The sequence below is a fragment of the Echiichthys vipera genome (genome assembly GCF_963691815.1).
Source record: "Echiichthys vipera genome assembly, chromosome: 8".
Classification (NCBI taxonomy): domain Eukaryota; kingdom Metazoa; phylum Chordata; class Actinopteri; order Perciformes; family Trachinidae; genus Echiichthys; species Echiichthys vipera.
Window position 1 is genome coordinate 14,510,704 of NC_139833.1, and position 127,864 is coordinate 14,638,567.

Below are 127,864 nucleotides of genomic sequence, written 5' to 3' on the forward strand. Positions count from 1 at the left end.
GTGTGTGTGTGTGTGTGTGTGTGTGTGTGTGTGTGTGTGTGTGTGTGTGTGTGTGTGTGAGAGAGAGAGAGACACAGTGACCGAGTGTGTCCATCTGCCAAGTGCTTGGACCCAAATAAGTTTTCACCAATCCTCCTCACGTCCAAATATGGTCAAACAAGCAGGGGCTTAAGGGATTTTTGGGGCATGGGTGGGTTCAAAGACAAAACAAGATGGCTCTTTGACATCAAACAGCATATCCAATTTTTCAAACGTGGGTGAGTCAGAGAACGATGTAGGACAAAAACACCCTTCACAGACAGTGACTCAGAACCACTGCGCCACAGAGGCACTAAAACATACCAGCAAAAACATTTCATCTGTTTATTGGGGGGAATGCATAGTCTTGTCTTAAAGTGTGTGTCTGCACGTGAAACTTCCAAATGAATCTCATCATGCATATTTTATAAGACAGAAGTTGAACCAGTTCAGTGTTGCTGAGGAAAGTCTGTCCGTATGTTGAAGTTGATCTCACTGGAGTTGCAAGAGTCTGAGTAAACGGAGGAGTGGGAGATGGAGGGGCAAGGAGAGTGAGGGCTCGGCTCCTGGTGGTGCTGCACTTGAGCCAGCAGTGTTGACCGTCCCTCCTCCTCCTCCTCCTCCTCCTCTCTATCTCGACCACCTGCACCCGAATGTAGCGGTGGTGGCGGTGACGACCTGCTGCTGATGTTGTGTGTGTTCCTGTGAGGTGGAGGAAGAGGAGGAGAACCACAGTTCTGGTTTGAGAGTGGGAGTGTGTGGGTCGGAGTGGCCCAGGCTCCCTGCTCTCCATCTTTATACTCCCACTGCTCCAGACAGCTGAAGCTGGGCTGCTCCTGGGAATCCTCCCAGTCGTCTCCCCCTTTCAGATCCTCAAGGTCTTCAGGTGTCTCTCGCCTGAGGACTTCCAGATCCCGGTTCTCGTACAGCAGCGTGGCAGCGCAGATGAAGATGAACAGGCCCACCCCCATGACCACGGGCCCGGCCAGTTTCATCCTCTCGATGTGGGTGCTTCCTCTGCCACTCGTGACAGGCTTTGGTGCTGCGGATACATAGCCTGCCACTGCGACAGCCATCCCCACCAAAACCACAGCTACACCCAGCAGGAGCCACACACCCGGGGCGGAGCGCAGGTGCAGTTTTGTCTGGAGGGGATTTCCTTTCTTCAGGTGTCTGCGACATGCTCGGAGGCAAACAGGTGATGACCGGGAGGAGTCGGAGGAGGTGGGACTGCAGACAGAACTGGCTGCTGTCATCCTCTGGCTTCACACTGAACAGAGAGGAGAAGACAGACAAGGAAAAAAGAGCAGAAATCAAGAATTAAACAACAAAGTGTTGCATGCAGCGCTGGAGGGGAGAGCACTGGGGGTGTTGGAGAGAAGGTAGTTATACTCTGCATTGCACACAACAGGAAATAGCTGCTTTAATAAGACATGTGGCTGAGTTAATGAGATGCTCTGCAGCTCCTCCAGTGTCTCTGTGGAGCCACACAGAGTCTCTCCACTCTCTCCACTACCCCTGCAGCAGCTCATCTGAACCCGGGATGAACTGTTATTGAGCCACTCATTCATCATCTCGGGAATAAAAACATCTGACCCCTTCCAGGACCCGTGACTTCACTTGACGATCCCGCTGCAGTCATGGAAATAGAGTCACATTAGTGCTGTTTTGTTCCAACTGAACTCATAATCTCACCCCCTGAAGCGAGTTAACACAACAGGGTGATTCAACAGGACGCAAACCTAGATAATAAATAGCTGTTTTTTTACCTTCAAAGTGATTTTACGCATGCATCTTTAATGTTACATTTGAATACATCTACATGTAACACATCACTAATCCACTGCAGTTCACTGTCCCGTGAGTGTTAACGCAGTCTATATAAATCAGACTTGGGTACTTGCGTTGTTTTGGACGTAAATCCGAAGCAGAAACTGGCTCCTCGGCATCATCCAAATAAATAATCCAGAGTTCCGTTATTCCTCCCACTCCTCCGTGTGTTAAATACGGACTTTCACCGCATTTCTCCTCACATTAAGACGTTTTTTCACCCTTCTTCTTTACTGTGAAGCCGGTCTGCAGCGCAACAGCACTGCGGAGCCTGAAATGAAGCTTACTTAAGAAAAAAAAAACAGTCTTATTCAAAGTGGTGCAAAGCCTCTCTGTGTGCTTGTGCGCCTCTGCAGCCTGTGTTTTGATTTCTTCCTCCCTCTCTCTGTGCGCGCGCGCGTGTGCGTGTGTGTGCGTGTGTGTGTGTGTAGAGGAGGGGTCGTGGGAATCTGTGGCTGGTCCAGGCCAGTCCCACGGTGAGCCCAGTTATTCTTAGTGATGATCACCACCCATCAAGTAAAGATACTGAAGCCGCCTTCCTGCACCAGGGACCTAAAAGATGTAGAGCAAACACATCAAATGTAAACACAGATCTCCTCACAGTCTCCCCTTTCCTGCTTCACTACACATCCTGTACACGTGACATTTTTAGGGACTTTTTCAAATACGCGATGCTCTCGGCGACCATTCCGTTAAATAGGCCAATGAATGAAAATCAATTAGCAGATGCTTTCATTTTGCTTAAAGGGGAACTCCGCAGATTTTAAAGTGACTTTAATAATAAAGTATTGGGAAGTATTATTGTATATGTGGGGGAAAAACAGTTATGTAAAACGTTTTGTGGCTCCAGAAGGAGCTGCATGCTCAGGTCTGGCAAATTGCCTTAAGTGATGTCACTGGAGGTTCGGACTGAAGACTAAAAGTTTGAAAATGAAAATAAATCTGCGGGTGTGGATTAAAAAGAAGTCTATTATTGGAGGCTAGCTGCTATTAGCATAACACGCCCTTAACTCCAACCAAACTGCCTGTGGTTGAGGTGTGTTGTGGGTAATGTATGCACCAGGTTTTTTTTTTTTATACTAAAATAATTAAAGTTAAATAAAAAATCTCTGGTTCTGCTGCATCGATTTGTATCCCCTTTAAGTGACCTGCGACTCTGACAATGTTATAGGAGTGTGGCTCAATCAGCAAAGTGCTCTTTTATGTTGTTTAATGTCCTGGCCCACATGTAGGGTCACATCTGGGCCACTTTGGCTCAGTTGCAGGCAGTGGCAACAGGTGTCAAACAGATCTGGCCCAGGTTCAGGGGCCTGGGCAGTGTTGCCATTTTGGGCTGGTTTCTCCCAGGCTACTTTTGCTTACAATGGGCCAGTAGATTCATTTTGAGTTGCGTTTGTCAACATTTGGCCGGGTTTTTGAAAAATATCGTGAAAACAATATTACCAAGCAAGCTGTCGCTTTATGGTCAAAAGCACAGATACCAAATTATCTTTCCTTTGTTTTCCAATAATTGATTAACATGACTTGTATTAATTTTGTTAGAAATAAGGGAGGACCTACTCATACGTTGACGTCATCATTGACATTGTTTCTATGGATCTCAAATCTTTTAAAGAGGTTTTGTTTGGTGTCTTTTTGTGGCTCACATTTCGTGGCAGTAACTGATCCCTTTATTGTGCTGCACTCCGATTAAGACATTTGTGGTTTTGGTGTCTGACTACACTCTTTGTGTGTTGCGCTCATATTTATCCAACAGTTTACCTGTGGTTATTTGATGCTTAAGAAGTTTTGGATGTTTAAGATGTGTTCTCTATTGCTTATGTAATGGTTTTACAGTTTTACACAGATTTCTGGCAAGGTTAAGATTTGGGCTGTTTTTTATTGAATTAGGCAGATTTTAAGTCATCATGGGGTTGGAAACTATCAATCTGATCTGGCAACACTGGCCAGGTGTTCAGTACAAAGCGTAGTGGTTTGAAGGTGAGCAGCTTGTTGCAAAACATGACACCACACAGCATACTGGTTTGTGGGTGACTTGCTTATTTCCATGTGGGTCATGTATGAGCAATGACACAACCAGCCAGTTCGAGAGCTGCTACCGCGTTTCAACATCCGGTCTCAAAAAATGCTAAATGTCATTTTACCAAAAATGTGGGCCACAACACTTAAAGTAGCTTCATTTAAATAAGATATTCCTTCATTCGTCCCACAACGGGGACATGCAGTGTTACAGCAGGAAAGGGGATAGTGCAATAACAAGAAGCATCAGTAAAAAATGCAAGATATAATAAATAAGTAAACGGTTTTAAAGCAGTAGAAAGTAAAAGAAAAAAAGAAAGCAACCAGTGAAAAGGTAGTTAACAGTAAAAAGCAAAATATAGAAGAAGACAGCCTGAACAATGTCTGGAGCTATTTGTTTCAACCAAAAAATATGACTACAGCTCTGATGTTGACTGCTGAGCAAACTCTTATACTAGCAAACTATTATACAGGTTTAAGCTTTGGGGCAAAACCAGTAAGTTGAGCTTGAGTAGGGATGGTTTTTTCAGAATATGGTTAAAAAAAGTAAAAAGTAAACATATCTTTACTAGTACCAAATGTACTTAAAGTATCAAAAGTAGGTATCCTGCAGTAAAATGTCCTATATGACATAATTAGATTATGCACCACTCTGTAAGAATGTTTTACTGTTGTAGCTGGTGATGCTAGTTTTAACTTCTTTATGCAAAGTATATTTGTATGTATACTGCATACTTATTTACTGTATATTTATATTTTTCATTCAGACGTTTCTCCAATCTTTTTGTTTTAGTGTAACATTGTTTTGTTTGACTTCTTTGGGCCTCAAACTGTTTTTAAATGAAACCATCTGAGAAGTTTAGAGGGGAAATCACTCTTTGCTAACTGCTAACAACTGTTTATTTGAGAGGGGGCTCGAGCCAAATAGGTTGAGAACAACTTGTTTTAGATACAAATCTTAATTTGAAAAGTAACTGCCAGCCCTGCCATGTAGTGGAGTAAAAAGTGCTATATTTAAAGTATTAAGTAGCGTAAAATGGAAATACTCTAATAAAGAGCAAGTACCCTAAAAAGAATCAAAGTGCAGGTTTGATGCCCTACTTCTATGCCAACAAACAAGATGTCCCAAAGTGCTATTAATTAAACTTTAATGGCCACAAAACTCACACGTTAACAGATGTCCAAGAGAACTGAGGAAACTCCAGGGTTGCGATTGTTTTGTCGAACTACAGTACTGTGCCTCAAAAATGCATTACACACTGGAGTGAATGTGTTTTCCACTTTCATAAATAAAAACATGTACAGATAAAGACCACAGTTACAGATGATCTGTGCATGTGTGTGGTGAACTGACTCGAGGTTAAATGAGGACAGCAGACAGTGTGCATCTCATTTATTTTCATTCATTCACACACTTTCCATCAAACAGCCACAGCTTACCTCGGAGGCAGAAACAGCGTACCATTACCCTTTAAATTAGAATACATAAATAAAAGCTGTTTGCATATAAACAGTTGCTGATGTACACATTCCAACTTGCTGAAGTATACGCTGATTTACAAAGACACTTACAATGTTTGTTTTCTTTTTTTTCTCAAAATCTTTGTATGAATTGAGGCTCGTGTTTATCAGTTCACTGTTGCAATGTCCTTCCCTGTGGACAGATGTCAAGCCTTTGCATAACCAAGCAGGAGTGAAGGACAGTCCTTTTTTTAGCTGTATACTATTTACAATGTAAATGAATCAAACAATATCAACAAACCAACGAAAAGCTGTTTTTTTAAAACATTCATATTCATGTGCCATCTTTCCAAAGACCAAAAAAGAGCGGATAAAGAAGGACAGAGCTGGTTCGTTGTCTCGTTCCACTTTAAAAGACTGCACGTTTCCTTGATTCAACATTTAGCCCTTAGCACTGCTCGTCACAAAACAATCCTCGGACCAGAAAAGCAACACGAACAGGCTGGTGGGAAATTACATCCTCGTTTCTCAAACTCTTTAAGTCACATGTGCACATAAACATAAACACACGCACACACACACAGAGACAGACAGACAGACAGACAGACACACACACACACACACACACACACACACACTCAGGCACACACACTTAACCATCCCCCATTCAATCTAATCTTCAGCCAACTCCAATTTAATCAAACTCTCTTGCCTTCGGGCCGTGGAGTGGGCCGCGTTCTCCATCTAGAGGAGAAAGACTGAACTACATAGTGCTTCTGCTCCACTTGGTTTCACATTTTGAAAACCTCTCACCACCTCACGATTGTATTTGCAGCTTTAAAAAAACCAAAAAAAAAAAACAAAGATCTGTTGCCAAGTAAAGTGCAACAAAGCACAAACACGCTTGTTCCATCTGCTCTGAGTCCAAGCACCGTTACAGTTTAAATCAAACGGGAGATGCAACAAAATCATGACACCAAATCCAATTCATAAACTGTACAACGTTAAGAAGCATTGAAGGTGACTTTAGTTCTTTTTTTTTCTTTTAAATTGATTCAGTAAACAAACACGATATAAATGAAATAATCCTCATGTTATCATGTAAAACTCCCCCTCTGGTTGATCAGTACTGTCCATCATGTAGTGGGGAGAGGGATGGACGTTTTTTTCTGAGACGATGGCTTCCACTTGTTTCTCTCGCGTAGTTGTCGCCGATATAGACAGACGAAACCTGTTCTGGCGGATTGTTTATCAAACGTCTTATACTGTAGCTGAGTGGTGATGAAATCGGAGCTGAGGAGCCGGTGTCGGTGAGCGATTCCTCGTCAGTCGGTCTGGTTCTACTCTTCGTCTGCGTTCTTCAACATGAGGATGGAGTTGTAGATCTTCAGGGCAGGTCCTAACTTGATGGAAAGGATCTTGACGATGTCCGTCTGGGTGAGCAGCAGGAAGGACTCGCCATCTATTTGCTAAAAAATAAAATTGAAAAAAATGTTTTGCTCTACATCACTGTTTTTTGGATTTTTGGATGGCTTTGTAATCTGCTTTTTGTCAGATATCAGTCTACACACAGGTGGCAGCAATCAGTGTCATATCCAGACTTTTTTTGACTAGGGTGGCCCAAGTGGGCACTGACCAGTACCATACGGACACCATGGGAATAACATTAACCTCTAAACAGTCCTTTTAGAGGGTATGGTGTCACCTTGCACAACAGCCGAATTCTCTTGATAAACCGAGTTCATGTGAATTGCGGGTTCACCTCATACGAACATCTATCTTGTCAGAATCCCAGTAATACCCAATTTATACAAAAACCAAACAGTTTAGGGACCCCAGTACGCAGAAATATGCAAATGCTCCCTTTTAGCATAGGGTTAAAAAAAAAAAAAAACATTTATACTGCATGAGGTCTTTTTTTGCCCCAAACTTCATGGGATTGTCATAAAGTGGGTATGTCTGAAAAGAGGAGACTAGTGAGTAGGCTACCCACAGAACTCATTTACATTCAGATATCTTGAGATCAGAGGTCAAGGAACACCTCTGAAAACTCTCTGAAAACCTCTGTTTTTCCCTCGCCAAAATGTAGCCTTAGCCATTTAGTGCTCTTCCTGACAAGCTAGCATGACCATGTCATGTTAGATTTTTTAGTTTCTTATGTAACCAATATTTCAACTCTTAAAACCAAGCTCAAGCCTGCTACTTGCCTCCATGGGTCTCTTACTAACCTGGCCACTCAGATTTTAGTGGTGGGCCAGGCCAACCCCTAGAAACTCCCATGGCAGCATAAACATTGAATGTATTAAGTCAGTGTGTATGTGTTATATACATACATATACATACAGCATATATCGTAGTGTTGCTGAAAAACATCAGACAGACTTTATTTACCTATAACATCTCACACCTCCAAAACAAACAACTTCAAGACATCATCTTTTTTCTTTTTTTTCAGACAACATTAATCAATCATTAATAAAAGTAATCATTAGTCGAATATTAAGAAGGTGAAAGTCTAGCTTACCTCTGTTTTAAATGTAGCAGCATGTTCTTTACACCCTGGCAGTCCTTTGACAAAAGTGGCCACCTGATGAAAACAGAAAGGAAGAGAGCACCAATTCAGACTCTTCAAAGCTCTCCTTGAATATTCATGCACATTTGCAGTTTCCCTGAATAACTAGATGCCTTCATGTTGGGTGAGTGAATGAAGAGCATGTCTGCTTTCATGTGTTGGTGGAGTGTGAGTGTGCATGTCTGACCTCCTCAGAGCTCCAAGTGGCCACTCTCTTGGCAGTCAGCCCCAGGACCTCAGGCAGCAGCTGGCAGTGTTTGTCCCAGCAGAGAGCCACCCGGTGGGGAGGGGAGGCAGAGATGCCGGGGGAGAACACAGACTCATGGAGGGCCTGTTGGAGAGAGATGGCGTCTGGAGAGGCTGAGAGGGAAGAGGAGGGAAGGCAGCAGTCAGTGGGAGGGAGGTGGTGATTTACATGCTTATCATTTACATGCTTTATCACATCTCTTTTAACACACATTCACACACACCTTTACCATCTCCAATCTCCTCTTTAACGTAGTGCATTTTCAGGTATTTAGGAACTGGAGCAGTCCTGAAGAAAAAATCCAAGTTAGAAGTGTCTTAATACAGGAGGACATCTTGTGCAATAAACTACAGCAGCACAGATTGGTGTGTACCGTTTAGGCCTCGTTCCATTGTGGCTCTGCTCACTGGCTCCACCCAATGGCTCCGGCTGAGTGTTACTGACTACACGCTCAGCTTCAACTGTCATTGGTTTCCTAGCAACACAGATAACCCGCTCTCAGATACAGACCACTGGATAGAGTTGTATGCGAAAAACTGAAAAAGGTGTTCTCTTGGGAATATTATTGGCTTTGAGGTGTGTTCATGCAGTTTCTGTGGAGAGACAGACACAAACCTGTTCTGGGAGTCTTCAGCTCCTTCAGGCTGGTCCGGCGTTGAGGAGGTCTGTGTCGTAGTGTTCATGTGAGGATCTGGGCGTCGCCCACGTGGATGAGGTCCACTGAGGGTGAGGGGTCGTTCTCCGCTGAGGCGATCTGGCAGCAAACCCTCCTTGTTCAGATTCATCTCAGAGTAGGGACAGCTCACCTGACTGCACACACACAAGAAACACAAACTTTTGTTTTGAAGATCTACAATTTAACATGTCACAACAAATAGGAAGAAAAAGCAGCTAGAAATCACCTTAAAGACTCAAAAACTCCCCCACACACGCAACACATTTACACCGTGGGCTACCCACACAAATTACATTTAAGAACACAGACACTTTCTTCTCCTACTTGCATTACATTCACAGTCACCAAACATGGATAAAAAATGAGACTAAACTGTTAATTTACTGTTTGAGCAAAGATGGAGAGGAAATTAGAATAATTTAGATCGGTATAGTACTTTGCACACCATTTTGGTTAAAATGTACAACCCCGCTTCCAAGAGAGTTGTGAGAGCTGAGTAAAATATAAATAAAAACAGAATGAAATGATTGCAAAACAAACCCCATAATTGAAAATAGCACAAAGATAAGATTTCAAATGTTGAAACTGTTAAAACTGTTGAAAACCATTTAGAGTTTGACGTCAGCAACACATTTCAAAAAATGTGGGACAGGATCACGTTCACCACAGTTTGACAGTGGAGTGTTTTCTCATTCTTGTTTCATGGAGGATTTCAGCTGCTCAACCGTTTGGTGTCTCCTTTGTCGTATTTTACGTTTCATAATGCAGCACACATTTTCAATGGATGACATGTCAGTGCTGCAGGCACTTAAGCACCCGGACTCTTTTACTATGGAGCAATGCAGTTGTAATACGGGCAGAAAGTGGTTTGGCATTGTGTTGCTGAAATAAGCAATGCCATGAGAATATGTAGGATATGAAATTGAGTATGTGATACTAACGTGTAGTGGGTCCCATAGCGAGGTCCTCTAATGTGACCAACCCCATTGCATCCTGGGGTAGGACATCCTTGTCCTGGGGCAGTCACTAAATCACTGGAGCCTGAAAAAAAAAACACACACACACACACACACACACACACACACACACACACACACACACACACACACACACACACACACACACACACACACACACACACACACACACACACACACACACACACACACACACACACACACACACACACACACACACACACACACACACACACACACACACACACACACACACACACACACACACACACACACACACACACACACACACACACGTGTTTATTAAACTATGCGAACAACGGCAATAAGACTATTATGATTTTTAATTCATTATAGATAAATTAAGTCAAGTACGAGACAAACTGACTCTGAAATTACAATTTTGGACCCTTCTTCTAAGAGACCTTGATCAACCTCTGAAAACTGTGATTGGTGTTAAACTGTCTGATCTGTCTCATCTTCCGTAAGAGAGCAATTTGTAAGACTTTTAAAAAATATATTTGTCCTCTTCATCCTTAGTATGGAGTATCTAAGATCCTACCCTGTGGATGGCGATTCAGACATGTCTGAAAGTCTAACAGGTTCAATAATTCCCTTATTTCTCCAGGCAAAAAACTGTTAATTTGCATTTTCATTTAACTACTAATTGTTTTACCTGATTCTGTATGTTCTATGTTTTACCTGACTGCTAGAAATGGGAATCGAGAACCGGTAACAAATTGCAATTGTAACTGGAATTGTATACCTCCGAGCTTATCAATTCCTTTAAATCGATGCCGGCATATTTTTCTGATAGTTGCGCATTGCAAAACAATGACTTCAAACTCATACGTCTACACTGCTGTATAGTTGTTGAAAAGTAAACAAGAAAGAATCGGAGAGGAGAGGAAGAAATGGTCCAACACATGTCGTCATAATAACATTTGCTCCACACAGGCAGGCTTAGCAAAAACATGAAAACCTAAATAAAAAACAAAAGCTGTACAAATATTCTGTGAGTTCATCATCACTGTGTTCTGATAATAAAACCGTTTCAGATGCTTAAAACCTTTCCACTCGGAAAACTGATCATATCATCAACAAGGGAATTGATAAAGAATAAGCAGAATTGATAATGGCATTGGTATCGATACTATGATACTGGCTGCAGGACACATTAACCATCGGGGGCAATAAAATTAAAACCGAAGTTGACGGACTGACAGGCGGAGTGTGTGAGTGAGTGTCTCACCATTGGCGTATTGTAGTGGGTGTCCGGTTTTCTGACACCACCCTACAGGGTGCAGATCAGGGCAGTCTGTCTCCACCCAATAGTCATACTCTGAACTCCAGCCATCAAAATGAATCTAGAGGAGGAGAGAGGGGGTTAAAGCAAATGTGTACAGAAGTTGAGCACAGAGGGGGGTCGAAACACATCCTGATGAGGAGGCGTGTTGCACCTTTAGTCGGTGGTCCTCTGTGTCCACTATAGTTGTTACACGGATGAGCATTGGGTTCCTCTTGTCCACAGCTTCCACCTTCATCCAAATCTGGAAGCCATGTGGAGGTCGCTGCAAACACAGGGCACAGTGTCAAATGACCATATCTAGACTAGACATATTGCAACTCTTAGTGTTTGTATGTGTATGTGTGTGTGTGTGTGTGTGTGAGTGTTTGAATCGCACCGGTTTGAAAGCCCGGGCAGGTGCAGCCTGTGTGCCAGTCTCTTCCAGGTACTTCTCCCATGAGAAAGTCTTGGGTTGCTTATATTCTGAGGAGAGGGAATTAAACCCTTTAGAAATCATTTAAAGTCATTCTTTCTTACAGTAGCAACATTTCAGAAACAGCACGAATGTGAGAGATACTTTCTTCAGAGAAATACATTGATTGCACAAGTAAACAATTACTTTATCAGCAGAATCTAAATTTTGATTAGCATTTATTTATGACGTTAGATTCTGCATTCCCTACCGTATATTTAAATAGTTTATACTGACCCACGTGTGTCTTGGTCTGTGTCTTACCAGCTGGCGTGGTCAGAGTTAGCTCAGCCTCTTCACAGTATCCCACGGGATGGATGTATGGACTGCTAGCATCACACCTTGACAAAAAACAACTACTAGGTAAACAGGCGCACAACACTTTTAGATTTTTTTAAATATATATTCTAGCTGCATAAACTCTGTAGTTATGTATGTTTGTCCAACTTGTTCAGACTTTCTGTCTTATTTTCAAAAGGTATCAAGACCTGATCATTATTATTTCCAATACCGTAGATATCACTTGGATTTATAGTCTTCCAAGTGGACCGAGGGATATCTTTGGATTATACCCGTTTCTTCAGTCTTAAACCAGGCTCTTACCAATAATCATATGTGTCATCCCAGTTGTCAAAATGAATGAGCAGTCGGTTGTCAACTACAGCAGCAATGGTTGCTACACAGATCAACGAGGGGTTCTTCCTGTCAATCGCCTCCAGCTTCATCCCTGCTCTAAATCCAGACGGCGTAACAGACTGAAGGAAAAAAAAGACACATTTACCACAAACAAATCATGCATTTAAGAACAATCTAGTGGCTTTAGATGAAACAGGTTGTGTGTGCGTGATACTCACTGTGTTGAGGCTCTTGAAAAGGTGTTTTGGGGCCAGCTGACCCCTACAGTTCTTCACGTACATGCTCCAATTAAACTCTCCATCCTTACAGCCTACAAAACAAACTTACTTAGTGGGGTTTTTAAAAAAATCATGGATAGATGTGTCGTTTTGTGTGTGACTACCTTTAGGCAACAATAACTTATGCCCGTTCTTCTCACACCAGCCAGCTGGTTTCAAATCCCACGAGTCGGCATTGGCCCAGAAGTCGTAGCATTCTGGGTAACCATCAAAGTGGAGCCTGACCCTGTAGCCTTGGATCTGGAAGGCAAAGGGAAAGTAAAATTCTTCATTATGACATGATGACAGATAATAACAGATGTAGTCTAGTCACAAAAAAACCTATAAGCACACATACCTCTGCAACAGTGAGTACACAGAACAGAGACGGATGAGACGGGTCCAGCCCCTCCAGCTTCATTCCCACCTTAAAACTGTTCCTGCTTTGAGGAAGCGACTGATGCTGCAAGACAAATGAACGTCACAGCACAGTCATGCTTTGGCTTATCTGAGACCAAATTAACAAAACCATTTGGTTATACTTAAAATATATATAAAATTGGCTAGTGTTAATTGGGGGAAAATACCTCTTTGAATAGTTTAACAGGTGCAGCGATGGCCTTCTCCTCTTCCAAGTACACTGGCCAGCTCCACGTCCGTTTCTTACCGGCTGGGGCGGTGGCTGAGCAAAAAAAAAAAAGTATTAAGTATTATGCATTGTAGTTAGTGCAGTTTTTGTCTATATATCACAACTTACAGACGAAGGTTGCATGAACTTTTCATAAGTTAGAGTAAAGTTAGTTTTAAATGCTAAATGCATGCTAAAAATGAAAAATAAAGGTTCACATATGAATGGACAATCTGTAAGAGGTTTACTTCTAACTCTGACACTTTTAAGACTCATAAGACAGAATTTAAGAGATGTCATCTTGAGTTGCACTTAAGATCTGTTAAGGCCTTAGATTAAGTTAACTATGTCAGTCATTTAAAATATCTTTATGTGATTTAGAAAGAATGTGAGACAGGAAAACATCTCTCTCCATCCCTCCTCTCCTCTACAGTGGCAGCAGTCTAACATAACAAAATCTAACATACCCAGTTTAGCAATTTTGGCTCCTCTTCTGCCTTTGGTAGTCTTTGCCTTTTCCTATAAAAAGATTCAATTAAAGAATGTGTGAATGATCAGAGCTAAATATGAACAGAGAAATTATTAGAATAGAAAAAGTACATTAGATTTTATCACAGCATGCTCGTTACCTCTGGTTCCTCTTGGTTGTCTTCCTCTTCATCACCAGAATCCATATAGATCTTCCTCTTTTTGCGCACACGTTTACCCAGCCTCTCACCCTCAACTGCTTGACTCTCCCTTGCCTCCACTGGGGACGATCTATGGAAAAGAAAGATTTGACTGGTGATGAAATAACAAAACAAAATAATATGACGGCCAACAAAGAGGTGTTGGAGGCAGAGGTTGCGTTAACTGAATATTTTCCATCTTTGACAGCGTTTTTTTATGGATAAGAACATGAGGGCGATCTACTGTTACTCTTATTTACATCCCGGGCTCTGCACAGCAGCAGGAGTCAGGAGAGTTTACCGACAAGATGATGAGCAAAAGGCAAAAGAGCCTATATGGCAATATCTGACCTAAACTCAACGCTTCTAGGGATCCAGACAACATAATAGTGCTCCACAGTCATTGCCACTGTGTGCACAAGATTGCTGGATAAATACTGTATATAGATATAGATATTATTATTATTATTATTATTATTATAGATAGTGACTTGCTGCGGCTCATGGAGGAATTGTTGAGTCTCTGTAAATCATAAATAAGTCAGAGTGTGGTGGTCTTGACCTACTCTATATGTAAAGTGTCTTTAGATAACTTTTGTTATGACTTGGCACTATAAATAAAATTTAATTGGCAGCTTGACTGGAGAGCCCAGAGATGAACATTTGTTGCAGACATCAATAACTTCAAAACGACGAGTTTAACACAACCTCTGGTTAGAGGATTCTGGATGCGTGTTCTACCTGCCACTGGAGGGCTGGGCACAAATGGAGCTACAGAATTTGCCCTGGAGGAGGGCGTCCCGGGGAACGTGGCCACCACAGGCCCGGCACCTGGACAGCTCCCCATTTGGGCCCAGATCTTTGCTTGAGCCAACCTCAACGCTGGGACCAACCTCCACACTAGGGCCCTCCATACTGGGGCCCTCCTCTAAAGACAAAAGCACAGGCCCCGGGGCTAGAGGACAAAGCAGAGAGAAGGGCTGAAACTGACTTGCAGAGTATAAAACAGTACAACACTGCAATTCTTAACAATAGCAATGTTGCAAAGGTGCTGTCATACCTTTGCCTTGAGAAGATCCTGGTTTACTCTGATTGGCTGTGGCTTGAACTGTGACTTTTCCGGTCTGTGATTGGCCCTCTGGTGGAGGGGTGGGAGTGTGAGATTGCGCTGGGTCCAAGGTCTCTCGTTTAGGCTCTGCCTTCTGCCCTTTGAACTCTAGGTCTGTGACAATCTCAAGAGTCCCAAACTCTGTCATGCGGAACTGAAAGACACAAGGTAGAAAAAGGTCTGCTCATCAGGGTTTCTCCCAGGAAGTTGTCACCCTAAGGTGGAACATCACTCCAATCCTTATTGGTCTTCTCCCCTGATGAATGAGGATAGCCTAAATAATAGTCACACACATTGAATAGATGACATAACCTGTGTGAACTTAAATAATGCTATGATGATCCTGGACAGAAACACAAAATTCTCATACCCTGATGTCACTCCCTGGCAGTGTGGCAATACCATCCTTCCAGTCCAGAGCACCCATCATATCAAACTCAGCTCCCTGGGAGGGGCCATCACTGGGTGGAGTGTCAGTCATTCCCACTCCTCTGATATCCCCAAACCTGCACAGACGGACACAAACAGTCACATTGAAGAAATTGTCATATACTGTCAAAAAAAAACAGACGTTTAAAATGTATCAGACATTGAATAAAAAAGGTTCGGTCCACATCTCAGACTTAAATTATGGCCTCTTTCTCCGTCTAATTGTGCTGACTGTGCATGATTATCTCAGTGAAGCAGCCCTCCCTCCCCTGGATGGTTTTTACCTACAAAGTGCCCAGCAAACGTCAAATGCAGTTTCTAACCTGCACTTGTAAACAGCATTTACCCAGCATCACCTCTAGGTGGCGACTGTGTGCTGGCTTGCAGGATACACCATGCACTTCGATTTCAGACAAAAACAGTCAATAATAATATTGTTTTGCTGGTCAACCAAGACGGAAATACGTGCACAAAACGGCCCCATTAGGGTGAACCTTCATCGGGGCCATTGACAAACATGAGGAAAGATGTCTCAACTTGAAGTTAACCACACAAGTTCATCTTTTCCTTGTTTTAACAGTATCTCTTAAAACCGGCTGTTTGCCTGCTTAGGAACAAATAAGAAGGCTGTTTGTTTATCATTTTTACAGAAAACGCTGTTTTCTGCACCGACTGGTCAAACTTAAGAGCGTTTTGATGCGACTAATAATACGATATAACGTTTTAGTCCTGACGCATGTTCAACACTGAATTAAGGTGTTATTTTCTGTTTTGCATTGCGTTAATGTGCACGTTAAAAGTAAACAACAGCCCGAGCTCAACGACGTTGATTAAGTTTGAGTTTGCACTTGAACACCTCAGTTTTTATTCCAGCCATAAATAAAAGTGTAATGCAGGAGCGCCCATGATTAGCATTCGTCTTATACAAAATGGCGGAGCAGCATAGGAAAAGAGGGCCAACCAACACGTTTAAACTATGTAAATTACTCAAGTTACCCGTTTAAACAAAGCACGCAAACGCCGCCACGGGTCCGACAAAAGCAGACGCTTGCTGTGTAATTTCCTCACTTTGTGTTTTTCCGCCACTCGAGTTATTTTCTTCACTTTCCTCCTTGTCACGGAATGTCAGCCCCGGTGGTTGCTACATAATGAAGCTAACAGGCAGCTAGCTGCACTCCCCGTTGAATTGAACGGAGGAATGCTACAAGGGTTAGCCCTAGCATTGTGACTGTGACTTGAACGCAGCCAAAGCTATAAGGACAATCTGTAATAAATAAGTTTCCCCGGTTAATAACAATAGAAAAACGCATTCTTCAGAACGCCAATATGTCACATAATATCCCACACACTCGCGCTGACTGTCTCGAGCATCAACATTGTTGCTTCATTAATTTCTTACAATAGAAACTTGAAAAAAACGATTTTTTTTTTTTTTATTCTCGCTCGTTTTTAAATCAGAGTGGGAATTAACGTGAACTAACGCTAAGGCCGCTTTCTTCCCCCCAAACTGTGCCACCGTCATCGGGCAATAAATGAGTATAAACAGCCAGTATTGTTTTAAAATAAAAATGTGCAACTCACCTCGTTTCTGTTTTAACTCTTATTTAGTAGCTGGATAGAGAGGAGGATGATGCGCATGCGTGCAAGATGCTGCTGCCTGACAACTTTGGGTCTCGGAAAAGTTCAGTTTACAATCGGTGGTCAATACTAGGCCTGTTTACACTTATTATAACACGCCCAAAAAACAGAGCAGTGCCGATATGACGAATACTGCCGATGCACCGGAGCTCACATCCTCTGCCCTGCTCCTAATAACAGTTAGAAGTGTGGACATACAGGAGCAGGACTGTGTATTAAAGGAGCGCAGGGACCGCAGTGTCTTCCATTAACCGTTGTGGAGCGGTTGGTTCCCCTTAGTTACAAACCGTCCCCTCGGCTGTTTCCCCCCATAGTTACTATAAACCGTCTCCGGTCCTCAAACAGCTGATTTGTGCAGATGCAACCCGTGCACATGCGATAATCCAGGTGCTAACTGTAGGATTAAATACTCAGGCCTGTCAAAATCACCCATTTTTAACCAAAAAACGACCTCCATATACGTCGCAACACAACAATCTGACTCTTTAATCATCTACAGTTATGTCGGCTGGTGCGTGAGGGCTGTCTTAACCCAGTGAACGTTTAATTTAGTCGGACGGGATGCATATTAAGTTTAGCCCAATAAAACACCACCTTTAAAACGCTAAATGACTACTGCGGGGTTCACTTTGGCCGAAATTCAACATCCAAAGAAGCCCTGTGTATTGGACTATGTGGTATTTCCTCCATTGTTATGGTTTTTAATGTGGCAGCTAATGCATTTAACGCATAGTCGGGGTTACTTTGGGGTGCTTATCCCTTCCTGTGTTTGGTATCTGATAGATTAAGTATTTGCTGGAGTCGCTGCATGGTCCAAATACTCGTGTTGAACCACATCATCTCCAGCTTCCCTGCAGTGTTCACAAGCCCTCCCACATATAGGGCGGTTATGGTTTCTCCGGTATAATAAAGCAGCTGCAGATATTGTGGACCATTTTTTAGCCACAATTTGATAAAATACACTCATAAATTACTATCGTACCCGTGGCTGTGAAGTCAGTTGCTACAGAGAAAGAAAAGTATTTATTTTAGTCAACAAAGGCCGCCCTGCTTTTTATACGAGGTGAAATGAGTTCAGTGCTCGGCTGTAGAAGCGGCGGCGCTGTGTGAGTGTGTGTGTGTGTGTGTGTGTGTGTGTGTGCGTGTGTCAAGTGTTTTGTCGCTAGATGGCAGAAGAAGTCCAGTTTTCCAAAGGGATTAACAGGGTCGAAGAGGATATATCGTGCTGCAGTCTGGATTATTTTGCAATATAACATAAAATACAAAACCATGAGATGGCATTCAAAGGCAAAGCGGTGGACTCGAAGGTGAGAGGACTGTGAATGCGTCATGCGTAAAAGTGTCTCTGTGAACTGTCAAGTCTGTCAATCCGGATCGACCGTCAGGGAAATCATGTGCGATGATATAATGAAGAGGACACGACAAGGTTTATGTCTGAGTTCTACTTCTTATTGTGATGTAATGCTTACTGTAAAATAGTGCCTGTCTGCCTCCCACTGCAGGCTGGCAGCCTTTAACATGTAGGACCGCTGCAGCTCTCCGTGTTATTTAAGTGCCTGATCTACGGTGTTGCCTACTGCTGTGTTGTGATATATTCTGTCTTAATCCCGCAGACCGTGCTCTTCCATCTGCTGCTATGTCTGCTCATATTTTACTCTCTTTTCTACATGATTGGGAGTGTGTGTTTCGGTGCCTTCAGGTGAGAATCTCCCACACGCATGCGCACTGGCACACTTGCGGGGCAAACCAGCCCTTGAAAGCATCATCAACCTGTAAATAAACCTTTATCCTTAATTATCTTCTCACACGGTGAATATTCTTGAATAGATGTGTGTGTTTTAAAAATGTATAACACAAAGCAAACAGGGGCAGGCAGTGTGTGTTTTTACTGGTTCTGCAGGTGAAATGTGATGTAGTCTGCAGTTTGTATTCTGAGGTTATGGGAAACATACACAATACACAGAAAACAGAAGCGACAGTGGGTCAATAATCACATCTTATTTTTGAGATGTATTTCCACACCATGTAGCTCATATCTGGAGCCTCGCTTCATCTGACAACATAAGAGCTGAGACATGTTTACACTTTACAGTTGTCTAATATGGAAGACTAAACATGACTAAAGTCTAAATAAATAAATGCATGTGAATGTATAAATTCTATAAATAAATATGGAAATAAATACAGGATTAAATAAATAAATGTGTAGATAAATAAATACAGGAATAAATAAATACAGGAATAAATAAATAAATGTGTAAATAAATAAATACAGGAATAAATAAATACAGGAATAAATAAATGCATGAATAAAAGGGACCTCCCACTGTACCTCATTGACATACGGACACAGAAATGCAGAAATAAATAATTGTAGGTGAACGAAAATGTAGAAATAAATGTGAAACATTTATTTATTTGTTTATACAATTATTTATGCATCAATTTATTTGTTTTATATGTATTAATGCATTTATTTAATTATTCATGTATGTATTCATTTATAGCTATATTTATTTATTTATATATTCCTATAATCATGCATTTATTTATCCATTTATTTATTCATGTTGTATACATTTATTCATGCATTTATTCATTTATTTAAGCACTTTTAAGTATTTATTGTTTATATTTATTCATGCATTTATTTAATGATTCATTTATATCTGAATTTATTTATTTATTCCTATATTTCTGCATTTATTTATCCTTTTTTCTGCATTTACTTATTCATTTATTTATTTTTTATCTGTATTTATATATTTATTCTTATATTTATTTATACATGTATTTATGCATTTGTTTATGAGACTTAAGTCATGTTTCATCCTCCATAGTGTAACACACTTTCTTGCAATGGCTGACAAGAGTTTTCCTCTTATTGTATATTTAACCCGCTTTCACTTTTCATTTAGGTTGGATCACTTTGACGGACTGATTCCATTTGACTTTAAGACCGAACCTGCTGAATCCAACTCCAAATACTTGGGTGAGCACACTTAATGTAGACTGTATGTTCACCAATGAACATGAACCCTTTTTCACTTCCTATGTTGGTCCTCAGTGAACCTCCTGTCGTTGGAGCTCACCTACTTTTGCAGCGGTCTTTTGTTTGCTGCAGTGGTGAGGAGGCGGGTGTGGGACTACGCGCTCACCATCACACTTCTACATGTAATGATCACCAGTCTAGGTGAGTGGGAAATCGAAACAAATATGTTTACCATGCTGCAGAATGTGGTGTGAAACAGCACGTTTTGTTTTTTCCATGTTGCAGTGATGTTGGAGTTTCCCATGGTGTGGCAGTGGTGGCTGGCTTTAGGTAAAACAAACATCACTTGCAACTTATCTCTTAGTAATTGCATTTAACATTATGACCCAAATTACTTTTGATGCTCTGCATTTTTGTTGCTCCATAGGTAGTGGCCTGTTTCTGATGATCTGCAACGGTCAACTGATCGCTTATTTCACCTGCCAGAGTGACCAGAGCTACGCTTCCTTTAGCATCTACTGACAGACAGGAAGCTACTCTGTGTATTAACGGCTTCATAATTGTGAATCCAATGATATTCTCTACAGTGATGGCCTTTTTGTGTTTGTCACTAAAGACACCACGGCACATGAAGTCAGAGCTGTTTCCAATTTGTGTTTACCGTTTGCCAACAGTCTGGCATCCTGATGTTTTTTTTTAATGTAAATGCCACAAGGAGATGTCCACTCTGTGTATTTTTCTTGTAATGCACAATGCCTCTGTTACTATGCAGGATTTTAAGATACCCTGTGAAGTATTTTCAGTACCTTTGCAAGCTGTGAATGTAAAAGCAGAACGGGAAAGTTGCAATACTTGTTTGTTGTATATTTAAAGCTTTATAAAAGGAGTGTGTTATAAAATAAAGCTGCTTTAGATTGAGTGTTTATTCCTCAATCCTCCTGTGTATATATGTAGACTCTTCATTAAAAGATGGATATAAAAAAACAAACACCCACGGGGCGTTTTAAGGGGTACATGAAAGTATTGCTTTTCCATGAAAAAATATATTTAGTATGAATTAATATTTACATTTTTTTTGACGGGTTGACAATGACTTTCTTTCGCGTCCTGTTTACATCGTACCAGCCAATAGCGTTGGGCGTTGCGGGTTTGTCTGTTGTTCGGCTACAGACACAAAACATTTTGACTTGAGAGCTAGCTAACCGATTACACAGCACTCAAAGAAAGACTTCCAGTTGAAGACTGGCTAACGTTAAATACTGTTGTAAAATTAATGATTAGTCAAAATTAGTTGTTACCCTGTATGATTCATCACTTGACATGGCACACTCTGCAACGAACCTGGCAACCCAACTGCTGTTATTATTTTTTGTTGTTGTGACTACGATCTTGAGACACTAGATGGCGGTGTTCTGCTCATTTTCTATAATCAACCTTTAAAGTAGTACTTGTAAAATAGTAACCAGCCGAATTGATCCTGAAAAAAACGTAAAAACACACTGTAATTTAGCGACCAGTGAAACATGCAGTGTTGGTGTAATAATCTTTTTTACTCAAGTGTTTAAAAATAGACATAATAATTTAATAATTTATGACATAAAAAAAAATATTTGAACAAACATTTGGGGTCCTTATCAAACTGGCTCTCCTGCCACGTACTCCGCTGGGTTCATAAAAGAGAACCCTGGAAAGGCCGCGCTGGTTCCGTCCGCCTGACACTCCTCACTCACAGAGGCGGGAACAGGTAGTAGTGTGAACTCAGGGTCGATGTAGCTGACGTCACAGGGGCCCGTCTGGAGAGGGGAAAGATTAACACACTCAGGTACACTGTGCATTGATCAAAAACAAAACAAACATAGTGCTCTCCATTCATTTCAGAATCACTCTTACCACTTTTGGAACGAACGGGGGTCTAACTTTCCTGGCCAGGAGGTCGTCCCAGTTGATTAATGCAAAGAAGGGATGTTCCTGCAGCTCCACCTGGAGATACATTAAAGTTAGACCCTCTATGGTTATGTGTGTGTATGTGCATCATTGCTTGTCTTTCTGTGTTTTTTTGGGGTGCACTTACAAGGTCACGTCTCCCACCTAAGCGCCTGGAAACGTCTCTTTGCAGCAATCCCTCTAACAACGAGCAGGCGGCCCGAGACCCCCCATTACGCACCTGCAGAGGGGCGTGAAGTATGTTCTCAAACATCTCTGCTTTGCTACGACTGTAAAATGGAGGCTGAGAGAAAGAACAAGAAGATGGGAGTCAGATGAAGATGCAGACCAAGGTGATTTGGTGAAAGGGTTATTTCACGTGCAGCACTCACCAGCGCATAGAGCATCTCAAACAGCACGGTGCCGAGGCCCCACCAGTCCACCGCTGGACTGTACGGGTAGCCTTGTAAGACCTCTGGAGCGAGGTACTCAGGAGTCCCACAGAATGTATGCATAACCCCACCTATCGCCACCCCTTCTTTACAAAGCCCAAAGTCAGTCAGCATCACATGACCCTCACTGTCCAGCAGGATGTTCTCTGGTTTGAGGTCTCTGGCAGAGAAACACAAATGAAAAAAGGTGTTGGTTTAGTCTACGGATTCCTGATTTCAACTGTTATCGCTTATATGTTTATTTTTTAATGTGGTGTAAGAGGACATGGTGGTTTTAAGAGATAACATTTTCTATGCAGAGCTCTCTTATCAAAGTGAACGTTTCATTTGGATTTTCTTGCATGCATCAATTAAACATGTGGAACATGTTTAAATCAAACATGAGCAAAGGAAGAGAGCAAGGGAGAGTGGCCTCTGTGAACGGCTTGTTTATTTGTGTGTGTGTGTGTGTGTGTGTGTTTGTGTGTATGTGTGTGTGTGTGTGTGTGTGTGTGTGTGTGTGTGTGTGTGTGTGTGTGTGTGTGTGTGTGTGTGTGTGTGTGTGTGTGTGTGTGTGTGTGTGTGTGTGTGTGTGTGTGTGTGTGTGTGTGTGTGTGTTTGTGTGTTTACCTGTAAACAATGCCAAGACAGTGGAGGTAGCCCAGTGCCATGGCCATCTCTGCAGCGTAGAAAGCAGCCCGAGGCTCAGGAAATGACCCCTCCCTCTGAAGGTGGTAGAAAAGCTGAGGGCAGACGGATGAGTGGTGGAAATATTTAGCTATTTCTGTTGCATAAAGCAAATGATGTGTACATTTTACTCTATATATGATAATATAAATAGCATTATTTTTAACTTTTGAATGGTTGTGGGCAAAGACTCAGAGTCATTTCCCAGTTTTGAATCCACAGTTGACAGAGAAAAGTTATTATTATAAACATACCTCCCCTCCGTTAACGTAGTCCAGGACGAAGTAGAGCGTGTTTTGTGTCTGGAAAGAGAAGTGGAGCCCCACCAGGAATGGATGTTGTAGTCCTTTCAACAGCACGCTCCTCTCAACCATCACATGTCTCTGCTACAGACACGTAACAGACATAGTAAGTAAGTATGTAAGTAAGTAAGTAAGTAAGTGAGTAAGTGAGTAAGTAAGTAATTAAGTAAGTAAGTAAGTAAGTAACCTCTTTCCTCTTGACAATCATCTGTTTCTGCAGCACTTTGACAGCGTAGTAGCCTCCATGTTTTCTATGTCTTGCAAGCAGCACCTGTAGAAGTTCGAGCTGTGTCATTTTAATGTCCCAACAAAAATCTCACAAGCAAGAAAAAGAAATGTCCTACCTTTCCAAAGCTTCCTTTGCCAATAACTTTGAGGTAGTCAAAATCGGACGGTTTTATCCTGGTTTACACAACAAAAGAAAACGGTCAGATATATGCTTTCAACCATAATGCTGAACATATCACTAATTTCTTAAAGCTGAAGTAAGTAACTTCCAAAAAATGGGTTTTTGTCATATTTGCTAAAACTGTCACTATATCCTGACAGCTCTAATGGCATCTGCGATATTCCCCCGCCCCGAGAGAAAACAGCCAATCAGAGCGGAGGAGTCTCGGACGCATTGACTGCTCATGAAGTCTGATAAAGTCTCTCAAACTGGGCAGTGCTGATTGAATATGAATCAAGATTATGTTACAGTATTCTAAAAATTATGGTAAATAAATAAATAAATTTAGTGTGTAGTGTTCAGCTGTAAAAAAAATAACATAGGGGAGAGCTGGGTCAGTTGAAACACTTTTCAGTTAAACGTCTTTTTCAAAGATGAAGTTACGTATACAAATCATTTTATCATGTTATTAATGATTCACATGTGTATTCTCTTAGTTTCAAGTGTAATTTAATACATAAGTCGGATGATCACGCTGTTTTTTAACTTTGAACGTGAGTTAACATTTGTGTCAAACGCCCCACCTTGTCGGGACATTTGACACAGATATGCGGGACGAATGAAACAGAATATTTGAAACAGAAACTATTGACCTTGATGTACATACCAGGCAACATACTAGTGTACTTGTTATGGCTAAAATTTCACAGAATACCTCATAATATAAGTAGGTCAAAAAGTATTTTTGTCCTGTGTGTCATTGTCAAGATGCGCATTTCGATTAAACTCACGTTTCTTCTTTTATACCAGTTGGACAACTACATTTTCATTTAATTTACTTATTCTCTCTCCCAAGTCATGTTTAGTGATACACAGCTGTACATCCTGTTATTTATTGCCATTTTTCTTCTCTTTGGAGATTAATCTGTTGATGCATGTTATAAACATGTTGTTTTCATTAAAAAATATGCTATTTGAAGCAGTTGTCATTTATTGCAAAAACATTTATTAATTTTTTTATTCATTAATTTATTAATTCAGTAATTTATGCAGGTTTCGATCACGCAATGTGACCGCATTTACGCATGGTGGCGCTGTTGGGACGCAGCGATTACTGACACTTAAACCATCCTTGCCTCTAAACTTCAGAACTCTGACACTGCACACTTTAGGACACGTTTAAGTGCTAATTCATCCGTTGTGTAATCATATTATTATGGCATGAAACGAACAACACAACTGTTTATTGCAAGAAAAACATTGCACGAAAGATTTTACTTTCCTCATTCAAAGGGATACCTTTTGAATGGTATGATGGCAATACATGATAATGCACTTGGTTGGTCAGTCTTGCGTGTTGAACATACTGACAAAATCTGACGTGTCAGGAAATCGCTGTGTTTCATTCGTCCCCTGTTTCATTTGTAATGGCTCTCCCCTACTCATTTTACAGCTCAATAGTACACTAAAATACGTTTCTGAAAGCACTTTATGTAAGAAAATAGGCATCACAGTAACTGCATATTAGATTCTTTTTAATTGTAACACCTTATTTCTGACCAATGAAGCATTAGTAATCATTGTAATGGATGTCTAATTGTATCTTTTACGTGTTACTCAACAGACTGGCACGGACAGAAAGAGCGTAACGACTTACTGTGAAGCTTCTGTGTTCACTGAGCTCTGAGGAGAGGAAAGACACATTATAGGGTCAGGGGGTCAGATTCAGTTTCACCTCCTGTCAACACTGAACACAGTCTTTAAAAAATAAAAACCTCAGTTCTCACCGCTGTGCCTCGCTCCTTCTCTCTTCGTCTCAGGATTTTCTGTGTGTCCAGGCTTTAATCAAGAGGTCAAAGACAGTAGTTACATGTTTGTTTGTATGTTTTAAATCATACTCAGCATGCGTATGAACATGATTTTTTCACTAACTTACTGTTGGCAGAATTGCTGACTGGAAACTTTTTGTAAGAAGTCACTGAAGCCAACTTTCTTCCCCTTGAGCAGAGCTGTAAGAAGAGGCCGGGTGTTGAGTTAGTGTCTTACATAAGAGTTCAACAGCTGTATTTAGCTACTCGGTGCACTGTAAATACCAACATAGGATTTAATACAAAATAATTAGTGGTCATAACTCAGTTTTTATCAGCCTGTTAATGACACTCATTTTAGTACTATAGTAGAAATCTCTTAGTTCAAGGACGTAAGTTTGTTTAATTTAAAAAAAGTGAACCTGAAAAATAATAGTGAGTAGAACTAAAGGTGTTTTGGTTGGTGACTGATTTAAGTAGGGTTCAATTTGTATCAAGCAGTGCACACAAAATAAAAAAAACAAGTTATCACAAAGCATGACTTTTAAAGTGTATATTAGTTGTACTACTTGATTTAAGTATTGCACACTCAGAATAAACAAGTTAGTCTAATTCACCATCTTAAGTGTACTTTACTTACTTCTACTTGCTTTTTGTGAGTTAAGGAGTTTGCATACTTTTAAGTAAAGCCAACTTATCATATTTTACAGTGTAGGTGAAGTGGTCAGCATGGATTTGACATACTTTAAAGAAGTTATTAATCTATTACAATTCACCTTTGAGTTATGTCTCCAACGTTTTAATGTTTTAAAGAGGCCAATCCTTGATATATTTATTTAGTACTGAATTATTATACCAGGTGTTACCTCTGAAGACTGATTTATTGTCATTTTGTTCTGAACTTACCTGAGAAAAATGACACAAGCCCTCTCATTTTGGCATAGGTCAACGGCCGGCCTTGAGTCACGGTCATCTGGTCTGTTTTTGGTAAAGATGACAGAGGGAGAGAGGGACGTTAAAGCGGCTGACCGGCTGCAGAGACGCCCCGGTTGTGTCCCGAGCGTTTCTGCAGCTCGGTTTAAAGAGCTTTGACGTAAACGCTGCGTTTAAGTGCCCTCGGAGATGTCGAAACTATGTTGCGTGCGCACACTTTAAAAGTGATATTAAAGTGGAAATTTTTGTTGTTTCATTGGATTGACTGAATCAACACAATGGCTACAACAGAAACACAAAATAAAAAGATGGATATAACTATTGACACACTGGCTTTTTTTTTATTATATCTAGTTTTTAAGTGAGTCATCATCTCCTGTCAGAAATTTAACAAAACAAGGTATTAACATTTCATTTACTGATGCTTTATAGGTCAGCTATAAACTATTAATGAGCACTTCTGGGTTCAACAAAAAGCTGTAGACAATCAGTTTCTTGATAACATTAATGACTGCAAATTTAATTTGCTGTAAGAACCATTTATTAATTGTTTGTTTATTTAGGGCTATGGTCTATACTTGCAAGTGACTGAAATCATGCTGTTTTTTTTTCGTTGTTTTTTGCCCTTTACAGTGACTTTCTGACATTTATAACTGCAGACTTTATGGTTTACAATTAAGTGAAAAACTCACAACCCTTTAACCTGAAACGTGCTGGTATCAGTGGTTTAAAGTTGATCTATGACGTATTATAAACTATTAATAAAGCCATTACTTACATCTTATACACCCTTTATAAAGGCTGCCTTATTTCCCTTTAATGATTGCTTTTAAATGCTTGTAACTGCTTCTTTATAATCTTATATAAAGCACTTTGAATGACCTTGTTGCTGAAATGCACAACTCTAAACCATGCACAATGTAGGCTATAGTCCACATATAATTGTATTTAATGCCACAGTATAGCATATAATTAATAACAATCCACAATAGTAAAATAGTAAAACAGATCTGGACGAAACGAGCTGTTGACACGTGAAGGCAGCAGACTGAGCATGTGAACCATTGAGAAAAGAGGAACCGAGTTCATGGCATGAGGTCTGTGAAGTGACCCAGTTATTTTCTTTCTTTCTTTTAGCGTAAGTGGGAGCTCAATATATACACTGAATTAATGTACGTGTGTGATATGCCAAATATGTAGGTTAGGCTGCTGTAGGCAATATATTATACTGTATCCACTGAGTAATATGGTTGAAAGGAATTAGGATTAAGGCATATCAGGTATTATTTTTATACACACTCACTCACACACACACACACATTATACACACACACACACACACATACACACACACACACACACACACACACACACACACACACACACACACACACACACACACACACACACACACACACACATAATGACACGTTATTTTTTATGACCAGACATTTGCAGCACACACTTTCCTTTTAAACCCAAGGATAATAAATGGGTCTTGGAGCCTACTGTATGGTGCAAAAAACCATGTCTGCATTCCCTGACAGTGACTCATGTGACCGGCCCTGAGTATAAGGTCTGACAGACAGGGCCTGTCCGCACCATCACAGACCCAGTTTCATGCTTGTGATATATGACCAAACTCCTGTGGCATGCATGGACAGCTATAGTGTCTGGTTGTTTTGTACCACAGCAGTTTATGTGCACATTCATATATGCTATTAAACCAAAATTCTCCGGAAGGGGGACTGAATTACATAATCACAAAATTTATAGCCTATACACATGTGATTGAATGGAAATAGAAAGAGGATCTATCTTGAGTCTGGCACAGCTGGTGGTAAACAACGTTTTCTCCTAAAGGGACAGAGAGGATTAATCTCTTCCTTCAGTAAAAAACTAAAGAAGTCATAGATAATCATCTCATATAGGATATTAAAACAATGGGATTAAATCAGCCCAAAGGTTTAACAGGAAGTATTGTTTTAAACTTGAATTCAGAATAAAACTGTGTGAATCACATAGATGGGACATGAATGCTGAAATAAAGTCGTTTGTCCCCGTGTCTCTGCGTCTATATTTGGAGCTGCTGGTGTCAGAGCTGGTACAGGACGTCTTGGTTGCTGTTTCAGAAAGCTGATCCTCGGACAGCAACAGGGGGAGGTTTCTCTCAGATAGGGGCTATAGGAGGGGGCTTGCCCCAGTCACCCTACAGTGAACTGGTCTCTACTGGTCTCACCGAACATAGTCAGACACCTCTTGTCACGTCACTCTAACAGCACGGGAACTGGTTTTTGCTTCTCCAGGCATGCAACAGGTGACACTGAACACATCTCAACAGTCTAGCAGCATTCCTACAGGAGAGGAAACCCGCAGCTTCTCTGCTTCACCCTCAGGCCTTACAAGAGAAGCACATTCAAACTGACACCTAAACACCCTTGAAACTACGCGATGCGTTATAGCTCCATTATCACCAGCTTTTATCCTCTCTTTCCTTTATTATCTCACTCAAGGATCAATCTCATTTCAACCGTCATTAACTTTTGAATCAGTGATGTTGTGTCTGTCCTGTCTGTCTTGTCTTTTACTCGTGATTGTTGCGGAGTCAGCTGCACACAGATGTATGGTTGACATTGGAAATGTTGGGTCAGATCATTGTTGTTCAGCAGCAAAAAATACACTTAAGTCTGTTTATAATTCCACATTTTTATATTCCATGTACAGTATCTCATCTACAGTTATTATTATCATTATATTCTTATTTTATTTTTATTATTTCATGTCCAGTATTCTATTTTGTTTACATTTTATGTTATCTACATTTGCTTTCTATTCATGTTACACCTTTCTCTTCAATTCAGCTTTAATCTGCATTTTATGTCTTTACACTATTTTTTGGGTTTATTTAGGTCTCGGGTCGCTCTCTTTACTTGTGTTTCTCTTTTTGAAGGAGTCTGAGAATCACTCATTTCATTGCAAGCGGCTGCTGCTGTAATTGGTGTGCATATGACAAATAAATCTTGAAAACAAGCTACAGTACATTAAAGCACAAAGGCACCTCCTGCTTTACTTATTAGACACATATTACTTTCTTCACAAATACATGTGAGAAGGACATACTGCATTGTACTTCCAGGAGGCTATATTATTCCACATCTTCACTATACAAATAAAGATTTTACAGACAAAACATGAGCTTATTTTATATTGTCCTTGTTATATTAAATTAGGAAATAGATACAAATATGCTCCTATTACACATTATATATAGTATATATATATATGTATATATGTGTGTGTGTGTGTGTGTGTGTGTGTGTGTGTGTGTGTAAATGAGATTGATCCTTGAGTGAGTATAATATGTAATGTAAAACTCATAGGGACAACATGTTTGCATTGAGTACTTTTACTTTTGATACTAAAAGTACATTTTCCTCATAATAATACTTGTGTACTTATATTTAAGGAGCATTTTCAAAGCATGACTGGTATGGAGTCTGTTCCCATTGTTGTATAAGATCTGAACATTTTATCCAACTCTGATTATATAAGGGATAAGCATAGACTGTACAAAAATACAAAAATAAGTGTGCATAAGAGCATAAATGTGCTTCATACGGGGAAAATAATTGTATGCAGTAGTTAGGGCTGGGCGATAATTCAGATAATTTATCTTCTTTCAATGGAATCGAATCATGATGAAATCATATATCGAGATACACAATTACATCATCTAAACAGATAATAACAAGCACACAACAAAAAAAATCCAGAAAATCTGATGTAAAATATATTGAGCTTTATTTTGCACTGAAGTTCTTAAATACAACATTTGTTATGTATTATATTCACACAGGGAAAAAAGGTGTTATGTGGTTATTTCATATAGACTATTTATGTATTGAATTACCAGAGAACTTGCCATATTGTGATAAATATCGTTGAAACTACCTGTTTTAGGAGAGAAGATTTAGTCTAGACACATTTTCATGCTGAACAGCCACGGCAGAAGAAATACTGCATCTGTCCTGTAGATGGAGACAGCAAACCAGAGGATTTCCGAAGTTGACACACCTTTCTATTACAGTTTTTCTCGATTGCTAAGACACATTTCTTGAAAGCTTCTCTGCTTTTTTCTAAACTTTGAACACAAACCCCAATTTTCAAGCTGCATCCACAAAACCTCAGACGCTTCTTGCAAAACCAAACTTTCACCTCAAAACAGTTCAATCTGTGCCCAAAACTGAATTTTTTGTCAAATCGTGCCCCAAGTCAATCAAAATTAAAAACACTACTGAGCAGCCACTAAACACTACATAGAAAAATAGAAAACACAACGCTCAGGACATGAAGCTGAATGCATGTTGCAAAACAGAAAACCTGCATTTAGCACTTGTACACAAAGACAAAAAACAGAAATCTTGTGCATTTACACGCAGCACTTGTGCAAAACTCTACAAAAAGAGAACATGCAGTTACAAAAATATACATGGAATACTACAGACAGTTAGACTAACCCTCCATTACAATACTACAGTACATTGGCACAGTGATGTACTGAAACATATATTTACTTACAGTAAACTGTGGTACAGTATATACTGTAATATGTCATACAGTAATTTGCTCTCAACATTTACATACTGTACTATAATGTCAAAAAAGATAATTACCTGTTCTCTTCTCTAAATCTTCCAATTATGGTGGACACAGTACCGATGTTTGGTTGTACCCTTTGTCCGGCCTCCCTCATGCTCATACCATGGACAAGAACATGGTCAATCACAGTAGCTCTGATTTCATCAGATATTACCGTTCTTTGTCTTCGCTGACCACCTTGACCACCTCGACCACCTCGACCTCCTCGACCTCCTCGACCTCCTCTCACAGGAACTCTTCCTCTCAGATTTCTATCCATTGTAGTGCCTCACAAATCAGTGCTCTCTGAACTGGCTTTATATATTCCCTGTGATCAATTTTGAGTTGTTGTGTTCAAGTAGTGACAGCCATGCTTTAATTGTGTTTGACTTTTGCCACCTGTGCTCACCATTATGCAGCACAGGTGCATCACAATGAAAATGTGTTGGGAAGTTGTGTCTAAAAAGGTGAAAAGTGCTCATGGTTTTGCCAAAAGAGTGATTGATTCAATCAGTGGGTTCAGGCAACAGAGAAATTGGTTCAGACAATAGGATTTAGTGTTTTAGCAATTGAGAAAAACTGTAAATTACGAATCACGAGTAATGATAAACTAATGATATAATAGATATAGTATAGTTACAGTCACAGCAGCCATATTTTTGCATTTAGTCAGGGGAAGTCAGGGGTTCAACATTTTTTAGGCCAAGGACCCCTTAGCTGTAAGACAAACGGAGCGGGGACCCCTACTGTACAAGCACCTTTGTAGGATGCATTCAATACTAAGCTATTAAATATAATAATCATTGACATATTAATATATGTAAACATCATGTTTTTATAATCATAGGCCTACACGTGGAAGGCACAGTGAATACTTCATACTTAAGCGTGTAGTGCCTACCTCACCTTTCATCAATGTGGTGTAAATTAAACATTTCCTAACTTCACAAACAGGCAGGTTTTGTCTTTGCTTATTATATGTTGGATTCATTTTAATGCATATTTTCATTTTCATATAAACAAGCTCTAAAAGTTTTTTTTTTCAGTTTTTTTAAACACTTGCTGGATATGGAAAACACTGTGAAATGACTGACTCTGTTTTATGTTTTAAAATCCTTCATGGCTTAACTCCACCACCTCTACAACAATATATTCAACAGAACATGAGCAGCACAACCAGAGCAGGCTCAAGCGGTAATTACTCCATTCCCTTTAGAAGAAGTGGCCAAGCAATGTTCTCCTACAGAGCAACCAATACCTGCAACTCTATACGCGACCTATCTGTTTTTTCAAACATCTTCAAAATGGCTTCTGGAAACTCAAACCTGTGGCCTCCCCCCTATAGATTTTTAAATTTTGTCCACTGCTGCTGATCTATTGTAGTCTGATCCTGTACATTTTAATTTTCTTATCTATCCGTATACATTATCTTTATTTGTTATTTGTCAATGTTATCCTTATTTTTTATATATATTTTACCCAGCTTTTTATATTTGATATCTGCTGCTGTAATTTGCACCGTCTGGAAAACACTTGAATGTCATTGTCCTTTGTGCAATGACAATAAAGAGATTCTGACTCTGATTTTTCTTTTTCTTTAAATGTTCATCAATATTTCAGAATCAGAAATACTTTAATAATCCCAGGGGGAAATTGTTTTTGTTTCAAACTCGAGCTATACAAACAACATATATAACAACAACAATATTATACAGATAACATATATTTGTAAAAACAAACAAACTCTGTCCCTTTGTGAAATAAATAAATGTTTGTGAGAAAAAAATAAAATAAAAAAGTGACCAAACAATATTTTTCGTGGACCCACTGGAGCAACTCTGAGGACCCCACAAGGGGTCCCGGACCCCCTGTTGAATATCTCTTTTTTAAGTAGGCTACATTTCACTGACTCTACTTCCTCTGCTTTGCGCGCGCGCTCCCCCAAGAGCGCGCATCGCACCGGGAGCGCGCGCGGCGAAAAGGGGCGGGGCCGCGCGGAGTCAGCGCAGCCAGGGATGGGAAACTTGTCCCGGATATTTACCTAACTATACCTGGCTCTGCAGACGCACCCCGTCCCGAGGTTTCCACCGCGGACAGTCTGAGGAACATGATCCGTGTCTGAAGCGTCACAACTGAGGTACACAAATCCTTTTTCTTGTCTTTTAAACACTCTCTTCCCAAACAAAAAAAAAAACATTCACTTGGCCAAGTTGTAGCCGTGGCTGGAGCAAAGTTTGCCCCGTGAAGTGTTCCTCTTTTCTGGGTGTGTAGCTGGTGGAAAACTTCAACAGGTTCCTTGTTGTCGCTGTGGGTCAAAGTACAACGAGATCAAATCAGAGGTCATTATCGACAAACAGGGGCAGTTTGACAACATAAATATTTGCCTGATACACTGAGATAGGCCATGTTTACTCACTGGTATGTGTAGGTTTAGTGAAGCAGTAGAGGCCATCAATGCTTTTAAGAGTTTTTATATCCTGGGACCTACATTTTTAACTTGTACAGATACAACTATGGCACCATAAAGTAGAGTAACTCTGTTTTATTTCCTCATCCATGGGCACAAACCTCAACATATCAGAAATAGATGCAACATGCAAAACGCCGAGTCAGTGAGTTCACATACCTCTCTACATCATGATGAATCTGCTTTTAAATGTAGCATTTACTTGTAAATTCATTAGAGGCCTGCCTGTGAGAGAGGGGGTTATTATGGAAAACAAGTCACCAAACTGGCACCAGATCTGTTTCAATATATTCAGACTGTGTCACTGTGTTCAAACATTAACTCAAAACCACTGTGTGTCCTTTCAGAATCAGCGTGAGACAGGCCGGCCTGGATCCATTAATCGTTCACCGGGGAACCAACACAGGACACATGTACGTAAAAAAACACTTGCATGCATATAGATGCACACACCCATAGGCAGGTATTCTCAAAGGCGGGTAGTAGTGTATGTATGTATGTATGTATGTGTGTTTGTTTGTGTTCCTGCTGCGTGCTCCCTGCGGCTGGTCTGAAATCACTTGTAGTCTGTAGATGGGCGTGTTCAGCGCTGAAAAATGTTTAACATTCTTATCATTCAGCTGCCTGCGAAAAGGCGGAGAGTTGCAGAGGGAGAGCAGCAGGGAGAGGGAAGGGACATGTTCAGACCCAGGCCAAATAATAAGATATTACACAAACACACACACACACACACAGTCACTCCTTTGCATTCACGCTGCATTACTCACTGCAGCCCGATGCTTCATTCAGCACATATATTACTCACCACGCAATGTCATCCTGAGGGAGGTGCTTTCATTGGAAGACAACAGGCTGGAAACATCTGACACTGTTTTTGTTGTGTGTGTGCGTGTGTCTGTGTCTGTGTGTGTGTGTGTGTGTGTGTTTCCAGGTCCCCACTCAGTGACGAACTGAGGGCAGGGTGTTTGTCTTGAGAGGGAGGCAGAGTTACCGTGGTAACAGACATGCCAAAACCGGACCTGCTCTGCCTAGTTCAGCTGCTGGACAGCACTATCGAGACCTTCAGAGTCAGTGTGCGTAACACACACACACACACACACACACACACACACACACACACATACACACACACACACACACACACACACAGATACACACACTGTTTCCTGTCTGTCGTTGAGGAGATCATATGTTGCTCCTATCTGTCAGTGTGCTCCACTAATGATCACAGTGTCAGTGCATGATTCAGTGAACGACTACTCTTTCCAACTCCCATTGATCCGCATCTCTTATTTACTGTTACACCGTGACCTTGGTCTGAAGGACACACTCACCTCCTGCAGCTTACAGAGCTTGTCGTCACACTAAGGAGCCTTTAACATCATCAGCATATCATGTTGTACGCAGCCTGACAGCAGTATACGCACACACACACACACACAAACACACACACACACGTAGAAAGGCAATCGCAAATATTGCTTTCCAGGACGGTAGCTGTGCTGCATCTTTATGTGATTGGTTGGTGGTGGCAGAGCAGGGAGAGCTTTCAGTATTTCAACTCTACATTTCTCTTTTTATTTATTTTTTCTGTGTTTCTCATGTTTAGATAAGATTTATTGTTGTATTTTTAACTTATTTTCACTGATAAATAAAATTTTTTTCAAAGAAGGTAAGGCTATTTCAACTCATTTTCTTCACCCAGTGTTGTGTCCACACTCAGAAATGTGTTTCCTGCTAAAATAACTCACTGTTGCTTTCAGTTTACAGTAAACATGTGCCTCTCGTGATACAAATGTGCCTCCAGTAACAAGTAGGCAGAAAATACAGATTAGCTGCTCTCGGATTGATCAAGTGTTGAAATACAGACTGTTGTGCTGCAGATGGAAATCTTATTTTCACTTGGCTATATGCATTTTTAATTGTTTTTGCCTGATTTACAACCATCTTTAATATTTGAAGGTCCCATATCATGTTAATTTTCAGGTTCATACATGTGTTTGGCTTTCTACTAGAACATGTTTACATGCTTTAATATTGAAAAAACACATTATTTTTCTCATGCTGTCTGAATATATCTGTATTCACCCTCTGTCTGGAAGTTAGTTTTAGCGCCTCTCTCTTTAAGACCCCTTCCTGAAAAAGCCCAGTCTGAGTTTGTGGGTCTTTTGCATCTGCGGTCACGACTTCCATACAAAAGTCCTGACGGCTCGTTTGAAGACACAGTAAAAACAGGGGCTGTGTTTATTTCTCTGTGAACTGAGCGTTCTGATACTTTCACAGTATTTAAATAGCACCTCCACCTGCTTTATAATACTAAAAGTCACAGAAATCTCTATATTTACAAATTGGGAGCCACAGAGAAATGTCAAAGATATTTAAAGACCAAAATAATTACCCCTATCAAAACATCAGGCATGACTGCGACATATGGCACGGTATATTTACATGGACATGTAAATGTCACTAAAAGTTTTGGCTGACATTAATGTTTGTTTGTTGTTTCCATCCTTCAGAAGCAGGATGAAGGTGTGCTTCTATTGGACCAAGTATGCGACCACCTGGGCCTGCAGGAGAGGCAGCTCTTCAGTCTGCAGATCAGAGAATCCAGCACAGCCATCGTCTCAGTCACAGCCAACACGCACTCTCCTGTGAGCTCACTGTTCATCTGCTGCACATTTGCAATGCATTGCACTCTGTGATTGCTGTTTAGACGATGATAACCACAGGGTGTGCTTACATGAATCCTTTTTTTTTAGCTCCAGTAAGCCATTATATTTAATGAATTTCTTTCTCTCAGAGATGGTTGGAGCCTGAGAAACCCTTGAAGAAACAAATAAAAGGTATCTGGCTTGTTCTGGCTCCAGAGAATTCGCTATCCTTTCCTACAACTACTTCTGTAGAAAAATACATTTTAAAGTTAAAAAAAAAAGGAAATATATATATATATTTCAAGACATTAATAACCAGGAGGTGTTGGAGAGAAGATTGAGAATATAGATGTATGCCTTTTCTCTGCAGGTCTTGCATCTCCCTTTTATCTGAACTTCAGAGTACGATTCTTCATCTCTGATCCTAACTCTCTGCAGCATGAACAGACACGGTTAGTATACGTGCCTCTCTTGCAGCAATCATATATCCCCAGATATTGATCTAAAGAAGTTGTTTGACTCAGAAAGCTCCTTCTCCCTGGGATAACGGATAAAAAAAATGAAGGCGTGGGTCGGTAAAGTTCCTCTTGTGTCGTCCCTGCAGGCACCTGTACTTCCTCCAGATCAGGAGTGACATTAGAGAAGGACGGTTAGTGACGCACAAACACAAACTTAATCACCCATCCCCCCAGTGCACAGTTTGCATTTGGCTATAACAATGTGTAATCATGGCGTATGATTGCAGGTTGCAGTGCCCGTTGAGTGCAGCCGTAGTGTTGGCCTCCTACGCCATTCAGTGTAAGTCATAGCTCTTCCTAGAGAAACAAATGATTAACAACGTAATGATAACTGAGTGAGTAATAAGTCCTGTAGGGGATGCTCTCATTACGCCGCAGATCCCTCACAGTGCCCCAGATGTCAGAGTGTAAATGTGTGGATCTTGTTATGTGTGCACGCTCAGTGTGTCTTTCCATCACCTGCAGCGGAGATGGGGGATCACTGTCCGTCTCAACTTCCTGGTTACCTCTCCAAGAGCCACTTCATTCCTGAGCAGGATGAAGACTTCCTGTCTAAAGTGGAGGATTTGCATCCACAGCACAAGTAATTCAGAGTGTTTCATTGCATCGTATTTAATTCAATTCAATTCAATTCAAAACACTTTATTTCTCCCCAGCGGGCAATTTGCAGCGGCATGTAGAGGAGAAATAAATAAATAAATACAAGGATAACCTGTACACACTACGACACTGTATAAATAAGAAACATTAATGAATGATAATTGTGCAGAAATTGCTGTATACGTTATTATCATTATTATACAGTATGCACAGTGTATGGGTAGCTCTATTTTATACAGGTATAGGTGCATGGTGATTGGATAAGTTGGGTTCTGGTGTTGATTCTCTATGTTCTTGTGTGTGCTATGTGCGTGTTCGTTCCCAGGGGACTGAAGCAGAGCGAGGCAGAGCTGTGTTTCCTCAACACAGCGCGGACTCTGGAGCTGTATGGCGTGGAGCTGCATGCCGCCATGGTTAGTGATTTCCTCAGTTTAACCTTTTATTGCTCTCATGTATGACACTTTTTGTCATCCCCTCATCTTTCTGTCTCTCAGGACACCAACGACGCCCCTCTGATGGTGGGATTGGCCTCCAGTGGTGTTGCAATATTCTGTAATATGATTTGCTCCAGTTTCTTCCCCTGGTGAGCGATAATGACGATGCTAATTACGTGTCTCATTCCTGTATTTTTTCTTCTCTTCCTTCAACCAATTGCGTTCTTTACACGTAGGGGGAACATCATCAAGATTTCATTCAAGAGGAAACGCTTCCTTATACATCTGAAACGTAAACATGTGAGTCCCCGTACCGTTAATTTGTTCTTAATAGTTAAAAGATTTTCTCTAAGCGAATTTCTGTTATTTGCTCAACACACTCAGCTGATACATCCTTCACAGTTTGCAGTCACAAGTTTTTTTGCTTTTATATTGATATGTTTTTGTATTTGTATTAATTAGGATCTAAGAATTTATATACTTTTTAAAGGTAAAAACTCACTTTTTCAGTGCTTGTGCACATAAATATGGGTGTCTGAAATGCCTACCAACCCACAAACTGTAAATTAGGACAAAAAACCTGTCAGTTTTTTGTGGGCTGCCCCCCCCCCCCCCCCCCCCATCTGAGTATCTAAAACAAACGTGTTCTAGTAGAAACCCAAAATCCAAGTATGAACCTGAAAATGAGCATGTCCTCTTTAACATTCCAACAAAAATTCACAAGCCTGACTGCATCATGGTCTACAAAGATGTAAATATTGCATTGATTGAATGATTCTTATCCACACTTTTGATCGTTTTGTTTTTTTCATGTGTAAGTTAGAGATGTTGGCTTGAATATTGGGGTTACAAAGGACTCCACCATTATTAAGCTTGTTTAAAAAAACACTAAGCAAACAATGTATGTTGCAGGGGGAGACCCAGGATTGTGAGGTCTCTCTGGTTCTGCCCTGTCCCAAGACCTGTAAGAACCTGTGGAGGTCCTGTGTGGATCATCACTCCTTCTTCTCCTCCAACCGAACTGCCAGAAGCCCTAAATACAACAACAGCACAGTTCAGGCCTACAAAAAGCTGATAACACATCACCTCGGCCTTGGCAACAGTAAAACCGAGAGGTGAGCCTGCGCCTGTACATATAATAATAATAATAATAATATTAATAATATTACATATTATTTGTATAGTGCTTTTCAAGGTACTCAAAGACACTTTACATAATGCAGTAAAGAACCAATACAATAAAACAAGTACAGTAGAAACAAGTTGGCTAACGTAAAACAATTTAAAGCAATAAAACGTCTAAAATTCATGTAAATTTATAAACAAGTTAAACGGAAAAAATTTAAATGAAATAGTGGATTATTGGAGGTTGAAAGCAATTCTGAAGAAATGGGGTTTGATGAGTGATTCGAAGGTGTGTTGGTCGGTGCATTCACGGATGTGGGTGGGTAGTGAGTTTCAGGAGGAGGGGGCAGCAATAGAAAAAGCTCTGTCGCCCCAGGTACGATGCTTGGTCCTGAGAGGAGGTTTCTGTCCAAGGAGCACAGGCTATGGGGTGAGAGTAGTGTTGGAGCAGGTCAGTGAGGTTAAAAGGGGCCTGGTTATGGAGGGCTTTGAAATGGATGCGTTGAGGAACAGGGAGCCAGTGGAGATTTTGGAGAACAGGGGTGATGTGGTCACAGGAGCGGTTGTTGGTCAGGGGGCGGGCAGCAGAGTTCTGGATATATTAAAGTTTGTTAAGGATATGTATTCACACGTACATTCTCTTCACTCATAAACACTGAAAATTATCTTTCTTCTCCCTTGTAATTTGCAGTGGCCCAGTGTGCCAACGTGTAGTGGGCGGGATGGTGTGGAACCCAGTCCTGCGGAGGTCGATTTCATCAGAGCACCTCGAGACCAAGAGTCTGCCCTCTAGATCGCCCCCAAACACGCCCAACTGGTACAACCTGCGGGATCAGCTACAACTATAATGAAATATCCAGAATCTCTTTTCTTTTGCTGAACTTAGATTGTGTCATTTAATGAAAATCTTATACCATCTGTTTTTGCTCGTTCGTCTCTCCGGCAGGCGAAGTCCCCGAGTTCGCCATGGCATCCGTAAACCTCGCCCGTCCTCGGTTGAACTGACAAACGACCTGAAAGACATGTCGGAGGGGGAGGACGTCTTCTACACATACAGAGCGTCTGTGAGCAGCAGCAAGGACAGCGAGGGAGATGCTTCACCGCATAAGTTAGTACCAGAACAGAAATGTGTGTCTGTCGACTTCTTGGGCACATTAACTGTGGCTCAATTCAGTGGGCTTGGATTTATGCTAGTGCTCAAGTTTTAGATCAACATTATAATTGGATTTAGTGCCATTTCTTTTAAAGAATGAGCTTTGATTTAAATTGTAGCATTATTGACCACATTTAGATAATTCAGAGCCTAACCGCTTAATAAGTTCCAGCTGTCGTCTGCTTAATGAGGTTTTTTTCCCCTGCAGCTCCCACACCAGTTTCAGCTTCAACCAAATGTTTTATTTGAGAGACAAGATTATTTATATCTGGATATTTGGAAAAATAGAAAGTGGTTAAATATGTGATAACTTGTACAAAGTTAATACTGAACAAACCACTGGATTGTCTTTGCTTGAATTTATAGAAAAACATTACAATTTAAATCACATTTTTGGTCAAGAAAATACTAATAAAATATGTTTTGACACCCTAACGCGGGCTGTCAAAGCATTTATGTCTGACCAATAATTTTATTTGGTCCGAATAAAATTATTTGCAGAGCTTCCTGTCTTTCATCCATCGCTCCATTTCACTTGCGTCGCGTTCCGGTGCCATGGGAACTCTGAAGTTTCGGACCTCCAACTAGGCAAAGTGCACTGGAATGCCTGTCAAAGTGGAACCTCCTACTATCGAACTCGGGGAAGGTCGATCTACCTCAAGTTTGATACTTTGACAGGTATTCCAGTGCACTTTGCCTTGTTGGAGGTCCCAAACTTACGACTTCCCATGGCACTGGAACGCAGCATTTCTTTCTCACCGCACGTGTTTGAAGAGGAACGAGCGTCAGAGGTCAGGCAGGGGAAAGAGGATGGGATATTGGAGAGAAGTTCTGTGAGACATGCAAAAAAGGTAAGAATTGCCTTAATCTACATGTCAGTGTGAAAAAATCTCTTTCTTTCATCTCTTTCAGCCTGTCCGGCTCCTACAGCCGGGGGACAGATGACGCTTTGTTGCACATTGATGACAGTATAGGAGAGGAGGACAGTGACCACAGCTCACCCCACGACAATAAGGTCTGTTATCTCATCATCATCACCTCTGAATAAGTATATTACTGTACATCCCCCCACGTGTCCGTTGATTCTGAGTACTTCTGTGTACGTCTGTCTGTGTGTGTGCAGGGTGTTCTTGGCGACGGTGACTTGATGCTGATATGCATTGCCCCCGATCATGACGGCAAGTTTGGCTTCAATGTTAAAGTGGGTCCCTCTCTTACACTCTCTATGTGGTGTGTCTCTCTCTCACCACAGTTCATTAATCATTAATTTAGTTATTGACACACATAACGTTTGTGTTGTCGCTCTTCCACTCTTGCTCCATTTTAATTTCTCAACTCCTCATAGGGTGGGGTGGATCAGAAGATGCCTCTAGCCATATCCCACGTTAAACCTGACTCTCCGGTAAGAGCAGACTCAGATGTGTTCGTGTTTTTACGGCCTGGTGTTTCCAGGTGGTGTCAAAATGTACAGTATGGACTGATGAATAGATCGTTTTCAACAGTGCTGTATCGATTAGTCAATTCATTGATTAGTCACTCACCAGAAAAATGTATTGGCTATCATGACATGTTTATATGATATTTTTATTTTATATATATATATATTTCACCCTGAAGTGGTTTAATTTAGAATAATCAGACATTCATTCTCCATTTTCTTGCTTATTCCACGGCTACTTATGAACAAAAGCAATAATTTGACACAAAATATAGACTTTTGCTAATCAAAAGTAACAGACCGTAGGAGGCCGTAACTGGCCAATCAGAATCGAGTATTCAACAAAGCTGCGTAAAAAATATTGTTATGTTATTATTATAATACTATTTTGATCAACGATTAATTATGTGATTTATTTGTTAAGTAAAAATGCCAGTGTAATAGAAAACTGCATATATCGTTGGGTTTTGGAAAGTTGTTCAGACAAAAACACACAATTTCAGAACGTTACCTTTGGATTTTGGAAATTGTGGACTTTTTTTTACTTTTTTCAGACAATTCGTCGATTAATTCAGATGGATTAAGTGATAATAAAAAATATCTAATATATTTATTAAAAACGTTAGTACAGCCTGATCAATACTGGATTTTTGAGGGCAAAACATATAATGATATTTTAATAACGATATATTTTTGCAAATGGTAATTAAACAAAACAAAACATAAACTTTGATTTTTATTTTTTTAATTGTGGCTTAGATATACTAACTGAGACTAAACTCAGCAACTTAAACTAAAATCAGTCGATATATTGGTCCTGCTCTAAGCTCTAAACTGGCGTTAATAAGCATTTGTTGTTTGTAGGCAGGTCGGTGTGAGCCCAAACTACTGGAGGGAGACCTGCTGGTGCTCATCAACGGTCGAGACATTTCCGAACACACGCACGATCAGGTTGTCATGTTCATACGAGCCAGCAGAGAGTCGCACTCCAGAGAGCTGGCCTTGCTCATCAGACGTAAAGGTGTGTGTCTGCGTGCCTGCGTGCCTGCGTGTGTGTGTGTGAGAGAGAGAGAATATTTATCACAAACTTGAAACGTGCTTGGATTCCAGGTCCTGGACGGGCGGCGCCCCTGCTGCAGTTGCCTCCCGCCCTCACGCTAACCAGCCAATCACAGGGAGACAAGCTGTCACCTGGCCAGTCGGAGCGGGTCACAACACTGGAGGAGTCGATGAGACAGCTGGAGAGAGGAATACAGTCTGGCACACTCTGTTTCCATTTTGAGGTATTTAAAATGCAGGTGGGAGCTAAACAGTAAACTGGTATTTATTTATTTAAAAGTTTGTTTATAAGCCGGACTAGAATAGAAATAAAATCTTTATTTTAAGCAGGGTTTAGATTGTCCCGCTTGGTTATTTAGCATCATATTGAACCCATTAAGTGCTGATTATGGGACAGATGCTCGCCCTAATCTCCTCTCATAAATGCTGAAACAAAGATGCCGTCACTGTCCAGGAATTTGTAGTTTTTGTATTTGTGTATGTTTCTGTGTGTGTTTACGTGCATACATGTGTTTGCATGCTTGTGATTTCTAGAATTTATACAGGAGGAAGCCCGGTCTGTCACTAAACTGTGCTCGGCTCCCTGAGAACATGGACAAGAATCGATACAAAGACGTTTTACCTTGTGAGTGCTGCTTATTCTGACCATCTGTGTGTCTGTCTCCTCTTCCTGTGTCCTCTGTGCAATCTTTCTAACCTTGATCTGGAGCTCACCGCTGTAGCACCTCACAAAATTTAATTGGTTTAGCCTACGGTGCATCCACAGCTCTGTTATGACCCTCGCATGCTGCTGTCCTGCTCTCCTTTCAGATGATGCCACCAGAGTGGTGCTCCAGGGTCAGGAGGACTACATCAATGCCAGCCACATCAAGGTGCGCATCACTGAAAGGAAGTTTAGCTTCTTGTCCCTGTCTGACGTCGAATGTAAACTCATCCTCACTCATGTGGTGCTTGTGTATCTGTGTGTGTGTGTGTGTGTGTGTGTGTGTGTGTGTGTGTGTGTGTGTGTGTGTGTGTGTGTGTGTGTGTGTGTGTGTGTGTGTGTGTGTGTGTGTGTGTGTGTGTGTGTGTGTGTGTGTGTGTGTGTGTGTGTGTGTGTGTGTGTGTTTATCTTTCTTATAGGTGGCGCCCCCAGTGTCCGGTGTATGTTTACGTTATGTTGCGGGTCAGGGTCCATTGCCACAGACCTGCACTCACTTTTGGCAGTCTGTTTGGGAGCAACAGATACACACCATCATCATGCTAACAACTCTGACAGAGAGGGGGCGGGTATACATGCATTTCATACTTTTACACTGTAAACTGTCACATTTACACAGGAACGTAAATGGGTAAGCAGAAAAGGAAACATAAAATAGCAGCAATGAGTTGAGGCACAGGTTACTGCAGCACTACTCACACATTATTACATGCTGTTCGTGTTTCGTTTATTACACAATTACTGTAATTACAATGTTCAGCGGTAATGTTTGCACACGAAAATAATAAATTGGCACAGTTGTTAGTAATTACAGGGTTTCATAGTGTAGAGAACAGCTAAATGTAAAGTGTGAGCAGGATTCAAATGAGAGTAATAATTTGAGGGTGAAGACACATCTACGCAGAGGCAGTGAGATATCAAGGTCTCGTTAAATGAAGATGTCTCTGTCTCAGCTGTTGCTTGGTAACCAGATGCTTTCATTAATTGATCATTTTCCAGATATTCGTCAAGTGCCCTGACTTTCTCTCCACTCGACGACGCACACACACACACACACACACACACACACACACACACACACACACACACACACACACACACACACACACACACAGACTCATATATATATTCACAATCAGTTCACATCCTGCTCCTGATGAATTGCTTTCGTTCATCAGACTGCCGTGCGGAACACACAACGCTGTTGAATATGAGTTTGATTTCATGAGAGCAGAGCACAGCTAGTAAACTGTATCCTGAGTGATGACTCACGTCACATGTAATGTAATTTGTCGGTGATGTCATACACTTGCAGACAAAGTGCCACCAGTACTGGCCACATCCGCCAGAAGTGAAGGATTACGGCCACATGCGAGTGAAGTGTCACTCCGAGGAGTGTAACCTGGCGTATGTGACGCGGCAGTTCACTCTGACACACACACAGGTACAGTAGTAAATAGAGCTCAAGTGATTTGTCGATTAGCAGAAAAAATTTGCAAGTATTTTCACCATCAAATTATCGTCTAAAGGCCCCACGTTACACTAATCTTGGGTTCTCACTTGGGTTTCTGCTAGAACCTGTTGACGTGATCAACATTTACAAGTCTTTCTGGTCCAAATCTAGGCTGTGTATGTATATATATATATATATTTCTCTGTGGATTGAGCATGTTGAAACTTTCACAGTAGATATAAAGCACCTCCACCTGCTTTATAATAAAACAAAATGTTTAAGCTTCTCTAATGTGAAAATGTGCTGCTTTTCCTTACCCTAAGTGACAGTCAATTCAATATTTTGAGGTTTTGGACATTTGGTCAGACAAAACAAGATCCTTGACTCCACCTTGAGCTCTGGGACTTGGTGATGGGCATTTTTTTAAAACAGTTTTTTTTAGTTTTATATTAGCCAAACAGTCATTCGAGAAAATAATCAGAGTTCACACCTGCTTTCATATCTACATGAAACCAGAGCAAAGCATGAACATGTTTAAACAACATGGAACTTTTCTGTTTGTATGTTTGCGACATGTGCCATATGTCACATAACGGAGTTCACCACAGGCAGCAAACTATCCGCAGCCAATATACAGTCACCTCCGTGTGGGTGGCTTGGTCTGTATATGTGAGTGGGCGGGCGAGTGCTTTCAGGTGTATTATTTGTGTGACGGTATAGATCGCAGGCCTTTCTGACAGGTTTATCTGATCAAGTCTGAAGCACTTTATATGGTAGATAATCGGATTAAATCAGCTATCTCCCACGCTGACTTCCACGGCAAACAGGTAAATAAACAGATAATGGCCACAGAGGCATGAAGTATGAAATCACACACATGCATACACAGATACTGCTGTGTGGCCCCATCTGTTCCTCTGGCAGAGTGAGTTAATCCCTGCATGGAGTCACAGGCCACATGACCATTATAAAGTCTAAACTCAGCCATTCTCCTTCGTGCCTGTTTGCCTGTTTTCATCTTACTGTGTTCCTCTCCACTTCCTGATCTCAGTGTCACTTAGTGGTCACATGCAAACATAACGTCAGAGCGTTTGAGCCTGTAGAGCTGCAGAGTCAGTATCATGTGGGTGATATATTTCCCTAAGGTTACCGTTTATTATTTTAAGTACAGGTTATAAAATACTTACATTTTCTGTGTGTGTGTGTGTGTGTGTGTGTGTGTGTGTGTGTGTGTGTGTGTGTGTGTGTGTGTGTGTGTGTGTGTGTGTGTGTGTGTGTGTGTGTGTGTGTGTGTGTGTGTGTGTGTGTGTGTGTGTGTGTGTGTGTGTGTGTGTGTGTGTGTGTGTGTGTGTGTGTGTGTGTGTGTGTGTGTGTGTGTGTGTGTGTGTGTGTGTGTGTGTGTGTGTGTGTGTGTGTGTGTGTGTGTGTGTGTGTTAGCGGGGCGAGGAACGTGCAGTCACACACCTGCAGTATGTTGCGTGGCCTGACCACGGCGTACCAGATGACCCTTCAGACTTCCTGCTGTTCATCAACTCGGTCAGGGAGAGGAGGCGAGGTGAAGAGCCACTAATGGTACACTGCAGGTAACACACACACACACACACACACATAGGGTATAGTCTAATTGAACACTGCCAGCATGTACTGTACCGGCCTCAACAATATACTTAATGCTGTGTTTGTTTTTAATTTCAGCGCTGGGATTGGACGGACAGGTGTTCTGATCACCATGGAAACGGCGTTGATTCTGTTGGATGAGGATCGGCCGGTGTTCCCGCTGGACATTGTCAAAACAGTGAGAGATCAGCGAGCCATGATGGTTCAGACCACGGTACAGAATAACTGAACAGAAGCTCAAACCACAGAATTAGATTCTTTATTTTAATTTATTAACCTGCTGCTTAAAGCTGCCTTCAATATTAATTTTCAGTTTTTTTCCAAATATCTGGATAACAAACACGTTAAACATTATAAGTAGCAGCTGATTTGTCTTCTACTTGTAGTCTAAAGATTGTTAAACATGCACCTTGTTTTAGTTTGTTTTTATAGGAATATCTGTCAGGTAGAAGGCTTGACGGGAGCTGGTATGTTTGTGCTTTCTAAAATTTCAAATCAACAAAAGACTGCGAGTAAAGATTGTGTAGAAGGTTTTGGGTGAAACTTCTAGAGCTAGTCGCAGTTTGAAAAGTGTTTCTTTCTTTTTATATTTTCAAAATTAAATTTTTGTCAGACATTAGCCACATGCTTTCTCTTTTGCTGACTGCATTTAGTTTAAAATGTCAGAAATTCGGTTGAAGCTTATGGAAGATTAAAAAATCTGTCAAACACTTAGTTGAGTTGAGTTTCTAAAAAAATGGCATATGAAGCACTTATTCATTCAATATTCATCAGGGAGAGGAGACTTCTCACCTTTTAAAGGCTAATGACCCAGTTTTGACATCTGTGGGGTCCTGTCATCTTTAACCTTCATTAATTCACAAAAACACAGCTGCCACAGAGAATTATACAGTTTTTATACCGAAGACCTTTTGAGGTGGAGCAGGTGAGCGGAGTTCTGTGGCGACTCGGCGGTATGTGTTGAGGAAGAGGGAAGTGTGAGTCAGTGCTTTGATAGGAGGTGGTGCTGGGAATATGGCAACCCTCCACTCACAAGCCTGCTTCTAGGCCACTGCTGCTACCACTATCACCTTTATTTTGAAAGGAGATCCAGTCCCTGAGGCTTCTTCTCTGATGTTTTTGTGCTGATGTAACACTTCCTCAGGTTTCCCCTCATATGTTTGTCCCTGACAGTGATGGAAAACATGCAGTCAGGGGACAAACCTTCATCTTAAGGAGCCACAGGTTGAAGGATAAAAATGGATTTTTCTGTGCTTTTGTTATCGTCAACAAATCCCATGAAAAAGCTCAAAGCCAACATTGTCTCTATACTTTCCAGCTTCCTTACCCTGTTTGTGACACACCAAGAAACATTACAAATGGGTCACAAGGTTTCCAAGGTCTACTTAGTTCTGTTAGCTGTTCTTCTAAGTCGTGTCACACAATCTTCCTCAGCAGTTTTATTTAGTTAGCATCAGTTAGCATCACACCTGGATGCTTTTACCTTGGCTGGTCGCTTGCTCACTTGCTCCACCACCTTGGTTCCAACTGAAAATTTCTCATGTTACGGTTTCAAGACAACAAATATTTGTATTATTAACTTTGGTGATCCTCTGACTTTTCCTCTAACGCCACCATGAGGTTCCCATTTGTGTCTTTGAGTGAATTGTCTCAACAACTGTTGGATTGCACTGAAATTTGGCACATGAATTTGTGATAAAATGCAGTTAGTGTGGTGATCTGCTGACTTTTATTTCTAACGCAGTCATCGGGTCAAATATTAAGTTTGGCCAAAACTTTGGTTTTGGACCAAATATTTACGAAAAGTCGACCTCAGTTTTGCTTTGAATTTAGTGCAAATGAGTAAATGCTAACTCGCTAAACTGAGACAGTGAGCATGGTATATACTGTATTACACCTGCTTCTGTTGCACACACACTTTGTCCTATAAACTGCTGCCCATGTATGCCTTTTTATATTTTTATGTTTTTTACTTTTTATATATTTTATATTGTCTAACTTATTTTGTCTTATTTTACCAAGAATAGTCAGACAATGTTTCGTTTTACATCCTGACAATAAATATTAACATGTTAGCATGCTGAGGTTTGTATTTAGCTCAAAGCGGTAGACTCTAAAAAAGGCTAAAACTTCTGGGTTGTGAGTATTTGCACACGGATGTGTGTGTAATAGCTTCTGGAGAACAGTAGAGCTCTATGACACAGAAGAATCTGGATTTTTGTTTCACAGAATATACTTGTTAGTATGATCAGTTCAATGTTGATTTGTACTTTTCAAGGGTGAATATAAAATATAACCTGTCCTACTTTTTCAAAAAAAGCGGCGTTGTGTAACAGCTAGTAACGCTTTTGTGTGTTGTGTGTTTCAGTGTCAGTTCCAGTTTGTGTGTGAGGCCATTCTGCGAGTCTACAAAGAGAAACAGGGGGGATCTGCAGCACCGTAGCCCGAATCAGCAACAGGACCAGAACAGAATGTTTCAGCCTCATCTCGTTGCAGGCGACTGCCACAGAGAGACTTACAGTGCTGTAACAGATTAACCTCTGTCGCCGCCCGTGGGACTGGTACACAGACTGGATAATGAGAGTATAACCAGCTTCAGAGCACAGCTGTCTGTGATCTGTGTAGCCTAGATTCAATGTGAGAGTACGAATCTTACACCTAGTCGGCCTTAGTGTTTGCTGATAGTGCATTAAGCTGAATGGGCTGCAGTCTCTATAGAGACTGATTTCTGTCCAAGGGGCCATTCAGGAATGTTGCCTTTACTTATAAAGCTATATATGTGCCTCAGACTGACGCCTCCCAGTCGATGTATCGAACAGGGGCAGCGGAGGCAGACCAGGATCGTTATAATCTGTAGTTTATCTGTGTCTGAAGATGACAGGCTTTAGATCACTACAGCAGATATTGTAAGGTCACGGTGGTGCAGCACCGCACGCCGTCGGCCAGAGGCATCCAACCCCACTTAAATTATTAAGACACTAAATAAACACACTGATTTATACTCATGCCTCTGCTTTTTCATTATATTTGATAGTGAACATCATACATACATTAAATTAGGATATTTGGCTTTATGTTGAGATTCTATAAAGCATATTTTTCTGCACTTCTTTGAAGAATGAAGCTGCACACTGAAGTGCAGGGTAGTCTGCTTATTTAACCTTCAGCTGAGTGTATCTATAGCTGGCATCATTGCAGTGAAACTATTTCTGCATCACAAATCAGCCTAAACTGTCTGGTGAGGAGAAAATATTGCTTAGAAAGAAAGACACTATAACAAAATGTAATATTGCGGTGAGGATTTCAGCACATCTGCAGGTTTATGGCATTCGTGTATGATGTATAATTCATAGAGTTGTTATATTTGTGCACTTCTTATTCTGGAGTTCTTTTTACATACAGTATCATGCAGGCATGAAGAGTTGGTACCCTCTGAAATGTGCTACAGAATGATGCAGAATTTCATCATTTACCTCATAATTTACACAAATCATTGTCCAATAGGTGCACATCTGAGGGGTTGTGTGTTTCTAGTGTAGACGAGGACCCGGTCAGAGCACACTGAGGTCATATTGTCTTTCTACAGTTAAATGTACACATGCACTCGGCCCAAACAGAAATAATGATCGTACGGAAAGTTATTTTTAGGACAGAAAACACCTGGAGCGCCTTCTTCACAGGATTTATAAGAAGTTAGAAAACATTGCTGCATATGGAAGAATGAGATACATGTTATGTTGGTTCGAAGGAAATGGTAGATATGTTTTTGTTTCTTTTTGTCTATATTTTATTAAAAAAAACCACTCATTTTGGTTGACCCTATTTATTTCTGTTGGTATGGTGTTGAAATTTATGTTTTTCTGATTTACAGGTACTGACTTTATGTTTCATCATAAAGATACAGTCATAAAATAATGTACAGGCTGATTTTAAATAACATTTTTTAGACTTTTTTAACCAAGAAAAAAAGAAAGAAAAATAGTCAATATTTTTAGCCAGATTTGTATTTCTGACAGTATGGAGAAAGCCTCTTAGGTCTTCATGATGGCAAATGTTTACAGAAAATATAATTGAATAGGTACCTAAATAAATATTTATATTTTTTAAAATCCAAACAAATAAAAAAATGTGTAAGGGGTGTGTTTTGTTTAGACGTGGACTTAATTATCATTCCTTTGGGGACCTCCTGGAAACCCTTCAACGAACCTTGAGGCGCCTCGAACCTCACCTTGGGAACCAGTAATGATAACTAGTCCCTCTCCAGTCTCCAGGCGGACCCGCGACAGACAGGCGGCGCTGGTTCACCGGCACTGACGGGGGTCGGCCAGTCTGGAGGAGCAGAAGTTTGTTCTGCGCTGTGTTTGTGCGCAGGCGCAGATCACACTGTTTGTCCAGTTTCGTTGGTTGACTTTTTACCTGTGAGGTAGACTAGTTTCGGTTCGCCGGTGTAGAATAAGCACCAACAACAAAACCACCGGGTTCCAGCTCAGAGGTGAAAGACTTTCTGCCCCCCGGCACCGTCCCCGGCCCCGTGTGACTCCCACTGCGGAGCGTCGGACGGGATTTCTCCGGGATTTTAGAGTCGGTGCGCAACAGCGAGCAAGAGCAAGAGGCAGGTGCACGGGAGAGGACAGGACGGGGAGGAGGAGGAGGGCTGCTTTTATTTCCGTGAGAGAGTCCTGTCGTTCACACCGGGGCAAAAATGATTGGAAATCAACTGGTTGGCGCCTCGGTGGTCGGTGTGTGCCAGTTTCATTAGTATGCGTCTGGAGTCCCCCGCTGCTGCCGACATCCAGCCTGAGGACTGAGCGGCAGCCCTGAAGTCTCCTCCGTGCCTGCTGAGTGACTCCTCGCCCCGGGGAGGACGAGGAGGAGGAGGCGGCGGCAGAAGAAGAAGAAGAAGAAGGAGAAAAAGCGGGTCCGCGGCTTCACGGACTGTTGTGCGGAACAGTTTCCACGGGCACAACGCGGACCTCCTCACCTCGTGGATCGGGAAGATGATGGGCTTTCTGCGCCGGACGTTTAGCCGCCGCTCCCGGAGTCGCTTCCAGACCGGAGAGAGGGACGAGCGGGACGGTAAAGGGGGAGGAGGAGGAGGAGCAGGTGGGGTGCATGGGAACCCCTTGCTCCTGGCCCATCAGCAGCAGGTCGTACACGCGCCCGCCGTGGTCAGCGGGGGAGCATCGGTCCACATCCCGGCGGCCGGGACGGCGAGGACCACCATCACCTGCCGCGTCCTGCTGCTGGACGGCTCGGATGTCAACGTGGATTTGCCCGTGAGTGAAGCGGCTCTGCGTGTAAACAGAGTAGACATGGCGCAGGACTAGTTGGTAGTCTAGGTCAATGTGCGTGTGTCAAAGTGCGGCCCGGGGACCCCGTATGGGACGTTGTGGGGCTTCTTGTGGAGGTCTGGTAAAAGTGAGGGACAGAGGGGCTGAAATTGATCCTATTTATCCTGGAGTAAGAGTTGTTGTCAATTTACTTTCAACTTTTTAAAATTCAAATTACAATGAGAACCTGCAGCTCAGGTTGATCTGAATAATTTCAGTTTTATTATAATGTAGTACAAGTTAAATTGAGCACAAACCTGGTTTGAGAATATCTAATGTAATATGAGTTTTTGTCCTATCAGGCCCTACACTGCTTTTTATTTCCCCTTTCCTATTATTCTAGCAGCTTCAATTAGATCAAACATTTCGCTTGGTCGATTAGATGGTTAGTTGGTTGACGGATCAACTGATTACTTTGATTTGCTTATTCAATCAAAAATGAAAACTAGTGGTTCCAGCTTATGAAAAGTGAGGACAAGCTACTTTTCTCAGTTTTATATTGCTTTAAATGTAATACTTTGCAGTTTGGACAAGTTGCTCAAGGAAATGAGCAACTTGAGACGTGTGTTTGGTTTTTGTTCTTACCATGTTTTGGTTGTTTATTGGTCCTAAACAACTACAGACAGAATAATCAGTTGCATCCTATAAGTTAAAGTCCTCAATAATGTTTTTATTTGAAGTTTGGCATTTATATATATATATATATATATATATATATATATATATATATATATATATATATATATATGGGTGCATGTGCCTCTTGCTGTACAGAGAGAGGGGCAGCTCCAGATGGTGTCATGATCAGCCAATTCATCACATTACTTCCCCATTTCTGACTGCTGGGAAATCGAGGCCGCCCCTCCTGTTTGCTCTTTTACAGCACCTTCCTCTCACTTTCTCCTCTCAGTCTATTTGCCTGTGTCTGATATTCCTCAAGCAATCTCCGCTCTCCCTCTCCTAATCTTTCTCTACGCTCCCTCTGCGGCCTGCTCCCTCACTCATCATCTTACTCTCACACTGCCTCACCGTCCTCCTGTTCTTCCATCCATCTCCCTCTATTCCCTGACTCCCTGTTCTGATTTACGACTATGTGAGGGGGCTCTGTGTCACAGACGAGAGCTACAGTACGAGCGTGGATGGTGGGATGATGAGCTGGTGTGTGGGCATTCGTGCGTATGTGGCTTCTCGTAAGATGTTTTCATTTTGAAGGTTGCGTGTGTCACTGAAGCTGCTGCGTGCATGCGTCACCTCTGAAACACTTGGGGTCGGTCTGTAGTGGTAATCAGGGTATAGAGTATTTCTCTCACAGTCCAACTGGGAGATTACAGTACAGCGATAACACAAAGACACAGGGCTTGTCAGGCTTGCGGCTTATAGTCACAGGTGTGTTGGAACAAGTTTGTGCATGTCAGGTGAGCTGAACACAGCTGAAACTCACCTATTAAGGCAAGTCTGTCACCTCAGACAAAACACAAGGTAGAACAGGAACAGTAAAAATATTCCCTCAAGTATGTGTGTGTGTGCGTGTGCATGTGCGTGTGCATATGTGTGTGTGTGTGTGTGTGTGTGTCTGTCTGTGTCTGTGTGTGAAACTGTTGCCACTGCATGTGCACTCATGTGATAGAGGCTATGATTTCAAATCGGCCTTTCTAAAACTACATGCTGCAGAATATTTCTGTCCCCAATCCCTTAATACCACTGATTTCCTCACACGTTTATGCACTCACCGGGAAGTTTAGACTGGTTATCAAAGATCCAAAGTACAAGGCTGTCATCTTTCTACACACCCACTGTGTGATTTAAGGGCCAGACTGGGGTGAGGTCCTCATGCTGGGCGATGAGGCGCATCTGGCCATGAATCGTTCAGATAAAGTCTGGGACAAAATGATGCCAGTTGTGCGTAACTGCGGTTGTTGTTTGCATGTGTGTTATTGGCAGAATATGGTCGCTCACGGGCTTTCCCTTCTCTTTTTGACCCACATGCACGCACACAAACATCCACTTTAAGCCATTTTGCTCCTTTTACAGAAACCTGGTCTTTCATGCCTAAATTTTAGGGAAATGCGGTAGCCACCTGAATGGTTCAACTCAAGTTTTAAGACTCAATTTATTTAGAGAAGATCAGGTTACTGCAGCAGGAAAGCTAAGAATAAGCTTTGTTCTTCTTTTTGTAGAGTAAGTCTAAAGGCCAGGACCTTTTTGACCAGATCATGTATCACATAGATCTGGTGGAGACAGACTACTTTGGATTGCAGTACATGGACACAGAACAAGTCTCAGTGAGTAACGAGCTCTTACTTCTCTCGCAGTATAGATCACAAACAGATATCATTCATTTTCACCTTATTCTTCTTATTTTCTCCCTTCTAGCACTGGCTGGATATGTCCAAGCTTATAAAGAAACAGATCCGAGGTAAGTTTCAATGCGGTTTGTTTTTCTAATTAGGCCTAAATGTGCAGTGTGCTGTATGTGCATGTGGAAGCAGGTAAGTGGGGAGCAGGTGGCGCATTATCCGCTGTTGACATGGCGATTAGCATGTGCATTGGGAGCCGTACCCTTGTTTGCTCTCCAGCTTGTAACAAGGAGGGTGAGTGAATGGTACAGGAAGAGACTGATGTTGTCCTACTTGCTCGCCAGGTCCTTTTGTAATTTAGGAGCCCAAAAGGAAGTCTGATTGATGTTGAAGTGAAACAGGAAAGAAATCATAAAGTAGGTTACAAAGAAATGTGGATGAATAAGGATTTAGACCTGTCTGAAAGTGATGGATGAAATGAAAAGGATAAAATAAATCATAAGAAGATCTAATTTGATTGAATGCATTTTTCGATGAATTACTACCTCACCTTATTTTTCATATTTGCTCTCTCCCTTTAAGACGGGCCTCCATACAGACTATTCTTTAGAGTAAAATTTTACTCTTCGGAGCCAAATAACCTGCATGAGGAATTTACAAGGTAAAAATCTCTCTCTCTCTCTCTCTCTCTCTCTCTCTCTCACACACACACATGCACACACACACACACATCTGGTTTTCTCAGGAGCACAGTGTGGAGGTCCAAAGGGGACATGGGGCTAATTACTTTGCTGCTGTGGGCAGATTCAAATCAAGGCCAGACGAATGGAGACTTGTAAAACCAAATGATGTGTCAGAGATGAGGAAAACATCAATTGTTTTACGTTCTTGTTCAGTGTGAGTCTCTCACTCTGTTGTTTGTTTGTTTTACACCGACAGATATCTGTTTGTGTTGCAGCTTCGACAAGATATACTGTCTGGCAAGTAAGTTCCTTTGTGGCCGTTGATGCATACAAATGTGAAAATTACAATATCATACACCCAGAGACAGATGCACATGTATAGATACACACATATATCATCATTTTATATAGTATATGCATGTGTTTATATTACATATTTTTTGGACATTTAAAGGAATAATAAAATGTCAATAGTTTGGCATTTTTGGAAAAACGTTAATTTGCTCTCGGAAACTCATGAGTATCTTCATCACTTGAAACATACTGATAATTATTCTAATGAGAGACCAAAAGTTTACAACGATACTAAATATGATCATGAATTTAAAATGATAAATTTTTTTATTTATTTTTTAAATTAAATAATAAAACTGTAATGTGAAGGGGTTAAAGGATAAGATGATGAATGCTGAACAACTTTGAAGCTCCCATATTATGTTCATTTTCAGGTTAATACTTTGGGTATTTTGGATTATTTGGGTTTCTGCTCGAACATGTTTACATGCTTTAATGTAAAAAACAACTATATTTTTATAGTTTTCCTCATACTGTCTGAATATACCTGTATTCACCCTGTTTGAAACACTCAAACTTGGTCAGCGCTTTTGGGTCTCCCACATTTGCACTCTCGTTGTCAGAGCGTTTTGATATTTCACAGTATTTATATAGCACCTCTACCTGCTTTATTATCAAAAGACACGGCAATCTCACTTTTTAAAATAAAAGTCTATTAGATTCTAGAAAATGCCTTCTGCGCTTGTAGGAAGTATCAACCTCATTATTGTAGTGTAAAAGACGATATATAGTCTTGGACTGCTTAGTAAAATAAAAGTGAAATATCTGAATAAGTTTTAAACAATCTCTTGTGAACAGAAAAAAAAACATTCTTCCTAAAATAAAGTAGTATAAAACAAGTCGCCATAAGTCCTTTGCGGGTTATTTCTCCTCATCTGCGAGAACTTCTGGTTCTCACAAGTAGCGTTAAAACCTGGTATAAACACACTCACCAGCGGGAGTGTACAGGCAGGTCACCTACATTTGAGTTTGGGGGACTTCTGTACAGTGGAGCCTGCTTTCTCACACAAGAAGACAAACCTGCACACACAAACACACACTCAGACAGAGTGTTACCCCTCTCCCTCCTCCTGACTCTAACTGGGCCACGGATCCCCAGAGTCCATCTCTATTATAAAGCTCAAGATCAGGAACAGAGGAGGTCTGCTTATTTTAGGAAAAGGGTTGCTCCTCTTCTCCTTAACACACACACACCCACACACACACACACACACACACACACACACACACACACACACACACACACACACACACACACACACACACACACACACAGAGTGTATGTGTATGTCGTTCTAACACATGATAACATGTACACTATGAATGCACTTGCATTAAAAAACAGCTCATCACCGGTGTCTCTTTTTCTCTGGTCAGATTGAAATGTCCGTATGACGTCTCAGTAGAGCTGGCGGGGTATTGTTTACAGAGTAAGTAGACTTTTAGATTAATTATTTTAATAATATACGGGAAGCCGTTAATCTCCATTCATTTCACTGTGATATGAAAGTCTAATTGTTGTATATAAGTGATTATTTATTTATTGCCTAACTTATCATTGGCTGGTAAAGCAGTTGTGAGGGTCTGGTTTCTTTCTCAGTGGTGTGTTTTTTTTCACATCCGGGGTTAGAAAAAAGCAAGAAATATATGATTGCAATATGAATTTGGTGGTTCCTTACATCCAAAAGGTTTCTCTTCTGCAGCCCGACCTCAAATCTCAAATGTCAAAGCTTCCTTAATGCAACAACAAGGGAAACAGTTTAAGTGTTTAGAAGTAAAAACCACTTTAATAAAAAATGGTTTCAGTCTGCAGTTAGATTTATATATAATGTGATAACTACAACGCAGACATGCAGAAATATGCTGAACTACGGCACAATGGTGCTGTAAGTGGTGAGGAGTCATGCTGCTCTGCTCCATCTGTATTTAAAAAAATCTTATTTTTTATCTGTCTTAAATTGAGATATTAAGACGTGTTTGTGTGCATCCATATCCAGGTGAACTGGGAGACTGCGACCCCTTGGAGCACTCTCCTGAGCTGGTGTCTGAGTTTCGTTTCACCCCCAAACAGAGCGAGGCCATGGAGGCGGACATCTTCGGCAGGTGGTTGGACCTCAGGTGAGTTTGAAGCTAATAATGAATTTAGTGTCAGACTTGTAGAAAATGGGACTTTGTCAACTCTAAAAATCCAGGACATTTCTACACATGCGTCTGCACTAGTTGCCACAAAACTTATTGGAGAGCGTCCAGTGACCTGAGTAGGTTTATCTCCTCATTGGACGAAAAAACTGGGGCAAAAAGTCTGAGCGCTGAGCAGGAAAGGAAGTCATTCTGCTGCTGCCTTTCAGCACCAGAGTTTGTACTGTTGAAGGCATCTAAATTTCACTCTCCCTCCGTCCTCTCCTCCTCCTCAGCCTCGCTCTCACTGGTTTGTATGAAGGATTAAGGGATTAGTCCCTGGAGGGTCTTGATTGATTCTAGGCAGTATTTAACCCGGCCGCGGTCTGATTGCTCCCATCTCGGATTAGATTACATACACATATGCTCCGCTTCACAGAGCCAACTGAGCCACACAAGGACAAACTCACACTGAGTTCATTCTCACACACAACACCAAGACTGAGTCAGGGACGGAGCCAGAGTTACTCACTGAGTGTTTCCTTCAGAGCAAACACCAATTACCAGTGGAGGTCACGCAGAAAGTGGCGTTTTAGATAGTTGTCTTTTTTTAAAGCAGGTTGCCACGACAATGTGATATTTTTATTGTGGAAACGCAGTATGATGGTGTCTCATTTTAAATCCTCAGGGGAAAGAGTCCATCTCAAGCAGAGATTTCTTTTCTCAACAAATGCAAGTGGCTGGAACTTTACGGAGTAGATATGCACTTTGTCAAGGTGCGTGAGTTTGTTTTACTATCATAAGTGTCACTACATTACAGGTGTGTTAGACAACTTAATGGCTGAGTGTGTGTGTGTGTTGTGTCTTCAGGGCAGAGATGGAGGAGATTATGCACTCGGTCTCACTCCTACTGGCATTTTAGTATTTGAAGGCTCCAATAAAATCGGACTCTTCTTTTGGTAAGTACATCGAACGCATTTCTAAGCCATTTTGAATTATATATGAATTGTTTTACATTTTATGTAGCATTTCAAAATGTTTGGGAACCACTGCTCTAATCATCTCAACCTGCTTAAACCAACATGAGGTACTAATGTAAAGTCCTTGCTTTTGTGTTTCTTGGTGTGTTATCCAGGCCCAAAATCACTCGGCTGGACTTTAAAAAGAGCCGACTCACTTTGGTTGTGGTGGAGGACGACGATCAGGTTTGCATCCTGTCACTAACACACACCCTGCATGCAAACAACCACACACACACACACACACACACACACACAAACACACACACACACACACACACACACACACACACACACACACACACACATACACGAGGAAGCTTAATGCATTTGTTGTCCTCTGACTGTGCAGGGTCGGGAGCAGGAGCACACGTTTATGTTCCAGCTGGACAACTCGAAGAACTGCAAACACCTGTGGAAGTGCGCCGTGGAGAGCCACGCTTTCTTCCGGCTACGCCAGCCAACCACAGGCAAGGCCAGCCGCAGTGACTTCACACGACTTGGTTCTCGCTTCAGATTCAGGTAGAGCTCGGAGATGGACACACGCACCTGTTCTTCATAACTCATAAAGTGTATGATTGAAGTGCACTGAAGAAGAATAACTCAAGTTGTCTCACAGGTAGTTGTGGCCAGCACTGGAGAAGGGAACTAGTGTGTCACATAAAATAGAGCCTTTTGTATCTATGGTTACAGTGTATCTATGGTTACATGGACCAGTTCCTATGGCGACTGAGATATTCCCTTTATATTGTTTGTTTTCTTCTGACTATTATCAGAGATGGTCAGAGCAAATTTCTCACACTTGAAGGGCACTTCCAGTCATTGGCTGGAGCAGCTTAACAAAGCGTTGTGATGTCTGCTTTTCTCTTGGAGTCAGTGGATAAATAACTCAAGTTACAGGGGGTGGAAGTAAAAACACAAACACCTGTAGAAGGTTATGTAATTGATCTAATAACTTATCTAGGGCTTTTTGTTATTAGCACTTTGTGATAGAAGTAAGTATTTAAACAGATTACATACCAGGAGTTTATGTGCTTTGAGGATGCAGAAAAAAATATGCAAATATACACACAGAAGCACGGATAGAATACACTGAATTAAAAAAATGTACACACACAGAATTTAGCAATAACAGCTATATTGGAATAATACATTTAAACAGCTATAAATATAGAATATAAAATACATGATAAAATATGCATATGAGTAAAATATAAATAAAAAGATGCATATTTGTTTAAATAAAAATATCTGAAAAAACATGTCAATTCCTTCATATGAATTATTATGTATTTTTGCTTTACCTGTGCTTTCCCATCAAACCTCTCAAACTTAAAGGAATGATTTTTAAAAAATCATATTAAACAATTTTAGAAGCAGTTTTCCTGATAGAGACACAATAAAAACTGTCTCAAATTTAAAACTAATTTATTTTTAAATCCTTAAAGTGAAGTAACTCAAGTCAGACTGCGGAGCGGTCGCTGTGTAGTTACAGCTTTAATACTTTTCACCCTGTGTGTTTGTCTCAGCGGTAAGACAGAGTATCAGGCCACTCATGGAGGCCGACTGAGGAGAGCCAGCACATTCGAGAGAAGGCCGAGCAAGAGGTACCCCTCCCGCACGCAGTCGCTGGGCAAAGGTGAGTCTTATCAGCACATACAAACGTCCATGATTAACTGCACCTGTATAGTCCTTTCCTTTCCTGTTCTCATAATGGTCACATACTATTTGCATTCGGTGTATTTTAGTAAAAGGAAAAGCTACATTCTGCAAAATTGTAATAGAAAATGTTTAAAAATAACTAAAATTGAGAACTAATTCAACTGGTTCAACAACTTCTTAAAGAGACAGGTGCTTAAAACTCACCTTTTGAGACAGAGGATGAATACAGGTATCTTCAGACAGACATTATGAGAAAAATAATGTGTTTTTTGAACATTAAAGCATGTAAACATGTTCCAATAGAAACCCAAAATACACATATATAAGAAGAAACAGCTCTGTGCTCTTTATTCCTAAGCCAGGTTGTCAAAAACACCTGCAGTACTCGCTCATACTTCCCATCTTCTGTGAGCTACGGGCGCTTCACAAGCCCACAAGCCTCTAATCAGGATTTGGAGCAGTCATTTAGCCCTGCATTACAAAAATATAACAAAGATTCAAGTGTTGAGCACCGGAGTATCATGTATGAAAAGAGTCTGGAATGAAAAACAGACTCCCATTAAATAAAAGATAAATGAAGGTAAAGTGTAATGTTCTTGCTGCTCTTCTTTTCTCCTTTGTTAGTTTCCATTTCCCCAGCCAAGCCATCATATATCAGGTAAAATACAGAAAAACACCCACAGATATACATGATACACACATTCATTTCACTATACTTGTGAGGACATTCCATTTATTACATTCAGTCCTTATCCTCTAACCTTGACCTTAATCCACATAACGGTCTGGATAATCTTAACACTAAAAAAGCTCTTTGTAAAAGAAAAAAAAATGGTTTTGTAGATTTTTCCCCACATCTTTTGAGGATACTGTTCAAAACACTTAAACAGATAAAGAAAATGTTTTCAGATGCTTTTTTAATCTGCTAGCCTATCCGTGATTGTTGTCCGTATTTTCCAGCTCACACGCCAGCCCTGATCCCAGCCTACATCGAGTGAGTGACCTCAGATAACCTACTTTTATAAACACACACACACACACACACACACACACACACGCAACAGCCACTGATCTGGCTTCGCTCTTATGACAACATTTAATTTCAGCGTCTCTTCAATCCGTCTTCTCTCCTCCCCTCCAGTACCAGCACAACATTCCCATTGGCCACGAGCCGTGGCACCCACCCCGCCCGACGCTCACGCCTCCAGTTTACCTGCAGCCCTCCGGACACACACCATCACACAGGTAAGTCAGCCGAGCTCAGGGTAGTGAGACACTCGAGGGCGTTGTTGTGGACTTATTTCCTGGAAGATGATGCGAGTCAGTCTTGGGCGTCCTCGTTCAGAAATTCACTCATCTCACGTTCCATGTTATCTGTTTTTCATCACACTTCATATCACTCATAAACCTCACATGTCTGTGTCTTGTCTACCTCCTTGTCTTGTGTGTGGATGTCCATCTCCCGATCACGTTCAGGCCTTCTGTTGAGTCCGCGAGTCCGGTGTCCAGTCATCCTCCCGTCCCTGAGCGAACCAGCGGCTCCCTCCCAGGATCCATCAGTGTGGTTTACAGGGATAAGGTCATGACCGCACTTTGACCTCTGTTTAAACTGGGAATCTGTTTCCAACGCAGACTCTTAAAACTGAAAAATTACTACGGACCGGTGTCTCAGAGAGACGAGTCCTGATGGAAGGACTCTGCGTCATCCTCATCACCTCTGCCATCATCAGTTTGTCACATCCCCTCATGTGTTTCAGTGCACGGCTTCATGAAATATCCCAAACATCGGTGCAGAGGGAGAGACACAAGGCAAAGATGTTTGCATGTTAGGTGCATGTTCTGAAAATAAACAGGAAGCTAGCCTTTTTAGTTTGTCCCGCTTATCAACGCGGTTAACAGTTGCATCAACTGTGACAAACAGCTGATGGAGGCATTTAAGGCACTTTAAAACTGACCGCCCTTTGTAAAAGATTGCAACAAATGTGTCAAAAATCGTTCTCCTGCTTAGTTTGAACACAGACATTGATAGACATAGATTTTGTGTGACTCACACTTTGAAATTATATCAGTATCTCAGCAGGAAATCCATAAATCCACCTACAAACCCTGGAAAAATGAGACACTCCTTATTACTCCAGGAGTTGCCTGAGAATCATGACTTCTTTAAGTTTTCTTCAGTGTCAAAGTAATGCAGTGGTAGCCGTGTGTATATTCTTGGGTACAGGAACGACTGATTCGGCATAATCAATATGTAGCTCACAGCTAATTACATTATACTTCCTGTTTACACATTCCCCCAAATTATGGGAACTAATCCAAAATTAGAGCATGACTATTCTTTTGAAGTAAGACAAATGCTAACAATAACAGTGAAAGAAATCGATTGCACTATTATTGTTTTTTTGCTATAGCGTCTAAAGATACTCTCAAACGCGACACTCTCCTCTTGCCGTTCATATGCAAATAAAAAGCGTCAGACTTTTGAAAACCCACAAATAAAATAAAGATAGGAGCAGGTTTAATAGCTGTGCCTTGCTTTGTTTGTGGACTTTTCCCATCTCATCGTGGTTGGTGTTTTAATCTTTCAATATGTTCGAAGCTCCAAGATTAAGTGTGTCTTCACGCCTTAGAAATCTTATGACAGCTAATTTATCCAAATCACTTTAATTTGAGATAAATTAATGCGAGTGCTGAATTAAGTAATTCTCAAGGGGGTCGAGTTGACCACGCACTGTATGCTGGTTTTGGGATTAAGCTGCTTTAAGATGTGTAGTTGTAGTTGAGTGTAAAATAGAAGTGTGAACTAGAGTCCTTCATATGTGGTGTTGGACTTTCAAAGAGAGCTTTTTGAATAAACTTTACATTGTTATAGCAGGTTATGGATACGCTGAATCAACCTGTCGACGCAACATGTGGACAATGTTTTGCTGTTGAGTTGTGTTTGTGTGGACTTTTACCCACGTTTACTCAGATCACATGATGCCTTTAGGGATGTTGCCAATATTGCTTGTCAAATAAACAAAACGTTTATAAAGCAAACATTTGCAAAGATCTGTCTTTCTTTATTTTAAAAGCCAACTTCCACATCTGTCTGCAGTTTGATTAGAATCAGTTACTAATGATTTGTTTGAATATAAAAGTTTGTAGAAAATGAAAAAAATGTATATTTTGATCGCACGTGTCGTCTTCAGTTTCCCTCTGAGTAGTCCTGCTTCAGACCATCAGTTCAGCGTTGAAGAGAATGAGACTTTGTATTCTGGCAAGATCCACCACCATCATCGTCGCCACACACACAGCCAGGACACGCTCTGCCACACGCACATCAGGAACAGTGAGTACTCTCAGGCTGAGGGAGAGCTGTCCAATCTGTGATGTGTCCAGACTTTAAACTGATGCTCTTTTTATGCTCATCTCTGCGTGTTGGTCAGCAAACAGATTAGCTTAACGTTTGGGATCCATTTTTTCAGAGGACTGCATCTGGCTAGATAGAGGACAGGAAAATACGTTTTTGGGATGTGGTTGAACTGCCCCTTTTTATGTTTTCTTTCTTTCTTTCCCTCTTTACAATTTTGATTTGCTCTGTTTATGTACAAAAGTTTCTATAATAATGTGCCACTGTGGATGTAAATCATTAATATAATACATTGATACAATCAACTTTTTAATAAACAGGTGAAGAAAACAAATGAGCCTGCTCAAGCTAAACAACCAAACGTGTCCATAAAAAAGCAGTCTATATAATAAAAGATGTAGGCCGTAGTGCGTTTCATCTTATTAAACTTTGTGTGCATTAGAACGCAGAGCTCCTCACTGCCCTGCAGATGAGTTGGACATCTCCCAGTCTCTCCTCAAAGCTCTGGAGTCAGAAAGTGATTCTGCCCCCTGGCCTTCGCTGCACGTCAACATTGACAACAAGGTCAGACACTTTCCCACACACAGTCGTCCCATTCTTGTCACAATAAAGTTTTTTTACCCACTTTTTTTAATTAATTAAAATTAAATTATTTTTATCCAAGCGCTTATTTATATGTGTGTGTATATGCATTTATGTATTTATATATATATTCCTTTGCATTTTTTGAAATCTTTTTTACTATATTTCTATTTATTTCATTTTGGCAGATATAATTCTCATTACCTTGTGTAGATGACTGTTTTATATATATATATATCTTATATATATATATATATTTATCTATATAGTTTATTTAATTAGTTGGCTAAAGGATGCTGGATATGCATTTATAGATATTGCACAAAGATTATATCATTGATAATAATGAGTTACTGTATTGGGAATGCATATTTTCTATGTGTCGGTGCACACACACACACACACACACACACACACATATATACTAACTATATATACTGTACATACATACTCTTTTTTCTTAATGTATCAAAATGGGAAACTCAATAAACACATTGTTTAAATAAAAATAAATTTCTTTACCTCCCTCCCTGTTCCTCTTCCAGGGTGAGGAGAAGCAGTTGTCTGAAAAGTCTCTGCACCCGCCTGCCTCCCCAGCGATGCTCCCTGATCATCTTAAGTGTAACATCCTCAAGGCCCAGATGGAGGCCGCCTTCAGGGTGAGTACCAAAGCAGACTTCCACCTAAACCATGTGTGCTGTGCAGCGTAACTAACAGCGATATCCTCTTCTCACACACGATGAAGAAGGAAGCACCGACGGAAACCCTCAACGACAGGTTGGTGCCCTCATCCTATCTTTACATGCTTACATGTGTTTTAGCACACATATTTGACTCTCTCCCTGTGTGATGATGACTCTGGTCCTCAGGTATCAGAGCTCCTCCCAAGACTCAGCTGCATCCAGTCTGACTGCGGACAAGACGCCACATTGGCAGGACTGCAACCCGACACCAGAAATGCTGCATCCCAAAGCCAATGCAAGCACCAACCGCAGAAAACGACTGGTCAGACAGTTCAGCTTGTGAGTACACATCACCTCCCAACCAGCACTTGAGCTTTCACAAGATTGACATTGCACTCTGAAAATGATTACTCCAAAGAGTAGACTTGGAGCAAAAAAAAGGGTTGCCACCACCCCCTCTTTGAAAATTTGAAAATGGTACTCAGGTCAACCTGCAGGTCGTGTTAGTCATTCGTGCTATCTGAATTTATTACTCGTACAGTAACCACGAAGATGAAGAGAATCTCCCAGAAGCACTTGCAGCCATCTCCTCCCAGAGTACAGCAAAGTCAGGATCTACCAGCTCTCTGGACAAACAGATACAGCCGTCCATATACCCACAGGTAACAAACACAGACACACAGACACAGACACACACACTCCTTTAGAACCCTTTAAGAATGCATGTTTGTTGAATGCACTCCACTCCTCTAGTTGGGGGTTAATTCAGCCTCTCAGCATCACCTGTAAGTCAACAGAGGAATATCTGTGTGTGTGTGTGTGTGTGTGTGTGTGTGTGTGTGTGTGTGTGTGTGTGTGTGTGTGTGTGTGTGTGTGTGTGTGTGTGTGTGTGTGTGTGTGTGTGTGTGTGTGTGTGTGTGTGTGTGTGTGTGTGTGTGTGTGTGTGTGTGTGTGTGTGTGTGTGTGTGTGTGTGTGTGTGTGTGTGTGTGTGTGTATTCAGGTGGATAATATGCCAGCGTTGGAGCTGGGTAGTCCATGCTGTCCCTCTCCTTTGCCCTCTCCCCACCTCTCCCCTTCTTACTACCGTAGCTCCATTCCTCGCCTGGCCCCTTATCTTGCCGCACATACCGACAGGTAACACACCTTTATCCTCTATGTTTTCTGGGACACGTTTGTTGCAAAAACCTTCCTGCAGTGATCTGAAGTAAGCATTTTCAGGGGCATCGTGGTGGTCAGGTTAAGACGCATAACCTATAACTAGTGCTGCAACTAATAAATTATTTTCGTTATTGATTAATATGCTGATTATATTCTCAATTAAGCTATTAATAGTTTTGTCTATCTAATGAGAATAGTAAAAAACATGTCTGTTATATTCCGCACAGCCTGGTGTCTGACCAAGAGTCTAAAATCGAAATATATTCAGTTTCCTCATGTGTGACACAGCAGATTTTCACATTTGAGAATCTGGAACCATAGACTGTATAATAAAGATTAATACATGGACTATTATACAGCTTATGGCACGAAAATGCATGTGGCATTTTAGTTTAAAAAAATTAAACGATGAATCGATTACCTAAATAACCATCAGTTTATTTTCACTTATGTAAGGACGGTCTGTGACATTGATTAATAACTAGCCCAAAATAAATAACTTATTTTATTGCTTTTTCTGTAGTTACGTCTTTCTGCCTTTGTAATGCAGTTGTCTTACCCTGTCAGTGCTTTATGGTCTTTATTATAGCAAAAATATTTTTATGCTGCTCTTTTGGCCACATCTCGAGTCGTGAAAGAGAGGTTTTAATCTCGATGAGACTTTTAGCTGGTTACATAAAGAAAAATGTAATGCAGACTCACTTTTCTAAACTTCGTATCTGTTTTTGTTTGTAGCGGAGAGGAGATGAGGTTGGACAGAGAGAAAATACTAAGAGCCCTCCTGATGACGGAGCTCTGAGACCTTGACCCCTGTGACATCATCACGAAGCGCCGCAGACCTGGCGTAAAGCGGGGAACAGAGGTCCCAATGTCATCGGCTGCAATCAACATTTGTATCTTTGCATAAAACATTCAGCGGTCATAAATATATATTTGCAAAAAGGCAATTGTTATATTTGCTTAATTGTTATTTTAGGAGGACTGTTCTTTATATACTTTAAACAGAAACTATTGAAACTGTAAAGTGAGATCGAACACAATAGACTCACAGACTCACACACACATTACAGACAAATACAGATGTGACCGGTGCTGCCTGCATGATAAATATGTTACATAATGAAATATTTATCTGATTTTCTTTGTTTTGATTTTTATGTCATTGCCTCATCAACACCGTGTCCATGTTGATGCCTAAACTGTATTTCAGACAGCGACTGTTGAAGCATTGATCTACACTTTAAAAAACAGAGGCTGAAGTGAAAGTAAAGACACTTTCATATCAGTTTTTTCAAAATGTAAATAGACATGTATTTAATATGCAGGTAACAGAGTAGAAGTTATAAATGTCCATAGGTCATATATCCATTTTTGAGATGCCACAACATTTGCAGCATTTGAATTTTAAGGCACTTCCTGAACAAAGTGAATGAAATGTAAACTATTGAGACTGGATTGTACTGCTGCAGTCTCAGTCTGCCCACTAGAAGGAGACAAATCTGAAAGTTGCAGCTGAGCACATTGATCCTGCGTTACAGGTTGTAATGAGGAACAGATCGTGAATCAGTTTGTTGTTTTTGTTTTTCATCCATTTTTCATCACAAGTCAAAATGCAAAGCTGATCTCATAAGTCGTTCTTGGAAATGAGCTATTGTTTAAGCATAACCCTGCTGCTCAACAACTTTATTTCAGCCCTTGTTTTGTCGCAACCACATCTGAAGCGGCTGATGATCTGCTGCTGTGCTGTATGTGTTGATTGTGTTATTCCTGCCTACGGTTGGATCTTAATAAAAGCCACATCATCACTTTGACAAACTCTGTAGCAGCATCTTTGGTCTCTGCACTGACATGGGAATGTGGATCAACCTCGCCCTGCGTGCCTGTACGGTAAGTGTGTATAGGCCTCACCCACTCTGGGAGAGGGAATGTTGTTATAAAGGATATTGCTGATTTATCTGCCTCTACACACCTATCAGGTACAATACGGTGAGTCAGCCTGTAATTGCACCTCAGTTCTGTCCTTCAGAGAACCACTGAACGATAGATAATCTTCAAGGAAAGGTGCAGCCGAGAGGTATGAGTTGAGGAATGTGCAGAATAAACGCGGAACTTCACAGATAATTATGTAAACGAGCCAGCAAACAAGACTTTAAGCTTAACCAATCACATACTGCTTTAGATAAGGGACTGTATGGAAATGATTGGGGTTGAGAGGCGGGCTGAACCTTGTGTGTTAGTAAAACAGGTTAGTTGTGCTTAACATACATTATATATATGTATTATAGATATTATATATTTAACCACTGTAAAAGTGGAGGCAACTATGCTGGCCAAAAATGCAGCTTTTTTCAGAGGAATCATGTTCAATCCATACTACAAACTACAAAGATCCACATTTACTATTTCTCAAATCTGACATTCTCGTCATATTAGCAACATAAAGATAAAGAGACATGACTGTCCTCCACATATAGCTAAATACAGATCAGGGGAAGATCTTGGGAAACTTAACAACAACCTAATATCCTTTGAATTATAATTAATAATTTATAGAATTACTTCCATTTACTCTAATTCTTGAAGTCTGTAATATTCAATACATGCAAACTGTCATTTTAAACTAAAACATTACACTTATGTCCGGGTTTGAAATTGACATACAAAGCAAAACCTTTTGACAAAAATAACTTCTAGTGTAATAACTGCATTTTTAAACTGCCATCGAGGTGATAAACATTAAAGAGAAAAAAGTGTTTTTGGGTTTCGTTGCATCGATAATAATGGTGTTGCTATGCTGGTTTAGGCAGTGTTTTCTTGTGAGTGGGCAAATGAGTGAGTGAGTTTAAAAGGGATCAAGTTGGGTGGGGTGCACAAGATTGTATTACACAATGCCAAATCTGCCCTGAGGGGGTCTGACATGGTTTTGTCTGCCTTCCTTCTCTCTTCCCCCTTCCTGCACTCTATTCTTCACTTTCCACCCTGTTAAAAAAAAGGGCCATCCTCTCAGATAATGTGTTTAGTGTGTCAGGGACGACAATAGCTTCTTGGCCGTAGTGTGTGTGTGTGTGTGTGTATGTGGGAAACAACAGTGAGAGGTAGTTCCCACAGTTTTGCCTTCAGCCAAATTCTGTCATCAGACAACTCCACCCATGTGTTGTGTTTGTGCTTTACTTACACAAACCTTCCCAATGTACAGGTGGCACAATAAGTACACACAATGCAGTGGAGTGAAGGCAAATAGCGAAATCAAACGCCTGAAAGCCGGTAGACTTCACATGTTATGTTTATTGTTGTTTCAGCATTGACACAGCGGGACGTCCTGAGCAGGAGTTCCACTGTAGGAGCCCGAACAGCAACTTTGCAGGGCATGAATGGCAATTCAATTCACAAGATACATGTCAGAGGTGTCCTTCATTTCATTTCCTTCTCAGCTTTCCATCTACTCTGCAAATGCTTTAGTTACGGTAAAAAGATATATGGCAAAGGGATTTCTGCAGGGAAACCCGTTGGCTCCATTGCAGTCCCCGCATAGATGGTGGAAAGAAGACAAGGAAAGTGTGATGGACTTACTCACTCATTTTTGCGGTCTCATCTGAGTAAAATACGTAATAATATCCATCAGAAACCACCTCTGGCTTCTGAGAGTCACTCGGTAAAATGAGAGTCCGTGACATGAGTCCTCCTCTTGAAGAATGCAACCCTGTGGTTAGGTTACAGAGAACTGGGACTGTCCTCTGTTCAAACGTGAGTCCAAAACAAAGGGCAAGACAATATTGGCATCACACAACATGGAAACAGACCCATGCAGGGTACATAAGAAGGACAGGGGGGTCTAATGAGTGTGAGATGTCACATTTTTGTAAGTGAGCCCGATGCAGTGATCAGACCATTTGACAAACTCACAGTGTAACATATATCATTTAAAATATACTGCTATTATATTTATTAGTAGTCTTATTGATTAGCAGTGCATTGATATTTGGCATAATGTAAACATCTTAAAGTTTTACTACTAACTTCTTCATGCACTAAAGCTTCCAATACAATCACTGTGTACTGTATCAAACGTATATAAACACATAAAATGTATTGCATAAACAGATTGAGTATCAAAACAGCCATGCATAATACTCATTTTCACACACACACACACACACACACACACACACACACACACACACACACACACACACACACACACACACACACACACACACACACACACACACACACACACACACACACACACACACACACACACACACACACACACACACACACACACACACACACACACACACACACACACACACACACACACTTCACAGAGAAGCTTACAGGACAGTTATAGCTCAGTTGCTACTAGGTCATTCTTCTCTAATTTGGCTAGCAAATATATCATAGTGATTATATTATCGTAACATGTTAAAAAAAATCTCTAGAAAGCTGTTAAAATACACACTGTGCAATATAAGACAAAAACTGCTATTTTTGGCTAAAGCCACAATGATTTTGGTATAAAATACATTAATTTCTGTTCTTAAAGATATAAATAACACATCTAAAAGGACTATTCTTTAAAAACCTAAAAATACATTACAAGGCTTTGACATGTACCAAATTGCCACATGACCTTTGTATATTAGTGACCCTACAGCAGGGTCAGGTCCAGGTACTGCCCCGCCGGCTTGGTCATGAGATGAGACTGGAGGGACATGAGAGGAGCATCTCCTCCGCTGGACTGACCAATCAGACTGCTGCTCAGGAGAGACATTGACTCCGCGGGACTCTGCTGGGGGAGATGAAAGAGAGTTTGGGGTAAGGAAAGGGAAGAGAGAGAGAGAGAGAGAGAGAGAGTATGATCCCAGTGTGACAGCATCAAACACAGAGCCCCTAAACCAGCACCAGATGTTACCCATCACCTTCTCAACCACCTGAAGGCTACACCTTTTTTCACTACAACACCACCAATTGTCCGTTCGCTAAGCCCCGCCTACCTTAGTTACAGTTGCTTCGCCTGTCAAGCTTTCCATTCTTGCACAGCACAATAATAACCATTTAAAAGTGAATGCGTTGTAAAGAGAGAGGGGCCTATAGCTCCAAAGTGTTTTCTCTATTCTGTGTCCCTATTTTTTTTTCTTTCAGCATTATCAAGCTAGTTAGCTCAATGTTGCGTAACAGAGAAATGGGATAATGTAAAGGTCATGTAGGTTTAGGTTAGGACCACCAGTTTCAATTATTTCAACTTTGTTCCTGAGAAAGTTTGGCATGGTGGAAGACTTCTAAATACTAAAATACCCGCGAGCCTTAGCCGGCGCTGCCATGGAGAAAAATCCACGGCATAGGCACGAATCTGAGTAGTTTTAAATTCAATCTTTCTTTGTTGCAGTTGTTAACAAAATTGCAGCGCCACCGTTGCTGAATTCAACCAAAATTAACTGATTTGAACGGTAGAATATAAAATCTTTTCCCAACAGCGCGATCTGTATATCACATGATATAATTTTAAGCTTGCCGATTAGATACTTTTTTTGCCTAAAGGCACCTTGGGAGTTGTAGTTAACTTGTACCCTGAAATTTTTATGTACACAAGCTTGTAGCCTTCCTTCTGCTTTTAGCTAGTTAGCCAGACATGCAAACGATTCCAGCTCATATCAGAGAAGACTAAGTGATAATAAGAATAGATACAAAGTAGAGCTTTTATTAGAGACCCATTCGCATCATTTTGGCATATGGAAAAATCCAAAGCCTGACAGGTGTGCTGTGCCTAGTTACAGTTGCTAAACTATTATTGGACAATCACTGTTCTGAGGTGAGGTTCAGCAAGCAGTCAATTAGCCCTCTTGGCTGTTGCTGTAGCCCATAAATAACTTATCAAGAGGACAGAAATGTAGTAGGCAGTATGACAGGCTGAAGAATTCAAGACTAAACCCAAGGATTGTTTAAAAAGTCAAAGAAATTTCTTCTAACTCAACACTCAACCCAATCAAAGATACGTTCAGGGTTCCTGCTGTCGTGTTGAGCCCCAAGCCACAGCTACAACCACAGTCTAAACTAAATCCCCCCTCGCTGAGCCCTTAACCAATCCTTACCTGCCACCTGCCTCAGACACCTTAAATACACACCCATTCTTTGGGCTGCGTAAGCAATGTCCCGGTCGGGTCGTGAGCGTGCACAGGCCCGTGGGCGTGCACGAGAGCATCCTCGGGGGCATACTGTGGTGTAATGAAGGGGGGGGGGAATAACAGAGACAGTGGGCTGAGAGACATGCAACCATAGTAATAACCTAAAGGTCATGTGGTCCTGTAAACTCCAGCATGGGTGGGGTGGGGGTGGGGGGGGCTGCAGGAGTTTGTTCATGGGAGGAAAAATACTTCACATTCTGACTCCAAGTTTGTCTCTTAATTTAGTATAAACTCTTATCGATAATATCCCTGCGATTCTTCACTCTCTTCCAAGTTTTATATAAGACTTAAGTTCCTCCAGTTCAAGTCTAAGCAAGCAGCAGTGCATGTGTGACAGAGGAGGGAGAGTACACAGGATAAACTAGTTTGATAGCCTCTGGGCAAACACAGTGGATGCCTGACAGTACACACCCACAACAGAAGGAGATTTGAATACAACACTTGGATCCTACAGATAGAGTATTTGCATGTACAGGGACTGTATTATTAACCAGTTATTGAGCATACATGGTTGATTCGTAGAGAACTGTCTCTTACCTGGTATCCCTGCACTGCATTAATGAGGTCTTTGACTCCATTGCTGCTGTATGTCAGCCCTGGCATACGCACCAACCCCCCCGGGGAGGAGAGTGAGGAGGGGGAGGGGAAGAAACCCATGGCGGTAGGTGAGCCAGGTGGACTGGAGAAAGACAAGAGAGTACAGACAGACAGTTATCGTGGAAATATCTAAAAACAAAGTAAATAAATGAGAGCTGCATGTTTCTTAGCAAACAAAACATATCACAAGAATGGGAGTAACTTTGGGCGTAGTCTATAAATGTTTTCTCAATGACAGAGGACTGACCATGAAGAAACAGAGGTCACTGGAGTTTACCAAGTGCTCCGATACCACAGGGTTCAGTCATTAACTACCCTTGTCCCTGCCTTTCTCCTTCACCAAGACACATTCTGACCAAAACTGCTCCTGTATACATATTGTCGGTGGATATGCACACAATAGCAGATAGGATAAAGATGAAACACCACTAGTGCTTTTGTAAATACTGTAGTCCAGATAAATTGCAGAGCAGGTTTTTGACTTTCTTTGAGTTTTTTCCCAGTAAAAATTAAGTTTCATAAATGGATTCATTTACAACCCCACTGCGGACAGCCTTTGTATGACTCCACTTTCAAGTTTGGTTGTAATGTGTGAAGTTACGTTCTGAATAGAGCGTGTGATGGACATATATATATGAAAGTTAAACATGGTTGTAAGATGGAAGTAGAAGGGATATAGGTAGGTTGTATACATATGCGGGTGAATATAGATGAGCCTGTGTGTAGATGTGTTAACCTGTATGTGAGGAAGAGTATACATGGATATAAACTCCTGGAAGTGAAGATGGGGGACTGAAAGTTTTGCTGAGGACTTGACTTAAGGCCCACAAGGACTGCAGCTTTAAAATGCCTCTTTCTGTGCATATGCGTATATAAAATATTGGAAAATGATTGTTTGTAAAAAATAAATTTTATGGAAAAGCCTTTTTCAAATCAAGATAAAATAGAAGAAATTGGGAATGTTTCCACAAAATTATAGTTTGTTTTTTAAAGGGCTCAACAATATACATAACATGTAACATTAGATACAGCATCTTAAAATGTTTTAGTGCACTCACGCTCTTCATGCTGCCATAATATTACCTATGCAAACAGAAGGCTCAGAAAATCAAACATGTAAACAGTATCCCGGTTTAGTAGCACACTGTCTGACAGGAAGTCTGTTAACTCTTAAATCTTCATATAATAGTCCTGACGTGTGATTACATGTTGAATTTGCAAGCATTTCCGATTTGAAACTTTCATGTGTTAAAACCAAGTATTTTGGGATTGTTTTGAAATCTACATTCTGGAGCATTTTTCATGCTGTGACAGATCTCGGTATAGAGGTTAATTTCATCATTCACATCATTCATTCATTAATGTTGGAAAACTATTTTATTCAGAAAAAATAAACAATATATAATTATTATATTTTGAGGCCAGGTTGAATATATGGAGATTACTGGAATTATACGTAAAAAATAAAAAGAACTGAGACAGAGGAAACAGATAATTAACATAAAGGTCTCCATGTGTCTCTGTTCATCTCTAACCAGCGCTGCTTACCTGGGGTAGTAAGCTGCGTAGTTCATGTATAGCTGGGCTGAGGCAGGGTAGTAGGCATGTCCTGGCGGCAGGGGACGTGGGGCCAGCAGCACCTGACCTATGGGAGGGTAAAGGGCGGCAGCAGCCTCTGTAGACATGACAGGTGGTGCAGGGGCGAAGGAGTAGGATGGTGGAGATAAACCTGCGGAGGAGAGAACAGACGGGGAGACAAAATACTTAAAAACAGACAAACAGAAACAAAAATAGAATCATGATAGTGAAGTCTGGTCATTGTTTGTGAGAGAGGCACTCATGCAAACGTGCAAACAATGACCACCATTACACAGCACCTGACACATGTCTAATTGATAAATACATGGAGCCTTCTATATATAATGAGAGCAACGTTGCCCTCAGAGCAAAGAGACATTGTCAGGATCCCAGAAGTGGTTGTGACTATATTCTGCAGAAAAACAAGTAGTATGAACTAAGACTAATTTATATAAATGTGTGTGTATATGGTCCATAACATTTTAGGTCTATCAGTGACCCTGAACACTTCTCACCCTTCCCCTAAATATGTGTGGAACAGCGACATGCTGTCTATGTTACATGTTTTGGTCAAGAATCATAAAACATATCACCTTCTACCCACACATGTCTAGCCTTGAATCCCTGTGCTGCACTTCTGCACTTCATATCAAACATTAGACCAATTTTTAATTGCACCTCCTTTTGAAAACTAGGAGTGCACATTTATGGTTAAGAACTACAGACATGGAGAACAAAGCACATTTCTACGCACCAGCGTTCAGCTCTGCCCACATTTCCCACAGCTACTGATTGGATAGCACAGGAGGCGCACACACACACGAGGTGCGCCGGTCTCCTGAGGCTAAATCACATAACCATTACTACAAATCTGGTAAGACTGGAGAGGTGTAAGCCATTTTGACATATTGTGGACAAGCTGTCTTGCTTACACTTTTCCAGCCCTGTCGGATCTTTATGATCGAGCAGTGGTAAAGGAGTAAAATTAAGAATGAGTAACGAACATGCCGCTGAAGAAGATGAACTACAATCAGAATGTGTGAACACAGGTGAAAAGGTAGAATAAACCGTTAACATGTGAGGTTTCTCAGCGCATGCAGATGGGTCATTTAATCACACTAAATTACAAAGAGGTACCTCACACACACCAACACACACTCTCTCACACACACAGTTTTGAATCCTCATGGTCAGACCAAATGTCCCCTACCTCCCACAGTACTAGATTGGAAAAAACCCAGAAACCCTGCCCCCCACGGCAGGAGCCCACCTACCCTGCAGTCCCGAAGCACCCCCAGCTCCCAGCAGCACTTACGTCTGGACTTACATGGCGGCGGGCTGAGCCCTGTCCCACTCCTGTTCCGGGTGTGTGTAAGTGCATGTGTGTGTGAGAGTGCGCCTCCCATCAGCACCAGGCCCATCTCCTCTGCGCTGCAAGGGAACACCTCCACGTAGCGGCTGTTGGCCCCGCGTTGGCTGGACATGACATGCTTGTGGAGCCGCTGTGAGGCCTGAATAGCCCGCTCTGCTGAGGTCATCTGGATGAAGCAATCACCCGATGGACGACCCTACAAACGGAGACAGTCAGAAATTACTGTGCAGCACTCTGTCAGAAAACAAGTGTGTCCATGGGTGTGTCAGTGCAGTTATTGCATGTACCTGCTGGTTGAGTACCATGTGCACGCCATGTGGTCTGATATCGTGTGTAAACTCGCCCAGGAAGGTGAGGATGTCCTCTATGGTTGCTGTGTATGGCAGCCCCCTCAGTCTCAGGCAGTCCCTCATGCCACCAGGAGGGGGCAGGAGAGACACTGTGGGCAGCATTGACACCAAGGGGGCAGGGGCCACAGAGATCAGAGGGGCTGACGAGTACCGGTTCAACACCTACAGCACACACATAGTTACAAATTACATACTCTACCTGCAGCAGTCCTGGAGTCAGAGCCGATTCAAACTAGTTAAGGGAAAATCTTTCTCCCCTCTTCATTTTTTAAGAAAATCAGGAAAGTGTATACACATTGAGATACATGCAGTGTAGGCCAACTTTCGACAGACACCTTGTGTACAACAAAGACAAGTCCGTGTTGGGTTTAAATGTGTGCTGCAATGTCACACAGAAGCTGGCTTGTTTGCTTCCTAGTCTGTCATGCGTAAAAGCACGAGTAGAAGTCTCTGCATAGAGTACGGATGTTAGCTGTGAGTTTATCAGCTTGGGAAGATAAGAAAATGAGTCCAGGTGTGTTCATCTCACAAGAGAGGGAGAAGGACAGAGGACCAACAGAAGAGAAAGAGAGACTAGTAATCTTTCACAGAGTATTTATGTGTGCCCACATACTTAAGGGAAACACACACAGTCCACCTTGCTATGCAGGTCCCCACCCATAAGCTCACCTCCAATAATTCCTAAAGCCAACTGAGGAGAAAAGAATCACACCCACACACTCTTTGCACACAAACAAACACATCATTCCTAAAAACCTTCTTCTTGCCCTCAGAAATCAAAGAGGATAACAAGACAGAACAAACGAGCAAACCTCAATTTAAGATGAAGGGACACGTGTGGGAGACTTTCTACAAGTTAAAAATGAACATGAATATGCACTTTGCACAAGTACACACTGCACAAAGAAGTACACCCATATCCATGTGGACACCCTGACGTACCTGTTGGACCTCTGCTGCCGTACTTTTGAACAGCTCAATATATCTTCTCCCCAGGATTTCCTTGTGTTTCCTCAGAGCGCACTGGGCGTGTTCCTCACAGGCAAATAAAACAAAGGCATCGCCAGTTGGACGACCATCTGGATAGCGAACAAATAGGATGCCATCCTTCCCTCCGCTGACCGGACACGTCTCTTTGAGGCCCTCCCCCGGGGAGAAGAAGGTGAGTACCTGCTCGTATGTGGCAGTGAAAGGAAGACCCCGCATCCTCACTATAATCTGGTCCTCACGGGACAGGAACATTGCTACCTCATTAGAGGTACCTGGCGCACACACAAGGACACAGACACAGACAAATGATCATGCTGTAGATTTCAACAGGATTATGTTTTCATTCCTTGAGCAGTGATCTGTAATGGTATAAGGGGTGTTTTTTCCGTCTGTCTTATTTCATAATTAATGAGAATAAAACATATCCTTTGAGTGACGGTCGGGTCCCCATTTTTATGATGATAAACATCACCATAATGTACCTAAAAGGTAATCACTGTTTTCTAGGAGGGCTTTAACATATATGAATAACATCTTAATTCGTTGACAAGCTTGTTGTCATCCTAAAAGGCTATGTCACCATTAATAAACGTATTGTATCACTGTGGTTTGGTCATAAGTGCTAACTTTTTCTGCAAGTTATGATTTTCACAGCTGAAAAACATCTAAAAGGCATAAAATCCCACACCAAAAAAATTATTTAATGTGCTGGAATAAAACAAAAACCAATATGAGAAAAAATATGACCACAAACACACACAAAAAAACGACCAGCAAGGCATTTTGTGGTGTTTCTATTGATGTTTTTAAATGATGAATTGTGGGTTGACTCTCAGGACAGAAAGTTCATCCTCAAACCAGAAGCACCACCAAAGAGCTTCAGGACACAATTTGGTCACACTATCTTGTGTAAAAAACACCTAATTTAATTAAATGCCCCAGTTTGCTCCAGGTAAGGTTAAATGCGATAGACTATACCACACATGGTTGTATCCTCTCACCTCCTGCTATCTTCAGGAAGTCCTCTCCTGTTGCTTTGTAAACCTGCGATTAGAAAGGAACAAGACGGAGGTTAACAACTGTCTCTACAGGTGTAGCTGCAATGCATGAAGGTAAAAGAGTGTGTGGCTGATTGATTTAATCAATACAGACTAGTAGGGTTCAGACAGGTTACCTCTATGTATCTGTTGCCCATGTGGTGTTTGTGTCTCTGCAGCGCAAGGTCTCTGTGTTCTTCACTGACAAAACGAACAAGAGCTTCTCCGTTCCTCCTCCCCTGAGCATTAAGACACAACGCAGCGCCTCCTCTGTACAACACAACATATCGAGCGTCATGGATGTTAAACCTCACGTCAACAGCAGGTTTCAGTATATATATATATATACACACACAGTATATCACAATACACAATCCAAGCGCTGTTAATATAGTCACTACATACTTGGCAATATTTAGGCCTCTGAAGAATCGAGCAATGTCCTGGTCAGAAGACTGCCATGGCAACCCTCTGGCTCGGATCACGGTGTTGTCACCGACTTTCTCCATCTTACTGCTACACACACGCACGCACACACACGCGCACACACACACACATTAGCCCAGTAGGAGTGGACTTGGAGTTGATTTCAGAGGCAGAGAACAAAAAGAATATTTATCTTGAGCAAACTTTGCTTACCAAGTGCCACCCTCAAACTTCTCACTAACTCTCTCCTGGGTGGAAAATATGTGGCCTGTAAAGGGAAAGCCATATTGTTTGGTTAATAATGAGATCACAAATAATAATACTTAGTGATCAACTTGATGATGATGATAAACTTGATGTCTAAAGTCCTGGGGTAAAATGCAGACTATATTTGGGACTTATGAACTCATTTTGCTTTTACAGATTTCATCATAAAAAGGTAAATTACTTAAATGCTGCAACTAACTAAGAATTTTAATTGTAGAGTAACCTGACAACGACCATTAATATTTATTGATTAACTGTTTCACATAGAGCATGTCAAATCAACTGTCTTGTTTTGTCCAATCCAGTGTCTATAATCTAAAGATACTCAGTTTAATATCATATAAGACAACAAAATCAGCAAGTCCACACTGGAAGAGCTGAGACCTTTAAATAATCAGCATTTTTGCTTTTGAAATGACTACATCAATTGATTATCAACATAGTAGTTTCAGTTTAAGCTTCAATTACTTTTAGTAATTGAGCGGTGCTCTTGAAGAAGCATACCTTTCCAATCTTACCTAACACACAGTAAGGTTTTATGTTAAACTAACTGACTAATCCCTCATGTTTCACTTTTGTGTAAAAATCATATCCGGAACTCACTAAATGGCTCAGAAAGCAGGGCGAGGACAATGCTGCCCATAATCTGGACTTGCTGTAGTGCTATTCCTGTAGGCAATATGGCTGACGGATCCAGTGTGGCTGAGGGATCCCACAAGGCGGGCATGTCAACAGGTATACTGAGAGCTGAGGAGGAGGCAGTCAAGGAAAGCAAACAAGGAACAGCCAAAACAAATGAAAACAGTATTAACAGTACAGAGACAGCAAAAAGGGTGTTATGTATAGGCGTGACAGGTGTAAAATAAGGGGAAAAAAGTGAAGCAGGCCACACACACACACACACACACACACACACACACACACACACACACACACACACACACACACACACACACACACACACACACACACACACACACACACACACACACACACACACACACACACACACACACACACACACACACACACACACACACACACGTTAGTTATCCTGTTCCAGTGGGTGTGTGGGGTTTACCCTGTTGGCTAAACACACACTCGTTCACTGAGCGCTGAGTAAGGTGCTGCCATTGTTTCCCTATTTGCATTTCAAAACCTCTAGTCTTACAGCCAACACCCCTTAGCTTATAAACTGCTAATATGTGTTTCTGAGTGATGTATGTGCTCAAGAGATCAAGTAGAACATGCGGATAAATAACCATATATTGAACAAATAACAACTCAACTTTAAATGCATCAACAGTCGCACAGAAGTGACTTGACGAAAGGATACACTCTGCCATGATGTGCACATTTGAAGCCTTGAGGTCAGATGTGGGGAAGTGCTTCTTGAACTCTTTGCGAAGGTCAAAGAAAGAGGAGAAACAGTCTGGGACACGGATGTTCTGTAGAGGGAAGAAATTAGGCAGACGGATGTGAACATGTGGCTCATCGACAGCTGCCACTTTATTGCCTTCATATTACTGTTTGCTCAGGACAGCGGAATAATCCCTGTGTAACACTTCACACACGTTTGGGACATGTGGGAGAATTTCATCAGCTCCATTGTGTAGGTGTTGCTGTCATGTGCAGAAGTACGGTATGTGTATGGGCGTGTGTCCAGATTTCACTGTAACCTTTAATTCCCTTTGTGTCTGTGTGAAGCGCTGAAGGTTCCTGCAGCGCCGAGTGAACATCCGCCCTGCAGCTGCAAGGTGTTCACCCACCAAGCTTGCTCACCTTGCTTGCGGCCTCAGGGTGAATCACTTGACGGATGTGGAGCTGCCCATCTGTACACAAACACACCGACGTGCCTGCGCCCGCGCTGTTCACCTCATTTGTCAGTTGTAGATTAAACTGCAAAGACAGACATCCGACATTTAGGGAATGAATTAAAACGATGAGATCTCTCAAGCATCTCGAACATCAGTGGTAATTACTATGTCATAAATGATTGTTAGTGACGTCAGGGAGGTTATTACCAGGTTTAATGCTGTCTCAAGACTTGTGGCTGTAGAGCTATGATCTGCTTCAGATCTATTCTCCTCTTCCACGCTCTCCTCCACCACATCCTCCTCCTCTTTTTCCTCTGTCAAGTCTGAGAGGTCAGGCCTAATGAGGAGCTCATTCACCTTGCCCAACTGGTTCAGAGAAAGAGAAAAGCGAGAAACACGTCAGTCATGAAACAGAAGCCTACACAGAAACTCACAAGCTGTAGGCTGATATAACAGCTTTAACGTTTATATTGTAATATAAAGGAACAACGAAGGCAGGAGTCTTATTAAATATCTTACAATGTAGACATCAATAGGAGAAGACACTCCCTCCTATTATACTAGCTTAATACTATACTAACCTATATTCAGCTCATAGATGTTCACTCACCTGAGTTATAACATTATTATAATGTTATAACTCTGTCATTTGTTTTTGGGTCTATTTCCGACTACAGTTGACCACCTGCCCACTCCTTCATTTCCTGCCTTAGAATAACAATAACTTGCTGTAATAGATAGTTTAATATTTTCACCTTTTTGTTCTTTAAATCCACCAGCTGCCAAACCAACTGCACGAGCTCCTTCTCGTCAGATCCCAGCAACTCTCCGCTCGCGCCAGATGTGGCGGTGTAAAGCACCACCAGGTAGTCTACCTGCGCCGTCATCTGAACACAAACACAGCCACAACAAAAAAAAAACCAACTAATCTAATACTGCAGAAGAATAAAGGACAGTAACTGCAGATACGCCGGAGAGGAGACCCACGCGGTAAAAACACCTTCACTTTGACACCTGAGAGCAAAGGTGAGGTCCGTAAATCCAAGTTTCGTCGCGGGGTAAATATTTTACGTGAAGTCTCCCGCAGTCACCATCGCGGAGTAATGGCTGCACGTTCCCCGTTTTTGTAGTGAGCTACCTGTGGGACCACGTGACTCTCTACCTGCCCCCTCCCTCCTTCAGGTGGTGTTCAGATAAGGACGTGGCAGACCACGCAGGGGAGAAATATGTGTACATTTCTATGTATCATTTTCGGTAGACCCATTTAAGTAACTTGTGTATTTATGTGTAACAATTTAAGGGCTCCAGCACATTGATAAAATGGTTATGTGAATAATGAGTCCACCAATGGGCTCCATGAAAATTAAATAATTTGGTTACTATAATTTTCTTGCTTTGTACCAATTTTTTGTTTAATATTTTAAATGTTAGAAGTTCAAATGTTCAAGCATATTGAAAATACAGGAGACCCAACAATAGGCCAATATGACACACTTGTATTTGGAAGAATGAAATGAAATCCACAGAAAAAAACTGCAGGAATTAAATGCTGCCATATGTTTTACAGTGTTTAATTTAAATTGATTCATACATAATTCCTGCACATTAAATCTATTATTAATTGAACAATTATGTGCGATTGGGGAGCATCAACTAATTATTGTAATATACGATATTAAATGATAAATGGATGTTAATATCATATTATCATTAGTCATATAGCATGGCTTTCCTTCAGTTTAACAACAACAATAATAATAGCCATAATAATAATAATAGTAATGTTCTATTGAGTTTTACTGTACATTTTTAAATATAAAAGACAGCAAACAATCAGATCACACACAAACCACAAAAAAAAAATACAATTAAAAATAAAATAAAAAATAAAATAAAAATAAGAAATAAACAAAGATAAATAAACAGCAGTGCATAAGAAAATAATACAATACATAATATCTAATAATATTTTTTATTTAGAGTTTTACTGTACCTTTTTAAACATACAAGACAACAAACAATTAGACCACACACAAGCCACACAAAAAAATACAATTAAAAATTAAATAAAAATAAGAAATAAACAAAAATAAATAAACAGCAGTGCATCGTGGAAATAATACAATACAGCATGTATAATAATAATAATAATAATAATAATAATAATAATAATAATAATAATAATAATAATAATAATAATAATAATAATAATAATAATAATGTTATAACAATAATACTGCCCTACAAAGCCTGAGCCATAGCCCTACAAAATCAGTAATAACAGGATTTCTGCACAATACTGGGTCTGAAATAATGGAGGTTAGGATTGACATTTAATAGTAAACAAGTAAACCATAATGCATCATCAGTGTGCCAAATATTAATTTGCTGAGACACTTTGCAGTAAACACTTTAAAGCCATTTTATTAACTTGTTTTTTTTTCTTAGTAAGTGAATTTAGGCTTAGTAGGGCGGAATAGTAATCACAAATGATCGATCTGATCTCATCTGATTTAGATCAAATGTTGCTTTTACTTTCTCTTTACAATAATATAAATATATGTTTTAGTACATTTGCCGTTGATGATGCCCCGGAAGTAGTCCACAGGCCCGGAAGTGAACCCTGGAGCCCTACGGCTGAAAGAAAGCGATGGCGGGGGACACTTCAACAACGGAGCTTCTCTTTCTAGATACGTTTAAGCACCAGAGTGCAGAGGTAATATGTCGGAATAATTACCATCCTGTTGTATATCTAGCTGCATGCACTCAACACTTATATATTTTATATTCAGGACTTTTGTGGAATGATGCTAAACTTCTACGCTAACGATGTCAACATGGCTAACGTTAGCAGTCAAACATGGTTGTTGTTGTTGTAAAAACTATTCAAAGCATATTTTTCACCACACACTTGACTAAATGTACACCCAATTGCACCATATGTTAGTTAAACGTTATTTTATTTATATGACCACTGAAGGCCACGCGGTTGTTGTCTTATGCAGCCTTGCGCAGTTTGTTTGCTAGTTAGCTGAGTGGCTAATGCTAACTGTAGATGCTCAACCTGGCAATGTTTACATCAGAGCGGGCAGAGAAAGGGACTGTTCTGGGTATGTAGGTGTGGTTATGTAAATGTTTGTATTCATTATGATGTCTATTGCACTTCAGTTAACCAACGTGGATGTGGTTCGGTTTCCCTGCGGGGTGCTCATCACAGAGGTGCGGGTCATTCCTCCAGGAATCAAAGCACACAGCAACTTACCTGACAAAAGAGCATTTGGGTAAGAAGAGCAATATGGCACTTGCACACACTCATTGGGAGACACTACAGAAAGGTGCCAGTTTATGAAGTCTACCATAATCAAATGCAGTCTAATATTGATAATAAACTTTATTCATAGAGCACCTCTCATACAAAAAAATGCAGCTCAAAGTGCTTTACGTTAAACGCATAAAAATGAAAAGACAACCATTAAAAGCAGTAAACAAGGTGGCCCACAAGAACAACAGCGCTTATTGTTGACAATATAAAATAATAGATAAAAGAGAAGAAGAAAAAATTCAATAGCTTGTAAAAAACAATAAATAAATAGTGAAAAGTGGGATGGTACTTCCCTTGTTGCAGGATATCCTTCCCCTCATTGCCAATGATATATAGCCTCTAGAGGTGTTTGTTTGCTAAAGATACCTGAGCTGAATGTGTGTGCTTGTAAGAAAGTAGTTTGACACCTGAGCTCCATTGTTGTGTGGATCCTGATTCCCAGTGAGCCTGTTGGGTAATGTGTGATGTAATTTAACTGGATAAATGGACTCAGTGCTTAACAATGCACAAACCTGAGCAGATCAGGACTCCGTGCAGCTTTTTCACAAAGATTCCACAACAGCGCCACAATGAAGGAATGCCTGAATGGCAGCTTTTTGGTCATTTACACGGACCAAGCAAAGGCGGTTTAAAGCTGATGATTTCACAAAGAATGAATGCATTCTGAAAGCAAAAGAGGCGTCTAGTGTGTGTGAGCCGATCTACACTGTTAATTCAACCCTCTCGCCCTGCATCACATTGATGCCAAAATCATGCAGAAATCTTATTTGTCACATTACCTACCATTGCTTGGAACACCCACGTCTGTATGATAAAGTGATATCTCCCACTGCATCCGATATCAGGTAATTTAGCCATGAAAAAACTACTTCAAAGTAGTTTATTTATGTTCTTTTTCTGTTACAACTGATTGTCAAACTAGATAATAAAAGAGCTCTATAGTTTTTGTTATCTGTATGTATTTGTTTTTATGTTTTACAAGCCTGAGTCTGGCCATTACAACACTAATAGCAGTCATATCACATCCACAACAGCAAAGCACCAACACCACCATCAGAATTGGCACCAGGGAAGGTTAAATGGTATCGGAGCATCTTTAGTTATTGTGGTGTTTTACTGGACTACATCATATTCAGAGTGCTCTCAATATGATGTAGTGAAATACAATACCGCCTTTTAAATGTGACCATAATAATACAATGGTCCTTTTATTTACATATTTCCAACAGTGTGAACAAAACATAATCTTATCAATTTCATAAAAGTAGAATTCATGGCAGAGCTGTCCTATTGAATTGCAATAGATTGTAAAGGTGTACCACTGTAACAATGTAAAGTGGCCACTGAGTGTATATTGTCACAACACCCACCCTTATGTTGATGTATAAGCCTTCTGGATAGAACGGGGCTGAGTCCCGACTGCCATATTAATGTGTGTGTTTTTGTTTCCAGGGAGACGTCACCACATGCCTTCCAGTTGGAGCTGTTCTTTAATAATGTCACCAAACCCAGCAATCCTGCGTTCCACAGGCTGGGCAGGTCAGAATGATTTTCACTCTCTCCTTTGTCATTTTGTTTTTGTATTACTTCGAGCCTCTCCTCCATCTCTGCAGTTCATGGGCAAATCTCAAAAGTGCTTAGGACGCAGATGTCAGTCTTTCACCTGTAGAACCAGTCATGTTCTCAGAGGCCAGAAGGGTGGGTGTGTGTGTACACCCACCCATATTCAAGTCTCTTTGTTCCTATGCTGGCAAACTGGTCTCTCCAGAAACCCAACCCCACCCACACAGTAGCTGAAAGTGACAAATACACTCAGGTCCTAGTGAAATAGATGCCAGATAAATTATAGTTGAATGATTGATCAACAACATTTTTATTCTGCCATCATAATAACAGAGATGTTCACAGTAGCACCATAGCGTAAACCTTTATTTAGAGGAGTCCATTATGTAACAGCAGATTCACACAGTAAATATGACACACCTGGGTTATTAGCTCTGCCAGGAAAGTTTGGAGTATATTAAACCTGTCTGGTGGCTTTTTAAGTATCTGCTAAATGTCAAAAACACATCTGACTGGAATGTTTTTGGACTAGAATCAAATTTGTCAGCTGAGGTGATAATGAGGATATAATTGATCCGGATGAACCCATACATATCATGTCATACACTGCATTTTACCAACTTCCGACGTGAACACACTTCCACCCTCAAAAAAGCCAGTTTTAGGGTGGAAGTGCACGTTTTGTGACTTTGTGTTTTGGGTAGATATTCGAATCCTGTAGTTACACACACAGTTACGAGGTGTGTGAGTAAGACTAGGGGCGCCCAGCCCTTTTGATTTGTGACTCCTTCAAACTGTGCTACGTCTACTTGGGAGCACTTGTATATGTCAGTGGGCTGTGACCGTTTCAGCCAAAGACTTAATCTTCCTTTTCAGATATATTATATGATAAAACCATCACGTACTTTTAAAAGAAACATTTTTCCCTAAAAAGTCTTAAATGTAACTTGTTATGACCTTTATCAGAGAGAGAGATGGGACATCCTGAGGAAGTGTTTTTAGGACATAATTACGCAGCAGTTTTGTGCTGTTTGGAAAGAGGTTTATCTAGGAATTAAACCTGCAGTGCAGAATAGTAATGTGGAGTCGTGCTTATGATATATGCTTGAGCTCGCCATATCACTCCTTTTCAAGGAGCGCTCTCTTCAAGTCAGCCCATTCTAAACAGTCACGTTTTAGTCACTGCACTAGTATTTTACAAATACCAACCTGTCAAAGAGCAGTAATGTGTTTCTGTCCTTAGTGCTTTCTCTGCTTTCAGCGCTCTCTAGTGAAGAAAAGAAACACCAGTGGTGATCCGTGTTATTCCTTTTCTCCAATTGCTTTCTTGTGTTATGCCTATGCGTCTGCGACAGCCTTGGCCAGAGGCATAAAATATATTTTCGCGTTGTCAAAGGTCAAAGTTACTGTGACCTCACAAAAGGCATTTCTGTCCATTATTCAACGCAATAACTCAGGAACAGAAGGGGAGACATTTGGTAAGAAACTGAATTGATGACACTAATCTTGGTTGAAGATGTGTGTGAAGCATCCATAATTCACTATCAAATACACTTAATACCTTTTATTAAATTCCTTCAAAGTCTTCACTACATTTTATATGTAACTCTAGACATTTTGTATGTAAACTGCAACTTGAACCTCAGAGTGACAAATTAATTTTTAATCTGAGATATCCACTCCAAAAACTTTTCTTAAAAGCTTTGGATTTTCTGCTATAGCTTCCGGCATACTTGTAGTTGCTGCTCTGTTGCTGTGGTCTCTTCCCCTTCCTGCCCCCTTTAGCTCTAGCTGGTTGATGTAAAACACATCACATCAACTATACTTTAAAATACAGAGAGTCTTCCCTGAAGGCATTAGGCTCAATCAGCAGCGTTGTGAGAACTTTTTTGATAAGGGCTTGAATGTAACGGATGTTCATTTATATGTAAAAGTTCTGCACTCCAGCATGAATGGATTTCTGCTACACTTCATTCCAGTCACATGCTGTTTGCTTAGACTTAAATCTCTAAGATGATGAACAAACATACAGCCTTGGTGTATATTTGCTCTGCTGTTTTAATCTGCCCTGTCTTGCTTTCTTCCCTCAGTCTCGAATATGATGAGAACAAGTCCATCGTGTTCAGACCCAGTGGAAAGGTAAGTGGTCGTCCGCAAACATAATTATTTGTATATTAATAATTATCTTATTTTCTTTTTCTGTTGATTTGCGATTAACTAATTGTGTTTTTCATACAGGTGAACACAGACGGCCTGGTTCTGCGTGGTTGGTACACCAGTCTGACTGTAGCAGTGTACGGGACAGCAGAGCGCTCACATGGACATGACCAAGCCTCCCCACCACCTCCTCCTCCCCCACCACCTCAACAGTCAAGTGGTCCCAAGCGGCTCGTTAAACAAGGTGCATATCGTTAAGCCGAAACTACGTAACACTCTCGCTCTCACGCCCACTTCTTGAAACTGAAACATCCAATGAACAGGTTATATCTTATTTTCTGGGATTTGATTGTTATACTGTCAATCTGTTGTGCTGTTTGTTTTGTTTAGAGTGGGAAAAAGAAGACCAGTACAATGGCAGCCCGCCTAGACCAGCACCCAGAGGGCCTCGTACTCCACCTGGGCCTCCGCCCCCGGATGATGATGATGAAGAGCAGGTCCAAGTGACGGGTGAGAACATTTATATCACATTAGATCTGCCACTGTTTAAACCGATAACAGAGACGCAGCCGTAGTTTAAGCATCTGTCTGCTTTAGACTTCTCATGAGTAAATGTTGCATCAGTCGTTCTCTCTGCCAATGGATCGGCGCCCCAAGCAGTCAGGGGTTCGGTGCCTTGCTCAACAGCACCTCAGCAGTACCCAGGAGATGAACTGGCACTTCTCCAGCCACCAGTCCACACTCCATTCATGGTCCACACAGGGCCCCAATATTGATATGTCTGTGATAGGACAATTGTTGTTATAATAAGTTTATAACCAAGGTAGTTTGTTTTTATCCAATGTTTTTTAGTTACCTAGTTGCACAAAATTTCATTTCATTTCAGTTCAACAAGAAAATTAACATTAAGTTCAACCTTATGGTTGTACTCTGATGAAGTGTTCTTCTACAGATAAAGGGCACATAATGTTCACTATGATGTGTTTCCTAAGCAAGTATGTGCATGTTGATTATCACAATGTACTGAAATTAATGAAAACTATTGGCTGCCTGTCAGGTGTGAAAACATATTTTAAAATAGTGATCCATTGGACAATGGTTGGCATTCATGTGAAGTATAAGCACAAATAGCATAAGTACTGTAGGCCTCTTCTTATGATAAGATTTGATTCATAGATAATTGTAGAGTTTACATGTTCATATGTGCCTTTTAGGTATGTAGGTGAACTGTGTGCCCCCGGTCTCTCTTGTGATATTTACAGTGGGCGTGGTCAAAGAAGAGCCATGCGAGGGCCGTGATGACTACCTGGAGGCCGTGTCACCCGAAAGATCACTGCCTGTCGATGAACCATACTCAGATGTTGAACAAGAGGAAGAAGGCGAAGAGGAAGAGGAGGAGCAGGAGGAGGAAGAAGATGCACGGACTGAAGGGAGTGTTCCAGAAGAGGAAGAAGAGGAGGAGGAAGATGAGGGTGAGGACGAGGAAGAGGAGATGGAGGAAGGTAGGGGAGTTATTTTGTGGGAGTAGGATAGTCTGCAATCCCAAATGGATGCCCGGCCCGGAAACCCCTCGCTACCGCAAAGTCACCAGACTCCCCCGGGGTCACGGGAGCAGGTTCCATTTGGGACTGAGTTAGAGAGTGTGTGCTTTGGCATGCTGCCACCATCTACAACCACCGGGTGCTCCAAACTCTCAGCTGGCCCACCCGGGCTACTCTGAAGGCTTATGATCTAAATTCATAAGCTGTCATGTGGAGGTCTACCTCACATGTCCTCACAGCCATGGCTGACGCTTGTGCTGTAGTCCTACCTGCATGTCAAACTAACCCAGCATGTTTGGAGTGATGCCACCATGTGTGAGTAGGTTTGTCTGTGTAAGGAAAGGGAGTATGTCGTAGTCGCTGACCTCCCCATTTTCATTCATTTTTTTACACACATTTTATGAATGTTTGAGGGATCTTAAGAATCTTGTCAAATATAATAACTATTGTGACATTTCCCCTCCTTTGTCTCTCCCTCTCTTTCAGGCGATGACGGTTATGAGCAGATTTCCAGCGATGAGGACGATCTTGATAACGGTAGCTTCAAGTTGCCCAGCTTTGACATGGACTACACTCCTGAGGACCTGGCGTCTGTCCCGCCTGTCCAGTACGACCCCTATGAACGAGAACTCAGACCCCTGCTCTTCTTCACTCCTCCATACAAGACCCGCTTTGATACCCAGTTTGAGAAGGCCAGTGTGGAGGAACCCAGGGACCCTGGTGGAACAGAAGGACCAGCAGGCGGAGAAGAGACTGAGGCTGTTGCCCAGCTGAAAGAGCTACTTGCTAGTATTGGAGATGACAGAGATGCCCGCTGGGTCACTGCTCTGGAAGAGGCACCTGCATTGCTGGCCAAAGGGTTGGCTTATTTAATCAAACAAGGAGAGGGTGAGATGGAGGGACCTGTTAAAGTTTTAGTCCAGTGGGCGCTCCAAGCTTTGAGTATGGAAATTGCTCTCACACAACCCATTGCTCTTAACCTCAGACAACTGAAAGCCGGTGCCAAGCTAGCATCACACCTTGCAGAGTGCCCACAGGGCCTTTCAGTGCTGCTGCGTGAAGGGGCCCTGGGTGTGCTGCTGGAGCTTGTCCAAGCGGATCATGTCTCCTCCACACTGAAGCTGAGTATCCTGAGAGCTCTAGGTGCTCTGACCAGCACTCCTGCTGGCGCAGAGGCTTTCCTACATGCAAGAGAGTCAGAGAAGAGTGGATATCAGGTTAGCATTGAAAATAGACAAGCTTGAAAATATTCTCTTCAACAACACACATTATATACCGATTTTCTTCTAAATTTATTCAGCAGGCTTGCCAAGTCTAGAGAATACAAATACATAAGAATACAATTCTTGATCTTTCATTTGTGCTCAAACTGAATATGTAATTAGAAATGGAACAGAGACTACCATTTGATCCAAGTGAGAGCTTGCCAATAAATACAACATACATTAGCTTTTAGGTGAATAACACATTAGTTCAATAACCCCGTAGACTCCTGATGAATTTTTTGCCTCATTAATCTCTGACTCCAAGCTGTGTCTCCTTTTATAGCGTTTAGTCCAGCTGTTCCTGCGTGAAGAAACTGTGAGAGTGATAACAGCGGGCAACGCCATATTACAGAAAAGCCACATGTATGAGGTACTGGTTGACCTGCAGCATGCAGCAGCAGCATGTAGTGAACCACAACAGGTAGACACACTCATTCTCACAAACATATGTTACTAACTTCAAAAACAAGTGCATTTTTCTTGCTAATCACGGATGACTGTCGTTCTCAGGAGGAGATGGAGGATGCTGAGAGCCCTATGGAGGAGGAACCATCGCTGAGCTCTCCCCCTGTGAGTGAGGAAGAGCTTGATAGGTTGGCGGGGGTTTTGGAAGAGTTACATCACCTGCTGGAGACAGCACCTTACTGCATGGTGCAGCCTCCTGGGAAAGCCTTCCCCACTACTTCTAGAGTAACAGGACCCCAGGAGAGGGACGATCCATACCCAACACTGTATAGGTACACATTCACACACATCTGACCTCAGGCCTCACAGAGTGCAGACAGTTAAATATAACGTTGAATGAAGATGGAATTCCTTACTTGGATTTTTCTTTTAATAATGAACTTTCTCCTCTCTCAGGTATATGCATGCGTGCCATTTCCTGGAGAGCACGGCAGCAGTGTTGTCAACAGCTGCAGCAGCGGGCCACCTGGGTGTCACCCAAGCTGTTCGAGAGATCCTACGCTTCCTGTCGCTAACCCAGTCAGGTCTGCTCTTCCTTCTCGCTCAGCCCACCCCCACCAACCTGCTCCTGCGCATCCTGGCGTCAATGGCAGAAGCTGAGAGCGAGGAGACCACCTTTACGGCGGGAGAGGGAGGCGTCACAGGTCCAACGTTTGGTGAAGAGGGCTTCGGCGTGTGGCTAATGCAGGCGCTGCACGCTCTGCAGAGTGTGTCAGAGCTCATGAGCCATGTGGCCACAGGAGGAGAGGGAGGAGCCGGGCTTGAGGAAGGTGACAATGCGGAGGTACTGGGTATGCTCCATGCGCTCTACCTGATGACCTTCACACAGACTGGTCGCAGTGCTGTGGCCCACGTTTTTAGCCTGGACAACAACCTGTCGTGTCTGGTCACCCTGCTCCAGCACCACAGCAAGGATGGACAGGGGTACAGATGTCTTCTCCATGTGTCTCTTTCTTTAGGACTTGGTTTTATTGCGTGTGATAATTTCTGAGTCTGTTTTCACTTATTTGTCTTCTTTTCTTCCAGTGAGGCCAAAGCTCGCAAAGCAGTGACATATAACTATGCCTGCATGCTGGTGTTACTGGTAGCGCAGAGCTCTAATGAACTGCGGATGATGGAACAATATGCGGCCCCACTACTCACCATAGCCAGGGCTGATGACACCAATGCTAAGTTACAGGGTAAATATTAACAACTTTTTATTAAAGAATCATGCCATATGTGACAAAATTGTGGTATGAGTGTTTATGGTTTTGGATTGTTCATGTTTTCTTCTTCCTTTGTACTTCAGAGCTTAACAAATGGCTGGAGCCTCTGGAAAAACTTCGCTTTGAGATTGGCAGCATTCCCACCCTCATAGACTACATCAAACAGGTACAGATGTCTCCCTCTATATACGTACTGCTGGAGTAAAGCATTTCACTTCCTTTTAAATTTTCATTAACTGTGAGCTTAAATCTCCCTGTATCACCTGCAGACAGTCCTACTAACTGAGCCTCATTAATTCAGTGAGCGATCAAAAAATTTCGCAGCATTTTGGCGAGTTGTATCGAGAGTCTCATCATTGGGGACCAAATTTCAATACCTAAAAGTCAAGTCAAGTTTATTTATATAGCACAAAATCCCATTACATGCCCCAACGGGCTTCACAAACACACATTTTATGGATTGAAGTGGGCAACCACTATCAAGCCAGTAAAAGGGCTTTAAAAACAATTAAAAGCAGCGTATTGAATGCATACAAACAAATTAAGACAATTCATAAGCATAAACACATTTAAAAAAAAAAATAATAATAATAAAAACGTAAATGCATAATAACAAATAAAAAACAATTTATGGTTGGTCAATAGTTAACAGCCTGGATTTAAAGATGTCAATTGAGCTAGCCCCACTAACCATAGCTGGAAGATTGTTCCATGAAAGCGTAAATCTCATTAGCATCAGTGAGTGAATAAGTATGTATCCCTCAATGTAACGGTACCAGTATGTTTTTTTTTAACCATCCCTACTTTTAAGTTACACACTCAACCAAATGCTTTTGTTTAATTTTGCACCATAAACCCATCAGATATATAGAGTATATCTTCCTGGAATGCAGTACGTCTGTCTGAACTGCTTAAACATATACCTGCCTGTAGCATATTTGAGTCAAGGCTATATGCAAATCACAGTACTACATGTTATTTTAAACATGTTTTCTCTTGTCTGCAGAATGTGGAAAATGTGTTGACTGCTGAGGGAACTGGACTGGTCACTGCTCTAAGGGTCCTGTGTCACATCTCCTGCCCCCCACCTGCTGTAGAGGGTAAAGACACCTAATGTGATTTCTGTAACAGTTCAGGTCTCCAGTCAAGCTTTCTTTTATATTAAAGGTGCCCTATCTTATTTTCTATCAAACACACAAAATGTTATGTGTTAATCTATGTTTACATTTATAGTTACTCACCAAAGTGAACTGTGGTAGAACTTGAGGTCTGACAAACTTGTTGAATGGATTTGATTTCTCATAAAACAACAAGCTGTGAAACTGGTTACCGATTCATTAATGCCGACTGCAACAGTTACAAAAGATACAGCTGTTGTCACATTTTTCACAATGTTTTTCTCCTTTCTACAGGTCAGCAGAGGGATCTTAAGTGGAGTCTTGCAGGGGTCCAGCTGTTCTCCGGTGAGGGTCTGGATACGTGCGTGCGAGTCTTACAGAAGTTGTGCAGCCTGTTGTTGCAGCCATGGCGTGTGCACGGACACATGGGCCCAACGCCGCAGCGCTGCATGATCCTCAGTATATGTATCGGCACGCTGCGTTTGCTGCGCACCATGCTGACAGAGCTGCTACGCGGGGGAGCTTTCCAGTTCAGGGACACTCGCGTGGCCAGTGTGTTGGTGACACTCCACATGATAGTGTGCTCCATCCCTGCGTCTGGACGTCTAGATGGAGAGGAGACAAGAGTCCAGGCACTCATCGTTGATGTACTGCTCACCTTCACACAGGGTGTTAATGAAGAGGTGCGTGGCAACAGTATTGGCATGTCTGTTTAACCTTTATATATTCTACAAAAAAGTGTCATATTCTTAACCATTTTTTGTGTTTTGGTGTAGGTGACTCATACTGAAGAAACTCTGGCCAGTAACACGTGGTCTCTGATGCTAAAGGAGGTTTTGGGCTCCCTGCTGAAAGCTCCTGAAGGTCTGTTCTCTGGTTTGACGTTGCTGTCAGAGCTCCTGCCTCTTCCACTGCCAATGCAGAGCACTCAGGTAACTTAATCTATCCTACTGGTTATCCATAATTCCTGTACTTCCTTATACCTTGTCATGACTGAAAATGATATACACGCTAATATTAATAGACCTTTGGCTCCATAGGTAATATCAGCCCAAGATGTGGCTGTAGCCTTAAACACAAGGAAGCTGTGGAGCATGCACATACGGGCGCAGTGGAAAGTGTTTTCCGAGGCGTTGAGGTGTGCGTGTGCCACTAGCTGCCCTCCGCTCCTGGCCATGCTGAGGAGAATGTGTGTTCAGCTGGCAGACCTGTCTTCACCCACTGCAACACTCATCATGAAGACCCTGCTGGAAATGCTCCTGGAGGAGCTGCAGCCGTCAGTATATATATATATTAAAAAAAAAACACGACAATTTTTTGTGTTTATGCTGAGAATTGTATTTTCATGCTATGCATCGTTTTAACTGCAGGGTGGAGGGGAAAGCTGTGTGCTGGGGCCAGGTCCTGCGCTTGCTTTCTTTGATGGACGCTCTGGTGTCACAGAAAGCGTGTAAGAGCGCAGCACTGCACCTGCTGTCCGGGTCCGTGTCTGGAGACGAACAACTGGCTGATCTGTTCCCCATGCTCCTGTCTCTGTTGGTTCCTCCAACTGATCACTTGTTACAGCAGCAGCAATGCAGCGAACTAGTTGGGACAATATTACAGTCACTGTGTGACCAGGTAAGCAGTTTAGTGAATATAAAGGCAAACAACATACAAGTCCTTACAGGGAAAAGGACAGAGCCTTAAAAACATGAATCTCCATCTTCACTAGGACATTTCTCTGGTGGTTTCTCCACCTGGTGAAAGCTGTGTGTCAGAGACTGAGCAGCTGGCCAGTGCACTTCCAGGGCGAGAGATGATGTCGTCAGTGTGCAACGCCTTGTTGGAGGTTTTGGGGACTTCAGAAAGCAGTGTCCCACTCCTACTCACCTGTATCAGGACTTTGACATTCCTCACTGAGCACGACTATGGACTCTACCACCTCAAAGTGTAAATGACAATGCTTTTTTCTTGTTTCTCTGCATTACGACCATCTCCCTTTGCATTCTCCTCTCTTTCTTCTAGACATAGGGTCCTTTCTTAGTCAAACAAGACTTTGATTTTTCTTTATCTTTATTTCAGAGCGCTAAAGAAACATGATGCTGCTCTAAGCTCACTGTTGAAGAGATTGGTTTTTGCCTTCAACAAGGACTCAGCAGATGTGCTCTCAGCTCTGCTTGACTTCCTCAGACAGATCCTCAACACAGAAACAATGGTCAGTACCTGGTTTTAATGGCTGGTCCATGTTTCACAGTGAAGTAAATGCCATTTGTATGATGCGTTCATGCTGTCAAACTGGAGAAATTATTATAAATGCAATGGCAGATATTTTTTAAGTTTTCATGCTGACAGTAATCATAAAAATTGCTTTAAGTGGGAAAACCTTGGTAAATGGGTGCTGTGTCTAAATTACTAATTTGGCAAGACTCAGGTTTATAAGTCGATCAACAGAAAAATAGCTTCCAACTATTTTGATAAATTAATAATCAGTAGTTTTTTTTACCTACCTTACCTTACCATTACCTACCTTGGACTTCAGAAACAACAACAATTAATCAATTAATCTACAAAGTAATCTGCAATTTATTAGATAATGAAAATTTTGTAAATTGCAGCTCTAGTGCAAGACTTTATATGTCTTGCAGAGTTACATAAAGTTTTATTGTTGAATCTTTCTGTGTTGTAATCCAGTGTGTAGATGAAGCCCAGGGGTCCGGCGAGGAGTCTGCCTTCGCTCCTCCACGATTGCTGTCAGCCACTGAGATGAAAGCTCTACTTCAGTGGGAGGAGTCCGAGTCCCATCCACTCCCTACTTTAGAAAAACAAATTACGGTATAAATGATGAACGTGTATAGTTTTTTGCAAAGTAATGGCTGGTGCTGCCCTGGCATTAACTAACTCTGTAACTTTGGGATTCTGTAGAAACTGTGTAAGGAAGATGATTCATTGGAGACGATGTTGGAGACTGTGATTGTTCTGAGGCAGACGCTGGAGACAGCCACAGACGCACCTCCTCCAGCTGAGACCGAGCCCACTCTTCCAGTGCCAGAGACGCTTGGGGCTCAGTTTAATCACAGGTACGGCCCCTGGATGATACAAAATTACATATTGTTTTTCCTCCAATAAAGGTCGGGAGTGAAATAAAGGCTGTCTCAAACAATAACCAGGGGTATGGTCAACACAAATGAATGAATGGTGAAATGAAGATCAGGGGCAAAACAAGGGGGAATAAACTCCGGATATCGGTCATATTCTGTTTCAACTAAGCATAATGTAGATTTACATTGTTTTAATAAATTCGACAATATAATTATGCTTTTTTAACGCCTTGTTCGTCTTGTTTAATTTGAAACTGTTACAGTAAATTTTGAGGTTGTATGAACTTTAACAGGGCAAACGAAGCATATCAAAAGGAGGCTTCGTACTAAAATATGACTATACTATCAAACCGAGGGAATTAGAAATAAAGGTCTGCCTCTAATAGAAGCCTTCTTCAAATATAGCCCTGTTGCCTTTTGTAGTTGAGGTAAATAAAGACCCCGGTCAGTATTAAGGTAGTTATCATCCCAGCTAGAGAAATGTACCTTTCCTAAAAGGACTGAATTATAATAAGGTATTGATAGCAAAATGCTGTCAAAAATGATTTATATGCACTACAGCTTTATATGAAGTTCAACATAAACCTATTACAGATGATAAACGTATGCATCACTTCTGGGGAAACTACTGGGTGTAAATAAATCATTCCTGTGCATCTTTATCTGCAGGACTGTGTACATTTTGTCAGAAGCTCTGGATGAGCAGCTGAAGACTCTCTGGTTCTCTCCCTTCCACACTGACGACATCGAAGCAGACCTCGATATGGTAAGTTTGAATGTGTATATGCAGTGTCAAGGAAAACATTTGAATCCAGGTTTGTTTTTTCTAAATGTAATTTTTTCCTCTTCACTGCAGTATTTGGTCATAGAACCAACAGCTAGAATGTTATACTGTGCTACTGTTGTAACTCTTACAAAATTAAAATTGTTACTACAGTGACAGCCCTAAGGAAAACAACATAGACTGTACTTGTGTAAAAAAAAAAAAGGTGTAAACCAGAGGTATGTTCAAATGTTATGATTGACTTAAAATATTTCATGTAATAGTTTACGTAAAGTGTCTGTAATTGTGTAATGAAAACATAATGCTTTCTTGATGGTATTTTAAATGGATTTTGATTATAAATTACACACCTGTGAATTGTAGAAACATGATTATTAAACCTAACTACACATTATCATGTACACTTATGAAGCCCTGTCTGTTTGTTGGTGCCTATGATTGCCACTTTGTCTGTGTGGCAGATGAAGGTGGATCTGGTGGGCCTGGCTCAGGATTGTTGTCCAGAACTGGACCTGAAGGCAGAGCTGGAGCGCTCCTTCCTGTCTGAGCCCTCCTCTCCTGGTCACACTCAGGCACCAAAAGGCTTCCGACTTGGCAAACACAAGCACGAGACGTTTATTACTTCCAGGTACAGTTCCAGCGTTTTTAATTTAAAGCATTTAAATGTTTTCACTTTTGTTCTTTATTCTTCGCAGAGAACTGACATTGTGATTCTTGTTTTAATCAAATGACTGAATCTCATCTGGTACCTGTCTCTGCAGCGGTAAATCAGACTACACTGAGCCCGCTAAGAGAGCCCACATCATGGCTGCTCCTCGTGGACGTGGAGGTCGAGGAGGGTTCGGACAGAATCTCTGCAGACCCCACGATATCTTCCGCCAGCGCAAACAGAACACCTCCCGTCCTCCCAGTATGCATGTTGATGACTTTGTGGCGGCGGAGTTTAAAGACATTACGACCCCTCTTGGGCTTTTGCCTCCTAAACGGCCTCCAAAGAGCTCCCCTAAACCCCCCACCAGAGGTCTGTTCACTGGTAACAGAGGCAGAGGCGCCTTCCACAGCCAGACTCGCTTTTTCACTCCACCACAACCTAAAGGTGTACTGCTGTCCGGTACGTACAGGCACAAACACACAATCCTATTGATCAAAACATCTGTTGTGTTCACTTGATAATACCTGTTTACCTGTGTTTATGATCCCCATGAGTGTAGTCAGTTAATTGGTCGAAATAACTCAGATTTTTTCTGTGTTGTTGATGGATATTATTATTGCGCAACTCAGTCTTGTTACGGACTGGGTAATTTCACAGAAAACGAAAAATATTTCAGATTTTTCAGCTTGAACATGTTCTTACTCAATGTTACAATTAATTGTTTGTAATTAATTGCCTAAATGGTACAGTGTAATATTAGTCCATAGTGTATATTTTATACTATTTGTATACCATAGCTTTAAAGTTCATTCTTGACCTTGAAAATCTTAACTTAAGGTCTTCTTTCTAGCTTTGCACACTCTGGGAAAGAAGCTAGTTAGTGAACCTTAAATTAAGATTGTCAGTCTGTACAGTATGTAGTTTTGAATTTTGGCATACTGAAGCTCAGATGAGCAATAAGACCTTGAAGTGTCTGTTTTACTCATGGTTTGTCTTTATGTTTTAATGTTGTCTCTTGTTTGTTGAGCCAAAGACAAATTTCCATAAAGATAAATTATATTTGTTGGCCAGTAGAGGGAGCTAAATCCTCTATTTCGGTGCTGTAGGTAACTACACTCGTAGAGAAGGAGGCCGGGGTTCATCATGGAGCGGCCAAGTTCCAGCTGTCACCCACAGAGGAACCTACAGTGAACCCCGCGGAGGCCAGAGCAACTTCACACGTGGACCGATGCCCTCCAGACAACCCCCAGCGAGTATGAAGCATATACATTATCCACACACACTTTTTGCTTGATTTTGCTCCAAGAATTTCTAAACGCTAAACCTAAAAAGTGGTGGTTTTGTCTCCTCCTCCCTCCGTCTCTTATTTTCCAGGTGCATATCGGCTGGCTCCACGGGACCGAGCCCTGCGGGGAAGAGGAGGTGCTGGTCTGTCGTGGCTCAGCGGGGGAGGCGGCGGCGGAAGCGCTGGAGGAGCAGGTGGGGGAGGTGGAGGAGGGGGGAGAGGATCTCAGGGGAGTAAATTCAGTGGTGGGGGAGGAAGTGGAGGAGGGAGGGGCAGACATGTTCGCTCCTTCACCAGGTAAATTCCCCTGGGCAATGACTGCAGCCTTTAATGGCAACATATGGACCAATCAGGATATTATATATACTGTCTCCATGGAAACGTGGTGGGATGATGTTGTCACAATGACATACAGACTCTGTGTTGATGTTTTATGTTTTGTTATCATGAGTTGTATTTGGAGAATAAAGGTCATAGTAACTGAGCTCACACTTTTGTTTTCAACCAAACAGAGGAAATGAACTGATGCAGACTGTGACTACGACTGTTGGTCACCTCAGAGCACTTATCACCTTTATCATGCTTTACAAACGTAAACTTGAACAAATGTTCCACTGAACATACAAAATTATACCACACTGAAGATCCATTAAGATGCATGACAAGAATTTCTTCTTGATGGACTATTGTAGCCAAAACACATTTGATTTTCATCACAAACTGTTCTGTACAGTATAGTATTGGGGCGACTGTGGCTCAGTTGGTAGAGCGAGTCGGCCAATGTCCGAAGGTTCGGCGGTCCCCGCCCTGCCCTACTTGTGTCATGGTCGTGTCCTTGGGCAAGACATTTCACCCACCTTGCCTCGTGTGAATGTGTATGACTGCAGTATGTTTGAATAGATGGTCGGAAGGGCTGTAGGCGCTGATTGGCTGCCACGCTTCTGTCAGTCTGCCCCAGGGCAGCTGGGACTACGTTGTAGTTTACCACCACCATGTATGTCTGTGTCAATGAATGGAACCTGGACTCTGTAAAGCGCCTTTCTCAGTGCTCAAGGAGCTATATAAATCAAAGCCATAATAATATAATGTGAACGCTTTGCCAGCTGTCCTCCAAGATTCACCATGTATGCCTTGTTTTTCTGTAACTTAGACTGTTAATGATTACACAGAGTAAAAAAACTATTAAAAAATGTTTTTGGTTGGCTTTGACCATTTAAAAACATTTTCTCATTAGAAAATACTGCGTCGGATGGATCCTTAATGAGGAATAATTTGATCCTGAGAGCAAGCAAATTACTTGAAGTAATTATTTTTAATTAAAACCTGAGGGATACAAAATCGAGAGACATTACACAATGATCTGTTTGCGGATGTTATCTGTGGTCAGTCTACAAAATGACTTCACGTCTGTTCACTGTCACATTGTTGAAATTTAACTTGTTTGTAGAATTACACAAACACAACATAGTTAATTCCACAGCAGACTATTTTTCTCTTCTTTCAACTGTTAATTTACACCGATTTAAAAAAAAAAAACCTCATCATTATAGAAACTACAGAACTTACTATACACACTATATTTTCATAACTAAACTATTAGCCAAATCATACAAAAATAAAGATTCAATCATTTGTGGTTTGGCTAACCCCCCACCAGTCCAGTCCACTCAGATGACCGTCACCTCCCGATTCTTCCTCTTGATGCAGTCTAGCGTCAGGCTCCTGGTTCCACCCTTGCGCGTCCCCTCTCCCAGCTGAGGCGATGGAGGTGGCCCCGATATATTTACGGCTTGAGCTGAATGTAGTGACAGACTGGAGGCATGTAAAGATGCCTTCCTCTCCTGGTGTCTCGTCGGCTCTGTGTGCAGCTCCTCCTGTTCGACGGGATGTTGACTCCTGGTTGGCTTTAGGTCTCTGAGGAGCTCCAGCAGTTCCCTCTTCTCCAGCTCTGTTTCTGCCAGCTCCTGTCTTCTCAGACGCTCTGCTCCTATCAGGGCTCGCATGTCACACATCACACGGGACAACTGACCCTGCACGGAGAGGACACAAGATTTACTGAACATACATCAACATGGTTCACAGTGTGAGTTATTGACAGTGGTGGGTCAAACAAATTTGTCCTAAAAGTAGATTCACTTAAGAGAACTACACTGAAGGATTAAAGTATAAAGACTGAAACAACAGTAAGAATAAACACCCCAAAGAGTGAGCACTTTATAGACATTCAATTATGAAAGTCTTAACTATTTAATACTTGTTTTAGATTGAATCTCAACTTTTAGACCAACTCTGTTGAGAGTGCTCAAAAAATGGAAATAAAAACGGCTGATGAAGATCATGTGATACGATCGAAAGCTGTAGAAAAACAACTAAATTATAAAATGAAATTAAACTTTTTTTTTAAGAAATATTTTTAACAGTTGTTCTGTTGGATACTTAAAATATCCTAATACATAATGAGATTATCTTTGTATTTAAAATTTCGGCAAGTAGTGTCTTGAGTCAAGACTAGAGCCTGACCGCTTTGAGACAGCACTCACTAAATGGGAGCTCAAGTAATGTGCCAGTTAATCTTTACTTCAGCCCTGTTGTGACTTTAAAAACTGAGGAAATAACTGTCAGGTCACCTTGAGCTCCTCCACGTCATTCTTCAGCTGCGACTCTTTCTGCACCATGTGCCTCCTCTGCGAATCCAACCGAGACTCCATCTCTCGTCTCACCTCTTCCACCTTACACAGCATCTCTGCCCTGACGTAAATATTCAGTGACACGAAATTATGATCTAAGAACCTAAAGTAAACTATAACAGTTACCCCTGTGTTCACAATTACCTGAGCATCTCCACTTCTGTGCGCAGCTCTGCAACACAGTTATGCTGCGATTGGTCAATGGAGAGAAGGGTGTGTCCACAGCCATTAGGACACTCCCTGCTGCGGAAGTTACACTCGGACAGGTGAGCCTCCAGACCCCTCCTCTCCACCTGCACAGGACAACCTGACAGGACATGAGCACAGAGATGGACAGGCCTCGCATGAAGCAACCACATACTCAATGTACACTCTAGATCAAAATTAGAAAACAATTATTAATACTTGATTTATTCTGAAAAATTGTTATTTTTTTATCGTTCAGAATTTCACAAGAGAATAGGAAGTGTAGAGGCCTTTGCTTTGAATGACTTCAGCACATCTGCGCCCACAGGACATCACTAGTTTCTCACACTGCTCTGGTTTGATCTTGATCCATTCTTTTCAGTCTCTTCCACAGTTTAGTAACTGTAGTGGGTTTCTTAGACATTACTTTGTCGCTGAGGATTTTTCAGAGAAAAAAAAACATGCTAGTACAGCAGTGGATATTCTATTAAAATTCTGAACAATAAAAAAATATTTCAGAATAAATCAAGAATATATACTTTGTTCTCTAATTTTAATCTAAACAGCATGTTACAAAATGAAATTTGGTTTGCTAATACAGCTTTAAAGGTCCTACATTTTCAGGTTCACAAATGTATTTTCTACCTGAACATCTTTACATGCTCTTCAAAAAACTAAACCTTTTTCTCATAGTGTCCGTCTGAATATACTTTTATTCACCCTCTGTTGGATATGCTCAGTTTTAGCGCATGTCACTATAAGACCCCTCCAGAAAAAGTCTAGTCTGCTCTGATAGCACTGTAGCTGCACTTTCTACCTACGGTGTATAGTATACGTAGTTGTGACATCACACCTCTACAGAAGTCCTGACGGCTAGTTTAAAGGCTTAGTTTCTGAATACAGGCTGTGTAACAATATGGGATATTTAAATGAAAACAAAGTTGCAGAAGTAAACAAAGGAGTGGACACAGTACCAAAATAGTGTTTCACAAGAAGAGGGGCAGTTACTTTACTTTAATATTGCAAATTCTTTGTGTTATTCAAGTAACACTATATAAAATCTTTAAGACTGGTCAGATACAATCAATCAATCCCTCTTCATTTCAGTGGAGCTCTTAAAAGTGGAGACCCCTGTGTCTTTATAAGAAACCTGTCTCAGATTACCTTCCAGAGTTAAAAAGGTCTCATTTTAATTGCAAATGTAAATGTAACATGCTCCGGATTTTGTCCCAACATAGTAGTTGACTATTCTTTAAGTCTTTAAGGTTAAATTCTAGAAAAACAACAACAACAATGTTCTACTTTGTGGAAGTGAAGATAGAATTACCAATTTTACAATAAAAGTACAGGAAAGACAGTATGGTATAAATGCCTCATCTTTGAAACTGAATAACAAATCACAGAAATCATAGACAGCGACAGAAATATGAATCTTGTGTAAAACTGTATGTTGCTGTAAGTGTCTGTAGTGCATAACATTTACATAACACACAAAAAAGCCACACTGCATGCACACACTATGAAACTTTACCTACCACAACAGTAACATATGTACTCTCCACCTGCCAATGACAGGTCACAGACACTCTGTGAGCACAGGAGCACACACGTGTTTATACATACACATACACACTTTTAAACTGCTCATTAAAGAGTGATGGAAAGTTGACCCTGAATGCACCATGTGTGAGGTCTGTGGGAGCTGAACAAGTCTCAAAGGTGCACTAGTTTGGGAGGTAGCCATGACAACAAAAGAGCCACCTGTTGCTCCCACACACACACACACACACACACAATCACAGGTGTCACGTTACTTTTACATCCCCTACATCCACAGCCACATCCACCACTACTGATATGCATAACAAATGACACATTAGATGAGGTCAGTGTAGGGTTTCACACCTGTGTTAGAGCAGGAGATGAAGGCAAACTCGCACTCATCCTCGTGTGTGTGCAGGCCCTCCAGGGAGCAGACCTCCTCACAACCCTGCCCTGCATTCACACAACGTATCTGCAGGCGGTTCAGGTCATTACGCATGTACCTTTCATCGAAACAGCATCAGAGAAATAAGGGTGAGCACATAGAGCAGTGTACACGTGTGACCACTGAATAGAAGGAAGAAATAGTGAAAGTGAAGCGTAAACAGTCACAATGAAGAGATAATGAAAGAAACTAGCATGCAGAGACAGACCTGTACAGTGGTTTGAGACTGCCCACGTCCAGTGGAAGTCTGTCCTCGGGACAGGAATGGTGATGGACCAGCCAGCTGCTGATGCAGGCGCTGCAGTAGGTATGTTCGCAGGGCGCCTGGAGGGGGCGCTCCAACACGTCTCGACACACGCAACACAGAAGACCCTCATTCACATAGCCCACAAACCTCTCCAGATCATAGCCCATCCTACAACCACGCAGACAGATTACACAAACATGACAAAGGTTAAGGGAATAAAACTCAAATCTTGCCACAGTGTTGGCTCAATATTTTCGTCTGAAAACACGTGAAACACTGTATTTTCAAACACTGACAATAAAATTCCTACCTGACAAAATAACTCTCACTTCATCCACTTCTTTCTTCTTCTTTCCTTCTGTTGATTTCCACTCCACTTGGGTGGCCTTCCCTTGTTTTCTCTGCACTAATACTACGGTCTTCCCTTCTTTATCCTCTCTTGACTTGTTGCTCCATCAAGGTGAGGGTCTCCTTTCCCTTAAATCCCTCCCCTACCTTTGGGGATGTGTCTCCATGGAGAGGTATCCCTGACAACAAGGGTTCTGGACACACGCAGGCAGCTGGCAGACGAGCTCTGATCTGAGAGACAGACAGAATTACAGGAGAGGAGACACCAAAAAAAACAGAGACATTCTGCAGGAGTGAGTTTTCCTTTCTGCCTCACCAGTAAAACTAAAGCAAGAGATTACTGCAGTCCTTCAGCTGTTTCTGTCTCTCTTAATGACCCACCCTATCCTAGGTTTCTCTCTCGCTCTCTGGATGTAGGATTAACATGGATTACACACTCTCTCTCTCTCCCTGATTGGATTACAGACTGCACAACGTCAGATGACACTGTCAGACCACAACAATCAAAGAGCAACCCAAACCCTGGACTCGTCCCAGTCCCTTTATAGTCTGTGAACTTCCGTTTCTGCTCAGAGGTAGAAGAAGTATTCACAATCTCTAAGTTTTTTTATTTATTTATTTATTTTCAAAAGGAGCAATACCACAATGTAAAAATACAAGCTGTGCATTGAAATTTCCACTTAAGGAATGTGAGACTTTTCCGCAAAATGTCTTTTGTGTATCAAAGGTTTATGGTTTATAATGACTTATACATTAACATGGATGCTACATTTGAATGTTATTGCTTGTCACTGTGTCACAGAGCCAATATAAATTATTTTATACTGTTTATATGCTCATTATAGGTTTAAATAAAAATATGTAATATGTAATAATATGTAATATTCTTTAAAGTACTATATGTGTCAAAAAAATGTAGTGGAGTGTAAATACCGTACTTAGAGTAGATGTTTTATCACCAAGACTGTTAATTTGATTAAATTCAAATGAAATGGCTTCAATAAAATCATGAAGTCAAAGCCGGTGGAAGGAATAAGACAAATTATGCTATAATATAAAATAAACAATACATAAAAACATATTTTTTGGAAGTAGCCAATCATATCTAAAACCTCACCAAAATGTTCTCCTCCTTCTTTTGTTTTGTTTTTTTCCCGATACTTTATCTGCAAATTCTCACAAACATCATATGACTCAAACAGTTAAAACAGTTCATACTTTAATATATATTTATAAACTGTGTATAAGGCAGTCATTTTTCCTTTCAATGAACATTACAATCTTACATTATGATTTAAGAAGAGAGAGTTTACTTAAATACACAATAAGAAAAATGTAACTTACAGGGAGGCTATAATGTGTTATCACATGTTATTGTAGTATATCAGCTGTATACATACTTTTCCTATTATTAATAATTAGGATAGACTCAAAATAATCCCGAAATTCAAGTTTGAAGGGATTAAAAATTGGCCGAGATTTAAAAATGTAGATTTATGGATGTGAAATTTTCCTTGTATAATTAATAAATTGACAATCAAATGTATTGTTTTGTTTTTGTTTGTGTTTATAGTAGAGAATTACATCGTTTGTTTGCAGTTTAATTAAGAGATTATTTTAATTTTGAAATAGTTAAAAACCTGATCCTGTTATTAAAGGGGTGAAGTGAGGTTAGCATTAGGAGGTCCTAGGTGTACTCGATTCACCACTCGGGATCGACGGGTTGCGGGATTTCAATGGGGGACGTGGAGCCTGAACTGCTGCCGTGAACAAATCAAACGCACCCAAACGCACCGTGGCCACGCCCACTGTCGGGGATTCAACCAATCACGTTCCTCCACTCATTCAGCGGGAGAACCCGAACAGACTCGAAGAAAAGGAAGAGAAAAGACGAATCGATTTTGTGTAATTTAGTGACTTTTTGTGGTTTTAAATGTTTTCAACAAACTTGTAGTTCGTCCGGGTATGTACACGACACGTTGTCACACGTTTTCAAACATGATGTTACAGTTTAAACCGGGTCAGCAGTGTTACGCGTTAGCTCGCTTGCTAACAGCGTGATGCCACAGGTTAATGCAGGTGGAGACAGGCTGTGTAATGTGTTGGTGATTTAAGGAGACGTGAGACTGTTCACGTTAACAGGTCAGAGACTTCCAGAGTCACAAGTCTGGAATAAATACATACAATCCCTCGTTATGTTCCCGGTTATTACGTTGACGTTTCTATGTTAATTCATCGTCGCTAGTACGGAGGAATATTTATTTATGTATTTTTCTCCCTATTCATTTATAATGGATGTATGCATTTATTTATAATAATTATTCATGCATTTATTAATTATTTTAATTCACCCTTTATTTATTCATCCTTCATCCTCCTATTTATGCATTTATTTATTTATCCCCTTGTTTATTTATTCATTTATATATGCATTTGTTCTTTAATTTATTTATAATAGTTATTCATTCATTAATTATTTTATTTCAGCATTTATTTATTTATCCTGTATCTATTTATGCATTTATTTATTTATCCCCTTATTTATTTATACATTTATACATGCTCTCTGTCCTTTAATTTATTTATAATAATTATTCATGCATTTATTAATTATTTTAATTCACCCTTTATTTATTCATCCTTGTATCTATTTAGGCATTTATTTATTTATTCCCTTATTTATTTATACATTTGTATATGCATTTGTTCTTTAATTTATTTATAATAGTTATTCATTCATTTATTATTTTATTTCAGCATTTATTTATTTATCCTGTATCTATTTATACTTTTATTTATTTATCCCCTTATTTATTTATACATTTTGTTCTTTAATTTATTTATAATAGATATTTATGCATTCATTAATTATTTAATTTAGGCATTTATTTATTTATCCCTGTATCTATTTATGCATTTATTTACATATTTATTTATTCCCTTATTTATTCATACATTTATGCATGCATTTATTCTTTTATTTATTTTTAATCCATGTATTCATGTATTTATTAATTATTTTATTTCAGCATTTATTTATTTACTCCTGTATTATTTATGCATTTATTTATTGAGACTTAAGTCATGTTAAGTCCTCCATACTAAACTCAATATAAAAAAAAATTCTAATCAACAACAACCTCTATCTTTCGAAACGAATTACTTACCCTTTCAATTCAATATAATTTGCTAGCACTTCATTTTTACACAGTGCTTTTTCCTTGTCTTAATGGTGACAAATAATTTACTGAAATGTTACATATCCATCACACGCCAACCTGCCGGACCCTAAGTGGTGTCTTCATGAAGCTAACAAAGGGACAGGAAATATAGCAAACTTGTGTTGGGTTTGTGAAGATGGAACTTAAGGCATTTTTTGTTATGTGTATTATAAATCGTTAAAGTGATTAATTGTATCAAAGCTTTAGATTGTCATGAAATAATATTTTAAGGTCTGTAGGGGGCTGTTTGATCCACTGAGTTAATTGACATATTTATATGCTTAAAAGGACTAGGAAGGATTAGCTTTGCACATCTTTAAAGCGTTGCTTCCTTCCATCCCCTTTTCAGACTGTATGTGTAAATTGTTGATTTTTCTTTCTTTTCTTTTTTTTCAATGTGTTTTTTTTTTCATCTTTGGATTACAAGTCTGAAATAAATAAATAAATAAAAAAAAATTAATTTCTTCATATTGATACACACGAAATATAGCATGTTTTCTTATAATTCAATAAATAAATACTTTATATGAAATAACCACATGGTAAACTCCCATGTTCAATTAAATTTCTATTAGTAGAATTATTTTATTTAATTCTCATTTAATTAAAATATTTACTGCAAAATTAACACAACAGTTTAAAGTGAAATTATAAAAACAAATATAAATAATTTCACTCAAATGAATAAATTTGAGTTAGTGTGTGCTTATCAATTTATATGGCGTGATTGTGTATCTCGATATATGATTTCATCATGATACGATTCCATTGGAAGACAATAAATTATCATATTGAATTCTTGTTAGTGTTGTTGATACTACAGTAATCCTCTTCTCTCTTTAGCATTTAGATTATTGTGGATTGTCCGTAACAGAATGCGACGCTCAGGAGCTCCCAGCCAGCTCTTCGGTAACGCTGTGAAAAAGCCTCGGTTTGTGCCTCCTGGAGCATCTACTGAATCCAAGCCCCTTACCCCTAAACCTGGTTTAGGCAATGTGCTGGAAAAGGTAAAGGATTCACAACATTAAACCTACAGAATGCTTCCTAGGTATTCTTTTGATTCTCATCATCCAGGGTTGTTTCAGACGTCTTAAGGTTGTGAATAGTCTTTTCTCTTGTCATCGTTCAGGTCCACAGAAGTCTAGCAGCACCGGCTCCGAGTAAAACAGACTACGATGTCCAGCTCAAAGTTACCCAGCCTGCTCCAGCCTTGTCAAGGGCTTTGGCTCGTGTTCTCAATGCAGCGGAAAGTACGGAAAACGAGGCTGAGTCGAAGCATCCTAACACTGGCGAGGAAGAGTGCACGGAAGACAACAGACCAGCAGGTAAGACAGAGACTTGTGGTCGGGACAGTACCCGGTACGGACTAGAATACTCATGGAGATCGTACAACAAAACCACACTGGGGTTTTATCTGGCAACATTTTGACCTGATACTATTCATTTTTAGGCAAATATCTATCTTAAAGAAAGGGAATATCTGCAATATACTGTATGGCAAAATTACCCATGACATCATCATTTCTTAGTCATATTTATATGGTCTTTAAAAAAACTCTAAAAGAGCATTATTTAAAAAGAAATTAGTCATTATTAAGTATTCATGGGCATTCTATGTTAAATTATATTTATCTGTTAGATGATGGTAGGTTCAGTCAGAGCCAGTCTGTTTCCTTTGTGTTTGTTTGTGTTATTTAATTTCTGTCAATTGTTATTGTTTTATTTACAGTAGATGTGTATTTCATCGCATTATGTGATGAGTAGTGAATGTGAATGTGAATGTGAACTTCTGTATTGTCACTATGTGGACATCAGTTATCAATAGCTGCTGCGATACAAAAGCTAATTGGGATCTTAATAAACAAACACAGAAACAAACATTCAGGTGTGGAAGAATGTACAATACTGCTATTGTAATAGGCATGGTTGTATAAAGTAGTGTGTGTGAGAGTGAAGGGAACACATTTTTACACTCACTGACACCATATTGAGATCTTGACCAGACACCTAATTAGTGCTCAATTAAATGCAGATGAGTGGCATATAAACATTTTATTAATTTTCTTCTTTTTAAGGTTATTTACAATGAGTGTACACTTTAAATGCTCAAGAAATACCTAAATATAAAATGATGTTCATAAGCTTTAAGTCTTACTTTATTTGAGTGTGTAATAGAAGAAAACGTCAAACTGTAAGAGCTCTAGCAGGTTTGACAATATACAGTACAAATAATACATGTTTGCTCTGTTTTTTGTTGACATACTGAATTCATTATGCAGCTGATCCGACCTCTAGTATTAACTTAAAAATAATATCTTTCCTGATGATGCTGAGGATGTTTCTCATACTTGGAGGGAGAGAACCCCCCCCCCCCCTTTTTTTATTCTTTAAACCTTTATTTACTTTTACTGTTACTTTCAGTTTTTACTCTATTTTGTCTCATTGTATCTCAATTATTTACTTATGTTATAAGTTAGTTAATTACCAAGTTATTAACTGTGACTACGTCTGACATGGGTTGTTGAGAGGGATAGTGGGATTAATGTTGGGTTTTTTATTTTTACGCTCTGACGCAGTATGCAACCGTTGAACCTTTCTTTACCTGACTCCAAAAATTCAATCAAGAAATTTGGGAGAAAACAAATATATAATATCTATCTCTTAGGATCCCAATATTAGTATGGAGGACTAAAAATGAATAAGTCTTAATACATAAATAAATAAATGCATAAATAAATGTAAAAATAAATACATGCATAAATAAACACATCGGAAATAAATAAATTAAATGAAAACATAAATAAATGTATAAATAAATAAGTGCATACATGTAAAAAATAAATACACAAATACATGCTTTACATTTATTTCTACATTTTTGTTCTCCTTCATTTCTGTATTTGTGTCCATATGTTAGTAGCAGGTCCCATTTATTGATGTATACCTACAAATCACTGATTCACAGATATGAAAATTAGCTTCACTAATAGACTGATTCGCTGACAAATGATCAAAAATGATGGAAGCCTGTCGTTGAATCATCTCCCTGCATCTTTGGCTGAGATGCCGGTTATTGTGGAACACCTGTAACTGAATTCTGCACAGGTTTACTCTTACGGTTCCTTTTAAAAAGCTATAAAGAGGTTTTTGATTCAGTTCCCTTGTTTTAGAGGTAGTCTGGTTGAACTCACCACAACCCCTGTAAGCTTTAACACAAAACCCCTGAATTCATTATAGTCACACACGCACACACACACCCACACACCCAGCCCCACACACACACACACACACACACACACACACACACACACACACACACCGAGATTCATTGTTAAAAACACCATCACCTTCACTGCGACTCCAGCAGGATGCTGTCTCTTCTTTTGCCTACCCGATAATAATGAACCTGCGGAGTCACTTAGCACCATTGTACTTTAGTTAAATGTCCCTCGTGCCCATTGGATGGTGCGTTTTTGTTCAATATACCAGCTTTTACATGAAAAACCGCATGACGCCGCTTTAAGTGACAGCGCTGTTATTCTGCAGTCTCTATGGCTCATAGTAACAACACATCCACACTGAGGACGGATGTTAAACCAGGCGGACTGAGGCTGAGTGACAGCAGGTCCAGCATTATGCAAATTAGCGGGGTAGTGCAGCGGCAGCGCCGGGCAGATTAGGACTGTGCTCAGGATCAGTGAGCCACCGCTCCCTCCTCCTGCAAGAGCAACTAGTGCCGCTGCTTTCCACCCTGGACACACGCGCGGCTTCTCCCTCTGCCACCACACGCGCCCCCCGAACACGTGTTTTAATCATATCAATCCGTATGTCAGATCCGTTGTGCATTCACTGTGGACGGCTGCAGAAAAAGGGACATAAACGCTCCAGCCCTGCGGACACGCGCAGCGCGCTCCCAAACCCCTCCCCCCACTGATAGTTAAGCCAGCGCTATATCAAAGCGTCACACACTTTTGGAAAATAGACCCCTGACCCTTTATAACCTGTAGTGCACTGTTTAAAGAGGGTCATGTCCACGTGTGCAGTCTCATGTGCTGCTGCCGCTGCCCTTGTGTTATAATGTAGAGGCAGTGTGGCTGTGCCTGGGTTGAGGTTTAGAGAGACCGAGCTGTAAGTAGGTCGGGCTGGGTTTAAGCGGCTTAGCTACGTCAGCCTAAGCTGGGAGGAATTCATCCAAAGCCCTCCGCGGTAGGCGGGGGCCTAAACGAGGCTGGCCTAGTTAAGCCTGATTCTTATTGTGTGCAGCACAGCCTGTTTTTGTTGTGCAACGTGGCTGAGAGGGAACCTAGGAGCAGTGTATGAGTCCATGCACATTTTAGACATAGCTTATGTTTGATTTAGAAGAAGAAAATTAGAAATATATGGGAGTGAGACCCTTGTTAGTGTGGACCAAGAGAAGCCAGCAGCAGGGACAAAAACAGACAGGTGGGAAGAGTGAGGAGCTTTATTATTGAGTGTGGCTGTTGAACGCTGACAGCCATAGGCCTGACTTGGTCTGTGTCAGTCCGCTATGCTATAAGATGGCATCCAGCTCTGTATTTCTGTCCAGTATGGTGGGTAAAGCTCGCTCCTCCAACTTCACCCTCTCCGAGAAGCTGGACTTGTTGAAGCTGGTCCGTCCTCACATCCGCATCCTGGAGGAGCACACGAACAAGCATGCTGTGATCGTGGACAAGAACAAGTGCTGGGACACTGTGGCAGAGCAATACAACGCCTTGGGAGGGGACAGACCCCATCGCACCGCTCAGGGCCTCAGGACCCTCTACAAGAGGCTGAAGGAGTCAGCAAAGCAGGAAGTGATGCAACGGAGACACGCCCAGCCAGAGTACAGAGCGAGCATTTCCGAGCCAACCAGGAGAATTATGGAGATGATCCCTCACCTGTTTCACCATGTGCCCATCCATGAAAAGGACCAGGCACTGCGCAGGTACAGTGTGATATACACCGACGAGCACAGACACACATTTCAATACAGACCTATCACAACAGTCAGGTGAGAGTTTAGCGAGCACATACATCATTAACAGTATGTCACAATTCTGATTCAGCTAGTAGAGGAGGAAGGAAAGGAGGGGCTGAAGTCACAGCTGCAAAGCCCAGGCAGATCTCACTCGCTGTACATCGTCAGGCTCAACAGGAAAACACAGTGTTCTGCTGTGATTAACTGGCAGCAAACTTCCCCTTTGTAGTTTGTTCTTATGCACATGGGAAATACTCAACTCTTCTCTTCATATTGATTGTCAGCCACTTTAATTTCTGACAAATTGGACCCCAAACTAATATTTTGAGTTTGGTTCAAGGTCCGAGTGCTGCCGAAAGTAAAGGAAGTTAGGCTGAGGCATGTTATATCGATGATCTCTGCAGTTTTTTTTAAAGATAAATTCCTTCATGAGAATACCTATCTCTAAATATGTCATAGAAAATGCATTATTATGTGAAATGGCAAGGAAATAGTATCATCTGTACAGCTCTAACTTGTTTTTATCCTTCATTCCATTTGTAGATTAATATACAGCAAGCACAACTCTCCTGTCGAACATCCTGGCAGTAGCTCCTCTCTGGCTGGACTCCAGGATTACTCAGCAGCCGTCCCAAGTATCCCGCATGAGGTGGTCCAGCTGGACCCTGAGGAGGATGTTAAACCACCGCCAGACTTGCCCATCCTCTCCACACACACAGAGCCAGAGCTGGATGGAGTCCAGGAGCAGGAGGGGGAGCAGGACTTGAGCAGCATCCACGATTATGAAGCTTCCCTGTCTCCCGTACCTTCCTCTGTTAATATCCCCCTCTCCCCCTCCCCGCTGCCCTTACGCCACGACCTCTACCCCAACGACATCTACCCTCATCTTGAGCCAGACAGGTTTCGCCCTCTGCACCTAGCCAAAGAGGAGCACGAGTTGGTGTTAGCCAATCACAAGAAGGTAGCCATTTACCTAGAGGAGAAGAGGGAGGGGCTGAAGAGGAAACAGGAACTGGAGGAGGAACTTCTAAGAGCCAAGATCAAAGTGGAAAAACTAAGGGCTGCTCGACTGAGACACGGACTACCAATTCCTCTATAACGACCATGATCAAACACATCTGTGTCCAGTGTTAGAAAGGGACCGTGGAGATGAAGCCGAGGAGTAATCACACCCATCAGTTTTATGTTTAAGAGCTGTTTCAGAACTTCAATTTCCTTTGGAAACATAGTGCCTCGTACAGACACTGAAAGCTGGTTTGCGTATTGCCAGATAAGGCTGACCTAGGTTGCCACCAGTCTGTGTTCATGCTCGTCTGTGTTAAAAATGTGTTATCATTACCGCAGTTAATGACAGAAGCGGCAACAAAACTTTTAAATGCTCACATAACTAACACTGTGACTGACCATGGGTTAAATAAATGTGAATGTCCAGGTTTTGGAAGGGAATATAAATATATAATAATGAGTAACATGATGGTGCTTTTCCTGCCTAGATCTGCCTGGAGTTTTAGCAGCATTAGTGTTAATGACCTGGTTATGGTAACAGCATTTACTGTAATGATTTACTGGAGTGTCACAAGTATGTTGTCTGCCTAGATCATATCATAATTGCTTAGTAGGGATGTTCTGATCCAATTTTTACCTTACCGACTACGATACTCGAACTTGTGTATCAGCCTATACCAATTTACAGATCTGATACCATTGCATTAAAAAAAAAACATTACTTTTTAAATCACTGTATACTATTGCTGTGCTTGTTGTATGGCCTGGCTCAAGTTATACATACAGTATAGAGAATTCATGCCATATAACTTTAGTTCATTATTAAAAAAAAAAAAACTGTTTTTAAAGTAATTTTTTGCAGCTAAATTATGTGGCGTCAGATTTGTGCATATCTGCGTACTCACGGATACCGATACCAATATTTTAGGCAGCATGGCAGGTATTTCTCTGACTAGTATCGGTATTGCAAGTCTAACGCTATGTTCATTCTTTGTAAAGAAACTTTCCATGTGATATGTAAAAAATCTAATCTGATGAATTAAAAAGGCGTTTCCTTGTAGAACTTTGAAGTAACAAAACTGGAGCCTTTATTCAAAATTATATAGCCAAGACATTAAAAAGTAGCACTCTACACAAAGTTACAGGTGTTTTTTGTAGGTCTTAGAGATGTTCAAATACCCAGGATTGAAGCACAAGTTCAACTGCCGAAGGCCTTAAACACAAGACGACAAATCCTGTTCTGTCAGTTTATGAATTTACATGTAAGAGAGAAGTCTGTTTGCTGAAGTGGTGGCCAGTTAAGTGATCAAAAGAAGGGAGCTGTGGAATTGGTTTTGCAATGTTATTGTTATTTAATGTGTGTCACTACAATATTGATTGTATTGTAACGTTGTTATGCAAGTCTGTTTACTTGTTTCTATTAAAAAAAAGTAAGGTTAACATGCTACCGGGTTTGTGTTTATTACATGTCAATCATGCTTTTATGATTTTTCTTAATTGGGACGTCTTTATTTACATCTCTTTATCAGTGTAAAGTGACATTAAAAGCAAAGGAACACATGATGACCAAGGGTTCATGGACAATCATGGTATGAAGGTGTAACATGATGTGAAGACTTGATGTGCAGCAGCGACCTCTGCTGGTGAGTTGTGTCTTAGACATCTCTGTTGTTTTTTCACCATGTTGCAATTTTGTGTTACAGGAGTGAATGTTTACCCTCAGTCGACCTCCGGGTCTTCTCAAATCCTCCAGCCTCCAGTGGGGTCTGGCTGCGGTCAGGATGGAGTGCGTTACTTCAGTGTGATGTGGTGTAAAGCCAGTAAGAAGAAACACAAGCGCTGGGAGGGCGACGCCATCCTGGTTACTAGAGGACGCACAGCCACACTGAAAGACATGGAGGGCAAGGACATTGGCAAGGGTGAGACAGAGACACCCCAAGGAGTCTTTTACTTATTATCATGTTTTAGTCTGGTGGGAGAAGGAGCCTGTGACCGTTAATTGTCTTCAGTCTTACTCCTGCAGAAATGCTAGAAATTCAAGTTGTTCTTTTAGCTTAGCCTTCAAAACTGACTGATGGAGCAAAAGTTTTAAAAACAGTTTGTACTGAAGGAACGGATTATATTCACTGTTCTATAGTAATTGATAACATTTTGTTGTGTGAATTGGTTTCATTTATTTAAATTTGGTATTTCAGTCACAGCTGCAACTATTAATCAATTAGTTGTCAACTATTCAGTTAATCACACACTGTTTTGATATTCGGTTAATCGGTTTAAGCATTTATTTAATTAAGTCCAAATTCTCTAAATCCAGCTTCTTAAATGTGAATATTTTCTGGTTTATTTGTTCCTCTACCCCCATTTTCAGACATTTTGTAGACCAAACAACTACTAGATTAATCGAGGAAAATAATCAATATATTAATTGACTGTATAAATAATCATTAGTTGCAGCCCTACTTTCAATTTGTTTGTCTTAAACCTGCAAAAAACTTGTTTTTGGCCACTTCAATATAGCGAACATCTCAAACTCATTGAAATAATTTCTACCAGTATACATTATCATAAGTTCATCAGGTGTTTTTTGCGTGTTTGTGTGTAGGAAGTGGCTACAAAGTGTCCGAGCTGGCCTCCCTGTCCGAGGGAGAGACCCTGATGATCGGAGGCAAGGAGGTGGAGGTGATGGGGGTCATTCCTGCTGAGGACTTCGCCAGAGGACGTTGTTTTCAAGAGGTCCAGGTAGAGAAAGAGGAGCCGCACACGAAGTCCGCTCCACCTCCCTCTCGTCGCTTGGCCTCCAAACCTTTCTGCTCCCCAACTCTGTTAGGGAGAGCCGATCATCCAGTATCCAAACCAGAGGAGGAACAAATCTGCAGACCCCGCCACGACCCACTGGCTCCAGGTATGTCAACTCATAACACCAGTTCTTAATGATCTGTCATCGTTTGTTATTTTTGACAGTTTTTGGCATCTTTTGGTTTTTAAAGTTTTGCTCTCCGTCCATTAGTCAACATCATAACTTAGGAACAGAAGGGGAGACATTGGGTTGGATACTGAACTAGTGTCACTGATGATGAAACTGTGATGATTGTAGAGATCTGAAGAAAAATACACGTAATACCTTTTAATTAAATTCCTTCCTGAAGTCTTCACTACATATATTATGTAAGTCTGGACAGTTTGGATGTAAGGCACACACAGGGAGTCATTATAGTTTTCATGTACAAAAATTGTCTTTATACACACTCTGGATCTCTTGCAGGTGCACTGGTGATGCCTCGTCCCTCTGTCAACCACCAGTGGTCTAACAACAAGTCAGGGCTTCCTGTGGTTGATGTCGTTGTTGACCCGTATCTGACTTCTCACCTGCGACCTCACCAGAGAGACGGCCTGCTCTTTCTCTACGAGTGTGTGATGGGCTTGAGGTAACGGAGCTGTTCCAGTCACATTATTATTCCATTGTTAGGGTTCCTAATAGATCACACTGATGTGTTTTATCGTCAGAGCTGTGGGTCGCTATGGGGCTATCCTGGCTGACGAGATGGGTCTGGGGAAGACCCTCCAGAGTGTGGCACTGTCCTGGACCTTGCTCAAACAAGGACCTTATGGTGGGAAACCAGTTGCTAAGCGTATCCTTGTGGTCACTCCCGGCAGCCTGGTGCACAACTGGAGTGCAGAGTTTAACAAGTGGCTGGGCCGTGAGAGGATCAGTGTTTTTACTGTGGATCAGGTGAGGAGAGAAGATGAAAGGATAATGGCAGCACAAGTAGAAAGATATATTTCATTACTCGTAAGCTCATGTTGTTTTGTATTTAAGAGAATTCAGCAACAAGTAACATGTAAAAACAGAACAGGAATAATATTGACAGTTATAGATATAAAATAAAATACAAAATGATCATTTTAATTTGCTTTTTCTTCAAATGTTTTGTCCCTCTGTACTTTTGTTGTGTTCTTTCTTCTGCAACTTTGTGTTTAATTGTATTTATATCTTATTCCTTGCTGATCTGACTTTTCTTGTTCTAATGTCTTTTTGTCAAGCTTATAACTTTGTAATAGTATCAAATATTTACCTTAATCTAACATGTATTACCTGTTTTGTATCTTTTATTATTTGTGTGGTTACTTTGTGTTACTTCTATACTCATCTGTACTGCAACGATCGAATTTCGCTGCTGGGGATCAATAAAGGTTTATCTGTATAAGTCATCAATATACATTCTTTGTTGACAGGACCACAGGATAGAGCAGTTTGTGTTATCCCCTCTTCACAGCGTACTTGTGATCAGCTATGAAATGTTGCTGCGCTGCCTGGAGCAGGTATGTTCACTTTGTGTCTCGCTGTTCCAAATTAAATCTGCATATATCATTTTTTTGTGTCATAGTATTATTTTCTCCTGCTTTCAGGTACAAAAAGTGGAGTTCGGTCTTGTGATTTGTGATGAGGGCCACAGATTGAAGAACAGCAGCATCAAAACGTCCTCGGCCCTCAGCAGCCTGAGCTGTAATCGCAGAGTCATACTCACAGGTGCGCACTCATGCTGAAATACAGAGAAACCTCTGACACAAAGGGATTGAGAGAATCTTAAAGGACTCTCTGACTGACAGTTACAATGTCTTGCACAGGTTTTATAATGCATTGTCTTTGTGTTTTGAAGGCACTCCAGTACAGAACGACCTGCAGGAGTTCTATGCTATTATAGAGTTTGTTAACCCGGGGATACTCGGGTCTTCCACTGCATATAGAAAAGTGTATGAGGAGCCGATTCTACGCTCCAGACAGCCCTCCTGCACAGCGGTAAGGCTAGCTCTGTCCCTCATGCTTTCCCCTTTCTTTTCCCCTTTCTCTTTCACTTTCACTTTCACTTTTATATAACTTAATCTGGCATTAAACCAGATCTTGTATCTGTCTCTGCCAACAGGAGGATAGTGTTTTGGGAGAAGAGCGGGCAGCGGAGCTTTCTCGCCTGACCGGCATGTTCACCCTGAGACGGACGCAGGAGATCATCAATCGCTACCTGCCTCCTCGTCTCGACTGGACATTGTTCTGCAACCCGTCCCCTCTGCAGCGAGAGCTGTACAAGCATCTCCTCTCCCACAGAGTCTTCAGAGCCTGCCTTCAGGGCTCCGTGCAAAGTCACACACACCTGGCTTGCATCACCGCACTGAAGAAGCTCTGTAACCACCCTGGTCTGCTCCACTCAACTATCAAGGTGAAGTTCTTTGCTAGTCGGTAAACCTGCATCTAGCCACTTAAGATATTAATCTTATTTGACTGACTTGCGTTGTTGTTTATTAAACTCTACGCCAGCATTCTGTAGTCTAAGTGGTATTTAGTGTTTAGAGAACTGTGAGTGCTGTGTTGTGTTTTTAGGAAAGAGAAGGCCTTGGTTCAGTGGAGAACACTTTGTACGAGGGCCTGGTTGAGATCTTCCCAGAATCCTATTCTTCAGGGGGATTTAACTCTGCTGACTCTGGGAAACTTCTGGTACTGTCGGACTTGCTGACCGCCATCAGACAACTAAACCCATCAGACAGGTGGGTGTGTGGGTATTTGCTTTTGCACGTGTGTGTTTTTGTCCATATACACTAAAGTATGTGTGTCCCTGCAGGGTGGTGGTAGTGTCCAACTATACTCAGACACTCGACTTGCTCCAGGACTTGTGTGAACACGTGGGCTACACATTCTGCCGACTTGACGGACAAACCCCGACCGGTCAGAGACAGCGGCTGGTTGATGGTTTTAACAGTCCCTACTCTCAGAACTTTGTGTTTCTACTGAGCTCTAAAGCGGGCGGGGTGGGGCTTAATCTGGTGGGTGCTTCTCACCTGGTGCTGTATGATATTGACTGGAACCCTGCAAATGACATTCAGGTAAGACTCACAGACATGCCTCGAAAGTCTATATCATTGTTTTCTTGGTTTTTATTCTCTTCTTTCTTTTATACATACAAATATGGGATGCTTCACATCTAACCTGTGTGGGTTGGGTTATATTAACTGTGTTTAGTTTAGTCTGGTGTGAAAGCTATTAAATAAGCTGGTGAAGTGTATAAGCAACTCGTGTAAAGGCATAAAACTTGCCTCAAGGCTCCAGATATGATGTTTGCCGTTAGACATGCTCCGACTTAGATAATAGAGAGCTGATGTATTTACATAATAAACTATATAATTAGAAAGCAAAGTGTGTTTTGTGCAACAGCCCCAATAGTTTGTTTTAACTACAAACAAAAAAAGAAAAGTTTCTGTAGAATAAGCTGATGAATTGACAATTGGGTGCGAATTAAGTGCCAGAAACTAACCTGGTTACCTGTCCTAGGAGTGGTTAAGGGGAAATGGGAGTAGCCCCAGGCAAGGCTCAATATTGGATTTATGTTATGAAATAAGTCCAAAGCACAAAGGATTAAATAAACTGAATACCAAGTGAGACATAGCCACCAGATGGTGCTGTGCACATTTGTGTAATTGTGTAAAACTTGTCCCTCTCTACTGTGTATAGGCCATGGCTCGAGTGTGGAGAGACGGACAGAAGAAGACTGTGCACATCTATCGTCTCCTCACTGCAGGTCAGAAAACAACAACACAGACTCAGCTGTCCTTTCATAACTCATCACTTTACCATGTAGCAATCTCTTTGTCCATCAATTTGTCGTCTTCTATCACAAAAAGACAGCAACATTGGCAGCAGTTTATTTTGAAATGTATACATTTCAATTACCCTTATTCTTTAAAACAGTTTATGGTACCTTTATCCTCTCATTATAATTGGAGACACTCTATGCAGATTTTTTTCATTTCCTGCAGTCTCTAAGTTAAAAACTAAGTTAACTGTTAATAACGCTGTCACAGATTGGAAAACATACCAGTAAATATTCAATAATGTCTTTCCACTTCAAAAATGTCCTGTCTTCTTAAGATCCTTTGTCCATCATAACACCTCTATAATTATTTTTCATAACTTTATTACTTAATGCTATCACTGACATTATCTATGAATGACTGATCCATTTTCATGCTCTGCTTGGAGTATGAGTTCTTGATTTTTTATGTCTTACTATTTTCCATTTAGCAGTTGTTTTGTCACATTTGGTTCTGTTTAATGATCCTGCTATTTTAGTTGTTTGTTAAGCATTTTGTGTAATTGTGCTTAGATTGTATAGTTGTCGAGGATCCCCTCGATAATTTCCGACAAACACACACATTGAGCCGGAATATACAGGATTTCATGAACGAAGCTTTTATGACCCTGTGTGTTACTTCCTCGCAGGCACTATTGAGGAGCGTATATTCCAGAGACAGGTGTCCAAACAGGGGCTTTCTGGGACGGTGGTTGACCTGGGCAAAAGGGCGGAGCACACCAGCTTCTCCACCAGTGAACTGCGAGATCTTTTTAGCCTGACCGACACGCTCTCTCTAACACACGACCTGCTGAACTGCAGCTGCAGCATGGACGGCTCACTCCAGGGTAGGCGCTCATACGACGCCCCGCACACACTGACACCAGTATTTGACTTTCCTGACACTTATTAACACAAACTTTTCTTCATTCTCAGCTGTCGCAGAGGAAGAGGAGCAAGCTTCCGATAGGCCGTGCCAGCTCGGTCGTCAGGGTGACCGCGGAGGGACACAGCAGAAGCATCTCAGCATGTCCGAGCTGATGCAGTGGAGACATTTCTCTGGTGACACACACACCTTCTCAGACCCTTACCTCGATCACGCACGAAACCACATCACCTTTGCCTTCCAGACAACCATCTCTCACACAGCTCAGTAAAATAACACACACAAGGTCACACTCTAGATCTGGATGACACACACACACACACACACAAACACACACACTTCTGCTTGTTTGTCTTCAGGGTCTCTGGGCTTTGTCAGCTTCCTAGCTAAAACATATGACTACTAAACCCTCAACGGTGCTGCCAACAACAGCAATAAGTGATTCAGTGTCTTGTCTTCAACAGTTTCATTATTTATTCAAAAACATTTAGTGGTAAAGTTCATCAAATAAATGTTTTTCAACGGACGTGTGGAATAAACATTGTTTTTAAAGAGTTCAACATTTGTTATTGACTGAATAATCATTTCTGGGGAAAGCAGATGCGTGTTTGAATGAGGCAGATTGATGTTTGTGTGCTAGGTATGTTTTATATCCACATACTGTAGTTACGCAAGGTACTTCAGTGTCCATCTAGAGTAATATTCACTGTGTGAATTAGAGGATGTATGTTGTTCGGGACATGTTTAGGCGACACAGAGCCTGGGTGGTATGGAGAGAATGTGTATAGGAACCATCCGTAGAAAATAATCTAGTTTATGGCTGTCTGTGCAGTGTGTATGTCATCCAGAGCTGAATTTTCTGACAGACGAATAAAAGGCAAACAAGTCATTAGCCTGAATTTTTGTGCTATTATGTCACAGTTTATCTGATGTAGTGACCGCCTCTTATTGAAGTGTCGACAGGTTTTTTGTAGGCCATAGTCCGATCTGTTCAGTCTGGTGTTTTGGATAACACTGGTCTGTCCATGCTCTTCAACACAAAGCTGCTGCGTGGGAGTTATGAAGTTGCGTGTGTGTGTGTGTGTGTGTGTGTGTGTGTGTGTGTGCTCCCTGATGTAACATATGATGTGTGGTGGGTTTGTCAGAATGACAGAGCTCCAATACAATGCATCTTAACATAAACGGTAATTATTATTTATTGGATGCTTACCACTCTGCATGATTGTTAAGCAACGCAGTTGTGTAATAAACGGGTTTCTGGGATGTTCCGCTTTCTTTTATACATATGACAGTTGTAGCTCTACAGCATGACAGTTTGAGTGGCGTGCAGTAGGCAGCGTGGCGATTATGAAGACACCTGCTGTTTCTCTGTGGCCACAGTGTGAATTTAAACTGTTGTTGCCGGTACAGTGCCAGAATTCAATTCAATTTTATTTATAGTGCCCAATATTAACAAAAGTTATCTCAGGACACTTCACAGATTAGGTATAGACCACACTCTATGACTTATTTATGATTTACATAGACCCAACAATTCCTCCATAGAGTACGGTGGCAACAAAAACCTTCCCTAAAACAGGCAGGAACGTCAGACAGACCCAGCTCTGTGGAGGACGGACATCTGTCCTGACAAAATCATCTTAAAAATAACAACATATTTCAGGGCTCGTAAGCCCTAGCTGTGAGCTTTATCAAAGAGGAAAGTTTTGAGTGTACTCTTAAATATGGGGACAGTGTTTGCCTCCCGAATAACACTTGGGAGTCGGTTCCATAGGACAGGGGCTTGGTAGCTGAATTCAAAGCATACATATATTTATTATGTAGTCTGGAGTCTCTGTGGAGTCCAGTGCAGGCCTCCAGAAGCGCATCAGTTTGCGATAGTAACAGTACAGCCATGCAAGCAGCTCCAGTAGTTGTTAAGGTATTTCAGTCTGGACCAAAGTTGTGGACTGACCAACAGACCGACATTTCCATTGAGCTACCCCACTAGCACAGCTAAAAATGGACTCTATCTTTAACACAATAGAAAGTCAACAAAGTCCAGACAAGGAAACAGATTAGTTTGAACCTCAGACAGAAACCAGCAGTGGCATGGCAACTGTCACCCAAGCAACTCTCCTGACCTTGCTTTAGCAATGTAAGACACTGTTTGTTGTTTCAGAGCAATCACATTCAGCACTTTGGTATTGGACACGTGTCCTGCAGTCGAGTGTCACTCGTCCAAGCGTGATATTGATCCAAATCACTCCTCCCAACAGTCTCAGAGGCCATGTGCTGGTGTGTTTATGAGGACGAATTTGTCTGTCTATCTGTGTAAAGCTCTTACTAGCCGCTGCTGGCCGCATTGCCAATCCCTGTTTTAAGCCGTGCGTTTCAGCTAGACAGCTCAAAGACCTAGTGTACGGATTGAATGACTTTCCACCGCTGGAAAGGGGAGAAAGAGATACAGTTGTTTTGATGGAGAGACTGAATCACCGATCCTGTGATCCCAGGACATCTGTGGGAGATCTGAATGTACTGCAGCCTCTGGTATTAACTGAGGTCACAGTTTTCATGTTTCATTCGTCATCAGTCCTAGAATAATTGATGTTCAAGCTGCACTTTTCCAAAGGAGATATTAAGATACTGGGGGAGTAGATGCAATCTGTACCTCACAGGCCTGTAGCGGTCTTGCTTTTTTTATGAAGTAGGGCTTCAAGATTTAATCTCCAGTTTCAAGACGCTAATCTTGACATCTATTAGTTACAAAGAGTTCAGAAATCTTCAGCAGCACAGTGTCGTGAAAACATGTCAATACAAGCTTTAAAATACAAATTCAAGCTCAGCTCTACTGCTCTCCCTTTGTATAAGATGAGGATATTGATTACCCTACATGATATTCTGCTTCACCTCAGTCATCATTCATTTTCTCCTCTGTACTGCTCTCTTCATAGGGGTTTAGAGATAGAGGGTATAGAAGCCAGAAAATGTTGACCAATGTTACTTTAAAACCTCGTACCTCGATTTCATTTTAAAATCTAAAAAAGTAACGTGTGCTTATCAAAAATAAGATGAGATATTTCAAATCTGATTTAAATATGATGTTGAGGTCTTTCTGTGAACAGAGACTACACACCATTTAGATTGTTCTCCCTTTTTTTAATTCTCTTTGTCCCACTACTTTCTACTTAGACACATTTGATGGTTTCAGCTTCTCAAATGTGAGGACTAAAAATGTATTGATGTCACCATGCGCTTCTTTTTTGTTTCATAGAGCATACTATACATACATACTATATATATCAAATATTCGAGAAATAATCATAAAGAAGTTTATAATTATATGCAGCCCTAGATTTAGCAAGCACATGCAGCATACTTTTTACTTTCCTTGGGTATTTTTGGATGTAGATGAGGCAGACCAATGCTCTGTGTTGGTATTTTGTTGAACATTGCATCATTGCAAAAACATCTGGCCTTGTCTGTTTTCAGCACACCACCACCAGTTGATGAATTGGTCATCAGTACATAAAATAAACTGCCTGAAATGTGCATATCCATAGTGAGTTACTCCTCTTTTACCTTGTTCTTATTGTTTTTTTTTCACTTACACAAACCGTTGAGGCTTTCAATGTGCAATTATGTCCTTGGTTCACATCTGAAAGAACCCAAAGAAGTTAAAGAAATCTGAAACTAGGTCACAGAAACTAAAACCTCACAACCAAAACATTATGTTCTCCTGGTTCTTTTCAACCTACAGTAGCCTTCACTTGTCCTACGTCAGAAACTAAACTTGCCCTCATACTAAAACTTCTGTGGTTCACTGACTGCTGCCTGTGAGGCCAAAATATAAACTGATTACCCTTAAAAATAATTTGACTGATGGTGTGCGATTGTAACCAGGTATTAACAAAATAATATTGAGTAAATTAATTTAAATGTATTAAGTAGTTGCTTCTTTAACATAGCTAAACTCTTCCTTTTAAAGACTGCCGGGTCAAAAAGGAGCATCTTGCTTCGCAGTGCATTTTAATGACATTGCAGCTGTTGGACTTTGGGTGAAGTGCATTGACTAAATTCTTCACAAAGTTTTGTGTCATTTATAAAGCTGGTGTGCAGTAACTGGGTTTGATTGTTATATTGTACACCACTGAGCCCTTTGAAGTTGCCGCAACCAAATAGAAGTAGAGACAGTTTGTGATATCTTTGATCTAATTCGGAGTTTACGGCTGTTGTAGTCCTGTGCTCATCATTTTGAATATTTCGTTTCTAAATTGTATCGGTTTTTGGTTGAACTTTTGTGTCTATTGATTTCATGCAGTCTGTATGACAACACAAATGTGTTTTATTCTCTTGTATGCACACTTTTTCTGCCCATATCCCATCTGTCTGGCTGATCATATGACTGTATGTTTTACATTAAATGAAAGAAAGAAAGAGGTCACATCACACTCTGCTCCAATCTATTGCCTCTCCTCTTCACTGTGCCAGTCTGCAGCTAGCCTCCCCCCTCCTCCTGATCCTGGTCCTGCTCCAGCACTTAACAAGGATTTAATGTCGCCCAATCATCTGTCAGGCAGATCAGATCAGCGTTGTAATACAGAGCAGCAGGTCTCGTGGAAGAGGCCACAACCCGATACAGAAGTCCTGAAAAACAACAGCATAATCCCACAAATACTGTAATAACTCTCCCTGTTCTCTGATGCACTTTCTCTCACACACAAAGTGCTTTGACAAATGAAAATCAAATGTTTAGAGCACATAATGCGATGCAGGATCTCTCTGGACATTTGTGTACATTGCCAGATGACTCATTGACAAAATACCAACCCACTGCAACCCATTAACAATATGCTGGTGCTGCTGCAGGCTTACACGCTAAGCCTCTCCTCAAAGCTTTTATTCAGTAACTCCTGATAGGAAGCTACGTTCAGATGTTCTGTGACAATGAAAAGACGCCGCAGACAGTCATGGAATTACATCTAATAAATCTGCCGTGTAATGAACACAGGGTGTGTTTAGGTATAAAAGTCACACACATCTTGGATCTTTTACAACTTCTGTCCGACGATCCTTCATTCACTTTTGTGTTGGTGCTAATGACATTTTAAAGTATTTTTAGCCTAAAACGTTAGCGACCCTTCCCTCAGGCTAACTGTGGACTAAGAGCCGTTTCATTCAGAGCCGCTAGATCTCAGCCAAGTCTGTCTTTGTGAAACTGGCCCCTATTTTTGTCTTCGAGATGCTCCTGGAGGTCGTGGTTTGAAACACGTGTATTCATTTGACCTCTCTGCTGAAAAGCACATGTTGGAAGAGCGGAAATGATTCATCTGAGCGAAGGATAGTTCAGTGAATTGAAATGACACAGCTGAAATAGAAAAATACTGCTTCCTACCATTTTTCTCAATTGCTTAGACACAATCCCAGGAACAACTCGCCATTTCTTCAAGTCGTCACACACAAATTTGTACAAACATCTAACTTTCTGGGCCGTATTCCAACTTTGCTTTCAGACAACAATTCAATTCAATTCAATTTTATTTATAGTGCCAAACCATAACAGAAGTTATCTCAGGACACTTTAGGTAAAGACCACACTCTATGATAAACATAGACCCAACAATTCCCCCGTAGAGCACAGTGGCAACGAAAACCTTCCCTACACAGGCTGTCCAAAACACAGACTGCATGACTGTTTGTTACACACCGGAGGGCGTTCATTCAAAACACTGCTAAAAAAAAAAGTTTAGAAAAGGTTTTCAAAGACATAATTCAGATAATAATCCAGATGACCCTTTCGGAAACACACTGACGAGGGTAATTCATAACAGTACTGTAATAATTACCTCTTGCATTAGTAGATAAGGGAATATTATGCTGTTTTGGTTAAAAAAAAAAAAAACAGACTAGCGATGTCACAAATGCAGCACATTTAGAATCAGAATCAGTTTCATACTTAACTTTGGCATTGTTAGGATCCATTGTTCCAAAACACATGGACACGCCTCCAGGCCATATTTATTGACCATGCATTTCTGATCGCTGTTAACCATTCTAAGGCATAGTGTTTGCACCTGGAGATGTGTGTGGTCTTTGAGTTTGGTCGTGGTGGAATTAATTACATTGAGAGCATTTGTTGATTTAGTTACACTTTTGTCTAAGGTTCTGCAGGAAGAGCTTTTATTTTGAAACGTGTCATTAGTGTTTACAGTTGTGAAATGTGTGTCTGTTTTGTGAATGACGTGAGGGTTTGTGTTTTTGTGCTACAGGAAACATGTTTATATGTTTAAGCAAAGAAAAACTGTAATATGTTGCAGCTGTGTCAAGGTAGAGTTCAAGATTTTAGAAAAAAAGGATTTGAGAATAATTAATGCTTTCTTTATTGGCCCAAGCTGTAATCTAGCACGTCTGTTAATCATCAGTCAGGTTGGACAGGCAACAGCAGCAGAGATTTGGATCAGTTATTCACGGTGACACCTGCACACAACTCTATTTTTAGATAAATTGAATGCTTAGGAGACATAAATTATTGAATGATTCATTTAAAAACTAAATCAACCTTTAATTTTACTTTTTTATTTAACTATAATTATTATCCAATAGACGGCAGGTTATGTTATGAATTAATCCGTATAAAATGTAAGAAAATAGTAAACAATTTACAAAATCCAAAGGAGTATCGAATTCCTTGCTTGTTCGACCAAACCTAAAATGATATATATATACAGTTTATATATTCCAATTAAGTTGGAATATATATATATATATATATATATATATATATATATATATATATATATATATATATATATATATATATATATATATATATATATATATATATTGTTTGACATTTTTACTTGAAAACTGACTGGAAGGATTGATTATCAAAATAGTCTGTTGTTTGACTTATCTTTGAACTTTTTTTCTCCGAATTGTTTTATTGAATTTTGCAGACAAGTGCACAAGAAAAAGGATACCAGTTGTACAGTGTGTCCGTTTTAAAGTAAAAATACAGTGACATAAAAAAACCCAACTTGAATCCAGCCATCCCCATCCCTCCCCTCTTACCTTTGAACTTAACTGCCATTTAGATCCGGTCAGGGGTGTAATGTCGGGGGGTTCTATTTGCTCAGATTGCACCCATTTTTTAACTTGACCTTCATTTTGATCTCAACTACACA

At 41.0% G+C, this 127,864-nt stretch overlaps 11 protein-coding genes across 19 annotated transcripts; 6 read left to right on the forward strand and 5 right to left on the reverse strand.

Moving 5' to 3' along the window:
• Nucleotides 1–467: 467 nt before the first annotated feature.
• Nucleotides 468–2,125, reverse strand: LOC310950165 (uncharacterized protein; the record flags this gene model as incomplete). The annotated part of the gene is made up of 2 exons (XM_083917827.1): nt 1,923–2,125; nt 468–1,288 (listed from the first exon to the last, which is right to left on the reverse strand). Exon 2 carries the CDS (start codon nt 1,272–1,274, stop codon nt 468–470), a length of 807 nt encoding a protein of 268 aa, XP_083773953.1. The 5' UTR covers nt 1,275–1,288; nt 1,923–2,125.
• Nucleotides 2,126–5,368: 3,243 nt separating this feature from the next.
• l3mbtl1b (L3MBTL histone methyl-lysine binding protein 1b) lies at nt 5,369–16,413 on the reverse strand. 2 transcript variants are annotated; one of them, XM_083917896.1, is made up of 22 exons: nt 16,355–16,413; nt 15,228–15,363; nt 14,810–15,011; nt 14,491–14,704; nt 13,711–13,840; nt 13,549–13,600; nt 13,041–13,135; nt 12,812–12,916; nt 12,579–12,714; nt 12,415–12,506; nt 12,164–12,315; nt 11,825–11,901; nt 11,486–11,571; nt 11,261–11,371; nt 11,053–11,167; nt 9,765–9,864; nt 8,763–8,957; nt 8,521–8,622; nt 8,371–8,435; nt 8,088–8,260; nt 7,853–7,915; nt 5,369–6,797 (listed from the first exon to the last, which is right to left on the reverse strand). In XM_083917896.1, the coding sequence occupies exons 2-22, from the start codon at nt 15,336–15,338 to the stop codon at nt 6,669–6,671; spliced, it is 2,505 nt and encodes an 834-aa protein (XP_083774022.1). In that variant the 5' UTR covers nt 15,339–15,363; nt 16,355–16,413; the 3' UTR covers nt 5,369–6,668. The 2 variants fall into 2 exon arrangements, with proteins under 2 accessions (XP_083774022.1, XP_083774021.1); XM_083917895.1 differs by having other exon boundaries at nt 11,798–11,901.
• A 1,782-nt stretch (nt 16,414–18,195) lies between these two features.
• On the forward strand, nt 18,196–20,701 carry LOC310950481 (putative transmembrane protein 244). The gene is made up of 6 exons (XM_083918315.1): nt 18,196–18,231; nt 18,538–18,623; nt 19,843–19,916; nt 19,992–20,117; nt 20,202–20,246; nt 20,344–20,701. Exons 1-6 carry the CDS (start codon nt 18,199–18,201, stop codon nt 20,436–20,438), a joined length of 459 nt encoding a protein of 152 aa, XP_083774441.1. The 5' UTR covers nt 18,196–18,198; the 3' UTR covers nt 20,439–20,701.
• Nucleotides 20,702–21,476: 775 nt separating this feature from the next.
• On the reverse strand, nt 21,477–26,504 carry sgk2b (serum/glucocorticoid regulated kinase 2b). Its single transcript, XM_083917926.1, has 12 exons — nt 26,362–26,504; nt 25,584–25,656; nt 25,435–25,486; nt 25,305–25,330; nt 23,604–23,661; nt 23,447–23,530; nt 23,212–23,343; nt 22,901–23,013; nt 22,232–22,451; nt 21,988–22,143; nt 21,807–21,896; nt 21,477–21,709 (listed from the first exon to the last, which is right to left on the reverse strand). Exons 1-12 carry the CDS (start codon nt 26,426–26,428, stop codon nt 21,551–21,553), a joined length of 1,230 nt encoding a protein of 409 aa, XP_083774052.1. The 5' UTR covers nt 26,429–26,504; the 3' UTR covers nt 21,477–21,550.
• Nucleotides 26,505–33,042: 6,538 nt separating this feature from the next.
• Nucleotides 33,043–49,242, forward strand: ptpn3 (protein tyrosine phosphatase non-receptor type 3). 2 transcript variants are annotated; one of them, XR_014593285.1, is made up of 27 exons: nt 33,043–33,163; nt 33,841–33,906; nt 34,425–34,566; nt 36,010–36,144; nt 36,294–36,336; nt 36,515–36,596; nt 36,749–36,793; nt 36,890–36,942; nt 37,128–37,245; nt 37,588–37,675; nt 37,757–37,845; nt 37,933–37,996; nt 38,609–38,811; nt 39,513–39,638; nt 39,768–39,929; nt 40,887–40,989; nt 41,098–41,175; nt 41,320–41,376; nt 42,277–42,433; nt 42,523–42,695; nt 43,006–43,096; nt 43,282–43,343; nt 43,594–43,740; nt 44,487–44,615; nt 46,062–46,196; nt 46,320–46,455; nt 48,610–49,242. XR_014593285.1 is itself a non-coding variant. In XM_083917961.1 (27 exons), exons 3-27 carry the CDS (start codon nt 34,498–34,500, stop codon nt 48,682–48,684), a joined length of 2,631 nt encoding a protein of 876 aa, XP_083774087.1. In that variant the 5' UTR covers nt 33,043–33,163; nt 33,841–33,906; nt 34,425–34,497; the 3' UTR covers nt 48,685–49,242. The 2 variants fall into 2 exon arrangements, 1 of the variants encoding a protein (XP_083774087.1); XM_083917961.1 differs by having other exon boundaries at nt 46,062–46,207.
• Nucleotides 49,243–50,642: 1,400 nt separating this feature from the next.
• On the forward strand, nt 50,643–66,279 carry epb41l4b (erythrocyte membrane protein band 4.1 like 4B; the record flags this gene model as incomplete). Its single annotated transcript, XM_083918065.1, has 22 exons — nt 50,643–51,517; nt 53,749–53,853; nt 53,945–53,987; nt 54,451–54,529; nt 54,808–54,852; nt 56,283–56,335; nt 56,903–57,023; nt 57,712–57,799; nt 57,894–57,982; nt 58,159–58,228; nt 58,395–58,564; nt 59,572–59,681; nt 60,329–60,362; nt 60,665–60,698; nt 60,846–60,949; nt 62,896–63,035; nt 63,499–63,620; nt 64,184–64,344; nt 64,508–64,660; nt 64,863–64,983; nt 65,323–65,456; nt 66,216–66,279. Exons 1-22 carry the CDS (start codon nt 51,239–51,241, stop codon nt 66,277–66,279), a joined length of 2,319 nt encoding a protein of 772 aa, XP_083774191.1. The 5' UTR covers nt 50,643–51,238.
• Nucleotides 66,280–68,745: 2,466 nt separating this feature from the next.
• Nucleotides 68,746–81,188, reverse strand: esrp1 (epithelial splicing regulatory protein 1). 6 transcript variants are annotated; one of them, XM_083918417.1, is made up of 16 exons: nt 80,855–81,188; nt 80,307–80,465; nt 80,065–80,181; nt 79,619–79,730; nt 78,886–79,029; nt 78,229–78,283; nt 77,995–78,105; nt 77,727–77,859; nt 77,554–77,596; nt 76,505–76,824; nt 75,500–75,724; nt 75,168–75,408; nt 73,811–73,991; nt 72,203–72,344; nt 71,606–71,695; nt 68,746–70,269 (listed from the first exon to the last, which is right to left on the reverse strand). In XM_083918417.1, the coding sequence occupies exons 1-16, from the start codon at nt 80,984–80,986 to the stop codon at nt 70,132–70,134; spliced, it is 2,343 nt and encodes a 780-aa protein (XP_083774543.1). In that variant the 5' UTR covers nt 80,987–81,188; the 3' UTR covers nt 68,746–70,131. The 6 variants fall into 6 exon arrangements, with proteins under 6 accessions (XP_083774543.1, XP_083774542.1, XP_083774545.1 ...); XM_083918416.1 differs by having other exon boundaries at nt 75,156–75,408; XM_083918420.1 differs by having other exon boundaries at nt 70,136–70,272; nt 71,573–71,695; nt 75,156–75,408.
• Nucleotides 81,189–82,713: 1,525 nt separating this feature from the next.
• virma (vir like m6A methyltransferase associated) lies at nt 82,714–98,989 on the forward strand. Of its 2 annotated transcripts, none has more exons than XM_083917557.1 (27): nt 82,714–82,815; nt 83,268–83,380; nt 84,874–84,960; nt 87,075–87,123; nt 87,223–87,385; nt 87,532–87,651; nt 88,404–88,643; nt 89,169–89,899; nt 90,231–90,368; nt 90,458–90,684; nt 90,809–91,336; nt 91,439–91,593; nt 91,704–91,786; nt 92,627–92,720; nt 93,033–93,421; nt 93,515–93,670; nt 93,779–94,014; nt 94,109–94,358; nt 94,453–94,670; nt 94,803–94,935; nt 95,412–95,552; nt 95,643–95,797; nt 96,488–96,584; nt 97,064–97,230; nt 97,364–97,713; nt 98,361–98,507; nt 98,629–98,989. In XM_083917557.1, the coding sequence occupies exons 1-27, from the start codon at nt 82,750–82,752 to the stop codon at nt 98,838–98,840; spliced, it is 5,445 nt and encodes a 1,814-aa protein (XP_083773683.1). In that variant the 5' UTR covers nt 82,714–82,749; the 3' UTR covers nt 98,841–98,989. The 2 variants fall into 2 exon arrangements, with proteins under 2 accessions (XP_083773683.1, XP_083773684.1); XM_083917558.1 differs by having other exon boundaries at nt 88,404–88,613.
• Nucleotides 98,990–100,206: 1,217 nt separating this feature from the next.
• rnf41l (ring finger protein 41, like) lies at nt 100,207–103,813 on the reverse strand (the record flags this gene model as incomplete). The annotated part of the gene is made up of 6 exons (XM_083918868.1): nt 100,207–100,569; nt 101,167–101,287; nt 101,371–101,533; nt 102,948–102,974; nt 103,318–103,457; nt 103,608–103,813. The coding sequence occupies 6 exons, from the start codon at nt 103,811–103,813 to the stop codon at nt 100,207–100,209; spliced, it is 1,020 nt and encodes a 339-aa protein (XP_083774994.1).
• A 4,277-nt stretch (nt 103,814–108,090) lies between these two features.
• On the forward strand, nt 108,091–120,972 carry rad54b (RAD54 homolog B; the record flags this gene model as incomplete). The annotated part of the gene is made up of 15 exons (XM_083917666.1): nt 108,091–108,222; nt 108,345–108,540; nt 114,902–115,117; nt 115,801–116,100; nt 116,461–116,623; nt 116,703–116,928; nt 117,432–117,518; nt 117,606–117,726; nt 117,857–117,996; nt 118,121–118,411; nt 118,573–118,736; nt 118,811–119,072; nt 119,698–119,764; nt 120,466–120,663; nt 120,752–120,972. The coding sequence occupies 15 exons, from the start codon at nt 108,091–108,093 to the stop codon at nt 120,970–120,972; spliced, it is 2,784 nt and encodes a 927-aa protein (XP_083773792.1).
• On the forward strand, nt 111,754–113,292 carry LOC310950008 (fibrinogen silencer-binding protein-like; the record flags this gene model as incomplete). Its single annotated transcript, XM_083917667.1, has 2 exons — nt 111,754–112,160; nt 112,737–113,292. The coding sequence occupies 2 exons, from the start codon at nt 111,754–111,756 to the stop codon at nt 113,290–113,292; spliced, it is 963 nt and encodes a 320-aa protein (XP_083773793.1).
• Nucleotides 120,973–127,864: the final 6,892 nt, after the last annotated feature.

Bases quoted from the DNA above. Each gene is read 5' to 3' on its own strand.
- l3mbtl1b (XM_083917895.1), bottom strand. From the start codon at position 15,338: ATGACTGACACTCCACCCAGTGATGGCCCCTCCCAGGGAGCTGAGTTT. The intron at 15,012-15,227 runs GTATGAGAATTT...TGTGTCTTTCAG, and splicing joins TGCCAGGGAGTGACATCAGG to TTCCGCATGACAGAGTTTGG. The intron at 8,436-8,520 runs GTACACACCAAT...TTTTTTCTTCAG, and splicing joins AATGGAACGAGGCCTAAACG to GACTGCTCCAGTTCCTAAAT.
- LOC310950481 (XM_083918315.1), top strand. From the start codon at position 18,199: ATGGCATTCAAAGGCAAAGCGGTGGACTCGAAG. The intron at 18,232-18,537 runs GTGAGAGGACTG...TTAATCCCGCAG, and splicing joins GCAAAGCGGTGGACTCGAAG to ACCGTGCTCTTCCATCTGCT. The intron at 20,247-20,343 runs GTAAAACAAACA...GTTGCTCCATAG, and splicing joins GCAGTGGTGGCTGGCTTTAG to GTAGTGGCCTGTTTCTGATG.
- sgk2b (XM_083917926.1), bottom strand. From the start codon at position 26,428: ATGACCGTGACTCAAGGCCGGCCGTTGACCTATGCCAAAATGAGAGGG. The intron at 25,331-25,434 runs GTGAGAACTGAG...TCCTCTCCTCAG, and splicing joins AGAAGGAGCGAGGCACAGCG to AGCTCAGTGAACACAGAAGC. The intron at 23,662-25,304 runs GTAAGTCGTTAC...TGTGTAAACCAG, and splicing joins GTGAACACAGAAGCTTCACA to GATAAAACCGTCCGATTTTG.
- ptpn3 (XM_083917961.1), top strand. From the start codon at position 34,498: ATGCCAAAACCGGACCTGCTCTGCCTAGTTCAGCTGCTGGACAGCACT. The intron at 36,597-36,748 runs GTTAGTATACGT...TCGTCCCTGCAG, and splicing joins CTGCAGCATGAACAGACACG to GCACCTGTACTTCCTCCAGA. The intron at 40,990-41,097 runs GTCTGTTATCTC...GTGTGTGTGCAG, and splicing joins GCTCACCCCACGACAATAAG to GGTGTTCTTGGCGACGGTGA.
- esrp1 (XM_083918416.1), bottom strand. From the start codon at position 80,986: ATGACGGCGCAGGTAGACTACCTGGTGGTGCTTTACACCGCCACATCT. The intron at 80,182-80,306 runs GTAATAACCTCC...CTGTCTTTGCAG, and splicing joins TTGAGACAGCATTAAACCTG to TTTAATCTACAACTGACAAA. The intron at 76,825-77,553 runs GTGAGAGGATAC...TGTGTGCGCCAG, and splicing joins CTTCCTGAAGATAGCAGGAG to GTACCTCTAATGAGGTAGCA.
- virma (XM_083917557.1), top strand. From the start codon at position 82,750: ATGGCGGGGGACACTTCAACAACGGAGCTTCTCTTTCTAGATACGTTT. The intron at 88,644-89,168 runs GTAGGGGAGTTA...CCTCTCTTTCAG, and splicing joins GGAAGAGGAGATGGAGGAAG to GCGATGACGGTTATGAGCAG. The intron at 94,015-94,108 runs GTCAGTATATAT...TTTTAACTGCAG, and splicing joins CTCCTGGAGGAGCTGCAGCC to GGTGGAGGGGAAAGCTGTGT.